Source organism: Chiloscyllium plagiosum, chromosome 5, assembly GCF_004010195.1.
Source record: "Chiloscyllium plagiosum isolate BGI_BamShark_2017 chromosome 5, ASM401019v2, whole genome shotgun sequence".
Taxonomy (NCBI): Eukaryota; Metazoa; Chordata; class Chondrichthyes; order Orectolobiformes; family Hemiscylliidae; genus Chiloscyllium; species Chiloscyllium plagiosum.
The window spans coordinates 7,828,855-7,952,123 of record NC_057714.1 but is presented as its reverse complement, the minus strand read 5'-3'; the positions used below and the strand labels follow the sequence as shown (position 1 = coordinate 7,952,123).

The 123,269-nt window shown below is 38.1% G+C and overlaps 11 protein-coding genes and 3 long non-coding RNA genes across 28 annotated transcripts; 3 read left to right on the top strand and 11 right to left on the bottom strand.

The window, feature by feature from the left end:
- Positions 1 to 9,762: 9,762 nt before the first annotated feature.
- LOC122549701 (homeobox protein Hox-A1) lies at positions 9,763 to 12,088 on the bottom strand. Its single transcript, XM_043689564.1, has 2 exons — positions 11,436 to 12,088; positions 9,763 to 10,993 (listed from the first exon to the last, which is right to left on the bottom strand). The coding sequence occupies exons 1-2, from the start codon at positions 12,085 to 12,087 to the stop codon at positions 10,641 to 10,643; spliced, it is 1,005 nt and encodes a 334-aa protein (XP_043545499.1). The 5' UTR covers position 12,088; the 3' UTR covers positions 9,763 to 10,640.
- A 148-nt stretch (positions 12,089 to 12,236) lies between these two features.
- LOC122549702 lies at positions 12,237 to 15,931 on the top strand. The gene is made up of 2 exons (XR_006311643.1): positions 12,237 to 12,500; positions 15,667 to 15,931. It is a non-coding gene; the product is annotated as an uncharacterized LOC122549702 (long non-coding RNA).
- An 88-nt stretch (positions 15,932 to 16,019) lies between these two features.
- Positions 16,020 to 18,204, bottom strand: hoxa2b (homeobox A2b). The gene is made up of 2 exons (XM_043689563.1): positions 17,669 to 18,204; positions 16,020 to 17,146 (listed from the first exon to the last, which is right to left on the bottom strand). Exons 1-2 carry the CDS (start codon positions 18,018 to 18,020, stop codon positions 16,407 to 16,409), a joined length of 1,092 nt encoding a protein of 363 aa, XP_043545498.1. The 5' UTR covers positions 18,021 to 18,204; the 3' UTR covers positions 16,020 to 16,406.
- A 3,646-nt stretch (positions 18,205 to 21,850) lies between these two features.
- On the bottom strand, positions 21,851 to 66,045 carry LOC122549688 (homeobox protein Hox-A3). Of its 8 annotated transcripts, XM_043689544.1 has the most exons (5): positions 65,657 to 66,045; positions 54,772 to 54,880; positions 31,750 to 31,810; positions 26,087 to 26,662; positions 21,851 to 23,492 (listed from the first exon to the last, which is right to left on the bottom strand). In XM_043689544.1, exons 4-5 carry the CDS (start codon positions 26,544 to 26,546, stop codon positions 22,720 to 22,722), a joined length of 1,233 nt encoding a protein of 410 aa, XP_043545479.1. In that variant the 5' UTR covers positions 26,547 to 26,662; positions 31,750 to 31,810; positions 54,772 to 54,880; positions 65,657 to 66,045; the 3' UTR covers positions 21,851 to 22,719. The 8 variants fall into 8 exon arrangements, with proteins under 8 accessions (XP_043545479.1, XP_043545481.1, XP_043545480.1 ...); XM_043689546.1 differs by lacking the exon at positions 31,750 to 31,810; XM_043689545.1 differs by lacking the exon at positions 54,772 to 54,880.
- LOC122549693 (homeobox protein Hox-A4) lies at positions 41,077 to 45,335 on the bottom strand. Of its 2 annotated transcripts, XR_006311639.1 has the most exons (3): positions 44,558 to 45,335; positions 43,772 to 44,206; positions 41,607 to 41,632 (listed from the first exon to the last, which is right to left on the bottom strand). XR_006311639.1 is itself a non-coding variant. In XM_043689553.1 (2 exons), exons 1-2 carry the CDS (start codon positions 44,973 to 44,975, stop codon positions 43,881 to 43,883), a joined length of 744 nt encoding a protein of 247 aa, XP_043545488.1. In that variant the 5' UTR covers positions 44,976 to 45,335; the 3' UTR covers positions 41,077 to 43,880. The 2 variants fall into 2 exon arrangements, 1 of the variants encoding a protein (XP_043545488.1); XM_043689553.1 differs by having other exon boundaries at positions 41,077 to 44,206.
- Positions 55,892 to 59,275, bottom strand: LOC122549692 (homeobox protein Hox-A5). The gene is made up of 2 exons (XM_043689552.1): positions 57,339 to 59,275; positions 55,892 to 56,864 (listed from the first exon to the last, which is right to left on the bottom strand). The coding sequence occupies exons 1-2, from the start codon at positions 57,916 to 57,918 to the stop codon at positions 56,614 to 56,616; spliced, it is 831 nt and encodes a 276-aa protein (XP_043545487.1). The 5' UTR covers positions 57,919 to 59,275; the 3' UTR covers positions 55,892 to 56,613.
- Positions 59,415 to 61,278, bottom strand: LOC122549697 (homeobox protein Hox-A6). The gene is made up of 2 exons (XM_043689561.1): positions 60,404 to 61,278; positions 59,415 to 60,204 (listed from the first exon to the last, which is right to left on the bottom strand). The coding sequence occupies exons 1-2, from the start codon at positions 60,831 to 60,833 to the stop codon at positions 59,945 to 59,947; spliced, it is 690 nt and encodes a 229-aa protein (XP_043545496.1). The 5' UTR covers positions 60,834 to 61,278; the 3' UTR covers positions 59,415 to 59,944.
- Positions 66,046 to 67,157: 1,112 nt separating the features above from the next.
- On the bottom strand, positions 67,158 to 73,754 carry LOC122549695 (homeobox protein Hox-A7). Its single transcript, XM_043689560.1, has 3 exons — positions 71,484 to 73,754; positions 70,083 to 70,865; positions 67,158 to 69,068 (listed from the first exon to the last, which is right to left on the bottom strand). The coding sequence occupies exons 2-3, from the start codon at positions 70,474 to 70,476 to the stop codon at positions 68,836 to 68,838; spliced, it is 627 nt and encodes a 208-aa protein (XP_043545495.1). The 5' UTR covers positions 70,477 to 70,865; positions 71,484 to 73,754; the 3' UTR covers positions 67,158 to 68,835.
- A 3,007-nt stretch (positions 73,755 to 76,761) lies between these two features.
- LOC122549694 (homeobox protein Hox-A9) lies at positions 76,762 to 86,057 on the bottom strand. Of its 6 annotated transcripts, XM_043689559.1 has the most exons (4): positions 81,461 to 82,147; positions 79,635 to 80,347; positions 78,838 to 79,404; positions 76,762 to 78,173 (listed from the first exon to the last, which is right to left on the bottom strand). In XM_043689559.1, exons 3-4 carry the CDS (start codon positions 79,376 to 79,378, stop codon positions 77,932 to 77,934), a joined length of 783 nt encoding a protein of 260 aa, XP_043545494.1. In that variant the 5' UTR covers positions 79,379 to 79,404; positions 79,635 to 80,347; positions 81,461 to 82,147; the 3' UTR covers positions 76,762 to 77,931. The 6 variants fall into 6 exon arrangements, with proteins under 6 accessions (XP_043545494.1, XP_043545491.1, XP_043545490.1 ...); XM_043689556.1 differs by lacking the exon at positions 81,461 to 82,147 and adding an exon at positions 85,796 to 86,057 and having other exon boundaries at positions 78,838 to 80,347; XM_043689555.1 differs by lacking the exon at positions 81,461 to 82,147 and adding an exon at positions 82,594 to 85,068 and having other exon boundaries at positions 78,838 to 80,347.
- Positions 86,058 to 86,211: 154 nt separating this feature from the next.
- Positions 86,212 to 98,015, bottom strand: hoxa10b (homeobox A10b). Its single transcript, XM_043689548.1, has 4 exons — positions 97,477 to 98,015; positions 90,362 to 90,478; positions 88,736 to 89,668; positions 86,212 to 87,216 (listed from the first exon to the last, which is right to left on the bottom strand). Exons 3-4 carry the CDS (start codon positions 89,493 to 89,495, stop codon positions 86,942 to 86,944), a joined length of 1,035 nt encoding a protein of 344 aa, XP_043545483.1. The 5' UTR covers positions 89,496 to 89,668; positions 90,362 to 90,478; positions 97,477 to 98,015; the 3' UTR covers positions 86,212 to 86,941.
- LOC122549698 lies at positions 91,658 to 92,952 on the top strand. Its single transcript, XR_006311640.1, has 2 exons — positions 91,658 to 92,054; positions 92,172 to 92,952. It is a non-coding gene; the product is annotated as an uncharacterized LOC122549698 (long non-coding RNA).
- A 636-nt stretch (positions 98,016 to 98,651) lies between the features above and the next one.
- hoxa11b (homeobox A11b) lies at positions 98,652 to 103,317 on the bottom strand. Its single transcript, XM_043689550.1, has 2 exons — positions 102,186 to 103,317; positions 98,652 to 100,959 (listed from the first exon to the last, which is right to left on the bottom strand). Exons 1-2 carry the CDS (start codon positions 102,832 to 102,834, stop codon positions 100,727 to 100,729), a joined length of 882 nt encoding a protein of 293 aa, XP_043545485.1. The 5' UTR covers positions 102,835 to 103,317; the 3' UTR covers positions 98,652 to 100,726.
- On the top strand, positions 102,529 to 107,057 carry LOC122549699. 2 transcript variants are annotated; one of them, XR_006311641.1, is made up of 2 exons: positions 102,529 to 102,610; positions 106,750 to 107,057. It is a non-coding gene; the product is annotated as an uncharacterized LOC122549699 (long non-coding RNA). The 2 variants fall into 2 exon arrangements; XR_006311642.1 differs by having other exon boundaries at positions 102,535 to 102,610; positions 106,747 to 107,057.
- A 6,869-nt stretch (positions 107,058 to 113,926) lies between these two features.
- On the bottom strand, positions 113,927 to 116,361 carry hoxa13b (homeobox A13b). Its single transcript, XM_043689549.1, has 2 exons — positions 115,689 to 116,361; positions 113,927 to 115,278 (listed from the first exon to the last, which is right to left on the bottom strand). The coding sequence occupies exons 1-2, from the start codon at positions 116,332 to 116,334 to the stop codon at positions 115,034 to 115,036; spliced, it is 891 nt and encodes a 296-aa protein (XP_043545484.1). The 5' UTR covers positions 116,335 to 116,361; the 3' UTR covers positions 113,927 to 115,033.
- Positions 116,362 to 123,269: the final 6,908 nt, after the last annotated feature.

Sequence of the window (123,269 nt, the reverse complement as noted above, 5' to 3'; positions counted from 1 at the left end):
GAGGCACGACCTGCCCTTCACAAAACCATGCTGACTATCCTTGATCACATTATTCCTATCCAGATGTTCATAAATCCTATCCCTTACAATTCTCTCTAAGACTTTGCCCACAACAGAAGTGAGACTCACCGGCCTATAGTTACTAGGATTATCCCTACTCCCCTTCTTGAACAAGGGAACCACATTTGCTATCCTCAAATAGGGTTCCGTAGTTCCCTAGTTTGCCATCCCTTATCCAAAAGCTATGGCTTCTCATTCTAGATTTTCCCACATGACAAAATATCCTTTCTATGTCTACTTTGTCAATCCCCTTTAGAATCTTATATGCCTCAATCTGATCTCCTCACATTCTTCTAAATACTTAATAAGATAGGCCTAAACTGCTCAATCTGTCTTTTTGAGACAAACTGCATATCTCTGGAATCAACCTAATGAATCTACTCTGAACCATACGAGTACATCCTTTCTCAAGTAAAGTAACCAAAATTGTATGCAATACCCTAGGTACAAGCTCACTAATGCCTTTACAATTGCTATATATAGCCTCTTACTTTAATCTCTTTAATGTAATAGCTATAATTAGACCAATTTTCCTGAAGGATTTTTATTACCTATACCAATGTATAATCATTGCAAGTTTATAAGTAAACATGTTTTCCATCGCTCATGTACTATAATTGCTTATGATCTATTTTCTCAATCTGCTCAAACTTGGATCATTTATTTTGTTCTGCTTTAAACCCAAGTTTCATACTAAACTATGGTTCTTGCCTTCAATGTGCAATTCAATCATATTAATATTGTTTCTGAAACTAATTTATAACAAGGCTATAAATTAGACTTCTCTAATTGCACAGAACTAGATCCAAAATAAACTGCTCTCCTATTTGTTCCTTGACTACTGAACAAGGAAATGATCCTAAATGCATTACATTAACGTATATCTCAGAAAATTAAATTACTAAAAATTTGGTCTGCTCAGTATTTTTGAAGATTTAAGTCCTCTGCATTTTCTGCATTTACGTTTTTACATGTAGCTTTGATTTCATGAAGAAAAAGCTCATATTTATGCTGCATCTTTCATACAATAAAAATATCCCCAGATATTATTCAAGAGTGTCATAAAGTAAAATTGACACCAAGCCCCTTAAGGAGAAATTGAGGCAGATGATCAAAGCATTAGTCAAAGAAGTAGGTTTTAAATAATGTCCTAAAGAAAGAAAGGAATTATGAGTAGGTTTAGAAGGAGAACTCCAGAACAAAAAGACTAGGCAACTTAAGTTATAACCACCAATGTTGGATTTGTGGGAAATTAGGGCTGCTCGAGCAGCCAAAATTAGAGGAGATAGATGTCTCGGATTACTGTGAAGCTGAAAAATGTTATAAGAACAGGAAAGGTGAAAACATGGAAGGATTTAAAAACAAGAGTGAAAAACCTTAAAATTTAAAAGTTGTCCAACCAGGATCAAATGTAGGTCAGTATGCACAGCTGATGGGTGAACAGAACTTGATGCAATTTAAGAGTTGAGTGAAAGAGTTCTGGATTTCCTTCAGTTTACGAAGGATGGAATGGAGGATATTGGCCAGGTGCACATCAGAATAGTCATTTTTTTGTGTAACAAAGGTAGTGATGAGTACATCAGAAGCAGATAAGCTGTGCCAGGAACCAAATCAGGCAATATTGCTGACATAGAAATGGGTGGTCAAAGTGATGGAATCCAAAGTTTATTTCAGGTTAGTATAGCACCAAGATAGTAAACAATTTGGCTCAGTCTCAGCTGGTTTCCAAGGAAATCAATGGTGTTGTGACTAGTGTACAATGTTTGAGCTAGGAACCAAGAATAAGATTTCAGTTTTCCCGATATTTAATTTTTGGAGATTTTTGCTTGTTCAGTCCTGAATGGCAGTCGAAGTCTGACAATTTGAAGAAAGTGGAAAGATCAAGAATGCTGGTGGTGATGTGAAGTTGGGTGCAGGTATTTAATTGTATATATGGAAACTGATGCTGTATTTTTGGATCATATTGCCAATAACAGCAACTTGTATTATATGACGTCTTTCTTATAACAAAAACATCTTAAGGTGTTTCTTTGGACCAACATAAACAAAAATATGACACCAAGCAAGATAAGGCAATGTTATAGTGAAAGACCAAAATCTTTGCCAAAGAGGTAGACTTTAAAATAAAACAAAGAACTGTGGATGCCGGAGCTCTGAAACATAAACAAACATTGCTGGTGAAATTCAGCAGGTCTGAGAGCATCTTTGCAGTGGAAAATATGAAAGAGAGGAGGAGGGATTGAGGAAGTGAATTCCAACATAGAATGACGTAGCTAAACATCTTTATCAACACAATAAGACTTGTAGATGAGGATTAGCAAGAGGCGAACCAGGGAGTTTTGGAGGACACCCGAGGTAATGATGTATGAGTGGGATACTACAGCACTGTAGGTTATTCTCTGACTATAATTATGGGTTGACATTAATGGAACCAGATATATTCATTTCAAACCAGCTTGACAACCTGCAGAGATGTCTGAGGTGAATTGTGTGGTCACCCATGTCAAAAAGTGAAAATAGGTCAAGTGAGACAAGCTTGGATGGTTTACCTTTGTCATACTCACTCAAGATATCATTTGTGATTTTCATAAGAGTTGTTTCACCTCTCTGACAGAGGGGGAATAAAAATTGGGTGATTTCCTTATTTCTGCTCTGTCTAATGCTTCAAATTATAAACTACTCCCAGTATTGCTTTCTTCCCCCAATTGTTCATTAGCTGCACCCAAATGGATTCTAAATCTTGACTTCCTGAGCCAGGACTCTCACTCTCAACAGATATTATCCCATATTTTATTCTCAAAGTTACCCCTTCTCCACCTTTTTCTATTTTACATCTTTTGTTTAAGAGCAGGTATTCTGGAGTATTGAATTCTTGCTGGCCACTCCGCAATGCATCTGCAAAATGTTTCTTAAAGATCAATTCTATGTATTCACACCTGTGCTATGAACTCATCTATTTTGTAGTGTGAGCTTTATATATTCACACATATTCACATCTTTAATTTGTTAGTTTTTCCATTATGTATCCATCATCACTAAAATTCACAAAAGTCCTCAAAGGTCTGTTCAATTTCCAGCCCTTCCTACCACACTGCTTGTTCTTTTTTTAAATCACATTGCTACTTTGCTTCTCTGCACTATGTCTTCAACAATTATTTCATTGCTTACTAATTTATATTTTCCTGAGCTCGCACATCTTTCCTGCATAATTTAAAACTCTATATACAAAACCGACCTCTTGCAGTTTAATTCCAGGTTTTAATTATGCTGAGAAACCAACTTTTTCATAGTTTCCGGCCATATGAACCATTACAAAGAAGTGTAACTTCTCTCAGGTCATTCTTCCAGGGATGTACTAGAAACAGGCTTTAAAGTGCCGTTGAAATATTGGTTGGCATTCACAGAGAAAGCTATTCACAGAAATCTTGTACTTGGATCAAAACTCATACACAGATTAAAGAGAAACAAATCTTGAGGACGTATGTCATTCACATGCAAACTAAGCATACTGTTGGAGGGTATGTTTACGATATGACATCATCTTATTTTAAGGGGCACAGTTTGGTTCCAATAATAAAATTTAAGACATCACTGAGATCAATCCTGTTTTTTATAGGACTTTTGGATAATTCTGTTCTATAATTTTAACCTCAGCTGAATAAGTGTTTTGTTGTACGGTAGATATTAGCATATGGCATACGGAGAATTTATCTGTATCTAAATGGCATTCAAACTATCTTAAATCGAATATCAGATGGATTTTTTAAATATTGCTTGGAAATATTTTTAAAGAACCATAAGTTTGAAACATAAAGAAACTAAGTCGGCAAGTGACAGTACAATTCAACATGCCAGAATTTTCCTATTACCTTAAGTACTATGGGTTTGTACAAGAGCTCATGACTTGTTCTTCTCTGTCTGGTCCTGCATGTACACAATTCTGCGACAAGCTGAAGAGGAGCAAAACACATCTTTTTTTTCAAACAAATTATTTTATAAAAACGCCAGAATAAGTGACTTTGATGTTGCAGGTACTAAACGAGTCAGATTCCAAGTGTAAGCGGCACAATTGCGGTCCAGGCGTCAAACTGCAGCCAGACCGGCAGGTTACAATGTGCAAAGACGTAAGATCGCTCGCCTTCTTACAACGATCTTCCGCAACCCAAAGCGAAACTTTCATTGCTTTTTATAGCAAACAAGTCCCTCAGCCCAAGACAGCGCCCAAACAGGATACGAGAAAGACAATTAGCGAGAATGATCAGACTACCCAGTCGCTTGTAGCAGATTCATAATTACCAGTAACCCTACGTTTTGGAACACATATTTTACAAGTTAAATCTGCATTGTTTGCGGAGGAGTGTATATTTACCTTATAGCTTTCCAAAACAGTGTTGAGACATATAAAAAGCTGACAAGTAATCATTTAAAAGAGCAATCTTATATCAGGTTTGCACTCGATATACGTTTGTTGACAGGTAATGTTTAAGAATGAATCCAGCACGATCTTCGTAAATAATTGATATTCCATTTTAACAAAATATATTGAATTTGCACGATTTGCTTATGAAGGTTTTCCATGTTTTACCATTTTGGCGAAAGGGCGCCGCATAAAACGGAATTGGGCAGAATTATCAGCAGATTGCAGCTTTGGGAAATTGGTATGTGCTAAATATGGTGCATTTACAGGGCCAGGACGATGAGCTTCCTTCTGTGGTGTAACCATTCCATGGTGCCATCCACCGAAGGACAGCGTGCCTCAAGCTGAATGTCACTCGGAGTTTCTTACCTTGTCGCACGGCGATTCCAGCCTGAAATATCGAACATTTTCAAGTCCTATGCTTTGATTGCCTCCAAGCCAGCAAAGCGACTCTTGCTAGAAGGATGAGAATAATGACTCTCTGCGTTCATCTGTATTTATAACATTACTGCTACCTCTCAAAAATTACAAAATTACCTTCGAAAACTTCAAAGAGAGTTGTACAATTGTAGAAAAGTTTTGATCATGAGGCGTTCCTAACCTAAAGCTGCGACCAATGCATTGTCTTTGAAAGTGCAGATTTTGGACTAGTTGATAAATAGGACTAACCAAACGGTTGCCAGATATAGAATTTTGCTGTGGATTTCCCAAGCCATTTCAAAATAGGCTTGGCTGTTTCTGTTCACGTCAATTGAACGAAATATAATCGAAATTCTTAAAAATTACGTTTTAGCTCGAAACCCGATCTCTCCATTTTGAAGTGAAGGTTTTTGAAAATTTGGTTTGATGCAAGTAAATGGCAGTACTCTCCTGAATTGTGAACTTGTATAAAATAGCGCGGAATACGGTTCATACCATTAACCATTCTGATTATTATCGATTCCGTAGCCCCTCCATACTGCCTGGTATTAACTGTGAGAATTATGCTTAAACTAACGATCAATATCATTGAATTTCGAAATTTTATATTAGTACAACAGGACAAGAGAAAGACAGATCCCTGGTACATACGTGAATGTAGGTCACCATATATGACCATAATGATTAACGGAAAAGTTTAATGAAACACTATGCACCTTCTATTGGTAAATTACAGGAGTTCGGCGATTCTTCCAAACTGTCATATACGTCAGAATAAAAATTGGATACAAATGATTGTGGATTTTGTTTAAATATTTTGGTATTTTGGCTAATACTATGTAAGGTATGGGACAGAAGAAAGAATAAGTGAGTGTTAATTTGTAACATGTGGACGGTTTGTTTTGTTAATAATTCCTATGTCTCAGTACTTGACAACTTGTTCCTCTTGAACGTAATAATAAGCTACACTACTGTTGATAAATATAAAATATGAGGTATCACTCGAGAGCTCCTGTTGCATTGCTAACTTCATAGCATGGCCTCTTAGAATCATGAATCGGTCCTTACAATCTGACGTACGTTTGTTTAACCTTATGGGCAAAACTATCAAAAGGTCAAAACTGGGATTGTCCTGCGCGTAGTCTCAGTTAATTATTTCAAAACAAATTGCTGTGCTATGATGTAGATTAATACTGTACTGGCTGTTCAGTTCAAGCCTGTTGTATTTAAAGCAAATTTGTAAATGCAAGAAACGTTTGGAGTTTTCTATTCTACGTTCATGACAACAGCAACTACTGTCTAACTAAATCAATATCAGCCTAAGTTGACAAATATGGAGAATATTTCCAATGAGGCTCACAGAAATTCGCGAACTGCTTTGCCTTACTCTTCACAATGGCAAAGGCAGTTAGAGGTTGTTTCAACTGAAATTTACAAGCGATCTTGTTAATTTCCTGTTCCCAAGAACCTCTTGTGAAACCGCACAGTAGAAAACACATGTACTTGAAATGGTTTCAATAGAAATGTCAACTAGCTTGTTGAAAAGAAAAAAGATTTCTACCAATTTTGTAATGATTTAAGTTGTGCTTTTGATAACTTGATAGTTGGGTATCCTCTGGCTCCTGTTAGATTTATGCTGCACCTTTGCTTTTCGCTTTGCTGCATCTTCCATAGCTATTCATATTGTAGGTAATTAATAATGCACTTCATTAACAGTTCTTCCGCATTCCTTCAATATTTGTCTCGTTGTCTTATGTGTAGATTTCTCTTTAAACGTTTCTTCATTTTGTTAAATTGTTTTTGCTCGCTCATTGTCCTAACGGCGATAAATGATTGAGAGTTGAAGAGCTGATTTGACAATTTTAGCTGGACGTCGTTTACTGGTCTTTACAGCTTAGTTATGTTGCATTCAGGAAAGATCTTTTAAATTAGATCGATTTATTATGAGCGATATTTGCCCTGATTGATCTATTCTATTTGCGGCCTTTGCTGTTAACTCCTTACATAAAGTTACACGGGGTTACATAGACTTCATGCTGAACGTCATCACACTGCAAACACAGAAAACTTCATGCATATTACAAAATTATAGCAAGTGTGAAAACTAGACTGATGCTGAACATTACGGCGCTGCAATGTGGGGAAATATCTTCCAATCTGAGATGTAAGCGCGCTTGATGATTTTAAGCAAGCTGGTTAGAATGCCGTTGTAAGTTGTTGCTATAAACTCAATGAATACCAAATGATTCAGGGCTGCGTTGCAACTTCCCATCTTTCAGCAAAGTAGATCGTTATATTAAACAATATCAAGTGTCAAAAGTCTCGTTAGACCTGCAATAGTGGCTGACCATTTTTGTCTCCGTTCTGACATAAAACTAAACCCTAGTATCGATTAGGACGTCAATGTTTATAAAGAAGATTACTCAGAACGTGACCTGTCATTAGAATGGGGCAATAAAGCATCATTAAATATTCATTTATTCAGTGATAGAATGAACTTTGACCTCAAACAAGGATAACAATTTGCTTAATACCCTGTACTTTAGTGTGTATTCGGAGAAGGTTTTTTTGTAATTATGCGTAGTTTGCTTACACTGTGTCGCTGGTGCGAGGGATTTGTCTGGAGTTTGTCGCTGGGGCTCACCCCGAGCGAAAACGGGAGGGCTAATTTGAAAATGACCCAACTCTGAATTAATTTCGGCCTGAACTTTCAGTGAACTGGAGATTAAACAAGGCTGAGCAGGCCGAGTGGAACAGTTTCTTTAGCTATGGGGTTTTCAGTCAGCCTTTCACACTGAGTAAATATTGATCAGCTTTAATCTGATTGCCCTGGAGGAAAATGCAGGATCTCTGCATTGGAAAAGGTAAATTCAAGAGGGTGGACATTTAAATGGATGAGGGTTGTGGTCTGGGGATGGTCCTGCTCGTCTCCGATTCCTTTTTAAAAAATAGTTTCCGAAGAAAACTATTAGGAATCGATGCTGCAGAAGAGGTGACTTAATGTAGAAATAATGAGAGTGTCTTCGGGAGGCAATAACATGATGACATCTGGTACAGGGGAGATAATCGCAGAATTGTTACTGTGATGGAGACCATTCAGCCCATCATGCCTACACTGGCTGGCGGAGCCAAATCATCACAGCATATAAGATCGAACCCATCCCACATTTAATGTTGGATGTTATGACTGAAATCTCCCTGCGGTGCTTTCTGAAAACCAATTCCATGTCAGTTTAAAATATTTGAAAGTGCATTAAAGTCTGCTATTCCTTTGCCAGCAAATCATGGCATTTGGATTAAGTTAGCTCCTGAGTACTGGGCTTCTTTAAGCTTCCGCGTTGCGGTCTAACTTTCTGTAAAGAAATGTGCAAACGACAAATGGTGAAAATATTGCCCCAGTATTTAGATGTGTATTCACTGATGATTCTGTTGTTTTAAAAATCAGTAAAACGTCCTAAGGGGAAACATGAACTTGTTTCCTCTTACCGTGGACTAGTGCCGGGTGTTTATTATAACGAGAAGTGAAATATCCAATGTGAGAAAGTAAGTGGATTCCACGCGATCGGATTTTACATCTAATCGCTAGCAACAGATGGCAGGGCATTGCAACCCGTGTAAAAGCGGAGACCCTGAAATTCTAGTTTCAAAAGCTTTGTAACAGTTTGTATTGGAGACTCTAACAATTATAATTTAACATTGAGGAATTTAGTGCATAAAACCTGAGATGTTCCACTTGGAATCTTGTATTTCCAGGCTACTACAATTGATTTCATTTCCTACTCTATGTCAGTGATTACTACAGAAGTCCTTCACTGGCTATAATACACCACGGGATTATCTTATCGTCCTGAAGTGCAGGTACAAATGCGTCTTTTTTTGTCTATTATCTGAAATTGTTTGAAGGCATGTCTTTTCAAATGCTAAACTCTCGTTATTCTTAATGTGCTACAGTTAAATGAATTGATAGCGAACTGAGAATCAATTCCAGTAGTTATTCAAAAGATTCAGAGGCATATTACTTCACTCTTGCCGAATTTTGACTTTGTTTAATTTGTTTTCTTTAGTAAACAGAAAATGATGCTGGAACTGCACGTAAGACTAAGTTGGAGTTTTCTTTGAGGCTCTTTTGCGTCGAACCCAACCTTCCAAAGGCAGACAGCTCTACAGCAGACATCTCCCTTGATATGGCCGACATGCCCTAAAACACCATCGACTTTTGCTATTGACACCAAACTGCATCTAATCATGTTTCTGAAGCAAATGCCAGTGACATTCTAGTCACGCGGCGTCTGTGGTCTGTTCGGTCAAAACAATTCGAGAATAGTTTAGTTCAGAACCTTATTTCGATAATCTTGCGTTTTGTTTCCATTTCTTACACTTCGTTTGTTGGAGTGTGAATGTGAATGCAGTGAATTCTTTGTTGCCTTTCTGAAGCAAGGCAAGTTGATGACAACCACTGTCATTGAGAGTGCCCTGTTTACATATATGTAAATAAGCTATTCAAGGTGAAAAGGTCAGTATATAGATGCACTGTATGAGGCATTTAACGTTACTTTAAAAGCTTCTTTCAAGACTCTCAGGTCTTTGAACAAAATAACTTGTCTCATTTGACTTTAGATTCAGTTTAGTTGAAGCGGTGAACATGAACTTCATGAGTTCTCTCTTTGCTTTATCTATTTAAAACCTGAAATAAATGAAACTCAAATAAATAAATTAAATAAATAAAATGAAATGTTAAAAGTGTCCGGGATGCGAAGGACGATTTTGAACACTGTTGATGAGTATGTAAGTTCATGCAGAGGGTAGAGAAATTGTAGCATGCTTAATATAACGTACATGCAACTGTAACAGCACAGAGAAACGCAGCATTTTAATATAATTTATTATTTGGACCCGTAAATTCTGTCCTGGATTTCAATCGCAGAAAATCTCAGAACTGATTCAAATCACGTGCTGATTGTATAATACATTTAGTCACACAGGAAAACTGATAAAACTCAGCAATGGGTTAAGTACACACTGACAGCATTGTCTCATGCAAAATTCCGCACACAAAATAACAATCGTTTGGCTGTAACTTACATTGACAGGTAGTTTATGAAATCAAGTCCAACAAATATCGGAGTAAACATGATCATTTTGAGGTATTTTAACAAGGTGCTACTGCTGGTCTTGAGACAACCCATTTACATTGGAGGGGGGAACACATTTAACATTGTTTTAAGTTATACATAGCCCAGTGCAATGGTAATTTCTGTACATATAATCTTCGTCAGTTTCAGGAGAGCTCTCCTATCTACTCAGCTCCGCTTTCTGAAAGTACAAGAAACATTTGACGTATATTTCGAATCATTGATAACACTTCGCTTATAAAAACTCTACAGCTATGTCATATTATGGTCTCTGGACCCTGGCTTTCAGTATTAATTTTTTAGAAAATACTTGTAAAAAGATAAAACTCTTGACAAAATATATACAACCAGCGCAGCTTACAATATATGCAACACATTATTAAATTAAAATAGGACAATTATATTATACAGTAGTTGGTTCTCAGTGTAAACACTTCTATAATAGTGCACCTCTAGTACGTTTAGAGATTGGCAGATTCATTTCCCCAAAGAAAATAAGTTTATTCGGAGTTGTTACCGATAAATTTGTGTCTCATTACATCTTTCCCTCTTAACTTGAAACAACTATCAAATGAATTGGTTCCCAGTTTTGGGGGTTACTGTGGAATGTTTCAGCCTGAAGTATGAATCGTTTCTGAGGTAGATGATGATGGGGAGGGGGTCGACGAGGTAGAGTTCGATTTGTCTGAGGTGTCTTCTGTGTTCGCTTCACTCCCAGGAGTGGCCGGAGAAACTGAGGCGAAGCCCTCCTTCTCCCGCTTTTTCTGCTTCATTCGCCGATTCTGGAACCAGATTTTTACCTGGGTTTCGTTGAGTTGAAGGGCAGCCGCGATTTCCACCCGCCTGGCCCGCGTCAAGTACTTGTTGAAGTGAAACTCTTTCTCCAACTCGGTTAGCTGCTTTGTGCTGAAATTGGTTCTCACTGTATTGGGCTGACCGACAAAACCGTACTCCCCCGCCTTCCCTAAATCAGTGAATAGAAAGGAGCACACAATAGGTAAGTCAGGCAGGGATTCTTACAGGTAAGCTGTGACAATTGCTTGGGACAGCCGGACTCAGCTCACTGTATGGATAATCAATCATTCCCATTTCAGTAGTTTGGGAATGTCTTGTCATGAAAAGCCGAAAAGGATTACACTACAACTGTTGCATGTCATCAGTTAGTTGATGCTTAAATTATGCTTCACACTCTGCTGATAAGACTGGAAAGGAAAGAATAGATGAAAAAAAGACAAGTTGGACGAAAGCTGCGGCCATTCGATCATCTTAAACAATGTGCAACAGATCATGATTTCTTTCAATTCGAGTCTGACACGCTTTCCCCTCCACCCGATCTGCTAGTGTCGGTTTTCACCTGATAATGAATTACCTGTGGAAAGGAATTGCACCTCGAAAATAGAATTTACCTGTTTTCGGAGGGTTCCTCTTCACCTTCATCCAGTCAAAGGTCTGTGCTGGGGGAGGGGTCTCAGCAGACGGGGAGCAGCAGGCTTCCTGATGGCTGCCGTGGGCGGGGGACGAAGGGTGACAGCCTGCAACTAAGGCTAAACTGGACTGCTGCTGCTGCTGCTGCTGCTCTTGCCTGTAGGGGTGATGGGAATATTGGCCTGGCCCCACCATCCCACCATAGCCGTGCTGATGCGGGCTGATGGCTGAGCCAATGTTCCCAGGGTAGACAGCAGGAGCACACTGAGGGTACCCTCCGTTACCATCCGCCTCTTGGTTCAATGAATAATGATGATGACTGTAGCCTGTGCTAAAGCTCTGGGCTGGGTATCCTGCTCCACAGTTGGGGTGGGCACTGTAGGATATGCCCAGGTTGTTGTGGTGTGTATAGCTAGACTGGTGATGATGATGAGGAGGAGGAGGTGGAGCACCTATTTGGACACTTCTGGCCACGATGTAGCGCTCATCAGCGGTGCAGTTATTATTACTAACGGCACAAGACTGATAAGTTGCAATTCCTGGATCTGCATGGTAACTTCTGGAAGAGCAGGCCCCAGTGTCTCCGTTAATGATGGAATAGTCTAGGAAGGTGTTCATCCTTGCATTGTCCATCTGTCACTGGGGTATAACCAGCATATAAAGTCCACCAGCCTGGATGGACCGTGCCAACTTGCCCACTTCCTCAATGGGGCTGAAAGAAACTGATATCAATATACTGGCAAGTGTCGCCACGTGACCAAACCCGCCCAATCGCCGGGCTGCCTGTGAAGTTTGCATGCGCTTGCTGCTGATCGATCACCGTTTTACTTGCATTGAAATTACAAACGCTCTCCCATCAAGGTTACGCGCATTATTAGCCCTCGAATGCATTATACTTCAAAGCATGCCCGGCAGAATGCAGCAGGAATTGGTTCAAGATGCACGTACTGTTCCTCTTCGGACCTGCAGCGCCATTTAAGAGTTACCGCGAGTCTGCAATGGGGAGAAATAGCCCGTCCCGTTCCGCGCAGCAGCTTCGCTCTCAGGTAGGTCGCTGGATAAATACCTAACAGCCAGACCCTGTAAGGGTAAGGGGAATGGCATCGGAGTGCTCCACTACAAGCAAGGAATCCGTGTCACTCTCTGGTGTCTCTGCTGTAGCATTGTGTGTCCGTGAGAGCGGTGATTTGTTTTTCATGCTGAGATAGTTATACGTAGGTCGGGGGAAAGCTATGCAAAGCGGATCTGTTGGGTGTCAGATCACTTCGTGCACTTTAGTGAAAGAAAACCCAGGTAGCTGCTGCAGAGCTGTGTTGAGTTCAGGCCTATGCATATTATGAACTGATTATACCCTACCCAGTGCAGCACAACTGTGAAGATGACCCTGAAAACAAAAGGGTAAGATGATTGATTGGACGACGGGGTTTATGGTGCAGAGATTTGTATTTAAGCTGTATGTGATATGGTGCACTCTTGTAAAAGGAGGCGCCATGCCTTTACTATGCAATAATGTCACAAGGAAACATGCAACAGCCTATCAAGGCCTGGCCTTTGCCAGTCCTCAGGTTTCTCGCTATTGGCATGGAAATGAGCAGGCTTTTCAATCGAACACAGGCTGGCGGGAGCATCCCCTCACTATAGGGTTTTGGGCAGCCAAAGTGTCTTCGAGATCATATTGGCTGCCTGCCTATTTATACTGGTTGAAGCGGGAATCAGACGGGTTGTGTTTCATACCGATGTGAATAATAACAATCCTTGGCTGAGGCATAATGTAACCAAACATGGTCGCTTGCAAGGCGCTGCCACCCATCTGTCAGCTTCCTGGAGAGACCTATCCGAGCAGTCAGAGCCGGTGGTGATTTCAGATCAATCTTTTGCACATTACAGAGTGACGTTGGTGAGGCTGAGATATAGCAATTTACTCGGATTAGTTAGTTACGCCAAACGGTGGTTCCTAACCCTACTGCAAACCTGTAAGCCAGCACTGTGGAATGATGATCACATGTGGAACAAGGAGATTATTTAGCCTTTTAAACATTTGACGCCCAATTAATTAAAGTAAATGCCTCAATAAAATAGAGGGGGATCTATTTTAAGTACTGATCCACGTGCAGTGGAAAAGGAGCTAAAAATTACCGTGTGTGGTCTGAATGTATGTTCATTACTACATTGATTTCCTAAAATTGGCGAAAGAGAAATTACCTAAAAATAACTCGCAAGTTTTTTTTTAAACAAAATATACGTCTGGCCGTTGGCGATTTTATCAGCCTTATCGATTGAACAATGCTCAGGAAAACCCCAGTTTTAAATTCAAGAGACCAATGAACTATTTACTTTAAGGGTAAGCAAAAACAATTGCACTGAAATGAATTGCAAAGCTCGAAGGGACAGAAACCTTTGTTGTTGAGTGTTATGAAACATCTCTTGTTTGTGTTCACAACGGTAATTTTATCGAGATACCTCGGAAATTGATTTTTCGCCATATGAGACATCAGCTATAAATCCGTACAGTCCTCCCACTGTCCGTATGTTCCTTAAGTTAAAACAAATGAACAGATTTGCATTCAGCTCCGCCATCTTTATTTCCAGATCTGTATACACAGTCGCGGAAAGTGCTTGCTGAAAGAAAATCTGGATTGAATCGTTTTCAACAACAACAAAAATGCCTTTTTTGTTGTTTTTCAGTTTTGTACAATAAAAATCCCCCCTCCCCTCCTCTTTCCCAGAGGAAGTATTCTCTTGAGGGAGCTTTCCCAATTCTTCCCTGAGCAGTCAGCCCCATCCCCACCCCCCACCCCGAACCCCGGTAAAACCAAGGCCTGGCTTTGAGCATTTTCGGTTAATCGCCGTCGCCATACGCCGTCCAGTGTGGCCTGAAAGCTAATGGTTCTGAGGAACCGGGCGAGTCTCTTCCATTGTGCTTTCGGGGTAAAGACACATCTCCTATAGCAAGCTGCCCATTATGTCGTGTGAAGACTTGTTTTAATCGCGACAAGCTATCGACAATGTGTCACTATTTGCCCGTGCGGTTTGTTTTCAATAAGGAAGCATCGCCTTCCCTTTACACAAGATTACAGCGGCCTGATAATGAAATTGATAAAATTAAAGAAAAAGCCTGAGCACAAAGCCATTAAATAGTATGAAGTTAAAAAAAATCTTTCCCATGACTTCCGTGCTTAATGATTAAACTATTGGACCTCCAGGCAATCATTATAAATCCTCACGTAGGGAGACTCAATTCGAAGGAAGAATCAGTAGCAGCAGTGGAAAACGCTGTGCTCTTTATATAAAACAGTGAAAATGAATTACGACTCAACGCCTACAAGTTAGAAACTGACAGGGGTTCCCTGGTCCAGGCAAATACGTAAGATGTTTTTTTTTCCGTATGTACTGCTGCGATTGATCCATTTGATGACATTCTCATTCATAAAATAGCTTTGATTTATGAGTTTGGGAAGAATTACCTCCAGAGCTGTTCCTGTCACTGCTTACGCAAAAGCCCAACGTGCTTTTATAAATGGCAACACAAACACACCGCCACTAATAGTGAAAGTTCCTGATCAATTGGAAGAAGCGTTGCAACGTGTTCCTCGGGAGAGGGGGTGTAGAAGGAGTGGGATGTTAGAAGAGGCATTAAAACAAAAAAAAACTGCGGCTTAAAAAGCCTAGCGCACAATGGGAATGCATTCCTCCAGCTGCTATTTCATTTACACAAATACAGATGCAATGAGGAAGCACAGAATGCCTTGTGTTTTATAAAATATGGGTCAAGATTTACGATCATGTCTTCTGGAGATTTTTGTTTTCAAGACAAAAGATTGTGACCGATTAAAGATTTTGGGCTGAAAAGGTACTTTTTAAAGCGGCTTTCCCTTTTTCTTAAAAACAAGGTTTGACTTCATTTGTATGAACCTGGATTTCGATATTAAACGCTATTTCGATATGAGTAGTAAAACAATAAACTACTTAGTAAGGCTGGAGATCCTTAGGATCAATTTGTGTGTGTGTGTGTGTATGGACGGGGTTTAATCTGACTCGATGTAGTAAAACACTTGGAATTCTATGTTGCTGATACTGACTGGCAATAAGGGAGATAAGGAATTGTGGAATCAGCAATAAAGATTAGATTCTGACATCTATAAACAAGAGGTTTGTTTAATAGCAAGCACACGTGAACATGAACACTCCTAAACTTTTCCCCTTCTTTCCTAGATTTTCTGAGTGCTGACAGATGTATCCATGGGGTGTGAACTTAAGAAGATTTTTCTTCGAAATGTGATTACTTTCTTTTTGCCTCTGTTCCGTATATTCTATTGAAGTGTTAATACTAAAATGTAGCGGCGCATAGTTTGTGTAAGTTAATAAAGGCATTATTCATTGACTTTTCCGGAGCCTTGGTAATGTTAGTGGAAGCTTTAAATCACAACTTTATTGCTGTTTTTGTAGAGTGGTAAAATAAAGATCCTGGATTCTTTTATTCTTCTTTCTTTTCTTCTTCAATAAATACTGCTTTGAGAAAAGTAAATAACGACACTGACCAGACTGCTCAATTTTATTAATGCATTTATGTGAAAAAAAAGAAAGTCATTTATTAAGTGAAAATAGACCTGAGAAAGAAAATGCTTCAGGATGGCTACCTGTAGCGTATAAATGATTTGCTCTATCAAATTATTTATGACAATGTACCTTCAAATAATACAAAAGGAAAAGAGGGTAGAGATCGGTAGATTTCTATGCAATAAATTTCGTCAGGGACGGGTGTAGTGCTGATGACGGGTTATAAAACACGGGACATTAGTCCAAAGACAATATCTAACTTTTGCAATTATAAGTGGTCTCGAACACATTCAAGTTGATTAAAAGGGAAAAAAAAATACTGACCATTTGAAAGGAACTGAAGGAAAGGAAACGATTTTAAAAGAAGGCATATTCTGCTCACACCGACTTTTCAGTTAGTAGTTCAAATGCTGCAAATCGATTGTGGTTAAAGTATCCGTAAAAAAGTCAAAACTGTCAGCAGAAAGATCCACAGGGCTGTCGAGGGAACCTGGCAAACTGGGCGATACTCCATCTGAAAGCTGTAAGCAGGATTCTGTGGAAAATACGTTAAAATCCTGTAAAGAAGGGACATCAAGGGCCTCTGGACTGTTATTGTTCAAGCCAGCTGCACAGTTCTGGGCCATTGTTGACAGGCAGTTTTGAACAGTGGGTGACTGCTGGTGAAAATGTTTTAGATTTTTCTCATTGCTGGGTAAAGGCGAAACTGGGAAACTTTGGGATTCTCCATTGTGTAAATTGTGCGCCTGCTGTTGAGTCAGTGCATTGGTTTGAAAACCATAGCCTTCCCTGTCCAAGAGAGCGCCTGTAACATTGTTGTTGCCTTGCTCAAAGAGTGACTTCTCTTCGTCATCCTCAGTCTGCCCACTGTCCTCCAAATTCTTAAATTTGCCATCGCCGTTTTGGTTTTCTTTGCACTGGGTCTGTCTTTTGTGTTTCATTCGTCTATTTTGAAACCAGACTTTCACTTGCCTTTCAGTCAAATCAAGCAAAGCAGCAATCTCCACCCGTCTGGGTCGACACAGATACTTGTTGAAGTGAAATTCTTTTTCCAGCTCCAAAAGCTGTGTATTTGTATAAGCTGTCCTTAACCTCCGCGATCCCCCACCTGTATTATCCTGAATTTCATGAGTTTCTACGAATAAAAGGGGAGTGGAAAACAATATTTAAAAGAGTTTGTAGTCACTTGAACCAAAAGTAGATAAAAATATACACTATTCACTGCAACAAAATGGCCGCCTGAATGCAGTAAACCCCATTGTTTCAATGACTACGGCTGTGGCGTCTGCCACTTGCTAAAATATTAAAGATATTAGAAGATACACGTGCACCAAAGCCCAATCTTGCAGTAAAGTTTACCGCAGCCATTCCACATTTGGTGAGCTCTGCATCAGCTGCTTTACCACGAAAGTGCGCTCATCTATCACTCTTCATTACTGTCAAATATCAAAACTCTAGGATGGGGAGAGCACAGAAGGTCATTTTCTGACTAGCTTGGCAAATAAATCATCCTCCATTAAACAAGTTGGCAAAAGTACTTCGATCTCTTCATTATTAACTAGCAACAACAACAAAAAATAAACTGATTCAACAATTCATGCAAATAAGCGAGATTAAGTTAAGAGAATAATTAGAAATGAAACGTCTTTGAGCTGACCTCTCTGGGAAAGGCAGGATGCTGCGGCTCCTGAAGAAGCAGGCAGGTGATTCTTCTTGGAGTTTTTTTTCTCTTTCATCCAGGGGTATTCCGGTGGTAGAGTCGCGGCTGGTAAAGGGCTTGTGCCATTTGGGCTCTGTTTTGGCCGGTTTTGGCGAGGGTGACTGCTGGGATTCAGGCTGGGGATGGTTTGCTCAAAAGGAGGAGGAATCACTGTCGAGTGTGAAAGCGTCGAGTTCTTGATTGATGAACTTTGAAATGTATCACCGACAGGGGGAAAAGATGTCAGGCACTCAGCAAGCGACGGCTGACTATTGATAAAACCAATTTCTCGTTCAAATTCGTAATTCATTGCCGTCTCCACAGAACGTTGGGGGAGAAAGTTAGGTGTTAGTTATTTTTTGGCCCGTTTAAAAAAAATAAATATCGCTGCTGGTTTTTTTTTTCTAATTCACTGATTACAGCCGTATGGGGACCGTGCTACTATTAAACTATTGAATTCATGGAGACAAGGTTGAAATTGGACCGAATTCGCTGTCACATGATTGCGTCTGCCCAATGACAATTTGGGGTTTAATCAAAAGAAGGCACTGTCTATGTGATTGATCCAAAAAGTCGGAGAGAAACGCCTCATTCAAGGCCAGCAGTGTTTTGATTTCCACTTTTTTTGATCCATCTTCCCATAATAAATGTGAAAAAAAGATTTTTTAAATTTTAAAGCAAGTAGAAATCAGTTCATTCGGCCTTGCCTCTTTCTTTCTCTCTTCCTCTCTGTCTCCTGTACACTTGCTGGCTCCTCTTTCTCTCTGTGTTATCGACTGTCATGAAGACGACTAGCACCTCACAAATCATCTTGCACCTAAATCTGACGCCTAGAGTCATTAACAAAGTAATCCATTCATCTTCAAAGTTTTGACACTGGACCCCAGAACCCAGCCACATAAGAAGTTACACAGACGAAGCTCAGCCATTTGCTTCATGTTTTCGTTGGGAGTTTGGTCCCCCTATTATCATATTTGTACAGTACCGGACTTTCTTTGATTATTGTGCTGTACGAAGGCAATAATTCACGCAGGAGGTCGAATATGGCGGTGATTCTGGATACTACACTATATTATTTTTATAACCGTTTGTTTATGACCAACGAAAAACGCAAAAGGCGTATCTCTGAAGGTATTGTATTCTCTTGTGTTTTGTGAAATTTGTAACGTCAAAAAATTAACTGCGGGTGGTAATGGATTGCTATGTTTAAATTACATGCGCAAGCACATGAATAAATGCACAAACATATATATATTATATACAAACAGCATAAAACGAAAGAGTTTGAATATATACCTGGCTTTGCGTGACATGGACGAAAAATTAAAGCGTGCTTTTATTTTCCCAAACTAAAATTTCAAATTCCTTTTTAAAAATCACACTTCTATTTAAATTGTGGAACAGTGTGGGGACGTTGGCGGGGGTGGGGTGTGATTCTTTAAACAAACTTACGGTGCACTTAGATTCGTTATGGCCTTGCAGTATTTACCAAATATATTCGCACTTAAAAAGATTCTCAACATCAAGGGATTTTATTGAACAGGGTAATATGGAAATAGCGGTGGTTTTCTGGGCCTCCGTTTTGCTTATACCGCAAACAAAGCTGTAAGGAAGTATGTGTCCTATCAATCTTGTTCGGCAAAAGCTCTGACAGGTTCTGGCCCCCAAGAAGACATTTAAAGCTTCTCTGTGCAATGTCGAATACCATCAGCTAGAGACTGAGAAGACTGCTTCCTCCTTTGAATAGTTACAAAAAATATTTTGCTTATCATCAGAACATAACTTATGGTACTGAACTAATAACGCAGGAATAGGGTGAGTTCAGAGAAAATATGAAATAATCATTGAATCATTCTGACCAGCTTTCCCTCTGTTAAGTTTGAACTGTAGATTTTCGTGCTAAGCTGTAAATGGAAAGGTCTTTAGCAATTAAATGGCGCTTTTGTATGTGAAACATGTGTAGGTGTTTGCGTTCTGAAGATTTTCACAGCTTTTCTGTTGCAGAGGGCATGTGGGCGAAAGCAAAGCGCATTTGATTCAGTTTGCTAGCAACATAAAACAGAATGAAAGTGAAAATGATGTGTTTTAAGACACAAAAATGTCATTGCTATTAATACTTTTGCTGCTTGGAATATTTAGGAAAGAGACACTCATCCGGCTGCGAATTCTTCAGTTCTGCAATCTATACGGCTTGAAGAAAACGTTTAATCATACATAACATAGGAAACGCTGCTTAGATTATTACTGTTTTGCGAGTAAATTCTTGTGTTCTGAGAGCGGTTACGTAGATTTATGTTGTTTCTTGAGAGCAAGCTTTCGAAATTGAAAATGTTACTCCGATCTAACAGTTAAGGAAATTAATAAACACTGAGTAAATATGACAATTATAGGGCATGTTTCGTTGCAAGTCAATCTTTGGAAACATGGTAAGCTTGTCAACTAACTTCTTAATATTTCATTTTGCATTCTGTCCGAGAACGTCTCAATTAGACTTTTAATAGCGGCCTCGTTAAAGGTTTTTATTTTGCCGATACAGTAGAGAAAGAAATTTGACTGGTCCAAGCTCACGAAATAATTTCGTTCATTCTGCATGTATAAAATCAGAGCTCGTTTATACATGTACTGTGATCCATATTATGCTTAGGTCGCATCATTCAGTTTGTCAATATGCATTTTTATTGTGTCACTTTCGTAACTGCTAGTTGAGTAAAGAAAGTCTCCTATGTAGTTTGGATAGTAAGATAAATTAGACTGCATTTCCTTTGGGAAGCACTGACAGGGAGTATGCCGACAACATGGCGTCCCCTTGCTCGGCACTCAGGTTCTGCCACATGGAAATTATTTTTTTTTAAAAAACTTGATACTAAGGGTAAGCTTTCCTCTTTCGATTGTCTCGCCATTTAGCAAGCTTGTGGTTACTGTTTCCAATGATTTGGGGACGTATCTAAAACTATCCAAAGACATTTGATTTTTACTTGATGTTTCAATTACTGTCAATGCCATGTAGTCTCAAGATATTATTTTTAAATCAATAATCTGGATAAGGAAAAATTCTTAAGCAACGATGCTGCCGTTGCAATGGAAAATCATCACTACATGTTCACTTTGAGCTCTAGTCGTTGGCCCTGGAAATGCGGACTCGGAGTTCGTATTGAAAAAGGATTTGATCGTTGCAATTATCAGAAATATTTATCAATGTTGAGTTGCTGAATACTTTATAAATTGCATTTAATACTTCCACCAAAGCTGCTAAATTAGTGAAAACAAACCCGAAGTTGTTCATTTTATCTGAAATTACTGGGACATTTTACAAAATCTAACGGACATACATTTTTTATATATAAGTGAATGTTCTTTCGTACTTTATTTGAAATAGTTAACTATTAAGCGGTAAATAGCTTTTTAAAAAAAAATTGCAGTGATCTAAACACACATTCCCAACGTCTGATATTTTCTTTAGAAATTCAGCTGAAATTGCCTTTTTTGGTTAGAGTTGAGGTACAAATGGAACCTGTCGGAATTTTAAAGCTATTTTTCAATCGTATTGCTTAATCAGAAATCAACTTAAAACTATTAATTCGAAGTACTTCTGAATCTTGACGTTTTCTCCTCTTCTCTCTCTGAATGTACAGGATTCTTTGGAAAACGGTCCAGGAGACGGCGGCAATAGTAATGATTTCGGTTGGCAAAGCATTGTCTATCCAATGTAATATGTGTATCTTTTGTATGTAACTTGTATGTACAGTGAAAAAAAAAACAAACCGTTATTCATAATTAAAGAAACGAAGCCACTAATACCTTCTTGTAAATCTTTTCATTTTTGACGGGGTTTTTTTGGGGGGGGTGAGGTTGAATGTGGTGGTAAGGCAGAGGGGGCTGGGAGTGGGGGGATCTGAGTCCTTTTCTCCCTTGGCCTCAATAAATGCAGCATTGGAGACAGATGCAAGCCACATGATAATGGATGATGTTACAGTGTGGGGGTTGAGGCACTTGGTTATAGCCACACAACACAAAGGAACCTGACTACTGAGCTGTGTGCTATGCTGTGTATTACTGAATGAATTTACATATTTTGCAAATATTTTAGAAGAAAAACATACTATGCAATTCGTTGAAATTAACACTACAAGCAACACAGTATTGCTGACAAAAAAATTTATTCGTCAGAACTAGCTGTTCAACGGATATCTCATTTGCAGCATGGAATGCATACCTAAAACAAAATTGTGGCAATTTTGTGTTCCATTTTAAGAATACTACAGTTACAGACTAAGTCCCTTTTCTTGGCGTTATTCCCACAATTGACCAAATTGCGTTTTTAATGAATACATTACTAACAGAAAACTACTTTTCTGTGTATCTTACAGGAATTTAAAAAAAATATTTACCATGACTTAAAACAGAAGACTGAACAGAACCAAGTAAATAGTCAATGTACAGTTCTATTTATAAATATGCGTCAATGGGGATAAATAATACTTTAAACACTTAGAATATTCTCCTTTGCAAGAGCAAATAAATAAATTTGAATGTTCACCAGCATACATACATACTGAAAGATGGACAAGAACTCTTATTTGCCCAGGGGGACCCTGTACAAGCGCTTTGATCTTGTTTAACTATTCAATGTAAAGAAGTGCAATATAAACCATTTTACCATTCCTCGTAAGGAAAAATAAAGCACGAACAAATTCACGTTTAAGTTTTTTTTAGAAAATTTGTTCATATACCCTGTTCCATAAAGTAGAAGATTATATATGCAAAGTTCTGTAAGCCTTAGTACTTCACTTCTACTACTGAATGTTAAGGCTGGAGTCCATGAAAAGAGCAACCACTAACCAGTGACAGAGCAATGCAAGCAAAGATTGGTTGTCATTAGGTACATTACATGTAAACTATAAGGGTTGATACTAAAGAAAAAAGGGAAAGGTGGAAGAGGGGATGTAATCATAGATAACGTGATATAAAAGCATGAGAAAGTGATAGTCCACCAAGAGCTAACTGGTCCACTACAGATGGGTCAGCTTGGGTGCTTCCTGAATTCTTCCCTGAGAAGGATGGTGTGAAGAAAGGTCTGTATAAGTGGGATGTGGTTCGCAAGGTCCATGGTGATGGTTGCTTGTCATTGGCCCTGCACTGTTATAGTCCATATTTCCAGAGGAAGGATGACCAAGGTGGGTTAGGCTGAAAAGGGAAGGCCCAGAGCTTGGCATGGATTCCACAAAGTTTCCTCCAACATAGACTGGGCTACCCTGTAAATGAGGAGTTCCATAGCCACCATTGCCTTGAAGAGGGTGTGTGTCATACTCAGGCGTCACAGCTGCAGTCCCAGCATACCTCTTCTGTGGAGGTGGGCAACTGTTGAGGGGCCCAGGATAAGACGTAGGAATAGCATAGGCATTTTGATGAGGTTTACTGAAGGACGTAGGCGAGTGTGGGTCATATGGAGCACTGGTTGTCAAGGAATGCATCGAGTTTACATATCCTCCAGCAGCTGATGGTGGGATGGGGCTTCTACAGGGTGACTGTCCACCAGAAGAAGTTAGCATGCCTTTCGCTTTTTGATCCTTTTTGTACTTCATTCTCCGATTTTGGAACCAGATTTTAATCTGTCTTTCAGTGAGGTTTAACAGATTGGCCATTTCAACCCTCCTTGGCCTACAAAGATAGCGGTTAAAGTGAAATTCCTTCTCCAGTTCTACCAGTTGGGCACTGGTGTATGCTGTGCGTGCCCTCTTGGAGGCTGGACCCGGAGGACTCTTTTCACCAGCAGAACTTTCAACTGGAGATAAAGAAAACAAAGTTTCCATCAGTCATTGGGAATTCTAGATGTTGCAAATATGTCACACAACGTATAGAATAAAACTCTATGACATTGCCTGAATTATTTTCAATAACTTACATTAACATATTAATCCAAAATCATAACTACATATTCTCTATCTCCAAAAATATATGTAATTTTACTAATTTCTTCAGCTATCACACTTAATAATAGAGATATGATCATGCACAAACCATTAGCTATCTCAACTAGAATGTTCTGTTTTGAATCAGGAATGCCAAAACAACACTCCAATTTGATTTGTGCTACAATCACTAGAACCAGCATTTTAAAAACAGCAATATATTCAAAGAGCATTGTATTGGCAGCTTACATAGATATCTAATTACTAATTGGGGGCATTTTCTTAAACGTAAACCTGACTTCTTTGTTACCTGAACCAACTTACATGCAAATATAAGCCAACAACTGTGACTGCCCTTCCCCCATTCATAAGAATTCACTCCTTTATGCCACAATTGTATCAAAAATGATAAGAAAGATCATCTTAAAATGATTGTGTGACAGCTAAGAAACATTTGACGAGCAATATTTGATTTTGTGCCAACTACAAGTACTGGTGAATCAAATCTTCTCATCATAATTTTGAAGTAAACATGGCAAATGTTGGAAACACACAGCAAGCATCTCTGGAGAGAAATACAAAATTAAGATTTCAGGTCATTAGAACTGGAGAAAAGTTAGAATGTAATATATTCTTTTAAGTGAAAGGGAAAATGTTGGACAAAGAATTAGCTTAATAGCTATTCATCTATAACTTATCCTAGTACTAAGGAAACATCACCAATCTGAAATGTTAACATTGATTCTCTTCCCACAGATGTTGCCAGGCCTTCTGTTTTCTCTAGCATTATCTGTCTCATTTCATACTTTCAACATCTGAATATGGCATGTTTTGAGTTATGTTACCCTAACTAATTGGAGTCCACAGAATTATTATAGTTCATGCAAAATTGATGACAACTGGTTATGTACATGTTCTGAGTTAATATATGTATCTCTGTGAATTTAATTTGAATCCCACAAATGTATATCTGATATTTAACCTCACAAAATCATTTTGACCAATACAAGCTCACTTGTTTACAACTCACTTCTTTTATCAATTGGAATCATCTGCATGCATAAATTTCCATATATGTTGATAAGCAATAGACATTACAACTTCAATTCTATATGTATCCTATTAAAACTAAGAATTCAATATATAATATCACTTCAGTCCAAACCCTTGGTTTTTAATATGTTTAGCTGAAATGAGTGAAATGTAAGCACATTGCTAGAGATTTGAATGTTTATGTTATGTAAATACATCACATCTCCTTAGAACTATATCATTATACTAGGGTGGTGCTGGAAAAGCACAGTAGGTCAGGCAGCATAGGAGGAGCAGAAAAATCGATGTTTCGGTCAAAAGCCCTTCATCAGGAAACTTTTGCCTGAAACGTCGATTTTTCTGGTCCTCGGATGGTGCCTGACCCGCTGTCCTTTTCCAGCATCACCCTAATCTAAACTCTGGTTTCCAGCATCTGCAGTCCTCACTTTTGCCTATATCATTATATGCATATGCAAAACATCAATGCTTCTCTGGGACTTTAATGACTTTACCTTTTTTTAAATAAAACGTCATTATTATATAACTGGGAAAGTTAAAATAAATGTGGATTTTTTTGAACTTGTCATGGGACATGGGTCCCACTGGCTAAGCCAGCATTTATCATTTTTCCTAATTGCCTGAAGGCAGTCAAGAGTTAAACTATTTCACTGTTCAGATCATACCAGGTAAGGTTGGCTGATTTCCTTTTCTAAAGGACATTAGTGAACCAGGTGGGTGTTTTCAACAATCAGCTGTGGTTTCATGGGTATCATTAAGGTAGCTTTTTCATTTGAGATATCAATCCATTTCATTTTCTACCACAAATGCATTGGAATCCTTGGCCTCAGAACATTAGCCTGCAGCTCTGGATTACTAGTGCAATGACATTATTCCTACATCACCGGCTCCCCATTTTCTACCAGTGAGAATGTCCATTCATAAGGAAGAGTGATGGGCGAGGGAAAGGGAGAAAGAAAGGAAAGGGCGAGGCAGAGAGAGAGAAGAGGAAAGTGGGAAAAAACGGGGCTGGGTGTGTGGAGGATACATTACTGGAGATTGAAATGTCTATGTAAATATGTATAAATATGTTGCATCTCCTTAAATCTATACCATTATATACATATACAAAACACCTATGGTCCTCTGAGACACACTTGTCCAACTGTTTCCTGGTATTGTACAGTTTAATTGTCTAACTTAAACTGAATACATATTAGTTTCATTCTTCGTTAATTAAATGCCTTATGATTGTTTGATAATGACCCATATATTATTTTAGGTCACTGTTCCACAGGATTGAAAGGATTTAGTTGTGCAGATATTATTGAGATGAAGGTAATGCCTATAAAATTCAACTGGCTCAATTAGTAACTTCACTCACTGTAACAATGCTATGTCAATTGGTAATCAAAAGGTTAGACATGACATTTTATACCTGAACTGGAACTGCTGGTTTTTTGCTTGGCGTTTTGGCGCGACTCTTTCATCCAGGGGAATATTTGTTTACTGATAGTTGTTTGTGAGGTAAGTGTAGGATTTTTGTTTGTGCTGGACTGGGTCGAGTTGTTGCTGGTATTCTGGGGTGGTGAGACAGATGGTGGTGGTGGTGGTGGAGGTGGTGGCTGCTTCTGTTGCTGCTGCTCTGCAATGGCTGCGTGGTGGCTCGGTTGACTGGCACTGGTTCGCATGCAACTTTCATTGATATCGTTGGGTTTGTGATGGGGGACAGTGTTAGCCGGTGACTGCAGAGAGCAGGCCGGCCGATGATAGTCATTTTCCACATGAGAAGAAGGCGGATATTGTTGCTGACTGGCATTGTAGTTAAAACCATTTGTTCCTTGGTATGTGTAACCTCCGAAAATTGCAGAGCTGTCGTAGTATGTCGCTTTTTGCATCTCGTTGTTTCCCAATATTTATTTCGCAAACTGACAGGGTCTTGACACCCTTATAGAATAACATTGGCACCCTGTGTCACGTGACTCTCTTCTTCCAATGGCCTCTTCGGGTAGACCTGGGGTTACAAGAAACAAAACCATAATGGCGAAATGGTACAAATCCATCTTACTTTCAATAGCAACTGACATGAAAAGCCATAAAAAGTGTGCTGCAATATTTGGTCACACAGTTTTAGCCCTGGGCAACCTGCGTGTAACAATCGTTTAAAACTGACTCTCAGCAGTAACTGCTCAGTGTGGTTGTGCAGCAAACGATCGGTAGCTGCAGAGTCCAGCCTTTTACTTTTATTTTGTCTCATCGGGGAAATACAATACTACATAAGGGTTCATATGAAACATGGACTTCGGTAGGTTCAACCAGGAACAGCGTTCTTCTTAGGTAGTTGAAAAGAAGAACCACTGTTTGTATATACAGATTTTTTTTTCAAGCCAACGTTTAGGGCATGTTAAAACTTTGCATTATGTATATCTGTGCAAAACAGGACTCAAATGCAAATATATGATTCGTTGCAACTCAAGCAGATCGAATGCCGTGAAATTTTAGTCAGTGATTAGTTAATGATTTGTTTAAAAGTGAAAACGAAAGAAACCAACTTTAGCAGTTCAAACTCTCGACAATGAAACACAATAGTTAAGCTCTACGTTATGTATGGATTTACATAAATTCAAATGATAACTAGCAGCTAGATTATGGCGCATTGTTTAAACGCTATTGTTTAAAAAGCATTAAAAATAGGTATTTACAGATGTTGCTGCTGTCTGAATGGTTGTGTTAACGTGACATTAAGATACATTCCTCTCGTGTAATAGACACCACTGGTGTTGCAATGAAACTGTTTCTCGAGAGAAGCGCCTCGTTTTAAAATATTGTTACGCCTTGCTATAATCCGAGACGTGGAACAAGCACTACATTAAGTGCGCTGTGGCTGACATCAAGGCATTTAAACTAGTATTTGCTTTTGCTCCCAGATTTATCCACAGTGGCAAGCAGAAATGTCTTGCTTTTTGTTCGTTCCACTTTTAGCAGGTCACCATTTGGTCTGGCGGAAATTTCCAAGCGTTCCTTTTAATGTTTGAATTCTACCTGCTAAAAGCATGATGGATCGCGAAGGGAGTAGGAACCTGAAAAACTGGCGTACTTCTGCATGACCACGGTGTGAACTTTTCTTCCAACCAAACGATAATAGGCTCTGTCTCTGAAACTGCCCTTAATTTGATGTATGGGGGTCATTGGGCCGGGAGAAAACTTGAGCTCCCAACCCACAGAAAGTGCCTGCATCATCAGAAACCGGCAGCAAATAACACTACTCTTTTCGCTCAGTTCATTTAATTATCATCTTTTGAAGAATATAGCCCTGATATCTCTTTTAAAAAGTAGTTTAATCTGCCTCTCGCAGGGAACTAAATTAGTTAAATGAACAAAACGGAATTAATTTTACATTGTGGATACAAAGCTCAGTTTGGGCCTGTGAATTTTGTTTCATCTACAAAAAAAATCCGATATTTTTGTCACGGATGTATCCTTTTTAGCCAGTTAAGATGACTATAAATCGGTTGTCATGAGGAGATTTTTCTTTATTTTAAGAAAGATATATGGCCTAGGCGAGCAAACCATTGTTTGCTAGGCCTTTCTTTGCTGCCGCCGCACTCATACAAAGGAGAATACACTGGTACAGCGAGCCCATCCATTTTGTGGATCTGTTAGGAAAATATTTCAAGCTCCTGGTGAATAAGGTTTCACTGCACGTTTTAAACCTGGCCATTTAAAGCAATGCTTCCGCGTGTTGTGTTCAAACTTATTGACCAACCTTCTCAAATCTGATACAGTCTTAGGTTTCTGTAAAGCATATTTCACAACTTTCGATTGAATATGACCTGAACTTGGAGCTGTCTTCAAATCTACTGTATTTGTTAAAGCTGTAAGAGAAAGGAACCTCACCATGTAAGGCTGAGTGGCATTAAATGTAGCTTTTAAAGTGCATTTTGCTGCTTCTGGGACTGAAAGCTTGAAGCAACGAAAGTGCTTTTGAAAAATCTTTGCAATGTCCTGTCCTTAAACTGAATGGCCTGCCATTATTGTGGGTTGGAGCACTTAATGCTCCCGAAGCATTTTGTAAAGTTGAAACCATTAAAAAGTGGTGAGCCCCCAACTGTGGAGTGGTGCGCCTGAATCCGCAGGCCTCTGGATTAGTTTAACGGGCTGGCTCCCATTGTAGAGGACAGTAGTACACAAGTTATTTAATATTGGCTTTCTCTTTAAAACTGTTGTCAATAATCTATTTAATTTTGAAATATTCTTGCTATATTATCAGAATTCGTTCTCAAGCACGCAGCCATAAACTGTGAGGGGGAAATGTAGTGGATTGCTTCTTGTGTTGTGAAAGGAGTTATTGGCAATCTTTCATAATCGGTGCCCACACATCAGAATTTTCCTGTGGTTTCCCGGACTTGCGTGATCTCCGCCATTTTTTTTCTCAACAGCAAACACAAGCTTGCTTACCTGTGCAAACGCATCTCATTCTCCGCAACTCCACCTTAGTACTTCTTCACTACCCTCGTCTTTTTTTAAAGAAACCATCGCTCAGGAATACTGTTCCTATTCTATCTATATGTTTCAACGTAGACATGCTTTGTTACTGTAAACTGACACGTTGTATTACTAAGACGCAAGCTATGTTACTCTAACATACTCTTCTCGCTGCCAATCAGACAACAAAGCAGGAAAAAAACTTTCTCTGTTGGAGTGAAATGGAGTAATGACAAACTTTTGACATGTATTGCTTTAATGTGAACCTTTTCCAACTACTTGTCCAGCCAACCCTGGCAGGGATATATATCTGTACATATAATTGCCCCTTTCAACAACTTTTCGCATTCTCCACAACACTACCAAGTGTAAACACGGTAAAAACAAGGGGAAAAAAGTAGAAAAGAAAACACTGGCGCTCAGAATCTACCAGAGCAGGAGTAAATGTTTCTTGGTGCATGTGTATAGGTGCCTCAGGCGAGACAGTAGACTGCAATAAATTCACAAAACTTGGAAAATGGAGAAGAAAATATCAGCGGCGCAGCAGAAACAGAAAGTAGAATTAAAAGATTTGAATTCAATGCCTACGGTTATCAGTCAGGATTTGAAAGGAAGCTATACTATGTGAACTCTTCTTGAACCGAGATTTAAGTCATATGGTCATAAATCACTGGGACATAAACTCCGCCATTCACCAGTGATAGCCTATTTGTGTCCAGCTTACCTTAGCCTCTGACGATAGACGCGGACCACGGCACAATATTTGCAGATTCACCAGGGAAATCGATAAGCAGGAGTTTCAAAACTTCCAAATTAAGTAGAATGAAGGCAAACAGTTTACTCTTACACGCTGAAAGTCACTGGTTGACGACAACGACAAATGGGGAAGGGAAAATAGTAGAGCGGCAAAGAACAGGCGAGAAGACTCTAGCTTTTGGATGGACAGCCCTGTGATTATGGTAGCGTGCCCTGGTCAGGGAGATAAGACTGCTATCAGCTTTCCTGGCTGCTCTTATCTAATACCAAAGAAATGGGGTATGTTTCTTATGAATATTGAATGGTCAAAGCGCGGATTTTAAATTTGCTGTCTGGCAGTACTGAACAGACAGGCTCAGTAAACTCCCCCGAAACATAGCGTCACAAGTGAAAATTATGCAAATTAACCAGCGCGGAGGACACAAGCACACTGGTTTGGCAATCATTGAATCTTTACAATCATAACTTGAATCAAAACCTTACCCTTTAAAACAACTCACATTTTAATAATATTGATATTGACGTAAAATAAAGGAATGCACTATTCGAGTATGCGTTTACTCTTCCGCGTTGAGAGCACTGTACTAACTTTTATTAACACCTTGTTGTAAAGAAAAGCCTTTGTTTGAAGTACAGCTTGAGAATAGTGCGGAAGAAATATGGCACCAGGGTGAAAACACAGCCTTGTTTCAAACAGGTTCAATTGGTTCTAAAGCAGGGCCTTTTTTTTCTTCCGTATTCAATGAAGAAAAGGTGTTAACAACGCTGAAGTAAAAGTGTTTCAGACATAGGAGCGAAAAGTTACACATCAGAAGCAAAACCGAGGCAAAGGAGGCGAGAACTGAAGGAGCTATAGTCACCCCTAATGCATACCAATGCTTCTGTCGTTTATGGCTACGTAAGATTTATGACTTCATGCACTAAGGCTGTAAACAGAGCACTAAAGTGAAAACACTTGCTCCTATCGCTTATTGCGATGCAACTGCATGAAAGGGGAAGCCAAACAGCGTAGGAGGCAAGATAGGGACAAAAATTCACTCGTTTGCAACTTTTCAAGTAAGCCGCTCAATGTTCTATCTGTAGTGAAGCACTTTATTGTCAATGAACAGTCCTAGCACTTTCTTAAAGTGCTGACTTCAACTTTTTCCCTCTTTCTCTGGCGATCGCACGAAGGTAGCATTAAGTAACGTCACGATGCTGGATTTTAAAAAAATACTTGTTATAACTTGGGCTAGTTCAGTGAAATTTAATTAAGAAGCGACTGGAAAGAAAGTGAAAGCGCCCGTTTCTGTGAGGGTGTCTTCCAACATCATCGCGAGCTTGCTGGCTACAGTGAATTCAAATTCTCGATTAGAAACGTTTTACGCCATTCGGGACTGCCGACTCTCCCTGCGTCCACTCGCTAAGTTTTGCAGAGAGCAAGTGAACGATGAGAGCAGAGAACGTTTGGGTTGATTTGAGCGATAAGATGCTATGCTTTTATGCCAGGTGTTGATAATTTATTACAACAGCCATAACTTCCATTTTTAAAAAGATCTTGCTCGAGATTGGAAGACCAAAACCAAAAGTTTATATTTCCGCCAGCCATCTTTAATACTTTCATATTCTGCCTGCTATGAATTAGTATCCATTTTATGGCCTAGAATGCATGCTTTATGGTTGTATGTAATTCCTTCTGTAATTGTTACATTTATGTTTATTTTTGACCTATCCTGAAATCTATACATAAAAGCATGGTGTGGTCCTTTTATTTCACTGGTCGCTCGCGGTTGGGTTAATAAAGTATTCTTGTAATGTCAGCATGTGCCATTGCAACGACCATATGTATTTTTAAAATTCAGAATAGTATAGACAACTCACCGAAAGTTCGTCAGTCTCTCTGAAAAGTCTCTGGCTGTAGAATTGTTATTTAGAATATCGTCTGGAACGGAAACGAGAGACCATTAATTGCCACCGAATAAAAAAAAAGGCGTCGGTCGACTGAGAAACTGAGCAATCTTTGCCTTGACTAAATCTGCGTGGCTTATTAACGAAAATAAATCAACCTAGCTTTTTGAATCAATTTTAAACCTAACATAGCCTTCTGATCAAAGAGAAAATGCTATCTGAGGCACGTTGAGGGTTTTTTTTGTGAAATATTGTATGAAAATTAGAAGCCGAGGATGGATCTTGCAGATTTTCTGTAGGACATCGGTGATAAAGCACTCTTACGTGTGCATCTTTTTGAAGTACATTTGTGCTAATGCAACTCTCATTTGCTCTCAAACACTGTAGAAGACTTGTATTATTTATATGTGTTTTATATTGTCAAGTTTGCATCAGGACTGGATAATAAATCAGGGGAAAATGCTGTAACCGAACTGTAATTAAATTTTACATGTATTTACCAAAACTCTTTGCCCAGTGTTTGCATTTAACTTTGGATCGGCCGGATTGAGTGGGGCCTGACTAAAAACTGGCGAAATAATGCAAAAATTTAAACAGAGAGGCCGAAACAAGAGTTCAAAGTCAATGAGGCCAAAAATATCAATTCTTAACAATGATAATTTCACCGGCATTATACATTTCGAAATATAATATCTGATAAACTAATGACATCCTCAAATACATATATTGAATTCAGATATATGTAGCAAAAGGCCCAATATATAGGACAGAAGATAACTTTGCTTATCCACAGGATCTTTTTGTTATCCACACCCCAAGCCACCCCAGCCGATTTGATTTTATTTTGCGAGATTGGTAGAGTTTCGGTAGAGTACTGATCCGACTATCAATAATTGCCAATGTGATTTGTCATATATAAAAAGTAAAGCATTCGTTAAAGCAGATTGCATTGGCACGGCTGTCCCAGCACACCGAAAACATAAATCAAATCGCAACACCCTGACCTTTCCTGAGGAGGACTCGCTGGTGGGTGCAATTTCATACAACACTTGCACCCCCAGCATCACATAACGAATCTCTTTCCACTCTTTTATTCATCTTGCATGTATTCTTTTTTTAAAAAGACAGAATTAGCCTATACTGTCTCGCGTTTTAATTTATTTCGTTAAATTCTTCAGGCAATCAGTATTCCAATGCAACGACGGCCTGCTAGTAAATAATCCCCAGATTGAACCTAGTTTATAACCTTACATTAATCAAACGCTACCATTGTGAAGATGAGCAAATAGAGGCAATTTTTAGGCAACAATGATTTTTTTAAAAAATGTCAACTTTTGATTAACAATCTTATTCTTTCACAAAATCACTACACGTCCCATTTAGAAGCATAAAATGCAGTGCTCATCCATTAAATGGTGTGATTCATTGAGATTTTAACAACGCACATAGTAACGTTAAACCTAAATAACCTCATTCTAGAGACACTACAATCCACAAATTAGCTGACTGGATTTCTAAAATGGACGAAGAATCATTCGTTGAAGCACATTACTTAATGAATAAAATGTCAGAATAAATAAGTATGTGTTTATCCTCATGTAATTCCTATTAACAGGTATTAGAGCTAGCTATATTGGCGTCCTATTCAATGTTATAAACATAAGATGTTTTGTTTGTACATATTCGAGCATAGAGCGGCCATTGACAGGATTTCAATATTCGATTGTTCGTGTTTCAAGGAACAACACATGCATGTGATCCGAGCAATATCCTACGAAATAATTTCTTTTATATTTCCCATCTGGAGATAAAATATTATTGGAAATGGATTATGTGCCGAAGCAAAGATAAAAGGGGAATCTAAGCGTGTTCTGGTACATTCTGACACCCGTAAGTCTTTTCACTGACCTTTGCCTTGAACAGCAATAACTCACCATATTAATGAACAATCAACGGAAGCATTTGGAATACCTCAAAATAAAATCCATTCCGCTAAATGCAGCATCTCGTCCTGCTCGCATATATTCCTTCATGTGAAATCCAGTGCCCAGAGTGCAATCTCTTTAGAAGAAAATAGCTGGCTCTTAACAGAAAGTGGAAAAGCGTAATCACAGCCGAAGCCAGCATAGGTCTCCGATCCAAATGCCACAATAATGCGCTGTATTATGTGCTCACGTGGTCATACGTCAACTTAAATCCTTTTATTTGAATTTGGGAGATAATTAAAGGAGCACCTTTTTCAAGCAAAACCTAACTTTTTACCCAACAAAACCTAGGAAGTTTCTTAAGTAGAGTTTTGTTGACGTTGCAGAAGGTTGCTCCGCGAGAATTCTGTGCAGGAAATCCACGATACGGTAAGTTGTGTCGTCTGTATCTCATAGTGTAAAAGACCCCAATCCGGAGACTGTAGGCTCAACTACTTGGAACAGATGAATAGCTATTTGTAACACATTAAAACCCAGAATGGGTGTTTAAATCGACCTATGAAGAAGGGAGCACTTCACATTTTCGACCAGAACAGCCAAATAAGCAGAGAAGCCCTACAATGGTTAAGCTTCCACACGAATCTCCCTTTTCAGAGCGTGCTATTGTACTGGACTTCCTCAACACCCACACGTTACACCATGCTAGTTATTCAAACTAGAAAAGGTTTATAATTACCTGACAAAGACAAAGCAGTGTCCCAGAAAGCATAGGTGATTTTACTGAGGGTAGCACGGGGTGAGGAGTGGACTTGACAGCGATCTAACGATTCTGATTTCTTTTCCAGTGGAATCGTAAATCGTGTCTGTAGGGACCTTCATGCAAAATCTGTGCTTACACGCTTTCTGCCAATTGAGTGATGCGTGGAACTTCTTGTGGAAGAGAAATGCAAAACAGATTCCAATGTAATAGATGTTAATTGTAATGAGGGACCAATAATGAAAAAAAATCATAATGTATCTGTGGAATATAATTGAAATTTCTGGGTTGTGTCTCTACGAGATGTGCCCTACTTTAGTGCAACACTTATTGCAAGTTTAGGGCCAAGCAGAAAGTGCGGAGGATTTAATATTAATTCACCCACAATTTCTATATGCCTGAAGTTATTCAAACGATATATTCATGTGAGAGATTCATAATTACCAAGTCCATCATCTAAATTCTTCAATTCAAATTTAATTATAAATCACGCCTTGTTCGTGGACATTCTGCCTTGAGCAAGGATCCTTCTTTTTGTCGTTTAGATTTTGTTCTGCCCTTTCCACCTTTGCTTCCTGATATTTATTGTAATTTTTGAACATCTCTGAAAGTTGTTCCACAAATATTCACTACAATATGCTGCACCCAGTAGAGGCACGTTTCTTTTAAGCACTTCCTTTATTTGCAAATATTGTTTAGCACCGCAAATGATCACCGTTCTTTTAAGCGTCGCGTTCTGCAGTTGTGGAAAAGTTATGTGCGTTCAAAGTTTAAGTTGAACAGCTTAGAATAACGAATAATAAACTGAGTTAAGTTGTAATCATTACAGCAAATTCAAAGTGTCAGGACACAAACGTAAGGCGAGTTATTTGGTCTCACAACGTCAGCAAATTTCAGAAAGGTTATAGACTCTTCAATTTCCCTCTGAACAAAATCCATGCAATGGCCTAACAAAGGCCATAGTTAAACTTTCAACGCACAGCGTAAAACATTAATGAATAATTGATGAACGGCACGAAGTGAAGTTCGTCATTTTAGTGCTGAAATAATTTAACGTAAACGTATACACACGTACATATATACACATATGGATAAGCATATGCATGTCTATAGATGGATAGATAGATAGGGAGATAGATAGAGAGATAGGTAGAGAGATAGATAGAGAGAAAGAAAGAAACTTAAACCGTGTTTCTTTGAAATATGCAAGAAACTTTGGAACAGAGACAAGATCAATTATTCAGAGGCTAAAGTTGGAAGAAATCTTTAAGTCACTGTTGTTGGGCAAGTGGAACATATCAAAGCAATAATTCGCTCTCACAGCTCAAAGAGGCTTGAGGCTGAAATGCCCAAAGTTGACTAGTCTTCCTGTTATAGCGACTAATGGTTAATTTTGATTTAGTTGTGGTGTTACAATTCTAGTACAAACTTTAAATTGGCAAAGTTCAACCTTGAAATGTTCCAGGACACAACTACAATGGAAATGAACATTATAAGAATAGAAGAATTCGAAAAGAAAGGGTTATCGGGTTTGACGATAAGAAATAATTTCACTTGAGTCAAGTTTTGTGCCATAAATTACAAATTGGACAGGAGTTTATCCTGTGTGCAAATAGACAGAGCTACAAATAAATCTTCCAGCTTACCTGAGAATTCAGCAAAATCCAAACCATCCTCAGAGGACAGATAAAGCCTGCTGCGAAATTGGTAATGTGCTTTACAAGGGGAGGCGAGAGGGGGGGGGGGGGGGGGGGGGAAGTTTCAATGCACACTGAAGAGTCTACATGTTCCAGGCTATCCGGCTGTTTTGACTTTATTGCTCTCTGCTTACTCTGGACGGCTTCTCTTTCTGCAAAATCCTTTCAAATCAGACCATCAGGAGAAGGAAATTTCACTCCTTCCTACTGATTCAGCGTCCTGCAAATACAAACTATTTGCCTTATACGCTTCTGCAGATGTCGGGGGGTACTGGTTTTCGGTGAGATGTATGCATTAAAGTGAGAGAGAGAGAAAAGGAGCCCGGCAAACAAGCTGGGCCAAATCGAGGGGGAAGAAAACCCTTATGGAATCCGTTCACGTGACTTAAAAATAATTGTTAGCAGAATCTGGATCAAATCTGGTTATTACGCACATACAATAAAGTTTCTGTGGTTCATTGTTAGGCTAGTATGCTTGCAAACTGGCAGTACATTTATGCGGAGTTGATTTAGGAAACAGCTGCTCCAGTCTTGAGGAGAGCTAAGTCCCATTACGTTACGAAGGTAAGGTTGAAATCGAACAGCATGGTAGAACAAATGGGATTTGCACGTTATGCACTAATCATTGCTACACGATTCATTTTACTCTTCATTTTTTTAGGCATTATTTAGATATAAATTCGTAACAAACGTAAAATTATGGATTAGAAAATAATATTTTTCTCACTGTTTAAGCACGGCTAAATATTGTTTATTTACTCCTTTGTACCAATAAACTCTTTAGTTGGAAAAATTCGACTCTGAGTCTGGGGATTAAAAAAGAAACAGGATCTGATGTAAGAATTAGGCCGACGTTGATCGTGCTCGGAGCATGAGAAAGCATTCCAATGGAGGAGTGATCTCAGTAAAACAATTGTTTTATTTTAATCTATATTACATAAACTTCACTCAGAAACTGTCTGAAAAGCGAACCAGCCAAGCATCAGTAAAGTCCTGTTTATTTCCATTTTAAGAGTGGCCCTGTAATAAACTCATTTTTGTATACGGGTGCAATTGACAAACCCATCACAACAAAGCGTTAAGGTTGGGTAATTTATTGCACTCCGCAATAAAACGACTCTAGTTATCAAACGGCACTTTAAATTAAGCAGAAAATTTGAGCACTCTTCCTAATCTGGGACTTGACAAAGTCTAACAACACTATTTAATGCCGACAAAATGTTACTTTTACCGACGTATTGTTGAATGTTCTGGAGTGTTGGGAAATTAGAGATGTGTTTGCCGTTTTACCCCACATTCCAAACCCCGGTCTATTCTTACTTGAGAACTTATTTATTTTATTAAAGGTTTAATAAAATTTTGGTGTGATTTGCATTTTGACATGCTTTCTCGTATTTGTACAAAACTTGTATTTGAACTGAATTTCAGATGTGCAAACCGCAACAAAAGAATCATTTATTTCTAAACAATGTTTTTGGTCTTTCGTTAAAATCAAATCAAATCGGAAAGTCTGTGTGTTCAGACATTTACACAAAATAAAAAGATGGGACAAACGAAACGGGGAGAATGCTTCTTAGTTGCATTTTCGTTGTCAGTCTCCTAATAATAAAACAAAGACAACTGACATAATTTACGTTCATCTCGAACCGAGGGGTGTCAGACCTCTTCAACATGTTTTGTTGTTTATAGCTGTACATTCGGGTGTTAACTTCATATGTAAAAGTAAGTGGGATAATATTGGATACAACATTATAAATGCAGACTTTGAGCAAGAGTGCATTGAGGTGTCATTGGTTCCTATGAAAATAAAGTGGGTGGTTGTACAAAGCATACCAGCCTTTAAATGTGGTTACAAGCACTTTTATTTTGGCAATCTGTATGACAACAAATTAACATACCCTATACAATTACAGTAAATGCTTAATGATTTTCTCCCCAGTTAATTTTAGGTTTCAAATCCATACAGAGTTCAAAATGAAAGATATATCATTTGATAAAATCACAGGGCACGTTGTCTTTCCTTTCAAAATGATAATGGATATTCTGTTTAAGATAAATCAAGCTTTATGTTTCTAGCTGAAGTGAATTCTTTGAGGTTGTTGTGAACCCCAAACAAAGGGATTACCCTCGCCTTTTGTTTCTTTAAATAACCACCGACCTGACACTTTCCAATGACTCCATGACTACCTTTTGCAGCTGGGTGAGACATTTCAACGTGGAAGGAATCAGCTCTGCCGAGTGCACGGAACCTCTCATCTTATAACAAAGTTGAAAAAAATAAATTACGTTTTCATATGGTGGTCACCGATTCCAATGAACTGCAGCACCAAACCACCTGTTACACTAAAATAGATCGCCTCCACCTGAAATCAGACATCTGATTTCAGCACAGCAATCAAAGCAAAATGTTTTACCTTTTAAATTAGGACTCTTATATCACCTCAGTGCCCAATTAGACTATCCTGGAACGAGTCTTGATTCTGGACAGAGACAGACTAGACCTAAAAGGAGCACATTTATTGTCGTTAACAAAAAAAGCACCGCGTATCTATTGCCAATTGGTAACTCATAATGTATTTGTATTGCTCTTATTTTAGGAGATGGATCCAATTACAGACGTGTTTTATTGGAATGCCAGCCCGGAAGCTGAAGATATTGTATCAGCCGCTGTGTTATTGCAATTATCTTGTTTTGATTGATCATAGCCAATAGTAAGAATAATATAATGTACTTGACTGGAGTGATGAGACATTTAATTAAGCGCTATGTACTTTTACTAATGATCTTTTATTGTAAATATTAGGAATGGTACTTAATTATGAGTGCAAACAATGCACATTCCTGGATCTAGTTTGGTCAGGTATCAACATCAAATGCACCCATTAAATAGCAGCAAGATCTTTAGGAAGATCAAATGTATCCTTTCATCCGAATGGGTGCAGAGCTTATATCAGCAATAGAATGGAAATGAAGGAAATCAAGATTTTGACAATAAGGAGAATCATTAAATGTGTACTAAAACACAAAAATAAAGACAAGTGTTTGTCTACACCATTTGGTCTAGTATATTTTGTTCAGCTCAGGGTTGCATATTATTTCCATATACCAGAAAAATAGTATATAACTAGAATAAGTGTTTCACTTTACTCGAAATTACATATGTTAGTGCATTTGCTGGAGCATCATAACTCTGCCACTTATTGTAAATCGCTCAAATTAATGAATCATAGAGGAATTTAGCTTATGCCTCTTCATTTCCAAATGCTGGTGTCTACAGTTGCCTCTCAGCCCTGCGCATGTAAGAGATGGTGATTTATTAACGACAGGAAAATTGAACAAAGCAGCACAGCTACACCGTGGTATCCAGGCATACATACTGTGAACTAGAACATCATCATATGTGTTTGTATTTGTTGCAATTAATCATGAAAAAATCTAAAATATTACTGACACGCGAGAGACTGACTAAACACCATCACAGACATGCCGTGATTTAAATCTGAATACTAAAGGGCGCTATTCATCACATTTATGACAGTATTAAGAAATAAAAATACTGTAAAAACATAGAATAAAACACGCATCATGAAGAAACTACTCACCACAACTCGTGTCTGATTTGCGCCTCTTCCTTTTCTCAGACAGGTCTTCCAAATATAGACTTATATTTAAGCAAAGTTCATTTTCACATCAGACTGAAACAGATCTAGTGCGAATACTGACGACTACATATCTATTCCGGACCGGCTGCATTAATTATTTAATGAGTCACGTGACTGGGGAGATTAAAATTTCAATACATACACAGAGGAGACGCGTGACCCTTTATCTTGGAGAGTGGAGGTTTTTTTTTTCTTTTTGCTTCCCTTCCTAGTTGAATCTTTTTGCTCTGGTTTTCTTTTAGTCTTTGGATGCTTGCTGGTAAGTGATAATGCAAAAATGACTGGCCTGGACTGATCCCTTGTTTGACAGGTCTGCCATTTGTGTCACCTATAGTTCGAACTGCCTCAGTCCAATATTCTTGGGCATTTCTTCAAGCTGTCTTTATTGTCTGCCTGACATTTTGATATTGAGCTCACTGTTACAGTACCCCGCATATATAACAGTCACATGTAAGACCAACTCTTTCATATATGCCTTTACATCCCCCAGAGGCTGCTAAATTTGACACTAAATCGACCCTTACTAGCCACAGTCGATTCTTTATTATACCACTCAAATGTGTATTAGTTTTTGTATCGTGTCTGGTATTTGCGACCCCTTGATTAACATACTGCATAGACAACGAACATGATGTTGTACAGTTGATTAGAAATAGACCCAGTGAATGTTATGGTTGGTGACAATTTCGCTTATTGTCTTAGATGAGCTTTAAACTCAAATTGTCGTGTTTGACTTTGCCGAAATAATACATTTTCATATGCGTGTACATAGTTCTAATCAACAAAACAGAAATTATTGCATATTTGTTTATTAAAGCAATTACCAATAAATTTCCAAAATTCCGGCCACAAAGAACTACACGCACACATATTGTTCCTGAAAAGCAATCTTATATTTGATGCAAAACCTACTAGTTACTTCTCTGTTCAATAATCAGAAAAAAAGAGCCTTCTTAATGGATGTATTATCTCACTGTAACAAGGGAAGGATTTGAACCATTCTTTTAGATGATACCAACAATTAGCTACAAAACGTTATTAACCAAACGACCTAAAACAAACATTGTTTCTCACTAAGCACAAGAATTGTGTTAGACTTTTGCAGCTTACGAATAAATTATCACCAAATACTCTTTTACGCAGACAATTACCATAGAATAAAATGTACTCTATAAATTAGTTATATATGTATAGATACACTATATTTAGAAAACCTTTTCACTCATTATCACCATAAACTTAAATACGAGTTTCCAGGATATGTTATTTGGATATTTTTGTAAGTTTTGTTTTAAACAAGGTACATTTTTAACCCCTATCTGTAGGCGTAGGAAATGGTAGAAAGAGACCTTTTTTAAAGGTCAAGGGTTTGAGGGGTCAGTCTGCACCGCTAAAAGCGGCTAATCGGTCAGAAAATCTGTCCTCTCGGTGAACTCACTCTGGTTGCCCAGCCGTTGACAAACAATGCAACTTTTTATTACAAAAGACCGTTCGATTTACAATAAACTACAAACATCAAAGAGAAAGGAAGTAAAGATGCAAAAGGGTTTTCATTTGCTGAACACAGCTAAAGTTTTGCCATATAAAGGGTAAGTTTTAGTAAACTTGCCCTTTCCAAAACAGGCTTGAAGGTAATAATTACCCTTTACTTCAGATAACGTACGTATAATTTTCTGTGGTAATAAAAATGGTCCAGCAAGAGACTCCAGGACTGCTCCAAGTGGGGAAAAATGGTGTTCGTCGAGATGGCCACATTTTATTCAGGAGAATCCAATGTGTCCACACACTTTTCCAAAAGAACGCCCTTCAGACTTGCTGTTGAAGTATACAAAGAAGTATTTATTGAATGAGGTGATTAATGATTCCGAGCAAAATCTGGTATTTTCAATCTGTTTAAAATTCCTTTTACAGATAAGCAAGCACGACTGCCTAATGGGGGTGAAGTTTCTCATCGTGCGATTCTTTGTCTTTCTATATACTTTTGCAGTCCTCTTAAACCGCAATACAAAACATATTTAAAACCGTCTGTGTCTGATAATGTGAGCAGTTTTTGTTTGTCATTTGTAAAAGCGCAACAATTCTGGGTAGCAAAATATATTCTTTTTTCTAAAGGAGATATGGAAACGGAGTCGATTTTCGTATACTCCCTATCGAAAGTTGACAAAACATTTTTGTGAAAAATTTTGGTTTATTATAGTGTACTTCAGTTTTAAACAAGTTTTAGAAGAAAATGTAGCCAATATGTATATTTTCCCCGCCGCTATCGTAGTGTGTTCTTCTCAATTCTATGTTTGTATTTACTATGCTAAAAATTTCCAAGAGGAAAAAGATAGACATGAACGAATTTTTCTGCTGTGAGCATTAAATGTTGCTGGGTCATACAGATGTATCAAAATCAATAATATGTTTTTGAAGAAGTCCATTGCTTCTTACACGATAAAACCTCCAATGTGCTGTTTCATTTCCCTAGGAAGTCTGATGCTTGTGCTGTCTTTTAGCAATCAATAAAATAGATCATAATAGAACTATCATCCTTCATAATGTTTGAAGTCACGAAAGTCACGAGTTACAATTTTATGTTCTGTGTAGTAACTCTTGCTTAATTGTTCAACGCCCTTCCCCTAAGATTAACAAAATGAAGTCAAAGTATATATTGGAATATTTAGTCTTGCAATTTATAGTTTATCAGCCATTATTAAGTGTAATAAAGCAAACAATGATTGCATTTTTATATTTAAAATGCAGTTGCCACATTCCATTATGTAATGCATGAGAAAGCACAACAGAATGCAAAGTGAAATTAAAAATAATCCCACATAATTACATTTTATTTCGGGATCAGAAATGTTGAGTCTATGGCCATAAAAAAATGGGTTTACCACCTTATCGATGACTTATTATTTGATAGCTTCACATTTTACTGCATTATTTACGACTCGGTGACGTAGAACTTGATGTGGAGAGGCTGTAGAAAGATGAATTGTAGATCCATGTAGTAATTTATCCTCTTTCGCCCAGTTATTCTTCAGAACCACGCAAAATATTTTGCTGCGTGTGAATGTGAAGGGGGAGGGAGTGGGGGCAGCGGGAGAGGTTGTTGAGGGACCTGGGGGGAGGAGTTAAAAGGTTTTATTTTGAAAATAAGAATGTGAGCAAAAATGTACTGAAAGTAAATCTGTTAAACGCATAGTCCCATTATGGATTCGAGAAAATAATTCGCTCTGCGTTCGCTAAATCCTGACTGGAAGTAATTTGTACACATAAAAGCTGAGCTGGTCCACGAATTAACATTTTATTTAAAGCCTGTGGCTTGATTTTACACTGCAATTTTTGTCTTTCGTTTTAGCAACATTTGGCACTGCACATAGCACACTGAAATATCCACAGAAAAATACACAAATCTTACCAATGATTTGTATGGTTTCGTCACAGTTTGGACTGTACCAAAATTGTTAAATATACAACCACTCATTTGAAATCTCTGTATAAGATCCTTGCACATTCGTGATATCAGTAACACGACTATATAGAGAATACAGGTTTAAAATAAAAACACCTTAAATAGCGCTGGCGACATAATTTATTTCCTATATATGTAGCATCTGGACAGTTTATTTGCTCTAAAACCAGGTTCCACATCCACACATATTGCTGCCTTTCTCATTTTCTAAAACAGATTTATTCTTAAATTCTCACAAATATTCCAACAGACTACACTAGTTGTGATTATGACGCTTACAGTTCCTCACAATATCTATTATTCACTGTCCTTTTTTTTCTTTTTGCTTTGAATATCATGGAAGAAGCCACTTTGACAGAACCTTATATCAGTTCATGTGGAGGTAATGAAGGATACCGAACGTATCCTATCAAACAGAAAACACTTTAAAAGTCTGCAGGGAATGGGTTAACAGAACAGTAATGCTTGTCCCTTTTGGGGTTAACAGCACCTACCCTGGAAAAATATCGCTGCAAGAAATCCCACCTCATTCAAGTCAGTAATGTGGCAAACACATTTTGGTCCAAACTATGTTGTGGGAGAGGGGTTGGAGAGACGAAGCAGCTATAGACTTGATGAATTTGGTGCTGAACCATCTGGCTGTGGGCCCTGGGAGGATACTTGTGTTTGCTGGCTTGTAGAAGATGATGAGCTAGCAGAACGCATCTTAGTGTTAGGCAGTTTATGATCTTTCTTCCATTTCATCCTTCTGTTCTGAAACCAGATCTTCACCTGGCGTTCAGACAGGCAAAGAGTGTGTGCAATCTCAATGCGTCGACGCCTGGTTAGGTAACGGTTAAAATGGAACTCCTTTTCCAGCTCTAATACTTGTTGTCTCGTGTAAGCAGTTCGAGACCGTTTGGGCTCTCCTCCAGTGTAATTTGGGTTCACTGAACAAAACAAAAGTATCCAAACATAAATACAGACACAGCCACGAATCTGATAATGGGATTAGATGCACGTGAATGAAGATTCTAAAAGACAATACTTTTTTTCTCTAAGTGTTCTGACAAAGGCGTACAATCTACTGCAATAAAATGGCTCTGGATATTTAGGTTAGAAAAGCATCAAAGACACATGGCCAGGAGCAAGATCCAGGGCAATGAAATTTATGGGCGCTGTAATTACCGACCTAACAGTTAGGTGATCGTAAATCTCATGAAAGGACTAGTTACAGAAAGGGTTCCGCACATCCGACTTCAATTGAATTTTAATTGTTTCAGTTAGCTTTACTTACTTACCGGTTGTAACGTGAATTTTCTTCATCCACGGGTAAACTATGGGTTCTTTGCTGAGAGTACCTTTCTGGGCACTGGGATTTTTCGCGTTCTGGCTACACAAAGCTGGTGTGGCTACTGGGACCACTTCACAAAGCTGATTCTGTCTCGGTATGTGATTTTGGAGGCTAGCCTGCGACTGCACATGACCCCTTTGCGACATGTCTTGGTTGCCAGTGCCTTGGACATTGTTGAAGCTGTAGGTCGGCTCTGGGTAGTTTGATTGTGGGTATAGTGCCTCATGATGGAATCCAGGGTCTCGCGGCCGCTCGTAGTATTCAGGAGATTGGCTTGGTATGTAGTTATTTTGAGAATATTCCTCACAAGGTGGAAATTTTGGCTCAACGTAGTTGGAGTTTATCAAAAACGAACTCATGGTCATTAATTTCTGAAGTGCAAAATACTAATTTTTCTCGCGTTGTCGTTTTTCTGTTCCATAAAACCCTCCTACTTGCTGTCAAGTGTATAAAGTTAGCTGTTCATGTGATGCAAACAGCCAATGGGGTGATTGCCTGTGGGTCCCGGATAAGGAAATACACCAATGATGAATGCATGGAGTCCAGTCAAAAATTCCATATTATCATTCAAAATCTCGTTTCCCCTGAAATTATGCTATTGCATAAAAAGGGAAAATTTGGAACAATCAGGAAAACGCTCATTTTAAAATCGTCCAAAATGGACAATGATGTTATGATGTTTTATCGAATGCAAATTTTGCAAATACATGTTTGACGCAGAAACCATCAGAAGATGGTGTTCAATAGAGATCCGCTACTGTTTGAAATAGTTTACTCTTTTAGAAGAATGCTTCTGTACAAAATAAATTGCTTCAGAACATTCTCGTGGGGGGGAACGAAGACAGTTGGGACAATAATTACCAGAGTTCATTGCACACGCTTGTCCATTTTAGTGCAAGGATGCTGTCAAAGGCATTCTAATGTTCATCGCTTGCAAGAAGAATTTTCATAAAATTGCGAAAATTCTTGGTTTGTTTCAATGAAACACAAGCATTTTAAAGTCCCAGATAAAAGCGAAAACCTTTTGCAGGGGCTCATATGAATTCAAAGTATATACTGAAGAGTTAAATTACTAAGGCAGCAGTAGAGGATTTTCTCCCTTTACTGCAGATGTATATACTGCGTAAATGTTATATAATCAATTGAGATTTTTAGCCTAATAAATCTTGCTTAAAATATATTACTGTTTAATTGTTCGATTGTAATATGGCTTATTTAATGAAATATTCTCCTGTTAGTTTTTCAGACGCTATAAAATTGATTTGCATAAAATAACGAATATTTTGATGTCTGAGATACCAAATTTAGCAGATATCATTCGCATCATCTTTGAAAAATACAGCAATCACAAATACTCTGTAAAACGATTCATTTGAATACAAACTCTATTTTAAGACATCCAGTGACCTTTTCTTTCCATTGTACATTTGAAATTGCTAGCAAAACTTCCTTTCAACCCCCTGTATAAATAAATATTAAATGTATCAATTAGATTTCAAATGATTCTGTTGCACCTTTACATTTAATCTGCTTCTAGTACAGTTTATTATATCAAAAATTGCAACCCGTTTCCAAAGCACAAAAACTCCAACAAGATTGATAAAGCTTTCGAATGTTCATTTCAATTCTCAAGAAGCAAAACTAACCTGTCCTTAAAAAAACTAATTAGCTTGCTAGATTAGTTAAAGTGAATAAAGTTTTAAAACGTTTTTAGTTTGGAATTAATATCCAACTCAAAGGTTGCGCAGTATCAATTTGGCTAAATAGAACAATGACGATTTAGGTGCACTGTACGTTATTTTCTTTCAAAAAAGTAGCCATATGCATTATGCCTTCTTCCCGTAACGTAACCGATTCACAACATGAGTTCTTGTCAATCAAGGGTGCATCTTCACACCCTCTTACAATATTTAGACGATATTCTATATCTGGACACAGAATCTAATATTTAATTAGAATGAACCGTCTCCTGCCGTTATAATACATCGTTGTGGGATACATATTCTAACCAATCCAGTTTTGCTGCTTAGTATGACCGACCATTTGAATACTTTCAACTAAGTATCCAGGAACAAAATTAATTGATTCTCAGTGCAATTAACAGATGTGCATTTCCACTACTCACTATACAAAGGGGCTTTGCAGGAAAATCTGCATGGGATTAGTCTTAATGTTTTATTTCATTCTCCAAGAAAATCTTGTGTAACTATTTATATTTACATTCTTCATACTATAAATTGTTACGAAAGTTTTATGTCTTGGACCGATTCGACTGATTTTGCTAAAAGAAAACTTTATTTTCGCTAAAAGAAAGTCTCATAAAATTTTAACTTCTAAAATTTGCTGTTCTCTTCTGTTTGACAGGCAATGGTGTGTGCATCGTTTTCCTGTAACTTGGCTTCAAATAGCGCTGTCGAGTATTATCTGGACCAATGTATGTATTGAAACATGTTGCGAAAAAAATGGAAAACAAAGGTTCTTTTCGCATAAGTAAAAGGCATAGCTTCAGAACAGCGAATGCAGTTCATTCGTCTCTGTAGTCTTTTTTTCATAATAAACAGCGATGAAGCCAGGACCCCCAAGTGTTACCTCGCCTGCGTGTACATTTGACATTTTTACTACTATGGTAGATTTACAGCCATTTTAAAGCGAAAGGCAATGTTAACGCATTTTACGACATTTCCAAAACGTGTATATTTAAGAGCTTATATCAAATTTATACTTTAGAAAATTTAGCGATTAGGAAATCGGTTTTACATAAAAAAAAGATTAACCAAGTTATGAAGCATGGAGTGAAGATTTGTTTGGCGGTTTAATAAATCAGAAATTAGACTTTACCAGTTTAAATTCTCCTCCGAACAGCAAGTCAGTAGTTTAGATGATAAGGAGTGTCATAATTTCTTCATTTACCGACTGAATCCATCAGCACGGCTCAGGATTTATCAGATAGATTGTACCATGATGAAAATGTGATTGTTTTCCCATTCTATCTGGGGCATATGGTTATAACAGCCGGTGTCCAACTCACAAACAAAATAAAACAAATAAAATGGCACATTTCGAAGATACATCTTCGAGCAAGCTTGCACCACATCCCACAGAGCTGCACAACTGTGCGTTTATTGGACTTCAACACGGGAAACAAAACAAAAGATTTTATTCAATGAAATGAGATTTCGTAAGGGATACGCTAAGCTAAGTTTGGAAGTGACCGAAAAGTGACACCGTGTGCATTTTATTTCTTATTAATCTTATACATTGACAGTCTTTGTTAAGTAACAAGGCGTGCCATTCGTGAGGCGACATTTTCATATTTGTTAGACGCGGTGACCTGAATTTCACCTCGGCCTTGGACTTAGCCATTTCTAAAAGGCCTATAGTGCTCTTTCAAATACCAGGGTGTTTTGCCCAGGTCATTACCTTTGTGGAGGGGGAAGCTAGGCAAAATGAGAGTGCTTCAATAGTCCACTCGATAATCGCCTTTAAATGTTTGTAAATAAATGCTCCCGTTTTCTAGCAAAAATCAATAGATTTGTAATGTTTGGCTTGACGAGTCCCGGAAAGCAATTGAAGTGGGAACATATTGGGAATTAGTTAACGGCTTCTGTGATTAGACAATTTTCTTTTGGAGTTTGTAAATTAATTTAACTTGCAAAAAAGTTACACAAAGGGCTGCCTTGTTTTACCAATACATCTGCAGATCATTTCAAATTCTTCTCATTGGTGCCTCCATCCGCGTGTTTTAGGTACACAAGCTTAAACAGGCTGCTATTTATTTTTAAAATCGAATCCTAAAAGAATGTTAGATATAAGGGGGAAGGGAGTTTTATTACATAATTGTCTGTTTTAAAACTGACAACAACTTTTTTGAAAAAAAAATTAATCTAACGACCTTAATCTATTGTTTGCCGTTTAGGAATACGTTTTAATGTCACACAAGCTAATCTAGTAACAAGTGTCAAATTAATAAAACGAAATTATTCGTTTGGAATAGATTTTTTAGTTTTCTCAGGAGATAAAGAAGTCAGATCATTTTATAATGGGTACTTCTATCTCTTAATTTTTATCTCTAATACTTCGAATACACGAGACCATTTACATTTAAATCAATGAGCTTTCTATTCGCCTGTCCATTTTCCGACATGTGCTCTGTCATCCTATCGGCCGAAACAGACATGGGTCTATTTTAAAGTAATATTGCAAATTTCAAGTGGAATGCGTTTTGTTTTGGAAAGCGTTGCATGGAGCCCTGATAAAGATGGCTTCTTCCTTGACTGAATAATGCACTGCAGGCAGCCTCAAATGCTAAAGGATTTTCCTTCTGTTAACATTTAGTATATTATATATATATTTAAAAGTTAATAATAAATATCACTTTCGTTTTTCTCCGCAAATATTTTATTTACTGCTCCATTACCTGTGTGCTAATGTTTACAATTTGGAAGGCTCACATTCTCCAGCTCTATAGTGAAGAACAACACTGCTGTACTTCGGATCAGTTTTATAAGTAATTTGTATCTTGTTACTCCAAATTTGTCTCATATAGAGAAAGGAAAGTAACATAGCATACAAACTTGGCGAATTCATATGATTTCACACTGTATTGAGGCATCGTTAAGTGTATTTGACTTTTATCTTCATTATAATTCAACGGAAAATGCGCAAAGAAATTCTTAGGTTTGGTATTAATTGTTACATCCGGGTTGCAATAATCTCTGAAGCACTTAGTGTCACAAACAAGACCTGTTCTATTGTTTTCACTAAAACCTCCTAACTATGTTGAATCAGTTGTAACCGTTTATTTCAAACATCAGGAGACATGGTTCATATTAAATGGCAACAGTCTATTTGTATTAGCAATGAAGAAATCAACATAATAATGTTGACGAAATTTTATACTGTTGCGGGAATGCATTTTAAGAGTTAGAGAAAGAGGCAAAGACGCAATCGGATGTTGTCTTATATAAACAAGGGGAGGGCCTCAATAAGAGTTATTTCCTGAATTTATAGCAAGAAAATTTCTCTTCAAACGTAGTTTCTCTGTCGCCCATGAGTCTCAGAGCATTCCTGTGGCATTTAGAGCGAACTGACAGGAATGTCACATCAGCCCTATATACTTCTGATTAGATTATTTAAAATGGACCTCAATTCAAACAAATTTGCTTTTGAAATGTCCCTGAATTTTAAATTAATACCAGTGGGTTCACATTTTCAAAACTAATTCAGATTGTGGGGAAATAGCTCCAACTTCCATCCTAATAATACCAGTCAGACGGTGTACACCACAGCAGGATAAACTCCGACGTGCGGAGGACTGCTGTATTGAAACCTCTAACAAAAAAAACGCGAGGAAAAGGCGAGCCAAAGTAAAATAATTCGATTTCTTTTTGTTGTGAAGAGAAGTATTTTCATTTTTCGTACAGTTGCTGAAAGTTTACCTGCTGCATATACACAACAGATAGAAAAATTACCGTGGTCGATTTTTCAAGATGAAATACAACGTGTCGCGATCATGAAAAGAATATTTTTTTTTCTTTCCTTTCGTCTGTAATTGAGGTCGTTCAGTCGCTCGGGTTCACCTGGAGTCCATAGCATGATACACGAGTAACTCAAAGCTATTTTATCTTTTGTGCTGATAGTCAAGATCGCGCTATAACATTGACATCAAACTCTGTCTGAGCAGATGATTACAAGTCGTGCAAAACGTAAACTTTTGACCCTCAACTTTTTGACCTAAAGTTGTACCGCCCTACCAACCGCGGTACAGGGAGCCTTTTTTTCAAAGCATCGCTGAGGACTGAAATAATATCCCCTTTCGTTCACTATTTTCATGATGTACTGCTAATTTCAGGTCTGGGAATCCTGAACACACTACCCCATTTGTGAAACCTTTCTTTAATCTCAAAAATGGTATGAACCTCAACTGTCTGCAAGCTGTTTATTCAAGTGCTCTTTCATTTAGTTGGATGTGCCAAAGTGGGTAAGTTTTTACCGTATCAGCCAACTCTTAGAATTATAGATAGCACAAAAAAATTAAGCATTTGAGTCTATTTCTGTTGCACTAATAGAACAATGGATATGTGAGCTCCCAGTCCATGCTGATGCAAAATGACTGTGAACTTGGTCTAAAGCGAGCTCTGCTGGTGAGTCGCAGAGTGTGCAGATGTAGTTTCGTGTAAATCTCTCCCCCTCTCTCTTTCCTGAACGCATTCCCTCTTCAATCTAAACAACGAAAAACCTTAATAGAACAATTAGATTAACTACGATTTAAGTTCTATATAGAATGCAAGAAGTTGCGTTCACAATTTCTTTTATTACAGTGCCAGAGAGATATTGTTTTAATGGCAACTCCCTTAGAAAAAAAGTGCAATGTTAAATAGCATATAGTGCAACTGCAATTGTCAGACGAAGAAGTAACAAATAAAACACCAAAAATTAAGTTTAAAATATCCTTTTGTGCATTGATTCAATGTGCACATTTCTTGAAAATAATCTTAAATTTTCCCGCCACTTATTCAAGAAAACTGTAATCCTAACTAATGTAAAAACATATCTTTTGCGATTCATGTTGCTATTATTACTTTTATGTAATAATACGTTATTTGGAGAAGTGAACTGCTGATAATTACTTTTCTTAGGAAACGATTTGTTTGGGGTAATGAAATATTTTTAAAAATTACTGAGTTCATATGTTTTTCTTTCCATGTCAACTTTACTATGATACAATGATATCAACACAACCCTTCAACTCTATGTTGCAATATCTTGCATTCAAGTAAATGGAGCAGTTATTAATAAAACCATTTGCGAAGGGTTAGATCGACTTCAATTGCGACAAGGTAGTTCTGCAACTGAATCTCCGATGCTGAGAAGTTCACAGGAGACTATCTCGTGTCAATTTGCTTCCTCACATTGTTTGCCTTCTCAAGAACAGTTAATTTCGTAAATGGTACCAAAACGCATCATGCAAAACGAGAGCAAGAAATAAAATCTAAACACGATACAATCCCTGAAACCTATTTAAGTTCTGTTGCATTGTTTTCTATCAAACGCCTTCATAGTGATGTTTAGAAGGTGGAGGATTTCATTAAAAGCTCAATGATAACTAACCAGATCGTTAAAATCCGATATAATAGTAATCAATGAAATAGAAACCCAATCTATAAAAACTGTATCCACCCTGATCATTACGTAATATGAAAAGGATATACTAGATTATACTAGATGCATGACGATATTGCTATACACATATTGTTAATTATTTCCCTGATAATGAAATACTGTTTTCATGAAGAAAAATTAATGCTTAATCTTTCGAGTTATTAAACGGCGTTAATGAAGGCCAAAACATTTATCTGTTACTTTGCTTCCAAATAGAAAATCACAATGCTGCGGACCCCCTAAAACCGCTGAAAGGGGGCCCAAGAAGATTCATCACGTTCTCACATAATATGCAGCTGCACAGATTTACAGCTAGGAAACTGCGTTAAGCTAACAGTAGGTCCAGCTTTGGATTTCTTCAAGAAGCTCATTTGCAAAGCTTAGGCAAAATTCTATTGTGTCCAAAAGACAAACTAGCATACATCGCTATTGAAAAATGTGCTGTCCTTTCGATGCCCTTAGCACAGACGAAACGTCAGCACGTCACATTCCAGATTTTATGGCGACCTGTTTTACTACCCGCAACTTGTTAGTTGTTTTGCACTTGTATCTTTCCCGTGTTACGCTCCAGAGAATTTTTGGCAAACCATGCAATGACTATTTTTATTTTTTTAAAAGAAACACTGATTAATGAGCTGCGGTGTTAAAGATATGATATCTGATAGCTCCGGATTAATTGCCTCAAACAAAACTTTGCCAATAGCTTAATTTCAGAAAGAATAAAGACATTAGATTTAGATTTAGACTGGCCAATCAGATTTACTTATTGTAAAAGAGACTTATGAGGGAAAACTGAATCGCTGATTTCAGATTAAACACTCTGTGGTGACAGAAAATTAAGAATTCATTGATAATCTGTTTGACCAATGGAACAAATGGGTTTTAAGTTGCAGATCATGTTTCCCTTCAGTGAAAAGGTTGCATAAAGACAATTTGTAAAATAGTCCCACAAAGCACCCGCGCTCTCCTAAAAATGTATCAATTCACACATACAGAAGGTAGCAGCCCTAAGCAAAGAAAGATATCTCCTGTAAGACAATTTCACACAATTCTCTTCAGAAACTCTGCGCAACACACAAACACAAAGCTTGCTTACCACATGTTTATTAAATGCAGAAGCAAGAAAATCCCTACGTTTGGGGAATACATAACTACCTTATTGATTAAAGAAAGTTCGGGAATTTAGTACTTCTTGAAAGGAACTCCATAATGATACTGAGTCTTTACACTGATGTCCACAGATTATTTACACTCTGTATGCAGATTTTGTTGCTAAGTTTAAATAAACATTTACATGTTTAGTTTTTTTGAATACACTACATCCACTCTAGCAGCACGTCCACCCTGCCCCAACCCCAACCCCCATCATACCACACCCTCTTCGCCACCCCCCCCACCCCCGTCCCACTTCGGAGTTTCGGTTTTTAAACTGAAAAGTTTTAGAGACTTCAGCAAGCAAATAAATATATCAATAGCTCTGACCTTTGTGCAAATTGAAACGAAATAATGGATTATCACTAATGATTAGGAAAAACTACAAGTAAATCAATTGCAAATTTTATAACCAGAATACAGTGTGCCAGTGTAGCACTGAGTGAAACTAAAAATTATTTTGCCTTATTGTAAAAAGGATTTAAGTGGCCTGCACAGATGATATATATTGAACTGTCATATTTAAATATAAACTAATACGAAGGAAATTACAACAGATTGACGCGATTGGCATGGCCGATCCGGAACTACTATAGTGATATTGGTGCTGATTTCCTTTATTTACTGTTGAATCTTTATTGCACATCGTAAAACAGACCTAATTGTATTGGAATGTTTTGAGTAGGAATTCTGCAGGGTAATTGCTTGCTATCGTATTATCCCTTTTAAACGTATGGCCGCCTGCCATCTCCACTCCCTTGTGATATAGTTTGGATTTGTTTTAACAGAGAAATGTTGAATAGCTAAATAAACTAAGGAACATCTTCCAAATCTACTAAATGTTATACTTTTGATTCAAAACAGTACGTATTAATGGTGAAAATTATACTTGCATATCTCCAAAACCCCACTAGACTAGCGGAAGCTTCAAAGAATGAAAAGCCGGTCATAAACTTTATGGTTCGTCAGTCACAACTGTGGGAAACCTGCAATTGACTAAAAGCAATGTTGGTGTTACAACAGTCAGATTTAAAGTTGCAGTAACTCTTCCGCTGGCTGGATTTCAAAGGATCTCCCTTTTAACTCATAGATTGTTTATATCTATATCTCATTCCAGGTAATTTGGATTAGGATTTTAATGTTATTCTGTATTAACGTATCTATTTGCAACCGTGTACTTTCATTCCTCAAGAGAGGGTTGTCTGTCCCCATTAAAGTTTAAACTGAAAATAAGGGTGAGACATTTGGCTGCGTGAACTGCTGCATGTAATGCATTGCACAGTACCTCAGCCAGGTCTTGTGTGACGACAGAAGTTGTGCTGGAACGCTCAAAGTAAAAGCTAACTGCAATGCTTTCACGATGTGCACTAAGGTACCAATGCTACACAATTACCCAAAATGCATGACAAGTAATCTGAAAATACATAAGTCTCAACAGTACCAACTGTAGGCAGAAGCATAACACTACCCTCAAGAAAAAAAGTAAATAATGACACTACAGAAATTGCGGGGGAAAGTAACCCAAGTCAAGAATTAAAAAAGTATTAAGATGTTGAACAATGCCAGGGCATTGAATGAACATCAGTTGAATATGCTGTACAAGCTTCTAACACATAAAAGAGTTTTAAATTGGGACACACTGGTCTCCAAAAAGTTATTTCTTTTTAATCTTGCTCATTCGTATATATTTGCCAAAGAGAAGTTCTATATCACCACAGAAAGAACCCAGCCAACACTTTTCCCAGACATGTTTCTGCCTCAGTGCACTCTGGGTGCAGTTTAATCCATTTTACTGGGCCAAAACTCCTCGTGAAAAGTAATTAACGTTAATATTTCAACAAAATTTACCTTCTCTTGCAAGAAAACACAACTTTCCTGTGCATTGGAGTTGTGGAGCTGTGGATAGTCCTCTGAACATGAAAATTAGCCATTTGAGTGGCCTGTCTGCACACACAATCTGCAAAGGAACCAAATGAAGTCCAGCGTCAGTGAGATTATATGTTATGTAGAATATACTGTTGGTTGTCAACTCCCCAAAACCATAAAACTTACTTTAATGACACCACGTGATTTTTTATAGCCAGTGAGGCTATCAGTCTGTGCTATGGATGATTTTACGATCTAATTCATAGACAAAACCCTATTCATTTGGCACCCAAATGTCATATAGCCGGAACTGAGGTGTATAAAAGTTTATTGATTATAACTTTAAAGGACAAGCACTCACTAAGCAGAAAGGGTAAAAGTGCTGATCCCCCTTGCTGTCAGGAACTAAGAGGCGAATTTTCTGTCCTGCCTTCACGCGGTAAGTAAAGTTAACTCTATAAAGTGAAAAATACCTGTTGGGAAAGGTTTACGCGACGCTTTGGTCGAGTGCTTGAGAGAACGTGACTAACGCCTACCTGCGGAACAAAGTGGTTGATGTGCTTCAGGTTTCCCTTTTTCCTCACACCAAAACTATAGAGTTTCCGAAAAGTCATGTCTACAAAGATGGTGTGTGTAAATGCAAGATTAGCAACAACAACAACAAAGAAATTGGGTGTTAGCGGGAAATGTGTGGTTCAACAAACGGTGCTGAAGTGCGCAAAAGACAAGGCGCATGAAACAATGCTGCAAGAGGCGAATTTAATTTGAACTGCGTAAAAATGCCAAATTACAATATAGCACGACGTTTAGGTACTGTATTGGCCATTGCTTGCAAAACTCTGAAATTTGCAACAACCAAAGATTGAGAAAATCTGCTTGTTGATTGCCCGACTTTATAAGTTTTCGCAACTTGATTGCCTGTTGTAAACCCAAGCTGCACGGTTTTCCCTCTGGAGGACTTGTGCGAAGTTAAACAAATTAGGAGAAACTCACTGGTTTTAGTGGGAGTATTGAACTGAAACTGTAATACACGGAAGTATTCGAAACAATTTACACCATAGGTCAGCAGACGCAGCAGAAAAACTTATCTGGGAGGCCAAAGTCCAGGAAAGTTACTATAGAAACTTTATTTTAACTTCCAGTCAGTTTTAAAAACAAATACAAAAGCTCATCACGAATTTCTTAAACTGCCAGTCTTTTAGGCTTTATATTTATCCTTTGTCACAAAAACATACACTGACGCTGCGCTAAGAGCCACTTATTGGAGTTCGTGCAAAGTCATACAAAGGCACAGCATAGACATACAGTTCAGAGTCGCAATATCCTTCACAAAATTCACTGCTCACTAATAACACAGAATAGGTAGCATCTCAGTGATTTAACACTACGATATCAATTACAGAGGACAATAATCTGAAATTAAATACATATTGCAAGCTTGGAGCTATTTTGACATTTAGCAACACTAACACTTACATACACTTTTTTTGCAGAGTGCAACACATTGTTACATTTTAACTGGACGATTTTATACAGTTACTTCAAGTAACACCGCTTGTATTAATATAAATAAGTTAAACAGCTATAATTCACAAGGCTATCCTACTCCTACAACATTGTTGTTACTCCTAGACAATATACTGTAAGCAGATTACTTGTACAGGCAACAGTACGACCAGAAAACAGACTAACGATTCAAAGATTGGGGCAGGGCAACATGGGAATGGTTTTCTTCATAGAAGTAACACGGGAGAGGAGTTTTGGAAGTCAGTACTGTATTGACATTATGCTAATTGGTCAGCTACTGCCCAGTACTTCTATTGATCATGGACGATATCCGCCTCCTGCAGCGGCCATGCTCATGCTTTTTAACTTGTTATCTTTTTTCCATTTCATCCTTCTGTTTTGAAACCAGATCTTAATCTGTCTCTCTGTGAGGCAAAGAGCATGTGCAATTTCTATCCGTCGTCTCCGGGTCAGGTATCTATTGAAATGAAATTCTTTCTCCAGCTCCAGGGTCTGATATCGGGTGTAAGCCGTCCTGGCTCTTTTACCTTCTGGTCCTCCCATACTGTCTGTAACCCACACACAACACACAAAAAATGAATCCTTTGTTTAGTGCTAACAGTACATTGTCGAATATGAAATACATTACAAAACACATAAAGAAGGCAGAAGTCCGAAATCTAGCCCAGACATGTCTACGCTAACCCTTACGCTCTTGCTGTATCTTAATACCAAAATTACTTTAGAAACTTAACTATAACTAAATGTGAAAGTGCCCTCTTGGACAAAGCTGTCCCATCATAAACCGCACCTTTTTCTATCCAGCAATTCCTATTTACATTTGCATTACTGGTACAAAACTAGACACCTTACTAATAAATATCCCACCACCCAAATAGTTCCAAATACATTAGCAACTTTAATACGATGACCCTTCCAGAGATATTCAGAAACATTAGCGTGCATAGTTAGCAATTTGATTTTCAGCATTCAGAGTAATTCAGGACTCCACTAATGAAAAGATAAGAGAGGAGGGATTTTACCGTGACTTATGTGCAGTTTTCGCATCCAGGGGTAAATCTGAGGCTGTTGTTGTGCTGTGCTTTGCCCGTTCTGTGAACTTGGAGGGTCGCTGCTTGCCGGGGTGTCATCTTCAGTACCAGGCGATGTGCCAACCCCATCTCTACTGATGAGACTGCTGCTGCTGCTGCTGGAATTTGAGGAGGTAGTTGGGCTTGCTATGGAGTTTTTGATTCCGTGGTGGTTGTCGCTAGCAGGCGGACTGACCACGGCGGAACAGGGTAGAGGGTCAGGTGAAGGAGACTGAGTGGATGTGGCAGGTTGGTTGTACCTGGTGTCTGCTCCTGCTTCTGGTCCTGCTGCTGCTGTTGTTGCTGCTGTAGAGTAGCTTCGAGATCTTTCACTGGCATTAAAGTGGTTAGATGCTGGACGACTAATGCTGAGATCCATCCCATTGTAGCCGTAGCCGTACCTGCTGGAATGCATCGTTGCAGAATCCCTGTATTGCTCGCTCACCGAGCTATGATCTCCATAATTATGTAACTGGTAGTCCGGGCCATTTGGATAGCGACCGCAGAATGAGTTTACAAAGTAAGAGCTCATTTGATTTTTTTATTTATTTATTTTTACTTGATTTGTGGCTCTTGGTCGCTTGTGCGTCTAGCACCCTGCACAATTTATGATGAATTATGGAAATGACTGGGACATGTACTTCGTTCCCTCCTACGTAGGCGCCCAAATATGGGGTACGACTTGGAATCACGTGCTTTTGTTGTCCAGTCGTAAATTCTCGCTGATGACCTCTAGAGGTAAATCCGTGCACTGTGGCTCCAAACTGGAAGGTTGCGTGGAAGGAAGAGCGTGGGGCACGCGCACCAGGGCGCGCCGCCGGCTCCCCGCAGTAGCTTTGGGTTGTCCTTGCGCGCCACCCTCTGGAGACTGAAGCCATGAGTCCTGTGGTTCTGATAAACTGGGCAATCGGCCTTGGGTCGAATTAAGGCTACCCACACATTTCAAACGTAACCGTTACATTTCGTAGAATAAATCACATAAAACAATGTGGAGGGGCATCTTTCAAAAAGAAAAGATTCACGCCAGACAATGTTGCAGTTGTTCAATCCCTAGGCTGAGATGTTTAAAAATATGCTGCCGCTGACAGTGTTACAAATAGGACTTGAGGGTGTCTTGTCACTGATTTGATTTGATTTTTTAAAAAAAACAGATTTAATTGTAGTTATTATGCGCTTACTGTCTTTATACGTCTTGGATGTCATCGGAGATTTGCTCAGGGAAAAACGGCATCACACAACATCAAAACGCCAATTCTTTCATCTGCTACTCTTCTCAAATTTCTCTTTAGTCCGTGTAATTCATAGTATTGAGCATTTATTCGCGTTTCGGCGAAAATTTGAAGCCATCGCGAACCTAAACTATTAAACCAACCTTTGCGTTCTTAAAAATCAGGTCACGTATATTGGAAATGAGTTTAAATCGTTCCAGTTTACTTTCGTACACGGTACATGTTAAACCAGAATTCCATTTTAATTGGAAAATAAACATGATCTTGTGCCTAAATTTACGTGGAAGCAAGTTCTTTGCACACAGTTTAGTGTTGGTTCGATACGATGAAATGCTATGCAAGATCCAACAAAAGAGGGTCCACTTAACAAATAGTAATCCACCTAATCAAAACAAGAGCTCTGTGTCCGATGCTGGTTCTAGCTTCGCTGCAATAAACATGAAGAATATTTCATGATTTACCCGCGGATTCAGCTACGTCTTTAATTCTGCATTCAGTGAAAATTGCCGTATTTAATGGCCTTAGAAACTAAATAGTCATTCCTACCACGTATTCTGTCTATCTTTTTCTCTCTGAAACAAGGACATCTACCGATCAATTTCACAGTGCTAAGTTTCCTTTCACAGCTTATTTCATACAAAAACTTTTCGGCAGCTATAATTGAAGGCTAACCTTTTAGAAATCGGATAGTTTATTTATATATATATTACTGTATATATTTAATATAGATTTAAGAAATTTTAATTCGCAAAATTTCAATTTAAGCAATAGCGTCGCCAGGCTGAATTTGTTTTATCCTATGGCTGTCAAGTCACAAGCAAATATATTTGCTTCTCTTGGTAGAGAAAACATGGCACAAGCTAACTGAACACTGCGTCCTCTTCATTAGACAAAACCAAAAGCAGTAAGAAACCTTGCAGTAAACTATTGACATATACAATACCATATTTATCATTTGCAAATGGGCATATCCACTACGTTCATCATTTGAAGGGTGTCAAATTATATTTAAACCTATCCATTGAAACAATTAGAATACAATTTGAGGAGTAAATCATCACATAGTAACGACTAGAGAAGCAGAAACACTTACACTTCGCACTTATAAAACAATTAATCCTAAATGCCGTATAATTATAGTGTGCTGTGGAATGCAGAGTGTTTGCGACACTTCCTCTACCACTTATACATTAACACAAGCTCAAAGAGAGAGGGGCAACGAAAACAAACTGAAATACGATTTTTTTCTGTACTGTTTAGCAGAATGAGCAAATAAGAACTCACTACCAAACAGAAAGGCCCAGACTAACTTCTTGTGGTTTCGCGCTCTTACTCCCCTGTTTTATCCTCTGCGTCTTCGCTGTTGGATTCTGTTGTGTTTAGAAGTTTGTTTTCCTTTTTCCACTTCATTCTCCTATTCTGAAACCAGATCTTGATCTGACGTTCTGTGAGGCAGAGTGCGTTGGCAATCTCTATCCGGCGGCGTCTGGTTAAATATCTGTTAAAGTGAAATTCTTTCTCCAGCTCAAGAGTTTGGTATCGGGTATAGGTTTGTCGCCCTCGACGCCCATGAGGCCCAAAGACAGAACCTACATGATGGGAGCAAAAAAAAATGAAAGAAATTGAAACAAACAACTAACATTACCAATGCAATGCTATTGCTCAATCTTCCGACTCTAGAAAGTGTGCGGCATTTAACGTAACAATTAACATATACATGCACTCTTTACGTAAAGTTGGTTCCAAGTGTCAAGTTTTAACTTGTAATTTTCCACTATTAATACTCACTAGAACTTGAATTCATTCGTTGCATCCAAGGGTAAATTGGAGTACTGTACTTCCGGTCGTTTCCTTCCTCATTTAAAATTTTGTTTTGTGCACAATCTGTTTTGTACTGTTGGTCTGAGGAAAAGAAATCATCCTGAGCTCTATGCTTCCCACTCCCGGATGGCGAAACACTGGTTAGATCCTTTTCAGGATAGAAACAAGAAGCTCCATACTCATACGATGCCCGATTGCAAGCTATTACTGAGTTGGATTGTTGGTAATAACAAGGTGACGAGTAACTCTTATCCTGGAGCGTCGCTGCCCCATAGGAAGCTGGAAAGTGCCTTAGAGCATCATACCCCGTTGTATAGAGTGGGATCTGTCCGAGGAAGGAGTCCTGGCCACTGGGCAGTGAAACAGGGAAAGTAGGGTTCACAAAATACGAACTCATTTGCTCCACACTCTGTAGTAATATGATTTGTTATGTATTAGTACACAATGTGGTTTAGCTATTAGTAGTCATCGAGGTGGTTTGTTTCAGGATGGCCGAGCGCCAAAGCGACAGCAGCAAATATAACCAGCTGATCAGCCTCTGGCCAATAGAAAACGACTCTGGTTCAAAAAATTCCCTGGAGATCCGGCGACTGAGCTAGCAAAGTTACAAACAACCAAATCTGCTCTGAACTATAACAGAGGTGATTTTAATGGAATATTAGTGACCAAATGAGAGCACTATCAGTTTACAGGATATAGCTATGCATACATATTTTAGATACATTCATACATGGACTTATGACTGTGCATTGCGTATTCTCACAATTGCTAGATCAACAATAATTAGGAGATAGATGATCGAGAAGGAAGAAATAAATCAACAAATCACTAGTTCTGTGGATTTCTCTTCCAGGTAGAGGCACATAGTATTTTAGATGGGTAAATAATAGCTGTAAGAATTTAGGTTTTGTATTTACATATTTTTCCATTTTGATTTGTTATGCTGCAAGCACAACATTCCTTTTGCTAGCTTGTGTATTCTAGTTGAGAAACATCAGACCACAGACCTCCATAATATTTTTCTCTGCCCATTTTAAACAAAGAACAACAGCGTCTACAAGTACTGGGACTCACAACATCAAGTGTCCCTGAATTGTGCCTTCAGTAAATTCATACCAGTAATAAATAGACACAACCTGATGGTAAGAGTATATATACAGGGACATGATTTATAGATTTAATTTTGATATTCTTATAAAGAAAATCCCAACAGTAGAACGCAACGCAGTTTCTCAGCTTTAAAAGATTTCACAGTAATGGTGCGTGGGAGTAATTGTTATTGCACCAGCGTTCTTCATTAAAGCATGCATGCATATACATGTGCATTTAGTTTACAAACACCACAGTACTTCCAGGGAAACATGTATTTAACCAAAATTCGCCGGGTTTTTTTTAACGGCCAAGCGATCTACAAACACATAGAAGCTCAATTTTATGTTTGATAACCTTATATAGGGTTCTCTTCCATTAGATTGTTGTTTTAATTGCATACGATTGAAATTCACTAATACTCCCCAAATCCCAACTTCGATTTTCCATAATTGCACACTGTTAAGGTTTTATCGACCATAAAAGAGTGGAATGTTTCCTTTCGAATAATTAGGCATTTTTGAGCATCTCAATGGGGACATTTGTGTTTTCCAATAACAGAGCATTTGCTGCGCCCTGAGCGCGGCATCAGATCGCAGTAAAAGGACGGAAGCCAAGGGCTCCTTGCTAAAGATCTCATTATCTCGTTAGGTTTCCTTTCCGTCAACAATGGTCACATCTCTTACTGAAATATCTGCGGTACAGTAAACAATATATGAAGAGGATGTTTATATATTTTAAGCAAGAAAGATATTTCAGCCCTCGAGTAAACACTTTTACAGCACCTATAGCCGAATTCGAAACATGGCAATTAGAGGGCAATCATTGCAAATTAAGGAGAATTGGTGAATGCGGTTGTTAGTAGTCGGAGAATTTTGTATTTTCGACAGCTAACAAGGTTTCTTTGGGACGGATATCTCATCAGTGATTGCAAGTAATTAAAATACCACGAGTAGGTTCATTTTCAGTCCTGAAAGCTTATACCTGTTTCTCTTTCTTAATTATAGGCTGGCTATATGTAAAAAAAACAAACCGAGAGCTGGCCGAAATCAAAAGCTATATCTGTTCGAAGTGTGAGTATAAATACAGAGCAATTATGGAGGAAAATGTGCAAGATCAAGCCAGTTCGACCCCTCTTAATGAAAGGCCGACGCTTGCCGCTTTCCTCAGTTTCTGCCCTAAAGCCTCTAATCATGTACAATATTTATGCATTTAATTCCAATTGTAAAATGAATTTTAATAAATTCGAACAGTTCTCGTCAACGTGAATCTTTTCTGTTTATGATTTGCTTTGGTGTTTTATTTTTGGCTTCCACGTTTGATTAATAAGCCCCCACAATTGCTGCATCCTTTAACATGAAGAATCTTCACACAAGTTGTGCTGTGAAATGACCGAAATACAGAACAGAAAAAGGTGATATTGAAAGATGAACAAAAGAGCAATGCGTAAACCACGGCTATTATTTTCCAATTAGGTTGAACGGCTAATAGCCACTGCTGCTGCACTGTGTGCTTGGAAAACTAGAGAAAATAAGGCAATATAATGAGACCAACAACACACAGAGTGGGGAAACTTGCTACTAAAGAGCACATAGAATATATCAAATAATAACTTGATCTGTATGTATCTTCTGGGGGAAAAACAATGCCGCACAATTGAACTGTTTTCACCACTAACCTAGACTTTAATACTATATTTTGCAATTCATACTTTTAAAAATAACATGGCAGTTTCAAAAAATCAAGCACCAATTAATTTTCCTCTGGAAAAGACTAAAATACTGACGTTGCGATTTATTCTTTCCGTTGACGTATTTCCATTTCCTCGCAGATAGCAAACCTTCCGAATAAGATAAAATAATAGATTCTAAACAGATGGGATCTGGAACTCCACGTGTTCAATGGTAGTACAGTTGAAGTAAGAGAATGTCATTTTTAAATTTAAAGAAAACAAGAAAGATGAGGTATTTCAAAGTCCACAAGCGTGTAAATTCGTATTTTGAATGTCGTTAAGAAGAAGGAAATTTCTTCCCAAGTGTTACTCAGTCTTGCAGCGATCAGAACTGATATAGCCTAATTAGCAACTACAGACAGAATGTCTCTTGGTTTATTAGGTGGAATTGGGGCCTAGTTTGGGCTGAGTGAAGTTGACTAAGTAATATTTTTAAACGTATGTATATGTACGTATCTAAAACAAAAATTATACACGCATTTAATCCATTTACCTAATTTATCTAAAAGGAAACAACATGCCTCCTTTGAAATTGCGAGGCCGTGCTTCAAGTTTTCCACCCACCGGCGCTTACGTTACTTTTTTTTTGCTACGCTCACATCTCGTTAACAAGTTGCCGCAATTTGAACTATGACTATTGCAAGGAAACAATATAAATGTTCCAATTACTTTGATGTAGCTGTAATCCCTTCCAGAACGGCGGTTCTTCGAAAGTATAAATGATCGAATGTTATTTGCTATATTTTACATAAATAGCTGCATTCTGACAGATTAAAATAACTCTGTGCTTTATCACCATAAAACAGGCCTATTCATTAAAATCACGATTCACTGACGACACTGTTTCTTGTTATGGTATAACCGTGATTCATTCAAATTCTTCGTTTAATTCGATTTCATGTTTCTTACACGAGGCAAACAAATCCTTCAGAAATTCTCTAACATCACAAATGTGGGCTCTTATCACACTTTAACCAAATAATTAAGGGGGTATCGTAGGTGTTCAGTAAGTAAACTCCATTTCCCAGTCTTTATCAACAATCAAAGTGTATTTGACCGTTTCTATCCACAAACACGCAAATTTTAACTTGTAACTTTAGCACAATTATGAAACATTTACTAACGATCAATGCGGGTCAAATAAGTAATTGGTGGGACGCATTTCATACGTACAAACATTACACTCAAAGGCCTAATATAGTCTTAGTGATAGACCGCGTGATGTCTCTTCTTTCTGAGCGCAAAGCCCATAGTTTCACTCATTTTAAATCGAAACAAATAATTTAATGCAAAAACGTTCGAAAAGCCATTCAGTCAAGTTTAGTGCGTGGTACTATACAAGCAAATTTGTGATTACTGGACATGTCTACCAAGCAACACATTGAACGGTTAGTTTAAGAATGCAAGCCAACCATTTCATCAGTAACACATGACCAAGAGACACGCTATGCAGCAGCACCACAAGTTTGCTCACACTCCAAACACACGGTGGCAGCAACGAGTCCAAAAGAGGACAGCAAACATTAATAAATATCCACACGAACACACACATTCTCAGTCAGACGGTTCTAAGTGTCTCAGTGTCAGAAGGACAACCTCCGCGTTAAGTAAGAAAAACAACAGACAGCAAATTTGCATGCTCACACCCGAAATAGGATATCTTTGATCATTTCTCATTCTTGAGGAGCCATCAACACTGAAATTAACCACAAATAACGAGGGACGATGATTCACAGATAAACACAGATAAACGTGGATTAGATCTCCACCAGAAAATGTTTGAACAAAATAACAAAAGTGGATACTAGAATATATCGCACCTTTATCGAAAACCATGCGAAGGAAGAGCAGTAATTCAAAAGAAATAAACCATTTAACTGAAGAACGGGCACCGTAACTGATTATTTATTTCGAAATTGAATAAATAGTTTCTTTTTCAACCGCAATGAATCTGCAATAGGTTTCATTACAACAAGCCTCATCCCAGATTCCCCCTACATGACATTTAAAAACTGAATCAAGGTTCATGTTTTACTTCTGTCAATTTGTTCCTTACGCAAAACATTTTGAACGAACAGAACGGCTGTTGGTCAGAGACAATCAGAACGTACGACGTCAAAAAACATTATTCACACTTATTTCAAAACAAATAGATTCCAAAAAAAATACAAATACAGAACAACTGTCCCTAAAACAGTCAAATTACACTCAATAAATGCCCAACAAACGCTACATTTCGAGTTATCACAATTCAAAGGTCATCGTCACTTTTACACGACACTCTTCAACTTTGGCAAATTAAAGATCTTTAAAGGTTAGCTTTAACAATAACTTTGCTTGAAAGACCTGTTAAAAATACTTTTGTTTTGCAGAACTGCAAAGCTGAGAATGGGCCTTACCTTGCTGCAGATTCCTCCCCTCGGTCTGGCTAGTCCGGACTCTGCACAAACCGGCTGTGGTATTTGCTGAGCCCCAGTGTCAGTGTTTGCAGAGCCCATGTCTAGTTTGACAGCTGTCCGTTCAGCTCCATCCCAGGCCCCTGGCTCTCGCATTCCGCCAGCGGCGTTTGGTGACGACCTGCAGGAAACTGCCGTGCGGATCAGAGCCGGCGCTTTTTAATCCAATGCTCCACCTTCCGTGGAGGAATTCGTAGCTGCCAGCCATAGGATCTGTGCCGAAAGCTTGGATGCATTGAAGCTCCATAGGCGAATAATCACTGCGCTCGGAGGGGGGAAAAAAGAACAAAATATGCGTTGCTGAAAGCCCGCAAGCTCTCACATCCGAACCAACACGCGCTTAGCAAAAGAATGCAGTTCTATAGTCGCAAGGGAAATTATAAAAAGTTCATGTTCACGGTTACACTCCACATGACTTTCAGTGGCCAATGGAAAAACCGAACAACTCGTAAAGTTCTATTGCAAAGTTGTAAATTTTCATAAAACAACAACGGATTTATGACATTTCCCCATGACTATTAGGAGGCAGGTCTTAGACGCCATTTTTAACAAAGAGTCAGGTTAAAATTGTGAAATTATGAAAGATTTTTTCCACGGTTTAAAAATAATTTTGTAATTTCTGAAGCTACATTAATATGTCCATAACACCCGTTTGCAATCCGTGCTTTTTTTTCACAGAAATCACTAGTTTCTGCTTTCAGGCGACTATTGTAACGAATCAATTCTGGTTTACGTATCATCAGATTTGTTCTATCGACATTTCTTCTGGTTTACTCGTTTCTTGAATATGTTGCATTTCAAAAATGGCAATGAGCTCGTCCCGTATCTTGGGATCGAGCTACAAGTTACAGTGCCGCACTGCATGCATTACAAATAAAGTCTGCGCCTGTCCGAATATTCATTCAAAGCTCGGCGATGAAATAGCGACTCGATTCTTTTTTTTAATTTGATTTTAATTTTTGGTCGTTATGAAACCAGACACTACGCTCACTGTGTTCTCATCTTTTCCATTTTTCTTAGACTCTCTGAAAGGGAAATGAGCTCGATCAGGCGTCGGGTCCAGCTTGCTTCATGAGAACTTTAGCCCATCGTCGACCCAACCTGCGTCTTAATTCGAATGCATTGCTCGCAAATACGGCCTTTTTAAAAATATTATTGTCAACGATAATTAACAGAGCATAATGTGCACAAAAGACTTTGACATATTCAGTTTTAATCTGTTTGAAACGTGCCCATTTCGTGGACAAAAATTATGGATTCATTTGTTCTTTTATGAAAAACAGATTGTATGGCAATGAATGGACTACAATATAGAAATATGTATTTGTTACTCTGAAATAATTTATTTTTAATTGCTGCTGTTAATGATCGTACTTCTGTGTGTTAACGAATCATGGGGCCACTCATTTGGTGGTAATCTGCTCAGGCCAGGAAAGACAGTCTGTTTATTCAAGCACCGTTTAATGTTTCTCATTTTTGTTTGTCTACAGAGACTCCATTCAAAGTATACAAGACTGGAACGAATATATGCATTTTAAATAGATTGCACCTTAAACCTTTAACATCAGATATTATTTAACAACACATACACATATTACAAAGCAAACTTTCCATTGACAGATACCATACTGAATATGGAACCACAATATATCTAGTCGACGATGCTGCTCGAAATTTCTATTATTACATTTGGTTACAGTTTTTTAAAATGTTTATAATTTAGACAGTACACATGTATAAGACAACTGACACAACAAACTTAAAAGAAAGACAATTACATCATTCAATGATACATGGTTGCTTGAAATCTTTAGCAGGTATATATTTTAATGCCATCAATCAGAGAGAAATATAGCAATTTCCCCCATTCATATATAACTTGTTTTACTGTTTATTTTTACATTATAGTATTTAAGCACAGTACGAAACAACTCCATCCGCGTCAAATGTAAACCGGTATCTAGGTAGTTATCATTATGTTGTGTTATAAAGTGGCTATATATGCACCTCATTTAAAAAAAAAACATACATCGGAATATTATTCACATTTTTGTTCTCATATAATGGGTACTGTTTAGAGAAGTGTGAAAAGTCTAGACTTCAAGAACACTCTCTGTCAAGAAACGAATATTTAATTCGAACATTTAGGTAGTTTCCAAAGACGTGCAAGATGTCCACTATTGTGGTCTAGGTAGTTACATTTCATTGCTTATGCGAAAAGACAAATCTTCTTCATTTTGTTAATAGAACGGTACATCTCGGTGTATAGTGGCACACTCAGAGATTAATTGAGAAGTAATGTAAAAAATAATAAGAACGAAAATTTGAATAGAAATAAACTACTTTATTCGACTAGTTAGCCTTCTGGCCATTCTTGCTATGTATGTTAGAGTGGCTCAAGAACTTGGTCTCTGATTGGGCTGGGGTCGACTATCTATTATCACGGGTATTTTTGTTTTGTGAATACTGTGCAAGAATATTTCAAAACACGTGAAGAAGACATTAACAGAAGTAAAGTAAGTTTGAGAAGTAGTTCAGTGCATGAGATATATTTTAAAACACGCAATGACATTTGAATTTTGCATTACATAGGTTAGAGCAATGGTCACATTTAGTTTTATCGGCTAATGTATCCCGATAATTGCACTATGGCAGATTCAGAATCCAAATTCAATTCATTTCATTTTAACAATAGAGAAGAAGGATTTCGAATTTCTTTCGCGTTCCTTGTAATATTGCGGGCAGAGATTCTCAATTAAAACTTGAGAAATCAAGCATTTCAATTTGACTGCCTGCCTTGTAACATTTGCAGACAATTGTTCTCAGTCCTTCCACTTTCCTTTTGTTACTGAAAACATGGATTCTGGACTCAATTCTTAGCTCTCTACTAATGCCAATAAAGATTTTGATTTATTTTTTGAAAAGATGAAATCTAAATCAGCGAACTTTAATTTTTAAAGACATGATTTCGAAAGAGGTTATTAAAACACATAGGTAGTATCATGAGCGCTAGCGCACACCATTTCTGAAATAGTCCACGATTGTGGTTAGCTAGTCAAATGTCATGGTTTCGCGGCGACAGAGCAACTTTCTTCGCATAGTTCAAGATTTTGGTGGGAGTCTCATTCCTGCTTTTCCTCGGTCGTGGTGCTAGAGCTCCCAGCTTTGGTTTCTTTTTTCCATTTCATCCTCCTGTTCTGGAACCAGATTTTGATCTGCCTCTCAGTCAGACACAGAGCGTGGGCGATTTCGATCCGTCGTCTGCGAGTCAGATAGCGATTGAAGTGAAATTCTTTCTCCAGTTCCAGCGTCTGGTAACGGGTATAGGTCTGTCGCCCTCTTTTTCTGTCCGGGCCTGGGAAGGGGAGAAAAAACAGAGCAACCAAGCCATGAACCCAACTTTTAAAACCACCTTTCATAAATACACAATGCCCGCGATGTGGTCAACTCCATTCCTGTTGCTTTCAACATCCCCTCGTCATCTCTGCTCTTACAGAACCCCATTGAAATATCTGTGGCTGAACCAACTACTCAGATGCCAAGGGTCTGAGTTAAAATGCAAATTAACTTTTGGGATCTGAGAGGAACCTTCTTCTAGCAAAACGGTTTTTGAAAAGAAAAATAAGTTTCCAGTGCAAATCACTTGTGTTCTTAATAGTTTATTTACATCCAAGCGGCTGACGGAATAAAATTTCACCCAGTATATAGGGTTGGAATATTAATATTTCAGACACAGGAATGACAGGTAACTAAAATTGTAAGGCTGTATGTGCATGTGTGTGTGTGTTTTGTTCCAGATCTATTCGATTCTAATGCTAGCAATTGAAATGCCTAATTTTACTCTGGTGGTTCGAGCTTGTATGTTATAGCACCGAAGTAATGCGTTTCAAATACGGACTTGTATCTACAAAGGGGGCGGGGGAAGTTTTACAAGGACCCAAAGATCTTTTACGGAGTGAAAAACAAAGAGAGAAAACGCTTCAGTTCCACGACCTTGCCCAATCTGTAAACAAACTTTAGACCTGCAATGTATCAATCCCCATCCTCTCAAGAATAAACGGTGTTTTTTTCCCGTGTATCAGTAAAGAACATAGCTCTCATTTGATGTTGATAAAAGTGGGTAAACAAGCAATATGTGAGTTGCTGTTAACTTTAAAGGAGCGGAAGTCGAGTGCTTTTACGAGGATTGTACTGATTAATTGTGCAATAAAAGTTTTATGATTGCTATCTGCCTACAATACCACATACGTTTGAGGAACTGGTCCTCAGCTACCATTAAAACTCTTAACTACCTTCAGGATGTAGTGGCGCTCATTTTAACTGGTCATTTGCACGTTTTCTCATCGCTATGTTACACTATGTCCCATACCTGCATTCCTCATCCAGGGGTAAATCCGGAAATTGCTCTCTGCTTGAGGGTGCACGTTTGTCTGATCCAATTTTTCGCAACCCTGTTTGCTCAGATCGCTGCAAAGAACTGGAATGTTCTGGTCTAAGGCAGAGCAGCGCAGGTTGTAGGAATCGGAATTTAAGTTATAACCTGTGTTGTACATGGAAGGGCCGTGATAGATTGCACTGTTAACATTGTACAGGCCGGCCATCGGGGCTGGGAAGGCGCTGGCGCCCGCTCCATAGCTGGATCTTTGTGAGTTGGTAGCAAAAGCGCAAGAAGTTGCTTCTGTAAAGCCACTCGCGTTCTGGAAAACGGATGTCCCCGCCGTATATTTGGGAAAAAGAGCATTCACATAATACGACGAACTCATAATTTTGTCTGGTGATTTGTTGGCCAGGACTCTTCAGTGTCGGTTTTACGAGATAGCGTGATAAATGGTAGCATTACACCCCCGATTTACACCAAGCACCCATTTTCCTTCGGCCCGACTTATTTCTATTCACGTGACCTGGCCATGTGATCCCGTCACCCAATAGCATTCCACATCACAGGTGGTAAATAGCATGTATTCGACTATTTTCAAAAAGATATTGTACAAAAATCGCACACAATCTTTTAATATTGGAAGTGTCGATAGACTGTGTCACCTTAAAAGGTCAATGTCTTCTGTTAATTTCTTTCCCAAGCCACTGTGCCATTTACATGTTTAGGAACGCAGGTATGATTCCAACATTGTTGAGAATAAGATGTGTGATGAATCTGGAAGTGCAAAGAGACCCATACGATTTGGTTACATTTTAAAAGAAGCAGAAATCATGACTAGTATAGTCGCACTGGTGTAACATTTAGGAACATTCTGTAATGTTTGGTTTAAAAGAAAAGGTTACGTGGAAGAATTGAAAATAAGTGAGCAGTTGCATTTCTCTCTTTATTCTTTACCCCCAACATCCCTTGCTACCCCCCCCCCCCCCCCCCCCCCCGCCCCCTCCCCAACCCCGTGTAGTTGTTTGCTGTCTAACGATGCCATCAAGGCACTGTACAGTTTCAGAGACACTGGAGACTTGCTGAATTTAGATTGGATGTACATCTAAACTCGAAATTATAAAACAAATCAATTATAGGCAAATAGTGAGAGTTATAGGTACAAGATATATGCTGCAGGATCAAAGCGCAAGATGGCTGTATTGCTACCTCTGATGCGAACGCTCGGATTTTTGTTTTAACATTCAAGCATGGTCATCTATTGATTTATTAAAATGCACGAGTTCACTTTGGGGGTGACCACATTTCCTCTGGCGGGTTTCAGTGAAACAACTATTCCGCGGAAACCTTTTAGAGTTGCTAGGTAATCTGATTGGAACCCCACAGGGGATTTACCCCGGGTATCGTTTCCGCCTTCTGTTTTACAACTTTTTTCTCTCTCTCTCTCTCGCTCGCTCTTTCCCAATCCTCTCGTTAGATCACAGAACTTGTCTCCGAAGCTGTTGTCCACAATGTCCGGGCATATTGACCAGTTACTGTGTCTAGGGTTTTCGTTCCTCTCGAGCGGATCAGTTGCTTTTATGTTCCACATTAATAGGCATATTTTGTCAGGGTTAGGCGTAGGAAAGCACAGCCAGCATTTACAGCAGCTAGACAGTCTAGGAAGTATGCACCTGGTGTGTTAATAGTAAAGGATTATTACAATAAAAACATGTTTCTGCCTTTCCGTCTGGGATATTTTAGGAACTGTTTGCTCTGCTATTCGGAAATGTTGTTTTCTTTTGATCTCTGGAGTCTCCTCTGGCATGTCCCAATCTCTGTGCTGAACAGACAGGCTTCACACCAGCAGAAACGCTTATCAGGAAGTTATTGCACTACCTTCGCTCCTCGCTCGTTAAAAGAACTATACTTACTGGAAAAAGACTGCACGATCTGTATGCTTCCATGTCTCCTGTGCATACCTACAACGAAAGGACGATAGATGTTTCGGGAAGCGCTCTAGATTGCGGTGTGAATTCGGATCTTTCCTCTATTAAAATATGTCTGAAGCCGATTTTTACCAGACACAAACATGGTGAGAGTTTATAAATAAAATGTCCATCACTGCAATCAGCGGCGATTGCTATTATTACCTTCTAAGTCCAGAATAAGAAAAAAAATATACAGTCAGTTATCAGAAATATGGGAGAACTTTTTAAAAATGTATATTCCAGGTCAAAAGATTTCTCGGTTAAAAAAAAATATCGTTCCGGATTGCACTTCAACTGCAAGGAAATAAATCACCAATAATAATCGGGGAAGTACAAATCAGGAAAAGAGGACACTTTAGGAAAGTACACTATAGCTAGACCGTTTGCCAGTAAAGTCAACATTTTCACTTGTGAGTTTGTAGTCCAAACATAACAAATGAACGCTGTTAAAGTAAGGACAATGTTTGTTGCTCGAGCACACATCTGAAATATTATTATTTAATAATATGAAATAAATGTCTGCGAAAAGAGTTTTTTTAAAAAAATTGCTGTTTATTTCGCCGTTTCTCATGACCTAAAGATTCCACGCACTGACGGCCATCGAGCATTGCAAATACACGGCCCAATGTTTATCACTAAAATGCATACCCCAACATCTTAATGAACACCATAATTTGTTGTGCATTCTAATATTCCATTAAATAAGATTTCTCCACTACGGCAATAACGTAGAAGCTTTATTGAGCAGCAATCTGAAATAGTTTTTTTTACCTTAATTATCCGGGATCTGGAGACGTATTCACCATCACATTCTATTACCAGCTTGAGCCGGAGGAAGTATAGAGACAAAGAAAACTCCACGGATTTTTCAAACGAATTAGCAAATTATTATAGCCATGACTTCAAAGGTTATCGTGTATTTTTGAAACAAAATCAATTGACCTAAATGGTTGGTCAGTAACCCATGATATGTTTATGAATCGAAGAATTTCAAACTGGTTCTGTTCTTTTAGCCTGGAGACTGAAAGAAAAAAAACCCATCTGGAGTATACTCATATCACTTCTTAATTTCACAGACAGACAAATATTCAACGTTGTCCCACGCGTTATGTTTTGCTCAACATTTAAGTGACAATGGTACATTTCTAAATTTCTGAAAGTCCAATGTCTTCTATATTTCCGGACACAGCTCTATGTCTAGTAAAGTTGTCTATTTTTTTTTTCTCTTAGTAGTTGGAACAGCTTGTTATAATTTTATTTTGCTCTGCCTACAGGCACATGTGAAACATTAATGATTATGTTGCATAGTAACAGATTATCCTGATTTGTAGCTGGGAATCCTGCGTATCAATCGACAAAATGGCAAAGTGATCACTAAGCATTTATTTGAATTTGTCATCGACTGATAACGCAGACTTTCCCGACAGTATGTTTTGGAATACATAGATCTCGGATTTCGTTACACGTCATTTGTTGTTGTTTCCAACGTATTATATGGCTATAATAGTACCCCCCATTCCTTCTATGCAGCATATTAACGGAAGTAGAAGCTTGTTAGCTGCTGTCTGAATTCTGGCTTGGTTTTGCGCTGTGCCAATAAGTATCCAGGCTTTATAAATGTATGTCGATATTGAAAATAAAATTGAATACATTGCACTGAAGTTTTCTTGACAAGATTAATTAATCCGAGCGTCATTAGTTTTATCACTTACCACGGTATTTATTGTTATTATTCACGTGATCGTTAAGGGTGTCAATGATGGAAGAGTTTTTAACACTAATATACTCACTTTATGGAAGTGAGGAAGCCACCTGTTTCAGTTTCCAAAGCGTCAAATCATTAAGTTTCATTTTTTAACTTTCTGATGAATGTAGAAACTTCAGTGGTGTTCTTTAAATAAACCAACCTCTCTGAAGCAATACTAACAAATCCGACCGGCTCTTTCATTCAATCCTTCCCAATATGTGCACGATTGTACAAAATCCTTTCACTCGAAAATGGGCACAGTCAGCAGATATGCTGCAGTTTCACTCAAGGTGAAAATATAACTTGGGCATCTGGATGAGAAAAAAAGTATCCTCCGAACTGACTTAATTTCTTACCATTATAACACTTGATCAAAGTATTAATCATTTTATGAAAATTGTAAAAGTTACCAGTCAGTACTTTGCATCCAACGAGCATTTTACAACATGCCATTAAAATTCAAAACACTGAGATGATAGATATAATTTTATACATGACTACAATTTGAAGCCAAGTCATAAATATACTAAAAGGTAATTATGTATTTTGCATTTGTACCTCAGGTCTATGCAACATTTAACAACCGATTCTGACTGGGAGAATTTCAGCGAAAACAAGAGTAGGTTCATTTGTGTTTATGTATAATATACATGTGTACCTGAATATGTGTGCACATACATGCGTGTTAATGGATGTGCATGAGTGTCCGTTTTACTGGTTTTATATATATATATATAAACATATGCTCTTTTAAGTATGATTGATGTATAATAATTTACGTCATTTCAGTTTGAGCTACTCCTAACTTCCAGTTGCTATCCCCTGTTGCACACAGCGGAGTAGACTAAGGAACAAATTGGAAGTTGATCAATTTAAATCATGTTATTGTGCATTAAAAATAAAACACTGAGGTACAAATGGATTTCTAAACCCTGTGTCAAGTGGAATTAATCTGTCCACAAATAAGTTGATGGATTCAAAATGAATATACTCCATCGACCTCAGTCCATTTTTACAAGTGTCATTTGTGGTAGATGTTTTCATCCTATTTACAACCCTCTGTATAAATAAATCCCAGTTTATCGCAGTAAGTACGTTTTTTGGCAGCTTGGCCGCACCGTTTTTAAATTCTTCTGTGGATTACCACTGCCATCTCCTGGTAAATACGTAAAAGTGCAACTGTGAAATTGCAGGCTGAGAATGCACACAAACCCTTTTTAAACTGCAAAGAAGCCAATACCTACACCGTTTTTCCACAATATTCGTTCTTATATCTATCACGTTAAATTGTAAATAGGGTTAAACCACGCTTCAAAATAACTAAAAGACCTGTTATTTTTTCCCCACTAGACGCAATAAATTAGTAAAACGATATTTGAGGGGCCCGTGTTAAAGACGAGACTAATAAAGGTCGTTATTTCCGCAGACCCTTTTGTCTAGGCAGCCAGACAAAACAAATGGATTGCCTTCTCTGGAAAAATACTGATTGTAGCTGGACAGTTGTAAACTCATTAAACCCGAATTCCAGACGGCTTGCCAGACCCTTCATTTTATTGCAAGTCTCCTTGTGTAGTCTTTGAAGTTCCAGATGCAACAACAGAGGGCGTCACAACATTATAACCCCTCAGACTGAGGACTTGTTTGAAAATAAAATTTAAAAAATCAATTTCGCCGTTGTCTAATGAAATAATAATAATAAAACAAAGATTGCAATGCTATCCGAGTGTTTGCCGCTAAATACTGAAGAATACTCCAAATAAAGATCGTCAGTGTCGTGTTTATGCACTTCGCCCCTTAACCTCCAGCGTTTTACACCCCATAAACGCTTACAGCAGTCATTTGCTTTTATTGCGGTACACCACTCTGGATTTTACTAACAACAGCCACTGCCAAGACTTCTAACTACTTAGGCCTCTCTGCTCAGTTTCCAAATCATTTGAATCCCACTAAATCTATCCAAACTGTCGTCGGAGTCTTAAAAAAAAAGTTACTAGGGATCTTGCAGTTGGAAGGGAAGTTACAAAAAAAGCCAAGCGCTACCCAACATTCGCTTTAGACTAGTATACTTTTCTTCTGAGGAATTCGACACTTCTTGGTTGATCAGTTAAAGAAATGGCGGCAGGGATTTGAACCAGTGCGACTTTCTAGAATTATTTGCCTCGTTTTAATCCGATAAAATCCCAACAATTTTGAACCTCTTCACACGGGCAAACAACTCAAGATTATTCATTTCCACTTGCAGCAGAAGTGCTGCATTTCTCGGATAAGTAGCACACAACAAATCATATAAATAACCAGAGGCCTTGGCGCATGGCCAGGCGACAAATAAAAGTTGTTAATCCACAGGTTTGTACGTTCTCGGGTTAATTGGTGATAACCGGGCGTTAAACTCAATCGCATTCTGCATCTTTGTCATGATATCCGCTTCCAAGCCAAAGTTGTTAGATCACACTTAGTATTTTCTTCCCTTTTCCATAAATTCCAATCTTATGCCAAAGTTAGTTACCCCTCTTAAGTCATGTTATGTCAACAGTGGTGATAACATTTCGTTGCAGTATTTACTAAGGAGAAGCCAAACTTTAAGTCACGTTTTCAATGTCATAGTTTGTGGTAAAATCCAAAGATTGAATATGAAGTACATCATTAATGTTTGCAAACAGTGCAATTGGGTGATATTACGGACACTGTTTTTAATATTAGTAAGGGGATTGGATTATTTTTATTGCCATGACATATTTTAATTAACTTGTTCGCCTGACAGTTTAAATTTTGATTCACCTATTTAAAATAACGGTAGAAGGAAATGTGCACATTTTAAAATTTTTCTGCTCCGAATGGGGAGCTTTGGGGATCCTGCAGTGCTGGTGAAATTTTAAAAATATATAGTTGAGGAGTTCCATGCGAGATGTTTGCATATATTGAGCTTCAGAAAGAGAGACCATATTTTATATGTAGTCAAACATATATTTTATTAGACAACAAATAAAATGACATTTCATTACAAACAGTATAGTTTGGTCAATATGACACGAGGTAATCATTTCAAACGTGTACACAAGTGTAAATGTGTTGCTCTACAGGTTTAAAGACAACCCCCTCCCCATTTAAAACACATTGGTGGTATATGTTCCTTCTATTGCACCCAGGCATTTTACTTGTACACATTACATTTATTGACAATGTTGCTTGTTTATTTATTCCATCGCATAAATGTGTCAAAACAATTTTAAGGGCGACACTTACACACAAAACATAGGTAGTTACTAGTTATACATATAGGTAGTTTTAAACCAAATCTTACACTTTTCTTTGCACCACAACACCGATAAATACAAAGTGTCTGAGAACTTTATTCGTGCTTTTCTCACAACAGACAAGAGTATCGTGTAGCATTATGCTCAGCGCTGCTCTTTGAAATACAACTTATATTAGCATTCTATGCAAATCAGTTTCATATAATTTCTGAAGAACAACACAATCGTCATGCACCCCGGGCAAGGCCGTTACTCAGTCTCACAAAGACAGCGAAAGCCTGGAGTTTCTACAGGTTCATTCACAGTGAAAATAATACAATGTATGTTCCAAGTTCACCACGAAAATAACATTTCATATGCACTACACAGCCTGTTCTCTTTATATTAAACATCCTGAGTTAAATTGAGATTTTTCTTTCTTTTTGTTTACACGATCTTTACTCGGACACCGCCCAAGCACAAAGGCCCAGTCACAGGGATAATCACGACAACAGACACAAGGATTCAAGTATATAAGCAGCCTCGTTTGCTGCATGTAAAACAAGTAAATATTAAACGAGTACAGTATTACTGAATTACTGTCCACACTGAATAGTGGTGGATTAAGAAAAGGTAGTTTTCATGTGAAGTAAGGTAGATTCCGTAGCCACATACTTAACCTTGCCGTAAATGTCTCCCTCTTTGGTTCCCAACTAACAAGTGTATCAGTCTTTTACCCACCAAATGCAGTCCAGAACGGGCAAAGGAATAAATTGTGCTAATGGGATGACAAAATGTACACGTAGTCTTTCTGAAGCAGGGCCTAACTCGATTGTAATTGTGATTTAGTCTTTTTTCTCTCTCTCTCGCACACAGAAATATTCTAATTCGTGTCACCGGTCGTCTTTCGGTCGTTCCTTGTTGATTTTTTTCATCTTCATCCTCCTGTTCTGAAACCAGATTTTAACTTGCCGTTCGGTGAGGTTAAGGACCCTTGCGACTTCATATCTGCGGTCTCGTGTGAGGTACATGTTAAACAAGAATTCCTTCTCCAGCTCCAAGGTCTGATGCTTGGTGTAGGGGCAACGTTTCTTTCTTGTAGATCTTGCATGCAGCCAGTTGGCGGAAGGGTTATCTGGGAGTGTGAAGGAAACACATTTAATATATTTTCCTTTTACATGCCAGTCAAAATGTTGCGACATTCTCAGAATCAAACACCGGTTGAGATAAACAAATAAAAAAAAAACTGAGACTGTACTGGATGAATGAGGTTGGCTGCTACACTTCCAGATGTTTTCACTGACATTTCAACTCTTAATGCTAATCCCCTTGCTCAATGAAAAACTCTATGAACAGAGCCCAAAATAAGTTAGAAAGATATAATATTGTGACGGCCCTGTAAATTAGACATAAATAATCTAATATGTTGCCAATTGTGCTTCAATTAGATGTTGTAGAGGTTTGTCCAGCAGCTTTATCCTCATCAGCTTTTTTTTGCAACAAATACACCTGAATTAGAGTCAATTACGCTCAATGTCTCCCCTTCTGTCTTCTACAATGAATGGAAAATAGTTGAGTTTAGATCCAAATTGTGTTCATGTCACTACCGAAATGTACATCGCTAAAGCTTAACCAATTTTTTGATAACTATTTTGAGGTACGTAATTTTTAAAAACCCATCCCATAAAACTGCAAAGAGATTTTGTTATTTCGCTGTACAATGTAGGAATATATAACAGTTTGCATTTCGAGTCTTTATCTAGAAAAGCAATACAAAAACGTAATGTTTCCACACTTACTTGGATCCATATGGAGCTTATCTGCGTTTGACTCAATCTCTCCATTATTTTCAGTGAAGGAAACCTCGCTCACACGTTTGTCGACAGGAGAAGGTCCACAAGTATAATCTGAGAGGGCTAACGTGTGTGTTTCAAACGTGGTGCAGTCACTCCTGCGAGCCGCTACAGGCTCGGGCTTGATGCCGTAGTGTCTGCTGGAAGGTAACCCAGTGAAAGACAGGGTTCCCGGCATGGGCTCTAGCCAGGAGCGCATGTACCTACCATCGGGCGCGGCGGCAATGGGCGCCTGGTGCATGTACGGGTGATAAACAGTGGGCATGCTGGCAGAGCTCTGCGCATGAACTGGGCTCCAGGAGGTGCTGAACACAGTGGCTTTGGACTGGAAGTTACATGGGGAGAAGTCGGGGTGCTCAGCAAGAGCTGTCTGTCTGGAAGACTGAGCCAGTGGACCCGAGGCATATCTGGACGACAGCAGCTCCTCGTTCTCATGCATGATAAGGGAGTCGACATAATAATTGCTGATAGTCCCTGATGTCGACATTCTCGGCAATGACACCGCAAGCCCCTCTGAAAATATGAAAGAGCAGATTTCAATGTAACAACTTACCGCCGCGACAAGTACAGTCTGCTAATATGGTGCAGACGCACTTCCTCACCATTGGATAGGCTCCTCACGTGATTCAAAATACAACAATAAAGTATAAATCAATCCGCAGCTTGTAACAGGGTCAATCTTTTATAGGGAACATTTTATATAGCAAGTCCGTATGTTTTTTTATGCAAAGGGATATAATCACCTCTATATATGGAAGCTGATTTCTTTGTTGCCAGCTGAAATGTGAAGCAAGTATTCGGTTGCAGTTCTTTTTTTAGGGGACTATTTTATATCATAATCAATCTTCCCATCAGATGCTCGTTTTTTTTAACGAACACCTTATAATCGTTAACCTTCACATAAAAGATTATGGAAAGAGTGAAACTATAAACTGCAGAAAATAACAACGAAGAAGGAGATTGGACAGGTATTTATTATTCATGCTTAATAAAATTAAAAACGCATTCTTGACAAATAAAAATCGTTGACGAAGTTTTAAAGCGTACCTCTGAAAAGTAGCGTGTACCTGCAGCTGCTAAAGATCTCTCATTTAAAAGGAAAACGAAGCGCACATAAAGCACACTGTGACCATCTCCGTTTTATAACAGTTTGAGCAATAAAACTACATGTTAGCAAGCCACAGCCATTCTAAAAAGGTTTTTTTTAACCTCCAAGAAATCATAACAAACTCCAACTTCCGCATTCAACACGCTTTTTTAGTTGACAGATGCAAATATACAGGCAAAATACATTTCTTGGGACACCGGACAATTCTACCGTTCTTCTCTTCAGGGTCGTGTGGTTTGTCTTTTGCTTTAGTCACTCACTGGTATATTCTGTGGACAGTAAATCGGGAAGCTCTCCCGCACAGACTATATTCGGAGAGCCAATCTGTGATATGCCTAAGATGCGTTCCTTTCAATGGCAAATACAAACAAACGGTTAGATATATAAGCAGAGATAAATATAAGAGTTGTATTGCAACAAAATTAGAAAACATTCATATTACTGCATAATCGGCCTATTAAACATTGCATGTGCAACTAATTACTGTGCCTTAAAAACTAAGTAGGCCTCTCTCACATGCGTTCTGGGTATAAATATATCTACAACGATGGGCGATTTCACTTACATACAGTTAATAAAATTAACAACTAAGATGGAAACCAGAAGGCCAACATTGTGGTTTAAGATGGCATGGTTTTAACGTTTTGTTTGGAAAATGAATTAAAAATCCGGAAGACAAAAAACTGCACACAATGATATGTGTTGTTGCTGCTATTTTTTCGGTTAGCTTAATTAATCAATGCAATTATAGAATGCGATGTTTCATTTCACGTGTAAGAGATAGGCGTCAGTGCATTTGTTGATCCAATTTCAGTCCAGAGGATTTAGCAAGCGCTGTGACAATGTGACACTGGGTTGTGTTCCATCGCGCTACTCCTTTTGAAACATCTTTAATGTATGCAGTAACTCAAAATTCTAAGTAACATTGGCAATAGTATTCCAATTCAATACAACATTCTCCAATTTTTGAAAGACTTAGATCTTTGAAGACAACAAGTAGCATTACTTGGTATCTGCACTACCTAGTTTTCAAATGAGGCTTGTGGTCTTAATGCCCATTTTCTATTTCATTGTTGTTATTTTACTATATCATATGCGAACATTTTGAGAACTCGTGCTACAACAAGTTTAATTTAAAATACGTACGGTGCATCTCGACGGGAGCAACCGCGTTAAATAAAAACCCAAATCTTCAAAAACTATCCTGAAGTTGTTGATCTGCTTTGTGGATCACACAACATACAACTATCCATTAAACAAAGACAATTTTCTTATCCTACATTAGACCAAAGTGCTGGCGACGGTCGTGAATCGCTTGCTGCAGCTACCCAACACCACCACCCACCCCCCACACCTCCCCCTCCAACATCCGCTAGCTGCATGTACCCTTATTTCAAAATCTTTACGGTTAACTGAAATGCAATTTCATTCCCTCGATGTTTGGGTCCTCTATATCCCAACCTTTCTTTAGATTTCCGTGCATTCCTTATGGAGAAGGGAAGATTCATTCTGTCGCCTTTGAGTCAGCATTGACTATCTGGTCAGCGGAGTGTTACAGCGTCTCTGGCGGAGTGCTAAGGTCTAGAGCAAAATCGAGAACCATTCAAGTCCAGTGTTGAGCCTTAGAAAGAAACCGTTTTGTGTTTCCTGTGCAGATGGCCTGAAATTAGGATTCAAATGTAGATTCTATATTTACAAAGTGAAATTAAGGCGCTCTGAAACTGCATAACGCTTAAAACAGCAGTTCCTCTCTTTGAAATGTAGTTTTATTTAAATCTAGAGAGAAAAAATATATAAAATCAAGCCACCATTAAAACGCCTGAAAGAATTTGCCAACAACCTTGGAATGTGCCGCGTCTTGCTGTGCTCCATAAAGATTTATAGATGTGTACGAAATGTTTGATTTTAAAATGATATTGTAGATTTCGTTACAATTAGCACCGCGAATTCTCAGGCTCAAATGAAGCACTGTTTTCTCGCAAAAAAAAAACCGATAACTTATGAAATTTGGTGAGTTGCTAGTTTAGATTTTCATCTGAGGCTTTTTTTTAACGTTCAACACAGGAAACTCGCATGTTAACTTACAAATTACAGCTCTGGGCGACGTGTTGTTAAAAAAAAAGACTAGACCGAGACAAAAAGCCTTTAAAATACTTGGATACAACTCACCAAAGGTCTCAGGAAGAAATTAGTGACATCACTCCAAACCAGCACAGACTGTTCAGCAATAGTCAAAAATACAAGAATTCACCCATTTTCATTTTAAGATCCACAGCAGACTACCGGAATTCACCCTATTGTCATTTTATAGCAAAGCGAGTGGAGCGATAATGAAGCTAGACTGCTATAGATGCATGTGTTGTTTGGAGTCGGTCAACTTACCTTGAGAATTGTGCTAGTAACATGTGAGTTGTAAAATATTTTATTAATTCATGCAACGTTTACAGCACTTAAGACGTCCGTCAAAATGCAGGACTCGCATCGCTTACAAACTGCTCAACACTTTGCGACACAATCCAGCCAAGAGGGTTATTTAGTGAATGCACCTTGTAGCCAGAAAAAAATACAAATTATTTTTAAAAAATATTCCAAACCTGGGCTAAAAGTGAACGGTTCAAGGCAGACACCACATTCGATAGGTGAAATTTCCTGGCATTCTCACTGTATCGTTTAGAATAAAATTTAAGCGTTGACGCCTTTATTTCCGTTCAGATAACATCTGTGTGAAGTTGCAAAGCCAATTTGTGGGCTTGCAGTGTGCAATGACGACAGCGTGTTCAAAGTGCTTTCATCATTTTCGAGTCTAATTGGCGTATAGCGTATAATTTGGCAAAGATTTACAAGATGTATGTAAAACATAAAATAAGACTAACTAAATCCTGCAGGCATCTGCGCGAGAGGTTTCAAATCTGGCCGAGCCGCTCCCGTGGTCACATTCACGGGTTTAGTTTCAGTAAAGTCATGACTGAAGAATATCTCAAATACCAAGTGTTATGTTGGATGTTGGTTGCTTACGAAAGGTTGAAACGCTTTCTGGTTCATCCTCATTGGTTTGAAATGAAATACTCAATTTACAAGTGTGCAACTGGACCACATGTACCGGCTTTTCAAAGCCAACCCTTCTAATTTGAGATTAAAAAGGAAAGTACAAAACTACTGCGGCTCCTTTTTTTTATATATAAAGCCTATAAATCACATAAGCCTCGGGAGAATTTTGCGGGCAACCAGTAAACAATAAAAATCGTAGTGTTAGCCGAATGATATTTAAGTGTAATTTTTAAATGTTACCATTATATTTGTGAAAATATGACAGGAAGGAAGCGCACGGACCTCACATACTTCAGTGTATTTAAATTGAGAAAGGCTGTTCTTCATTAATAGTACCTAAATAAAACCACATTCTACACTTTATTCAAAAATGTAACAACTAAAGAATTATTTCTGATTTCTTGCCAACGCGTTCGAATTACAATACTCCACAAATGAATGGGAAGGCGCTGAGCTAAAGGTCTGTGCTGAACTGCCTTTTAAAGAGGGCCTGACCGCTGTCAGCAGTGGTGTTTTGAACAGCACAAACTTGACTGTGCTTTTTCTTTGTGAATTTTTAAACCATGCCAAAGACAGTTTGCAGCTTCTGAAATCATATTAGGATAACATCACGCCTCGAATGCACAACAGCCTACATTTTCCCGAAGACATCCTTTTGTATTGCGCTGAAAAAAAAAGTCAAGATAAATGTTTTTAACTCGGGCAAAGTATCCTTCTACAGTACGCCATGCAGTGATAAACCTAACAAAGAGGATGATATGGTTTAATATTGTAAATGCGCAATTTGTTTTGTTCGAATTAAATATCTATGGATTATTTATAACAGTAATTTCAGTTACATGGGCATTTGGAAAATTACACGTATAAGCAATTCCTACTAAAATAAATTCTCATAGCGAATCCGCTGTACTTAGCTCCGCGTAGCAAAGCTACAGTCTATGCATATATGTGTGTGTGTTTTATATATATAATATGTAATATATATATATATAAATTTAGTGCTGCATTCATGAACGAGCACAGAATTTATCCTGCGACAATCACCTAGCTTCATAGATTTAAAATTGAGTAATTCCAATCGGATGGTCTACTCAAATCACAAGACGAACAGAATAAAGTGCCATTGTGTTTGTTTACTTGCTTTGCTTAGATTAAAGCTTCTGTTTGTCTCGCCTAAACAGCCAATATAATGGGACAAGTCTGCTTTCTGTGTTTAGTCTAGTTTTCCTGCAGAGGCAGGAGCCGCCGACCGAGCAGCGCTTCCACTATACTCCGCCGAGGTCGCTGTTTCGAAGAACAACACAAATTTACTCGCCTAGGCGCCATGTAATGATCATAACCGAGGCCTTGTGCTTTCAAGTAATTTCTTTGTCTTGCACATGGCAGAATATATAGACCTAAAATGCATATCCCAACGCGCTTGGTGCCTTTCCTTTTTATTTTCGTTTTTCACCGGGAAGTACAAGATCAGTTGTTTATAAAAATTGTTCCGTTTAGGCGATATTAAAATATGATGAAATATTTATCACTGACAAAGACGAAATCTGCAATGCATCGATTACGCCGCTGTGTAGATGAAATTGCAGTTATTTGCAGTAGCATTGTGCCGACCTGCATCTGTGTTTTAAAATAATCATTCAGTAGCACATATGCACTGACAGGAAATCTGAAACGTGAACTTGATCGTTCTTAGAGAAAAAATAGCAAATCTAATGGAAAGCATTGCATTCATTAAACTCCAATTAACACGAGGTTAAGGAATAATGATTCAGTATTTGCCTGCAGAGTATTAGAAGGTATGCTGCTCTTTGCAAAATAATATACAAAGTTGTATCAGTTTGAAAACGGTCTCTCGAAAAAAAACATTTGCTATTAAAAAAAGCATAATTATTTTTGACATAAAACATGCCATTTTACTGTTGGTCTTAGAAAATCAAAACATTTTACTTATACGTGATTATTAAGTAACTGCGGTTTCTTTCCAAACCAGCGACAGAACTCACTGGCGAAGAGGATAACTGCAGTAATTCAGGCAGTTTCGTGTTGTAGAGATAGACTTGAGCCCCAACAACATGAAACTACCTAAATCACACATCAGCTCTATCTCAGCTCTTTAGATTCCTATCATTGTACATACATAGGTTAATCTAAATGCAAATTCAACAAGCTTACCCAAACAAAACAAAATCACATTATGATGTTACTCGTCACAAACTCGCATGCAGTTTACCAAACACGAAAGACATTCCTTTAACCTGCAATCTTGTAGTCTCTGAAATTATTTCCCAAGTAATTCAGTTCTTGCATTCCAGGTCGGAATGGTATTCAAATGAATAGATTTAATTGTAAATTCAGCACGAGAATAATTGTTGGTTCCCTACTAAAAATGGCGGGTTCTTTATTATCGCTGTGCAGGATTTCACGCGATCTGAATGCATGTCATTGACTCCAGTGATGATAAGCCATAGCAACTTGTCTGCACTGCAATTATCACGAGTTCAAGGTTTGTCCGAATAAAAGAGCTAGTCAGATGACATAGCCTTTCGAGATAAATTTTCTTTTTTCCCCTTTATTCCCCATCCCTCTGCCAAAAAAAAGACGATATAGTAACTTCAACTTTTATTTGTGAAAGGCATTAATTGTATTTTAAAAGATAATAGATGCAAGATTATGAGAAATAACCTCTTACCTATCAGTTTAAAATATAGGATAATGGGCCCTTGCATTCGTTCCTTTTACAGACCTTACCTTCATCGTAAATGTGTCCAAAGGTCTTATCTGCTGTTTTTTTCGATTCCTCACTCTCTTCTGATTCTAGCCGATTAAAAGATCTGGAAGTGTATTGTGCTCAGAGAAAATCAATTTCCTACATCCGAGCCGTGCTCTGCTTCCTCTGTCTTCGTGGCTGTTCGCTCAACTGAAACCACTCGTCCAAGACAGCAACAACCCAGATATACTAGCAAGTCATAAAACTCAACAAAAGCCGACAAACGTTACAGCACCATTGCTATATAGCCCAGACAAATTACGACCGTCTAGGTAATATTTAAATAGATTGTAACGGTAATTGCCAGTCTTTACACCCACCATTCCTGCTGTAAGCTTCCTCAACAGATAAGGTAAGAAAGAAATCGAACACAAAATGAGATAAAACAATATACATGTACCTATCTCAAAGCACTCCGACCAAATACGTTTATTCATCTTTCATGAAAACACAAGTTTTGTTAACGTACAGAGTGCAGCAGCAATAGGATTGAGCAGAATTTGAGTCCTCAAGTGAAAGCATTTCATCATTGCAAACCCAAATGAATCAATTCTATTTGTTTTTTTAATGTGAAATAACGGCAGTGAATAAAAGGTCCGACATCCTACTCTTCTGTCCTTGCAATAGTGTTTCACATTTAAATGTGATCTGATGTTTCAGTTCATGGTATGTGATATCTTTATGTAACAACACACTTTACAGCATATTCACATTTAACTTCTATTAACATGTCAGTATACGGTAGGTACTTATTTTGGAATTATTTTAACAGCATGGGTCATCTGTATTTAGACATTACAAAGTTTGATTTACTTAGCTGATAATTGGTAATTAGCACAATTAAAAAGATTGTTGTCAGGTCCCCCTCCCCCCACGGTTGTTTGGAAAAATCATCATACAGGGCGATAACTTCTGTTCATGCCTTACTTATCAGTGGCAACACACATTATCATAGTTACAGAAACAGACTACCGCCACAAATAAAAACAAAACACGTAAATCGAAATATCTACAACCAGCACAAGGCTGAGGAGTCAGAGGTAAGTGGAAAAGTTTTTAGTCTTTTAGTGACACTAGCACAGCTTCCCGATGTCCCTTTAATTTCTGTAAACCAGTGTTTGTGTTTATCATGAAAAGCTGAAGTTAGCTGTAAGCTCCCGAATCCTGTTCTCACGGTTCATTTTCTTGAGTTTCATCCTGCGATTTTGAAACCAGATTTTGACCTGTCTGTCAGTCAGGTGGACGCTGCGGCTAATCTCTAGGCGACGCTCTCGAGTCAGGTACATGTTGAAGAGAAACTCTTTCTCCAGCTCCAGGGTTTGATGTTTGGTGTAAGGGCAACGTTTTTTTCTGCCACTCTTTGCAGTCAGCCAGTTGGCCCCACTTTCAGCTTTCACCTCCCCTAGTAAGTGAAGGGGTGAGAAAGAGAGACAGAAGAAGGTAGAAAATAGAGAGATAAGCAGAGAGAGACGAAATAGATGAAAAGAGAGGAAAAGAAGTTTATCATGTTTCGTAATTTAATTTTCAATACTTGTGGTAGGTTTAGGTGATTTTAGTTGTAACCTGCATTCTACAGTGTCACTTGATCTACAAATATTTCAGTTGCGTTATGAAATACATAAAATGTTATGTCTTTCAATTAATATTGTTAATGAATTCCATGGCACTATTTTTTAGTTAGAATTGTACAATTTATCTTGTCAGCACCCACTGTGTATATCCACATGGAGCGTAAACAAAAAACATTTTCACTTATTTTGTGACTGAAACGGTTCTGTGAAATACATTGTGTAAGAGCGAGCTGTATGTCCATTTAAATCGAAGGCAAACTTAGTTTGAAGTTCTGTTGGATGTTGGTATATTAATGTGATTTTAAGTTAATTGCTAACCTTGTTATGTACTTGGGATGACACTGTCTATTTCATTTTATTTTGCAAGAATCTCGTTTCTGCTCCTGTTTAATATGTTTGGCTACTGAATTGATCATTAGTTAACCACTGAAAGACATATTTTGCTTCAATTTCCCCTAAAAGTTCAATATTTTGCTTAGCACCAGTAGGCGTGTCTTTCCCTCTTTCCTTCATTCCCAATTTTTTTTCAGCCGCCTTTCTCGCCATGTTTAAAATCTGTGCTTCGCTATTGCTTTAGCCTGAGGAAGTTAAGCTATTTCGTGTACGGAAACAACTCAAATTGAACAAATTGACGTATTTGCTCTTCGCTGCAATGTTTTAAGCTATTTTAACACCTCATCAGTTTACTTTATTTGTAATAACTTTATATTTTTTTCGAAAGTTCTATAAAATCAAAACTAACCATTTCCACAGATTAACAGCGTTGCTATTGCATTAATATAATCTATTTGGCCACCTGGATTTCAGACACCGTATAAACTAACGACTTAAAGCATTTACAGCTTCAAATTGAGTTTATTTAAATTCAATGTGCAATAATTATACGCTGATAAATAGTATCAAATATCTCGCAAAAGAGTTCCATATCAGCATTTCATACTTTGAAAACTTTTTCGAAATTTTTCATGCTTTTTCTCGAAATGAGCCCCAGAACATAAAACATCCCTGGGTTCCTTTGAGTATTATTTATTGGCTGTGTTCTGTTTACTTTGGACCCTGTGTGCAAATATGTCCTTCTATGCGGTACGTTTAAATAACTGCAGAAAGGATTCGTGGTTTGTAACTTATCTGACAAGTTTAGACTGCGGCTACAATTGACTCCGGAACGTGGGCTCGTGCTATAAACTATAGTAGGCATTAATTTTTACAGCATAGCTCACGCCCAAAAATAAAAAGTTCACAAGGTCAAAATAAAACCCTCTTTGTTACGCCTGTTGGCTGTACCTGCCACGTCTCCCCGGTTCTGAGTGCTAGCTGTATAAATTCCCCTCGACCTTTTTATTTACCTACCTTTTGTTTCTTTCTCAGGAGAATGTTTACTGCTTTCTGAAGGGACTGGAGATGATTCCTCGTTCGCTGAAGAAGCCGGAGCTTCTGTCTCTTCTCTCTCCGAACCGCAGGTTAAATGACCAGGGGATGTCCCTTCACTTCCTTTTCTCCCCAACTCAGTCGGGGTCGAAGCTGAAGAAGGGGGTGTTCCATATCGGATCTGGGATTGGGCTACAAATGGAGAGGTCCCAACCTGCCCTGTGTTGTTATAAAGTGTCTGTTTAGATGTCGGATAGGCTTGGGACAGACGGAAATAGCCGGGGACAGGAACCCCGCCGCTAGTAGTAGTGTCACTATTGGAGCACGATTCTGATGTTAGCCTTGGGAACGTGGAAAGATCTGTTGCTGCTGAGCTTTTAGGACATTTCTCAGAATCGTACAAACAATATGCATTCTCTTCTTTGATATTCTGGGGGAAGGAACATGCTGCCACTTGCTGGGTTGCAGGTTGCTCCATGCGACAGGACCTTGGGGGATCTGACCAGACCTCCATCCCGCTCATGTAAGGATGAGAAGTCAGGACCATACTCTGAGAGTTGTTCTCGCTGCGTTTGCTGAGGGATGGGAAAAGTCCACAGTTCTGGGTGCCGTAAGAGAGCTCAGAGGCAGGCGGCAGGTATACACTGCTGTTGGGGTAATAGGCTCCTTCCCCGCCACGGCCCACGCTGATCAGAGAATCTACTAAAAAGGAGTTTGCAGACGGACTGTCTGAGCATGACATTGTTGTGGGGTAATTTGGCGAAAGCAGAAGCTATCCAGTTCAGGCTGACATTTCTTGTGCAAACACGCTGAATATGATTAGAGATACCTCCGCAGCACGACAGGCGGGATGGGCCAATCGAATGGCTGAGTTGGACAGAAGCCCCTCCTCCACGGAGGGTTGCGTCACTGAAACTGCAATAAGGTCACCATATGTATTCGGTAAACTGCAAAAGCGTCTAAATGCATCTTTATTTACTCGGTTCTACTTTATTAGAAACACGTCCTTCGAATAAAATAATGTAAAAAAGGCTCCAACATGTCATACAATATCAACACAAGTTTTAGCAAATCCATAAAGCGGCCTGACTGAAACCGACTAGCAATCAGTTTCATATTTTAAACTGCTCACAGATGAAGTTAACAGAAATGGAACTTCTAACTCTGCTATTCTGCACTTTTCATTGTGGGCTTTAATTGTCTGGCAATTAGAGGCGAGAAACCAGTAGTAATCTTGACTTTCACGGTCTGCCTGTGATTAGCTATAATGGTTGCTGCTCTATTTTCACAGAGAGCACTATCATTCTGACTAATACTACAGAATTTATTTAATTAATGTTAAGTTACAGAACAATTCTTTCACGCGTCTGTTTCAGAATCACATCTGGACATAAAGCTTCTAAATTGCATTTCTGGTTTGCTGTTCGCAGTCTAAAGTTTAACAGGTTAGTGCAATGTGCTGCAGCTCTGTGGTTTAAGTGTAGAAGGTCAGTGACAACAAACTAATAAAGTAACATAATCTATTCCTTTTCTTTCCTCTTCTACTTCACCAGCATTGCATCTTAGACATCAGTTAGGTATTGACCACTTCAGATATTTCATACCTACCATTTCAGGAAATCGAAAACATTTCTTTTACAATGCTTTAACCATTGCATTCTTCGACTGCCCGAGCTACAGGAGAGAGCGTTTACCACATCTATAAAATCGATCTCATCATTTCGTCTTAAAAAGAGAAAACAAGACTGTTAAACAGAATTTTACAACGCTCTCAACTACAAGCCGGTCAAGTTTAAAACAAGGCACAGAAACAGAATCCTCGTCCACAGTTTCTCTCTCCAGCCGATCAAAGGCAACTATTAGAATTGAAGTGAACAGCTACAAGAACAAAAAAAAACTGCAAACTGCACTGTGTCCTTTGCAGGAGCGGAGCCGGAGCTTCGGATTGTGAACTTTTCTTCCCGAGTGAGGTGGCGTTCAAGGACAAATATAGACAAAGTGGCGCTAAAATTCTTAATATCAGTGCCGGTTGAAATTAAGTGAGATAAAATGTAAGCACTGTTCCCTTTCCACCAAACAACCCCCACACTCCGCCAAAGATTATCATGGCCAAAATAAACGTCCGTGTTTATTAGAGTGTGCGCTCCATTCCTCTCCGAATTGACGATTCTGTGGAATATCTGTACAATGTGATATATATCAATGCGACTCCGAAAAGGAGACATGCTATTTGTGTTTTGTTCGGCCACCTCTGTAATCAAGCGCTGCCAACAATGACGCTCGCAAATGTACTCTTTAGGTTGGGACCGGGAGTAAACAGTGTGATTTCACTGTGACAAAGGACTTAATCTTCAGCCTCTGGCATTGCTGCGTTTTACTACGAGTTAATTTGAAACCGTCCACGAATTCTGCCCCCACCACGAGCAAACCCAATTCGGCACTATTATTTCCATTGTTGTTACTTTAACTCTGGCGCTGGATTAAAGTGCAAAAATGCTGCTAATCTAAAGCAGGTTATTCAAAATATTGTTTGTGGTAAAGTCAGCGGGATATGAAGGCCGGCTTTACACGCACCGTGTTTGCTGAGGGGCCGTCTCAGAGGATTCTTTCGTCTTGCTTGTTTTTTTTAGCACAAACAACTGCTTAGAATTATCACGGTCGTCCAGAAGACCTATAAAAACTTAAACGTGCTGTATCAAAAAATGAAAATATTCCCTTTTGCAGTCCCACTGTGCCTATGACACGTATGATCATGGGAGCATACAAAGATTTAATGGGAGGGAAATAACAATTGTCATCTATACCAGTCTCATATATAAAGACTCAAGCTACTGTACACCAATGCTAACTAGCAGCATGGTTATGCATTGAAGTCAGGATATTTATCTGGTTCTTGTGGTAAATATATCATTGTTTAATATATTGATTCCATATTTGGATAATTTTATTAGTGCATTTTTTGGATCGGCAATGGGCTTGAACGTTTATAACCCAGTTTCCCAGTAAAACTGTAATGTGGATAGTAGATTGGTTGCTGCAGTTTCTAGGGGCACTGCAGTCCTTTCCAAACTTTATTGGTAGGAATGGGGCGAGGGCCGTGTGACTGCTGTATACATTAAAAACACACGCACTGGGAAGTAATTGAAGCAGCAAGGATATGCAGGGGAAAGTTCCTTTCCCAGTTTCTAAGATGTCGTAATTACGCATTGTGACATTGTTAACAGTCAGGAAATATTATTAACTCTACCGAGAAGGAGACGAAAGATGAAATGACTTGATCGTAACACGACAAGAAAAAGATGTAAGATATAGTTGTAGAAAACGTCTAAATCCGTATGTTGTGCAATATTTCGGCGGCGTGTAACAACTTTCCCTTGACATAAGAAAGAATAACGAAGACCATTTTCTTTTTCTCAAGCTGTATCGATCCTGATTATTACAAGAGTTCTCCATTTCTCCTCCAACGCGCCAGCAATAAACAAACGTCTCGAAACTCTGCATCAAATGAGGTAAACGATACGTTCTCCAACCACTGGCCAAAGAGCGAGCGTGGAAGGCAGTAGAGCGAGTGGTCATTCTGAGGCAAAAAAGTGATTTCAAAGCCTGAACAGATCAGGATGACCGCACTCAGAGCTCGGGCTCGTTCTTAGCCTAGATCGTGAACTTAAGACTGAAAGCCAGACAGAATGAGTCTTTCATTGTGCTTTGCTAAATAAAGATTCGAAAAGTCTTCGTACACTCACCACTTGTCGATCTATATGAGATTACTTTCAATTACTTAACATGTAATTTTATTAACAAAAAAATCTATGTAACACTTTATGAAGTGTTGTGTTAAAAAAAACCTCACCCTTCAAGTGTACTCGTCATTATGCGTGTGCGCAGTAAATTCCTTTCAGTCTACCAACTAGAATAAGTAGCTGCCATCTACAGACTATTTAAAAAAAAACCTCCAGTTCCTTAAGATGTTTTTACACCGCTGGATGATCGAAGAGAGATTATTGTCTCGTGCCTTGAAAACTAAATCTAAAAACAATGGCGCCCTTTTACTTGCACTGCATTAATCGGTTTTACAGTTAGACATCTGAGACCACTGTACATTTTGTCCCTCAGAATATTGTTGCAAATAGACTTTTTAAAGTGTACTTTATGAAAATGTTCAAGCTAAGTTGATAAGTAAACGCTGAAATCTGACAACCCTACGGCATTTGTGTTTCGGTTCTTTACATACAGTGTTTACAACATGAAATCTATTAAAACTAAACCGCTATACTTTTTTTCAAAATTAGCTAAGGAAACCGAATACAAATTTTGCTCTTGAAACACAAATTAATGAATGCAGGCCGCAGTCAGGACCGTTAAAACAAAAAAAAAGTGAAGAAATTGCCCTTGTTATATTCACGTATCTCACTAAATCTGCAATTCTAATTCTTTTTGTAAATTACTACCACAGCATTCTAATGCAGAAAACCGCAAAGTGTCTTAGGGATAACTTATCGCTCGGTGTAAAAAAAGAATGGCGTTAAAACAGGGAGAAGCAAATAGCATGGTTTAAACAATCTTTTTACATATGCATTCCAATATAAAACTAACAGAACAAATTCAGCGAAGCCCAAAACCCACTATGATAAACAGCAAGTCTGAATAAAATATGCAGCAACAACAAAAAATGAGCACAAAATTGCTTAACGCATTAGTAAGGCAAAAATATTCATCGTGACTATAACAAAACATTGTTGCTTCAATAAATTAGGTAAGGTGCGCCAAGTAAATTGTAAAGATAATTCATTTGTTTTATTTTAACACATGTTAGTTCAGTTATTTTAGTTCATTCACAATTATCTGTGAGGAAACCCTTTTAAGGAATAAAAAAAAACGAAAAATAGGGTTGGAAATAAATGATTTTTAAATGAAAAAAAAACTGCATTTAAAAGTCCACGATGGACAACACTTCGCGCGGTAAGCTTCCTGAATGCGAAGTTAACTGTGTATGGTCATAATGAAAAATATAGTCGCTTATACATTATTTTATAGATCAAGGACAGTTTCTGGCGATCAAGGTTGTTCAATTAAAAACTCTTCTAACAATTCAAAGGAAAGCGTTCCGATGGAAATAGGGTGGAAGAGCCTTGTTGTCAGGGTTTAAAATCTATTATCTAGACTGAATAGCGTGAATTGTTTCCTGTGCAATATTCTGAATGACACGTTGTTACCGGTTCCTTTCAAAAAAAAACGAGAAGTCTTACAATAATTCAGACTTGAGTTTCCCTTCAGGATTACAGGTGAAAATGTTCAGATTGCAGAAACCATGCATAGCTAACAGGAACAGAAACATAGAAAAGCGATAACACGCTCAGATATACACTTGCTTGTCGCTTTATAATAAAAGAGCTTTTGATTGGATTTTATTGAAACACGCAGACAGCTTTCACTTATTTGAAAACATAAGCTTATGTTAATTTGAGTAATTTACAATCAGAGCCTGGAATTCTGATTTTAGTTGGTATAATTTGATGTAATTAAGTGTACAGCTTTTTCTCCCCGCTGACAGAGTTGTTCACTGCCTTTCTTTCCTCATCCAAAGCCTCAGCCTCCCATCCAACCATACCGCTCATTTCCACCCCCTCCTCATCCCAAAAAAAAGGCACAATTCAGTCGTTTAGGCCACGGTGAAGGTGACGCAGCGGGGGTCAGGTCACAAGCCAAAAGAATGCCCATGTTATGTATCACGTCGAAAATAAAGTCTCGGTGTAAAATATACAATTACAACAAATTTCTCACATTAGTCTCCTGTGTAGAACTGCACTGATTTTAACGCTATCATTCAATAGTTTGATACCTCCGAACAAAGAAGCACTTGTGGTTTTAATACTCAATTTAAAGTCGTTCAAAACCATAACGGAACGACAAGACTTTTAGAGAAAAAAATTCAGGGTAACTTCAACAAATATGAACTGCGTACATGCTAGTTCTGTTTAATATATAGCTTCAATGGTCCAGAATTAAGTAAACGTTAACTTCTATTAACATCTTCGATTACATCTCCCTCTTTCAAACAAAGCACTTACTGTAACCAATGCTCCCAAATGTTTCAATTTATTGCTGTAAAAACCAAGCTATCCTTTAGTAAAATGTTTTTAACGTACATTATTATCTTGCTTGCGTGATCCTAGTTAAGTAGTTATATAGAGGAAGTCTGCATGGAAAGTAATGCATGTGGGAGCTAACAACAAAATGCCTTCGAATCTGAATGATAGCAAAACTTAGTAGCTGCACAGACGAACAACTGTGACAATGTGCTTTCTCTGAAATAACAAAAAAAGAGAGAATTAACTAGCTTTTAAAAAATCGACGAAAGTGCAATTAAACTTTGGGATGTCTAGACAGTTCTATTTTCCGAACAGTTAAATGAAAGTTCACAGCGGCAGGTCCGGGGTAATGTTTGTTCTATGGCTCCTCTTACGGTTTTTATTCATTCTTCACTGTTGCAAAATACTGCTGGTCCCAATTGCAAAATCGTAAGTGTCTCTATGGCTTATTAGGAGAGTTATTTAGTTATATATTCGTGAGACCCCTAAACTCTTGGAATGACGATTTACTCCTTGTGTATGATTTAAATTGTTATTTCAGCAACTGCAAAAGATACAACTCTTTTTAGAATATATTTCTAACAAACCTAAAGAGGGATTACTGAAATTGTCTGTTCTTTTTCAGAAATGATAGCTTTTTAATAACTAGGTTACTACTAGGTGTCTATTCTATGAGTAACCAGTAAGCAGGGCATTGCCTACCAATAGAGCCTTCTTATAAGTTGTTTTGATTAACTTCTGAACTACAAAATCAGTTCGCTCTGAAATACAAATGTATACTTTTTACAGAGCGGAAAACCAGAATCACTGGTGTGATGTGCAAGTGTTGATTCTAGACCCAGAGGGCGCTGTGGTTTAAAGTGGGCTCAATGTCTAACGCGCAGGCAGTAAATGTTGAGGCTATACAGTTTCTTGGTGGGAATCTACTTCATGGCATGTATCAAACTCCAGATAACATTCTGTTAAAATAATTAACGTATAAAATTAGAAATTGCATTATTGTTCTGCAGATTAAAACAAAGGGAAAACGGAAAGGCAGAAAACTATATTGCAAATAGATACTAAACAGTATTCAGGTTTAAAAACTCAATAACTTGCAATTTAACCAAAGCAGTGGATTAGATTAAAACCAGACGACAATTCATGCATAGTTTTTCTTTTCACCATTTTTCTTATTAGATGAGCACTGTGAAGCAAACATGCGCATATGCACGCAGAAGTATACTATGAACTAAAATATATTTTATACGAATTTCCTTTGAATGCATGGTTTTAAAGTGTTCAACGTAAAAATAGCTGTCACAAGTAGCATGTTTTGAGTAATTTTTATCCCGGCGTTTTAGTCTAGGGAAGCGCTGTCGAAAGCAATGTTGAACTGAACAAATTTGATCTGCTTGTCGGCAGATGCAATTTAAGATCAACAAGTAGAATGCTCACATGGAATCTGTTCCCAAAAGCCACGCAAACCTTGTTTATTTTAGTTAATAAATTCGGAACTAAATTATTAAATGTTTTCAATCCAAATTCTTTACTGGAAGTTCTTTTATTTTTAAGGCCTTTAAACATTAGCTGTTTTGTATATACCTATTTTTATAAATGAATGTCGGAAATATGCAAATACATGGTGAATATATAGCTCTAATTTCTGCATTGTGTGATGCCTGAAGCAAAAATAAAGCGAGATTCTTTGAATTAAAACAAAAAGTGTGCAGCAGTGGAGAACATTTCTTTATATCTAAAAGTCAACTTTTAACGGAAAAGAAACAATATTGTCCGACTGAGTCATATAAATAAAAAAAACGCAAATTTGTCCAACAAGCAAGTTTCCCGACGCACTTGAAGCTTCAACATTCAATCAATATTTAAGGAACGTTTAAAAAAAAACCTCGGGAGTGGGTTATTTTTTTAAAAATAAGCTGATTATTTTTTGTGCAAACCAGAAGCGCACATTAAGCGACATTATGCAATTTACAGAAAGGTGTTATATATTGAACGCAATTGTCAAGATTAACGGTCAAATATTTTGACTTTTTCTGATACTTTCAATAAAACGTCTGATTATTAAGGATCCGAATCACGGTTATTTAGAAACAAACGTAATTTAGTATTGTAAATCAAACTGAAAAAAAATAGTACCGCTGGTTTATGGTAGCGTTATGCTGAAACATAATTGATTAGAGATCAGTCAGTATAACGCAGAGACAGAAATAAAATTTAAAGAAAGATAATGCAAAAGTTAAACTCTTGAATTAAACATTTCCTCCATGACCTACAAATGTGGCAATTCATCTTAAATGTTGTTGTTGCAATAAAATAATTTGTTAGAAGTGTTTTATTTCTACAGTATTGTGTAGTCGAACCCACTTTCAAAACTCAAGTCTACCGTGAAATAAAAAACCGTACGGCTTCCCTTTCCCAGAGGTCTTTTTTTGGGCGAAATAAAATGCATTTGAAAAGGGACTTTTATCCCTCCAATCTTTAATTGTTACACTAACTTTAAACATAAAATCTTTGACGTTTCGTTGATAGTTCAGTAACATTTATGAAGCCGATTGAAAAATCTGTAAACTGTTAGATGGATTTTGGTCCAAATAAAACGTCCATGTTGTATCTACATAGACTCTAATCACCTACCTTTGTTTGCAAAACGATTATTTTGGAGTTATTTTGGGACATTTCCAGTCTATTGGATTTAATTTATCACTCGAAGTCCTTCAGCATTCAATTCGGATTTAAGAAACGAACATATTTCTTTTGGAACTCGTGCTTTGGAAAAAGGATAGCTCAAATATTTCTCCATATAGATTTTTGCTGCCCTACAGCGGCTTTGACATTGATCTAACTGGCGCCACCATGTGGTCTGAACGTCCTGCTGAAATAATTCATTGTCACAGATCTACGGTGTGGCAACACAAAAATCTACAACGAGCCTGGAAAGACATCTCGAACGGCAAGGCCCGTAAAATTGAATTGTTTGATTCCGTTAGCCGCATTTTGAATTTTGAGCGTATTGCGGTACTTGGAACTATGCAAAGAGCTAAGTAAAAATCGGCTTTATGGCTTGTCCTGCTGCTAGTAACCACAGCAACAGAGACAGTCCCTTGTCATTTGCCTTGAATGCCACAGCCCCTTAATCCGGTACAACGCTAGCCTCAACTCCCTCTTCCGTAGAGTTAAAAGATACATTCAAAGCTTTAATCACAACGAGAATCATTCCAATTAAAACACCTCACACATAACATTAAACTTTCACGATAGCAGATCATAACTCGCTAGGATCCCTGTTAGTCCTCTTGGTCAATCGCTTATCATTTGTATCGGATTCCGGCTACATCCGGCGGGAGTCTAACCAGTGGATGGAAGCTTCAGAGATGATTATCCCTTCACCACCACCTCCCCCCCCCCCCCCCCCCACCACCAAGGTTAGAGGTGACGTCCATAGCGCATCAGAAGTTCAAAGCCAGAAAACAAGCAGGAAAAGGGAATACAAACTGGTATTAAAATATTGTAGTACAAATGGAAGGTATTGCAGTCATTGCGAAAATAGGTCGGTGCAAATCCAATCAAACGCAGTGGAATGCTTACCCATTGGAGAGATTAGATTTGCGATATTCTCTATTACACGGTCAATTTTTATACCTGCAAAATAAACCACGTTAAATTCTGGCAGTGCAGCCGCTTTTGACAATGTATGTGCCATGACGTTCAATTTGGCTGTGTCGAAGTCGAACTGAGATTTCATTGTTCTAAATTTGATTTGAATTTCTAAGTTTTCCAAAAAATAAACCAAAGAGAAGCATACCAGTGGATTTAGGATGAAGTGGAATGTTACCAGCTTTAATGATTGTTGGTTACGTACATGAAACACACAATAATACAGCTCTTCGCAGGTCTTTTACTTTTTGTCGTGAATACCGGCAAAGTTGAAGAAGCCTACATGGATCGTCCTCAAGAAAAAAAATGTTTATTTTTCCACCTCGAATCTCACTGTGCGCTCTCTGGACGCGTACATGCAAATCTTACACCCTTTTATTCAAACCGATAAATATAAATTATATACAAATGTTAAGCAAATGTTGGCATCACATTTAATTAAACAGAATTTGATTAAAAGTATCCCCATAAAGGAAGTTGCAGTTTGTTTTTAAAATCCAAGCGCTTAATGCAAAACAAAAACACCCCAGTGTGTGGGGCATCGTCCAATCATTTTAATATGTTTCAGTGTCTTGCAAATTAAACCAACTTTACCGAAAAAAGGGGGATAAAGGCAGATATTCGGCCGCTGCCATTTATCTTTTCATGTGAAGGTACAAGGAAACCACCTACTTTTAATGAGGGTCCTGATGGAGACCACACAAACATTTAGATTCGATTGATATAATAAAAAGAACTATTTTAAAAGGCTGGCATATGTTACCAGGTAACGAATAGGCGATCTTTGTATAATGCGGCCTGTAGGTATCTCGGCCTATTAAAAAATTACTCGGTGAATTACAGGAAATGTTACCATTGTGCAATAAAACACGTATGTGTTCAATGAAAATAATTTTTTGTCTTTGGTTCACACGGACAAAGATGGCTTCAATATTGTAAGCACTGCAGACTTGTCATCTTTTGAAGGAATCCGTGAAAATAATAGATGCATGAGCAGCAGTTTTTAAACTCTATTCCTATTTAAAACTGTCAATACACATTCATATTGTACGAAAAGAGCAAAATATTTACAATAATTTGTGCTCAAGTATGTCATCATGGGTAGTATCCCTTCTCTTTGAAAAGTTAAACGTAAAAACTGCATTTGCAAATAACGACGCACAATATGTCAAGTACAAATAACCACTCACGGATTGCTTCAGCAAGCATAAGATAGCCCGTTTTCTATAACCCCAAGCTATGTTTTAAACGGTAAAGTGTTTATATAGAGAGTACCACGCCAAAAAAGGTACAAACTTTACATTCTAAACAGAATTTAATTACACTTGCTTATTTTGGAGGTGAACATGAATTTGACACAAAAATGCCTGTGATTCCCAACAGCAGCCATCTTTTGAGAATGAATTCCAGGTTGCATATTTACATGCATGCTCTCCTTTTGGGGAACGAGGGGTGGGGGCGGGAACTACTCCTCATTATTTGTAGAAAAAACACACGGATTTATTGTTGAGATCTAGGTTTTAATCTGTCTTTTATACAGACAAGTTTCAGTCTCCTAAGCAGTGATGAGCAGGCATTGTTTAGAGAACAGTCGCGCTAACCACCACCAGCCCCCCAACCCAACACTCCCCCCACCCTTACGGAAAGGTCAGTTACAAAAAGAACGAGGTTGGTTGCTACTCCTTGTAACTGAAGATAAAAAATATATATCCAATAGTTGTGATTGATAGTGAGCGCCACCGAAAGCTTCCTAATCTAAAGCATGCGCACATTTTATTACTTTGTTTTTATATTGCAGCTGGTCCACAACAGTCAACTGGTTCTCCTAGGGCTCCAATGCACAGGTCTGAATTCAAAACGATGCTGCATTCTCCTTCGAATTAAGACAATTCTGTTTCGCTGAACTAAATCCAAGCATTCACATTGGCATCTCAACAATTATCTCTCGAGACACCCTTTGTACAAAGCATGTCGATCACACAAGTGAGAATATAATAATGTGTTATGTGAAACAAACGATGATCATTAATTCCAGTTACTGTTTAAAGTTGAAACTTAGACGTCCCAGTTAGTTTTGCAAAGTTGTCCGGCCTGTCAAAACTGTACTAAAGTGTCTGCTCTCAAACTCGAACTTGAGTTTTTGTTTTACCTCTGCTTTCGCCCTGGCCGCTTTCTTCGTAGAAGGAGACCATAGGAAGGAGAAATTCCTCTTTGTAATCGCAGTCTAATCTCAGAGCAATGGATTCGTGGTGTAATACTGAAGGCGGTCCCTGTTTAGCTTCTTTTCCTTCATCCTCCTGTTCTGAAACCAAATTTTAACTTGCCGGTCGGTTAAGTTGAGCATCCGGGAAAGTTGCAGCCGCTTCTCTTTGTTGATGTAGACACTGAAAAAAAATTCTCTCTCCAGCTCCCGGATCTGGTACTTGGTGTAGGGGCACCGCTTTTTGCGTGTACGCTGGCCACCTGTAACAGGTAAACAGTGAGTTAAACTTTGGTCGTTGTAACTGAGAGGAACACTCAGCTTTCCGGCCGTCAATATGTGCTTTACTCTGAACACTTTCAAAAGGGAAGTGGAGGTAACTCTGCAAGGCTCCCAATTTTCACATAGCAGCTTTTTTTGTCTCTCTCAGCAGTACTCGAAGTAAATAATTGTCTACACAAAGCAACAGCACGCTATTCCTCTCATATTTTGCCAAGTCCTAGTGATAAAAAATGGCTGCCTCGATTTGCATGGATTCAAATGGATTTGGACTTTGCTAGCTGTAACTAGTTCATAGCCTCATTCCAACCTTATACTTGAAAGTTAAAAACGAGCCTCCTGGCATCAGACGTTAGCTACAATTTTAAAAAGTGATTTTTTATTATAAAGATGACTCAGCTCTACGATGCGTGCATTTAAGACAGAAAAAGGGACATTGAAAGGTGCAAAAACTTTTAATTTATCTGAACAGCGTCAACTAAAAGGGGCTGGGGAATGGGATACTTGAGGTACCTTTTTAATAGGCACTGCGAAGCAGGAATTAGTTTCCTGAGGGGAGGGAACTTAATTCTACAGTCATTCCGCATCGTAAGACTCAACATGGAGCAGTCTTCAGAAGTAACATTGCAGTCTTAAGACTCTGCCGGTGAAACGTGCAACTATAAAATGTGATTATTAAATAAAATACGGTCACCCGGCTCTGAAATAAGTTTATATGATGGAAAGCTCCATGTTAGAAGTATTGCAGTATTTATATAGCTGTTAAAAATGTCATTTTGCCACATTATGTTTTAAAGCGGTTACTTATGGAACCGAATACAACCTATAAATAGAGCTTTTGTGTCAACACATGTGTTTTATAGAATCACTGAGTTGCATTAATACACACAAAGGTCACACGCATCCAAAAGCAAATTTTAATAAATTTACACCTAATAATTTAACTGATCAGAATTTTTTAAACCCCAAACTCACTTTTTGAGGTGCTGGTAGAAGTATTTTAATGCAGCGATTGGCTGGAGTTATTTCACGGCCAATTTCAGAGCTGGACACGTGATCCTGTCATTTATATAAAAAAAAGTTTTGTTGGGAAATCTACAGGCCATCCATAAACCCCCTTATATGCTTATAAAACAGCACATAAAAATTTTAACAGCAGAGCGCGAGATCGCAAAACTTTCTCTCACAAGTGGGCACTGACTCTACCTACTGGAGTTGCTGCCTTTTTCCTCATTGTTGCCGGAAGAAGACTCCGGGCTGCTACTCCCCGGGCTCGTCTCCTTCTCCACAGACACCCTCGAAGTCTCCGAACTTGAAGTTGCCGCAGACGGCGCTTTATCTGGGCTCTTCTCCCCGCAATACTCCGACTGCTGATTCTCACTGGAACCGTAGGCAGTCTCGAAAAACTGGTCAAATCCTTGCGGCAGGACCCCGTTCCTCCCCACCGGGTTGTAGAAGCTGGAGGACGCGTTGGAGCTGGGGTGGTAAACGCTGGCGCTATTTTTCATTAACATCTCGCCCATGGTACTGGCAGGCAGACATTCTCTGTGCATCAGCTCCTCTGCGGAGTAGCAGTGCGGGAGATTCCCCCTGTGATGCCACTTATTGGAAGGATCGATGGCATAGTCTCTGAAGGTAACTTCTCGCACAGGTTGAACCTGGGGGATATTGGACGAGTAGGAGTATGTCATGGGGCGAGAAGCCGGCGTTTGGGGTAGAAAAGAAGGCAGACTGGAGAAATCCGGACCCGAGACATAATAGGTGCAGCTAGGCAAATAAAGATTAGAGCCACAAGAAACCCGCTCATCAAAATCCATCATCGCTTGCTTGGGGTCCCCTAGCGCAAGAATAGCTTGCATTCGCACAGCTAAACATGGTCCTTAGATGCTGCTGCCTCTTTGAAGCTGATCCGCGGAGTAAAAATTTGGAAACGTAAGCTGACGTGGAAATGTATCTCCATACATCGCAGGGACAGGGCAGTCATGTGACCAGATGCCTGGAGAAATTGACATGCATCACTTTGGATTCCCCCCTCGCACCAGGAGTGCAAAGCTCTTTACATCTCAGCTCTGCACATTTAGAAAGAGGGAACGGGAAGCTCGAATAATACTGTGAAGGTGTTCAACCTTCACACCAGAGACGCATTTGGCACACTCACTTCATGGCGCTCCAACCAGCTGAGTTGCAGCCAGGGTAGACGCGAAATCACACTTAACAATTTCCGCAATGGAAATGTATCAGAAACTCTATTTTCTCGAACAAAATGCTTTTCGACCGATCTCTCCCATGTTGATTCTGCGGCATATTCGGCATTTTTATTAACAAATAATCTCCTCTGCTCACTCGTTCATTTTGGCCTTTTTAAAAATGAAAGACCGCTGTGTTTTCTGCTTGTGTCGCCTGCTCAGAATTTGTGAAATTACAAACGAATAAAGACAAAGGTTCTACAAGAAATCTTACCGATATTTATTAGGACGAGGTTGCAATCTTTAAATGGCTAGATCCTGTTTTAAGTAAAATAGTCTCCCACCTTTTCTGAAAATCTCCAATAGACCACACAGATGCATAGAGAAGAAAAGTTAGACCGTTCGGCACGGATCTAGTTTGTTTCTTTTTTTACTTTATCTACCATAGTTAGATTACTCCTGCCGCCAGAAATAAACCCAATCCGGACAAATCTGACAAATATGTGAGGCGGACAGACTTTTTTATTCTCTTAAGATAGTTGTTCTGCTTCTGGCTTGTTATAAGCGGGCATGGTCACGTTCAACTCCATCACACACAAAACCCTGGCCCTGTCAGCAAATTATATAAAACCAGTCATCCACTTCGGTGGAAGATTAGGAATATTGGAGTGAAAAATCCCATGTGCACCTTAATTTTACATTCAGACCAATTTTTTTTTGCGTGTGTTGTTCAAGAACGCATTCTGTCGTTAAAACTAAGTTGGGAATACCGCAGCCAGAAGTGGGCAAAAGCTGATAAGAGGGGGTGCTGTTTTATTTGACATTGGTCGTGGGTATATTTCTCCATATTTCTGTAAAATGTCACCAAGGACAACTGAATAAGCATCAGACTCAGATTTTGTGCAGCTTGAGGTGTTTTTTAAATAGTTTTACTTTAGTGAGGGTTACATTCATTGAAGAACGCCCAATAAAAAGCATTTTATTTCGGTGCACTATCTCCATGCAACAATATTTATGATTTAAATACACCCTAAGAGTTAGAACGCCATGCGGTGAATCCTGATGTGTTGAAAAGAATAGGACTGCACAAAAGAGTTGAAGTTAAACTTTGCCTTAGAATTTGTCACAAATTGGCTTTTTTCTGTTCCAAAAACAACTGCGTTATGCCAAAACAAACAGGTTTCCTGGGAAAAAAGGACCTTTGCCATAAACATATGCCAGAAAGACCTTCTATTTAAATTAAATTCCATGCAGTAAAAAGAAAGCCGTACTTGGAACAGCGTTAATAACAAGTTGCCTGTTGAATCTTGCTTTTCTAACAGTTTCGTTATAATAAATACAGACCAATGCAAAATCTTCATAATACCTGCTTCAAATACCTAGCCTACTGTAGCTGAAAAAAATAATTGCTATTTAAAAAATGGTGGCGCATGTTCCAAAAATCTTAGCTATTGAAAATACTGAGAATATGAATCTGACAATGTCCAAGGTCCACGTTTTATCATAAGGATCTGAAAATATCAATACAACACTGTCTATGCAGCACTGGCATTGTATATTACACATAGATCAAGAATTTACCTTACATCATCTCTAAATTGTTATTTACGGTTTCGATAGAAAATAAATTCATTTGCATTAATCAGAATGGCAAAGGATACCCATAACATGCAAGAGACTGCAAATCTGATGTTTTTTTTTTAAAAAATAAGAAGGAATTGAAATAGTGCCTTTGAAACCTAACTGGTTTGATTGGTACGTAGGTTTTTGTTCACCAGTCTTGGCATTCGGGACTACTTAAGTGCAATGCAGATTTTTTTGAAGGTTTAGGATTTTTTTATACAGAAAGGAAAGCCGAAAGACGGTAGCACACTCTGTCGCTGTACCGATGGTCAAATTCCAACACATATATAATAATATAATTAAATACAGAACGCCTATGACAACCGAAAGCGGGCCGTTTAGTTTGACCTGCGGTTTTAATAGCAGTTTTGACAACCGACTCCTCTGGATCCCCCGGAATAGGCATTATAGCTGACCAGGGGTGAGCTGAAGACGCCACCTACATGGGATCTCTGACGTTCCCAGCTAACATGAGCAATCAGGCGTCCCGAAAAAAAAACAGAAGCAAGAAGCCTTGCTTTGTCTGATCAAAAGTCAGGCTGAGTGTTAGAAAGAGGAAGTTTTCTTTTAACTGTACATTGAGCGTCATCCCTACATGTTGGTCAAAATCTAGTTTCTTACCCTTTTTACTTATCTTGAGGAGGGGGCAGATTCCCAATAATTATATTGTATCTTTGAACGCAGTTTGCCGATGCTGTTTCGAAGAGAACAGGGTCGTCGTAGCTATTTCATAATCTCCCGAACGAAAGGGGAAGCTGGCGATTACATTTCCGATTAAGTAAAAGGCGATAAATGAGTGGAGACCTATTCACTATCTTCTTCGCTTCGCCATTTTCTCTCCATCAGCTTTTCCCAATTCTCATCTATTGGGGGAATCGCTCTTTTACAGTCACTCTCAATTACAGATTCACAGTCTAATTGATTCGTGCCGTCAGTTTAAGCCTTTAGCCTATACTCATTTCCAAGACTGTGATCGTGTAAAGCTAAAGGAACGGTTCCAAAAATTAAATAGACGTACCTTGCTGGAATAAGATCAGGTAAACACTGCAGAGATTCGACTGCTATTTGATGGTGAATCAAATATAATGTAAATACTGAAGTTTAAGGGGATCAGTGAATTATTGCGGCGCAGTCTATTTTCCTGCAGGAGTCCAAGTCAACGGGAGGGCTGAGACCCGGATGAAGCTGAATTTCTTTACACTGATGTGCACTTCGAAGCTTTGTCGCGGTTCTTATCAGCAACGAAATCGGATTTGAAACCCTATTGTTAAAGTTTGAAACTAATTTTTAAAAAGCTAGGGCCAAAAATAAGACTGCGGTCAGACGAAGTCCTCACTCGAGTTATTTCAGAGCTTTGCACTTTAAAGATGCAGCGCCTGCGTAACATTGAACTTCAACTTTGAAAAAATTCTGCATCCGTGTAAGAAATGTACTTTTTTTTAACAAAAAAGTTCTATCGCGCGAAATGAAAGCTAAATCATAATGTCAATGGCTTAAATTAAATCTTCGGGAGAGAGAGAGAGAGAGGGACAGAGAAAAAGGTAAATATTTGCAGGAGCCCTGGCGACATTTGTGAAGTCGGTCGTGTCAGTAATTGCAATGAACCCGCGAGTTAAGTATAATCTGTCCCGCATGGATTCATTCATTTTTAAATATCAAGAACCACTGGGTAAAAGTTTGATAACTATATTTGTGGCCAGTAGATTTTTATTGTTGCCCTGAAGCTAATCAATACGGCATGGAAACGGCCGGCTATTGTTGTCCTTTTCCAAATTTTGCAGGAATTTCTCTTCCCGTTAGTTTTCCGTTCTCCCCACGAGTTACGTCGCTTGTCATCTCGCAAACGAAGTCACATATAGCTTAATTGCCTGCCACCGCAAAAACACTTTACTATGCCAAAAGGCAAGTCAATTTTCTAACTTGGAATGTTTTCATTCATTTCTGCCCTATCATTTTCCCCAGCAGATGGGATAAATGTTGAAAATGAGAAGGACAACATCATGTAAAGCTGAAAGTGGATATAGCCTCATCCCAGCCTCTACAAGTCCTCTGAAAAATGCAACTGAAGCTAGTGCTCAGACAGCAACTGCTGCCTTTTGACGGAACTCTTCCACTTTATTGTAAGACACAGTTATTCATTCATTAAAAAGTAGCTGGTTTTGAAATCTGCACGGTGAACTGCGAGCATCGAGAAATTCAGACATTTCGGAGAAAGCATCATTTCGCATTCTAAATCAATAATTGTACTAATAAACCCTTTTCTTGGCGCTGGATGACGTCGGGTTGGGATGTTATTGTGGTGGTTCTCCAATGAGTTTGTACTTTTCTAATTGCCAAAAAAAGGTCGTGACTCTCAAAATCTAAACTGCAAACTTATTGGCTTCAGCAGAGTTAGTGTCTTTTTAACGAAAATCCGTGTTTTTGTTTTGTTGTCTGTGGTGGTTTTGCCGCCTCTTCAGTGGCAATGACAACAGATAGTGTCGGCCATTTTTATGCCTAATGTCTCGGAAATTCCGCACAAAGTTCATTGAAGCGAAAATACTTCGAAAAACTAGCATTTTATTGAGAGAAAAATGCTTACTGTGTATTAATAAACAACATTTATTCGAGATTCAAAGACCATTCCAAGTTTTGATAGGCACAGCCTCCAGGTGGATCATACTTAAAGATGAAAAACTAAGCCACAGTTGTGCGAGATTGTTCCTTTGTTAATTTTATTGAGCCCCAGTAGATTTATTAAAATGCTCCTGTAACAAGAGATTGTATATAAAACATTGCGAGCTACAACTCAGCAAAATTAATATGTTAAACGTATTCCCTAACATTATTTTTGCGCCCAGTCAAAAACAGGAAAGTACGATAATAGCCTCACAGGAGAAGGAGCATTTAGTAAGGAGCGGCAATGAAACTTGAAAGTAATACACTTTGTATGTTATAAGTGAGCACTTTACGCATTTGAAAAAGCTGTAAGGACATTCATTTTAGTCTAAAGCGATATACTGTACAACGAGTGCTTGATTGTATCTGTAGTACAGCGCTCGGAATGCATCAAAATATTTGCGTAAATATTTACGATTTAAATCCGGGTTCATTTTTAGCTCCTATAAAATTTCCTAATAAAACTATTGAAACTTTTTCACATGTTTTGTTACAAAGCTTTAGATGTTATTTCAATAAATTCCCCTGTCGAAAACATCCCAGTATTAAATTGGCCAATAGGTCGCATAGCAAACTTTGGCCCACGCCTTGTTTATTCGAATTGCACTACCCGGCAAAATAAAGGCAAATTATTTCATCCCGAAGTCTCCCCTTTGGAATAATTGGAGGAATAGAACATTATATATTCAATACAGTTGCGTTTTACTTTCTAGTTCACAAGGTCGAAGTTTCACTTCTCAGTATTTCTGAGCCTATCGCCATTTCATTTTGAACCATACACCCATCATTAGTTTTAGACGAAATGCTAATTCGAAGAGAACTAGGAATTGATGTGATGCTTCTGAACTTGGCATGTACGTTGTGAAATTTTTAAAAAAAGTATAGTTATAATCGATGCTTCAACAGCAAGGTACCAGCTATGGGTTTCGGTAGCGGGATTAAAAAAGAATGCAGATATAAAGGTTGAATAAATCCAGCAGTAGATTAATAATAATTTTCAACGTTGTTTCCTTCATAAAAAATAACAATAAATTAAGATTAGACCTCATCAGACGCCACTGCTCTGAAGCAATGTGGGAGCCAGGTCAAATAGCCATCAACATTGAAATAGAGAGAAAGGAAGCACAGTTTTACTTGAATTGGCTGGTTTTGAACTTGAAGGATCTTTACTTTGAACTTGGCTAGAGGTGCACAGCTCGGAATTCCGAATTATCTACGTTAAAAGGCTCTGTACTCACCTCAAACGCGGGCAAAACTGGAACACGAATAGGTGAACCACTCCCCTGCACTTTATCAATAGATTCCTCCCGCTTTATAATCCACAATCTTTCAAAATTGGCGTGTACCGCACCATACACAGGTGCGATGGAATCGCAAAGCCGTTTCTCCATCCAGTGCCCAGTTGGCGTACCTTTCCGAACGCAAAAGCGAGAATCTTCTAATTGCGCCTAATCTTTGTCAAGTTCACATATTCCAAGCCCATCGTGTGATGCTGTTGTCTCCCAGATGATCATTCAGGACCCACACACGTAGCCTGTGTGCCCACTAAACTTACAATGTGACAAAATGACTGAATCCCTTTCAGCTGAAAGAACATATGGGATAACAATGAAATGCCGAACTTATACTAAATGTCAACAACAAACTGACCGCGCCTGTGTGTACCAGAGGAAAAGGAGTGAACTGCGTTTTAATGAAAGCCGCAATTAATGAATTGCATGCAGCCTCTTTGTTATACTTTATTAATGAGTTATGTAAATTACTTCAAATAACAGTGGCTAAGATTGTGGTTTTACATTTTCTTGCGTGTAGGACTTAGTAAATATTTTGAGTGCGATGGACAACGCTCACATCACAATATAATGCTTCATTTTGAAAAAGTGTTTCCACAAAGTCTTTCACGGATTTACCATAGACACTTCCATTTTAACTGTTTATACTTTCACACATAGAAATACTAAGCTAAAGTGTTACTGTTAATTCATTAAGTATTTGAAATAGTCATATTGGCAACGAGAAAGCCACTCTGTGATACTGCATTCGTATCCAAATATACACGGACGAACTCGTATCCTAAACAAAAGTAGCAGTGCAAATCTTCGAAGTTGATATGAAATCTTTTGGCCTGTGATATTTGGCCAACCAGTAAACAACATCACTACCGGGAAACCTTAGCTAGCGCGAAAAATACAGATCCAAACGACTGAAAAATTCACAGTCGACCTCACAAATTACATGTACTAAATCCAAAAAGGTAACAAAGACCTTTAAAAAAGTTTATTTTGCTTTTCTTGACATACAATCTCGTATCTGGAGATGCAAAAACACTCGAATTGGAAGTGATAATTTAATGTGTACTCAATTTAAAATAGCCCTAAGTAGAACAGTTGGATTTGTGATTTTAAGGAACTATTGAGTTATATATCACACAAAATGTATCACGTCAATTTCAAATATATTTTGACGTGTGATATTAGAGTGTTAAATGGAATTGTGCTCACATAATCATACATGCGTACATTTACCGAAGATATACTTAACTTTTGTAAATACTGCAGTTCTATATTATTTATCAATGGCAACATGTTATTTAAAAATTTCGGACAGATGAAATATAATCCACCGCTAAATATAGTCAAATCTATTAGGTGATAGGTTAATTATGCCTTGTGTCAGTTTGAAAATTCAACACTTGTTACTCAGATAGAAATTAAAGATGACGTACTCAGAATGGTTTGCAGTATTATCTGCCCCAAGCATTATCACAACTATTATAAGCTTAATATCGTATGCGTGTTTGAATGCACACACATATAAGTATGGGTAGAAATATGTATAGGTAGGGATATTAAATAAATTCGTTTTGTATGTGAAATCTACATATATGGATTTCCCCAGTTCATTATACACTTACATTTGTACACTTCTATTAATGTATGCGCACATAAGTAATATTTGTGTCTACACTTTAGCAGGTCATCTGTAAATGTAACGTTTGAAGGTGCACAATGACCCCGCCTGTATACCATTTCTTTTTAAAAGTGTGACTTCACTTCTAAAAATGCAGGTCCGTTTTTGCTTTTTACATAACTGAAGTTGCTCACTGATGTTAAACGTGTTCCTTTCTAAAGAATTCACTTTTTCCGTTCCCTGTTGTCACCAAAGTCTTAAGCGTATACATTAATATTGTAGTGTAGTTGCATTCTTTGCTGAATGAGAGGAAAGCAACGAGTCAATTACTACTGCACTTCACAAGTGTATGTGATTTAACTGGAAGCAGATATAATACAAAAATATCAAATAATATCGGCTTTTTTTTGCACCGTGGCCCGAGAGTCTTTTGTTTCAAGTATTAAAGTAAATTGAACAATTGTGTAGTTAGTCCGGCAAAACTTTGCTAAAAAATTATAGACAGCGTTTCAAAATAAAATGGACTCTTGTTGTTCATTCGGAATTCGGGCTTTGGCCACTATAAAGCATTTACTTTCAGCAACCGTTGGTACATTATTGGGCCCAGATCTGGCATTTTAGACTAAAGATTATTTTGTAATGATCCACATTATCATGAAATGGGCATTTTCTCTATGTTCGATGATCAAATTTTAAGTTTTAAATAAATTTATTGTACGGTACCAAGTTAGCAAGAGAGATAAAAGCATAAAAGGTGGTTTATAGTGTATTCTGCAATCAATGATGTATGATCTCAAAATTAACAGTAAGGCTGCAGTCGCGTGAAAAAGAAAATGCTAACTAAATCCAATGAACCGTTTTTATCCATAAAAATACATATAATGAAGGCAAAAAAAACAATTATTCCTGCGTAGTTTAATGTGGGCAAAGACACAGTGATGCGATTATTTGGATTGTTTTAAAAATGAAGACTGGCGAGTTGAAATTCAAAACTATACTGTGGTTGTAGCTTAACGCGCCTAGGATTTTTGACAACGACTTCGTCCCTTCAAATTCTCTAATACATAATAAAATGATAAATGATGATGTAATTATGTAGGATTCAACGTAGAAAGTCCTTCAAATTCGAATGACCACTCTTTCGTAAATTTCTATAGAAATGTTAAGTCTCTTATGGCATTCTAACGTGACATATGCGTGCCTGTCCGACAACACGACACAGGAGGCCATTACTGATGCTATTTCACAGTCCAAATTCAATGATGCAAATGCATTATTGTTTTTACAGTAAACTAGTTTAATCGCTCGTGATCGCCATTGTACGCATAAAAGGCTCTTTTATTTTCTGTAAATAGAGATTCACATTTCAGGATGAATCATTGGCACAGAAGAATTTGAGGAATCGAAAGAAGAGTGATTATGCTATAGAATGTCAGTTTGAATTGATTGCACCTCCTGCTTTGCTATGTTTATGTCAGAAGGGTAACACTGACAATATCATTAATTTTAGTTCAACCTCTATCTTGCAATATACTAATAACAAGCAATGACTCGGGTAATCAGAAATATGCCATTGATTTCTCACTGCTTATGCACAATCTTTTACCTTACGTTTATTTTACTTAAATCCCAAGAACGACAAAAAAAGCAACATGCTGAAGGAAGGTGTTTGCACATAATTAGTTTCTTTGGAAGGCTCAAATTCCAACAATAAAATGAGCTGATTTAGCCATACCAATTACAAGTGGTTACTCTTAACTAATAAAACACTGATCAATTATTGCTTCATCTTCCAAGTAAATAGAAATCGTATGATATACTTCAAATCTATGCATCCAGAAAACAATGATCTCGGATCATTAGCCCTGCCTTGATCAGGAAGAATGAGGGTGGTTCTCTTCAAGCAGTTTCCAACAAATATTTCACGGGATTTTACAAGCGGGTGGTGTGATTGGTTTGAATACGTCATGTGATGAATGTACAAGTTTTTAATCCCACAACATTTTGACAAACCAGGATTCATTGCTGCAATAGGCAATTCCAAGATTGTGGCTTGGACCGTATGAAGACAGGACACAAACGAAAATTAAATGAGTTGTTTTGACTGGTCATTGCACATTTCAACTTCAACGTAACAAATTCTCTTGCTTACATAAGCGAACCTGGTTAGCGTGGCCACTACTAATAAGAGCACATTTCTACATTTTACACGCATGTGCAATTTATCTGAATTTTCCCAAAATATATCGCTACAATAATTGCTTGCTACAAAGGCAGATAAAATGCTCTACTTTATACAAATACATCAGCTATCATTATCCACATGGTATACTTGTATTGAACGCGGTCTGTATACTTTTAAATAAATACAATTCTTAAAATCTCGGCTTAATTGCTGCCATATTCCACAATACCACTACGCAAAAAGGTTTAGTTTTCATGAAATTGTTTATTTTTAAATGAAACATTTGATCAGTCATGGAGTATATAAGAATGAAAGTGAATTGACAAACCTAACAGATTAGCAGATGCAAACAGACAGGACACGAAGGCAGAGATAGCGTAAGTAATGCAAGCGTGAAAGTGAACAGACAATTTATAGGCAGATCAACAGTCCCTTCTAACTATGACTTCTTCAAACGTGATCATTATCAGCTTTACCTGATTAGTTGGTTACTCTTTCTTCAGTCATTTTATTGAGGCTAAAATTAAAACCATCCGCAAAACTCGATTTGCAAAACATAGTTCCATAGTCCTTTCTTTCTGATGACTTGACACCTTCCACTTGCAAATCAAATAGAACGTGTGAAGTTGTTAATTGGTTTTGAAGGTTATATTGTTAGCAATAGTAAATAACTCCCCATTAGTCCTTGCAACTCGAGCATTTCAAGTAATTTCTCTGAACATTTCCACAAGTTAGATTGATTTTTAGAGTTACAGACCGACATCTGACGGCTCCATTTCGCTCTTTGCTCTTTGAGTGTTGAAATAGTTATGTTTGCTGGCTCTCTCTCGTTCAAGGCCCGTGTAAATGAATATCCACAGATTTAGCAGTAGATGGCGCACTTGTTCTACCAATGCATTTCATGACTATTCATGAGTGGTTAATAGTCAAGGTCAAAGACTATCTGTTTTCGTCAAGGTCAAGGTTTAAGCCCCCCTCCTAACGCCCTCCCTCCATATTAAAACCGAGGGGAGAGCTTATATTTTCAATCAGAATATGGACATCAATTTATTGTCTTTAAACTTTCAGAATTTGCTAATACAAACTTAAGAACCTATTCCGAAAAGCGTTTTTACCATAATAATCGTGATACATTTGCTGGCAGTAATGTTTTTCATTAAAAACAACAGGGAATATTCTCAGATACCTTTTGTTCTCAGCAAATGCCTTGATTAATTCCACGTACGAAAGCATGGTTCCGAGGTATTTTAGACCTTTAAAGAAATGACAGAGTTGACATCAAGAATAAATCTGGGCTGGCCGATTTTTCTTTACATTTTAGTTTAAAAGCTGTTAATTGGAATCATGTTTCTCAACAACAACAACAAAAACGGTCGACGCTGGTGTTTATGAAGATATTTTATTCGTGAAATAATTTCTTGTAATGCAAGTAATTTACTAGATGAAAAAGACAACAGGGTATACAAATTAAACAGCTGCAGAATAATGCGAGACATCTTAATTTTGTGATTATCATTCGTAATTATTTTTACTATTATTGGTATATATTAACTAAGCAGGAGGGTGCATGCAGATATAACATTGCAGTATTTAAAAAAAAATACAGTTGCACGCAGATGTCATCATTTTTAAGAAGGAAGCTGTGCGCCTTAGGTCTGCGTGAAGCCTAATGCTATGTGAAGTGGGTAACGTAACAAGCAGGCAGAAAAGACTTAATATTTAGTTAATTTACACGGGAGGGGTGGTTCCATGTTTGCAGACAGATCTTTCTTCTGCTCTGTAGGAAATGGCAATCTGGTCTGCTATTTAATTCCCGAAAGCGTGGATGCTCATAATATATACATAGGTCGAAATGTAGAGTGCTTCAATAGTACGTATTTTCTTTCCCATATACATTGCTATTTAGAATATATTCTTCCTTCTACCTGTACATTAAAACTTTAAAGATAGCGCAACCCATCCAAAGAAAATGTAGTGTGTAAACATACATTTTATTTCATATTTCGCGATATATCCCATAGGTTACCTGAGGAAAAACTCTCATGCACTCTAGCATTTTGTTGACCAGAACCTTTTCCAGCAAAACACATTTTCTTTAGGTGCTTTGGTGAGGTTTGTGTGGAGGTACTATATCAATCCAATTGGTACAATTATTGTTTTGAAATGGTCGGGTTTATATGCAGTAAGTAACTAAGCCAGCAGGTTTGCTACATTTCAAAATAATAACCCTTTTAGATTCTTGCTAAGATGGGCATGATTCCCTTATGGCGAACATTAGCTTGCTTTCACAACATCATTATACAATGTCTCTCCGAGATATTTGCTGTGTGTTTTTGCTTTTTTTTTGTCAAGAAAAAGCAAGGAGCACGCAGAAAGAAAAAAAAAATCTAGCATCAAGAAAATGAGCCGTGTTGGGTTTTGTTTTTTCTCTTCAGGCTGAGATCAGTAATTTGTAAAATGTTCAAATGAAGTCCGATTGGCTCTGGAATTGTCACACTAGCTGTTACTTTTCAGTTTAGTGAGAACTTTCTTTTCTTTGACTCGTCTGTTTTGAAACCAAATAGTGACTTGTCTCTCAGAGAGGTTTGTAGATGCAGATATCCTCCTTCGTTTGTCCTTGGTGATGAATTTATTGGTGGCATATTCCCGCTCAAGTTCTTTCAACTGCACTTTGGTGTAAGGCACTCTTTTCTTCCTCCCACGCCGAAAAGAGCTCGCATCCGAGGGATGCGAAACGACGTCTGTGAAGAGGAAAGCACACCTTACCATCCATTGCATTTAGCAGTCGTCAAAAAAAACACAAAAACTGTAACTGACACCGGAGTCAAGTTCAAGAGTATGCCGTGGGGGATATTATCTCGACTCTACCTGGTGTAATAAATTATATGGCAAAAAACGTAATTTTGAAAATGTATGAGGATTAAGAAGTGATAATGGAAAATCATGCATAATGATATCTAGGCAATAAACATTAACTGCATGCTACTATAGCGGTGCTGGTACTGGGGCATCACCCATATACTGTCTTAATCATAATCCTTTGAAGACTTAGTACCAATTAGTCGTGTGTATTTACATCTCGCAATGCTTTGTTCCCTTCAATTTACCAGTTTGGCACTGCATTGAAAGACTCGTGTTTATCTATACTTACCTGGCAAGCTTGATTTCCAGAGGTGGGTAGCTTGAGGTTGCTCTTTCGAGCAGCAGACTTGCCCGTTCCACCCATTGGTAATTGCCCAGGGCTGGTAGCTCTCCATGGATAATAATGTTTCATGTCTCGGTTCCCCGGCAGTGCTGATGGTAGGAACCACAGGTACGTCCAAATAACTGGGCATCGGTTGGTACGGCCCCGCGTAACCTTGATAGAAAGCGAACTCCTTAGCTCTGGAGGTGAATTCCTCGCCGGCAGACGTGTCCATGTACTTGTCGGCAGGATAGCCAGACAAGGTAGAGGGCTGAGCACAGGACTTGATACTGCTATGGTGGCTCATGCGGCAGGGATAGTAACTGCTCCCAAAGTATCCATAAGGAAGGGCGGCACTGGACGAAGTTTGAGCAGGACAAGGACTGCACTGTTTGACAGGTTCAGCGATGCCAGAGGCTGGCACTTCACTCGACGAGTAGGCAGAGCTGGGAGCTAGGGATGCTGGATGGGTCATCAAATTCCTGCATTGATTTGCTGTGAAGTTCCCTCCCGAAAATCCATCCATGTTTTTATTAATTTCATCCAAACTGTTGTCGTAGACGAACATTACTGTGTCGATCCAGCGGGGATGAAGTATCACGGACGCTGTCATATCACGTCCAACATTGAGACTAGTGGCCGTTTTAAAAGCCCCTAAGACTGAAAAGAGATACTGAATCTCTGAGACTTAGCAGCATTGACGCGCCAGTGTCGCTAAAGGCTGCTTCCTCATTGGCTGCGAGTCGACCACGTGATATGCAAAGTAGATGGTAAATATATGAAGAGTTAAAAAGGTAGATTCTGCATTAGTTCAATGAAGGAACATTGGGCAATTGGGATAAATCACGTTTACTAAAATACCTGACGACTAACGGCGCGCAAAATAAGCCAGTGATGTATGAACATCAGATAAGTGCACAGACAGAAAATAAGGCAGTATTTTGCATGTACAAAAAAAGGCAAACCAAAATTGCGAGTATTTTTATTTACATGTAACAGGATGAATAATGTACATAATTAAAGGCTAGATCACATTAAATAATTTGCAGTTCAGTGAAGGTCTTTTTTTGTGTAGTTGATTATTGTACCTGTAGCTGAGGTTACTTTTACATAGATGTTTATACTATCCACCCTTTTGAAATCTATATTTTCTGACCGACGCAAAGCGCTTTCTTCTAAAATAATTTGCCGCTTAAGCAAAACCTGACATTAGGATGGCCTAAAACCACACTTGCCCAGCTTTTTTTTTTATATTTCACTTCATAAATAATATCTTCAGGTACTTGAAACCAATAAGAAATTAACATTTTAAAGAACTGGGTAGCAGCAGAATTTTATAGTGTAAAGGAAACATCTGTATGACCTTTGTATTGCTTCATGACATAACTCGTTAAACCAAATGGTAATAATGCCATAGAACAGTCCGAAATTATTCCAGAGCCTACATTTCTTAAGCCGTGATAATTATTTGAGGGAATATATCTCTTCATTCTGGATATAATGTGTGCCATTAAACTAAGCACCAGAGCAAAGTTTATTAAAATGAATCACTATGCAGATTGGAACTCATTTTCTAGAACAATCAGTTAGTTTGAATTCTCATTCATGCGGACTAAATAATGTGTTTGCTTGCTATAATGACAGCAACATTTCTAGCCAGTCACAAATATAGATACATTTGGATCAAAAGACATTTATAAGATGGATAAGGATATCCACTAATTCCTTGTTTGCCGTTTGCCAGGCCTGATACTAAAAGTATTTAAATAAATGTCAGCGTTCTTACTTACCCCGCTAAGGCAGCCTATTCGTGTCGACCTACTTGCTGAAAAATATGCATAAATTGAGCGGGAACATAACTCTCATAACCGGGTTTCATTTTGAAATATCAGTGCAAGGATTTTATGAGTACCTGACTCAATTAAATGCACCGAAAAAGGGATAAACGGTGAATTATTTAACAATAGCTGGCACGTTGTTAAATGTGTTAAAATGCATAAATATGATTTGTTTTATAATATGTAGCACATTATTAAAAACGCTATTGGATCGATAAATATTAAGCTTGTTCTAAATGGATTTGAAATCAATTTGCAGTTATTCGGCGAAAAGTATGGGGATAAACCTTCTTCCCACAGTCATATACTGCATGCTGAGGCACAGTAACTGCTGAAAATGCATGCAAAGTGCAAAGATATAGCCAGTATTGTTCGGTTATTGTGGATAATAATTTTTAGTACAATTTCAGTCACTTACTTATATACCAGGTACTGTGATATATACAATAATAACCAGTTCCTATCAAACGAACTCTTCAAGCTTGTTTCATTCAACTGTTTGTTTCAGTTTTTTCTTGTGTCTCATAAGGTTCAATGGCTGTGGTAATGCAGCTGTTTAGAACAATCATTTTACAATTAAAATGCTCCTATTATGTTCTTCACAATTTCTCCCTCTCTCACTCTCACTACGTCTTTAATTGCCTCCTTCCTGTTTATCTCTCCCTTCCCTTCCTTGTACATTTTTGAAACGTCTTGCCCCTGTTTTAGTACAGGAATAATCCAACCGCTTGAGAAACAGCTGCACGCTGTTCCTCCAAACTTCTTTTGGAAATTGGAAGTGATACGAACCTCGATGATTTAGGAGCCCTGATTCTGAGCTGCTACTGACCATCGTTATTGGAGCAGAGACGGTGAATTCCAACCATGTGGAAGATAAACATTCTGCGATGACTAACGCGCCATAGAATGGCGAGATTAAAGCGTCTCCCCAGCGAATCTGGAAATTTTTATAAATTATCCTCCATGTCGAAAAATCAACTGAAAATCGTAATCTTTTTCGGGATTGTTGTCGGGTAAACATACTGAGGTGATTTCACAACACCAATCCTCGAAGAAAAATTATGACAAGTCAAATCGCGAATTGTGTGTGTGTGTGTGTGTTTCTCTTTAATGTGTCTGAAATTGCGTGACCGACTTATTCAATGACTGTTCATATATTTTGCAGTTGAGTGATGATTGTGTGATAACGTCACTGGTATTGGAGTAGAACTGTCACTGACTAACAATACGTAGCTTCCCCGTGATTATTAGTAGCTGGAACTCTTTAATTTGAATCTAATATAGCGGCTACTGTTTGATTTTCGCGGTATCGGCAATGTTAGTATATACCGAACGTAAATCACATTCAAAAGTACATTTGCTTTTCCAGTGACCAGATAAAATACGCAAATATGAGCCCGGCTGCATCGTCCTGGATTACGCTTTAAGTGGAAATGCATTGGAACATCAGATTTGCATGGCGTCGCAATAATCCTCCATTCTTGAATTAAAAGAACACTGCCCCTCCTTCCAAAAAGGACATATTATATTGAAACAAGCATTCGATTGCGTATCTAACTGATAAGTAAAACTTCGAATGCAATCTACTTGTTAAAAGAAAGTTTGTGCATGGTCTGTGTGCTACAAACATATGTAAACGGCCGCATTGTGGATTATACTACAAAATGGCAGCAACCAAATGGGCAGCTCTTTTACATACGGGTTAGACACGGCTAAAGGCCAAGGTCAAGTTGAAAGTTGCAGTCTAGCCAATCTGAGTGCTGTCATTCACGCGTTGACGACCCTGTCTGAATTCTTACAAAGGCAAGCCGTGAGAATTGACTTTTTCATTGCCGTTTTGTTTGTTTTCTTTTGTTTTTCACTCACAACTCTCCAAATGAAAAAAAAATTCTACTGACCATACCGTCTTCATTTCCAGGCTGTTTCTGCTTGGCTGGCAAAAGGGTGTGAAATGGATGCAGTCGTTTTCAGATACATTGCAAATTATGTGGCATTGCATCCGGTTTAAATGTACTGTTTACAAAACCTCTTGTCTCGAGCTGCCTGGAAGGCCTTCATATTATTGGAAAAGGTAGGGGTATTCTGTAGAAGGTCATATCACGCCAAAGTACTGACGATGGTACTATCGTGTAAACTGTTATCTCCAAGAATTGGTATCAAACTATCCACAGATCAGGACATCATCAATAAGGAGTATCTGTCCAGAGAGGTATTGTACACTGCTATTCTAGATATTGAAATGAACTGTAATGATTCCACTTTATAGCTGATAATTCAAATACAGTTTTTGTAATGATTGACTACTTTTCGTTAAGTAAAATCAACCCATGTACTTTAATTGTATCACATAATCCCTGAGTTACATCTCTTGATGTACATCAGCTCTGTGTTTTCAGTCCAGTCATGATTTGTTCTGTCTGCCTACAAATGTCGATAAATATCACAAAGGTGCGCTTTATAAGTGCGTGCAATCAAAACGGTCGCTATAGTAAAACTGAGTGGGATACACGCACAGTTGTGCAGATTATTTCGTTATTTGGTGTCATCTAAAATATGTTCAAGAATTATTCTTGAATAAAAGAGAGTTTGCGTATTAATCGTTTTATTGTATCAATATAGGGTTACTATCAACCAGTTTTTTGTGATTACTGTTATCTTGATGTGTCATTTCCACCTAATGAATGAAAGTATTCCGGAAGCCTATATATTCTAATCCCCCAAATTCTTCCGTATGAAAAGGGATCTTCGGGTTTGATGTAATGTCTGTGAATATTTTATCAATGGTGATTAATTTGAGAAATATTGACTTTAAAGAATTAACCGTATGTTGGAACTGGGACTTGTCGCGCGCTTACTCGTTCGAACAAGGTAAAAATTGAATTATAAGATGTTGAGTTTCCTTTTATGTGAAAACTATGCAATAAGTTTAGACTATTGTCCGGAAACGTTTATGATATCAAACAACAAAACGTTAATTGCATTTATTATTCTTAGCTCAGAACATTTCTAGAACCCTTTGTGGTAATTTGTTTCTGCTTCTGTATTGTACCTGTTCTCGAATTTGCTAATGTCGTTTTCCATTATTTCTATCCAAATGTATTTGAAATGAAAATAACATGCATGGACTCTAAGCTATGCGGTTAATTAGACAACACAATCGTGCAGTTTATATTTTCGTAGTTTATTCCACTTATTTGTTAGCGATCATTTACCAATAATTTATAAAAACTCAGTGGTGAATTCAAATAAATAACTTGATGAGTGCCGTTTTGATTCCTGGTTTTCTACAATATGGGACATATGATATGCCACATCACTTATACACCAATATTACTTGACCTTCACTCACGCTGCAAACATCTCAAATTTTCGATACCACGGGTTAGTATTGTGAAACAATATCATAGACAAAACCAGTAAAGAGGGTTTTATTTTTATTCTCGTGTGGTTCTATTACAGATGTATTACTTGTGTTAGAATGGTTTCTGGACTTTGGCTAAACTAATCGCCGTATGATATTACAGTGCTACCTTGATTATTACCCCAAAACAATTAACTACACAGTATGTTCACCACATATCCTACCACTTCATTTGGAATACTTATATGATCATTAGATTTATATCTGCAATTCTATTGGCCAACCTACCTTGCAAGCATCCACCGTACTTTTCTGAAATATTTTAAATTTCTATTCTGGAGCCCGAATGAAAGCTATCAAAATGCTTAATCAAAATCTAGCTGTCCATTGACTACCTGATTTACAGTACTATTACATGCATAAGAATAAATATATTTACATTATGGACTGGTTATTATTTTTTTCCTTTTATCCTCTAATTCTAGCACATCCCGAGTCTTCATTGTGAGTGCTGACTCCTGACTTGTTTCATGAACGAGCCACTTATGATAGACTTTGTAGATGTGTCATATATATTTGGAGAACAACTTGTTACTTACCAGAACTGACTTTGGTATAACTGGCCATATTAAGATTTCATCGAGTTTGTATCATTTCAATTATCTAGTCGTTTCGGAATGCAGCGTTTGTACAAATGTTTTGCATATGTATTTGTGCTGGCCTCGTTGGTCAATGGAACACATTCAGAGACAGTATGTTAAAAGGCTAATAACTTTATTGTTCGCATTTACTGATGACTGTCCACCATTCGAAATATAATAATGTATGTTTTTTTTGTCAACTATAATCGAGGAACAGAGTGCTGTTCTTCAGTTATTGATCTTGTCATATTTAACTTATTGGTACACATCTGCCTAGGTATTTCATACTGATGTCAGCGGCTAACGCTTTCGACTGTATCACCTTCATTAAGCACAGTAGGTGTGCACATTTATTTCATTGCAAAGTAAAATTGTACGAACATTTAAATAAGTCAGGTGCATTGAAACAACTGTTCATGAAACTGCTGCAACAGACATCATCAGCTTAAAATATAGTAGTGAGAACGCTGTTGTCAAACAATAGAAAACGCAACCATTTGAGCAGAACTATTCTAATATATTCTAACAATGCTCAAGTAGAACTATTGTTCAAACTACACGAAATCTTGAAATAAGCAATGACGAATTTGGAGCATGGCTTATTAGCCGTTCCATTCAAAATGTGCATCTCATTTAAAATGATCCAAACAAGGGTAATTTGCTTCAAACGAAGAGTTACCTCGTCCTGCTTTAAATCTAAGTGCATTATCACTTCCTCGTTTTGACCCAATTAACATTTATCAAAAAAAAATATTCCCACAGCAAGATATTTTAATTGTAAGGGCCCAGTTTTAGTACTGCGGTCCACAACTAAATTATTTATCCCAATTTGCTGGCGGCGACTGAGCCTTATTGGTTCATGATGCTGGTCTCGAAGCCAGAATTTTACCAGAATTTTTACTGTCAAGAGAAAATGCTGCCATAGTGAGCTCTCAAGAAAATAACGTTCATTTGATTTTAAACTCGTCTGGAATAATTCCCATTATGAATCTCCTAGTACTTATCTGTTGTTCTGCCTCCTCCACTTCTCTTAAAGTATTTTGTTTTGGCTGATGTTGTATTGCAACCGTTTGATAGCACATTTCCTGGAAAGCACTGTGGAGTTATGCAGTCTGGACTTTGCGATGATGGAGTCTTTTCTTCTCCTGCGTATACTGGGCTCGTGGGTGGGCAGACCGGGTGAATGATCACTCAGGACTGCAAACGAATAATATCACATTATTTGATTTAATTATTTTCATTGTTATGTTTATCATTATCATCTCCGACCTTAAAGTGTATGTAAGGATCGTTCGTCGTTATAACTAAATAGATGTAAAGTTCCATACTGGCTTTTTCCTGAATGACAAAAGCCCAATGAATACAGATAAAGATTTCCAGTACACATATGTATGTGCAGATGTCAGCGTTGAGGTAACTTGAATTTACGATCTCAAACCACCAGCATTCTATAAAAAACTGCTACCTCAAACTCTATATGATTTTAAATTCATGTAAGACATGCATCTTTTCAAGTTCCAGAAAGAACGCACGCAAGAAGATGCAATTATAGTGTGAAATCATATACGTGCTCTGTTTAAAATGACAAATGCCAAAGTTCATAGTTTGTGTGTATAAAACGTCATTGGTTTGAAGACATACGAATCAAGACCAGCCAGAAAACAAGAAACCGATATTATTTCACTGTGATATTAATGATGTCCACACT

What these genes read in the sequence shown, in the direction of transcription:
- hoxa2b (XM_043689563.1), bottom strand. Translation starts at nt 18,020, where the DNA reads ATGAATTACGAATTTGAACGAGAAATTGGTTTTATCAATAGTCAGCCG. An exon ending in ATCCTGCCTTTCCCAGAGAG is followed by an intron (nt 17,147 to 17,668) that starts GTCAGCTCAAAG and finishes TTTTATTCGTAG; the next exon opens with AAACTCATGAAATTCAGGAT.
- LOC122549695 (XM_043689560.1), bottom strand. Translation starts at nt 70,476, where the DNA reads ATGAGTTCGTCGTATTATGTGAATGCTCTTTTTCCCAAATATACGGCG. An exon ending in CCCCTGGATGAGGAATGCAG is followed by an intron (nt 69,069 to 70,082) that starts GTATGGGACATA and finishes TCCCCTTCCCAG; the next exon opens with GCCCGGACAGAAAAAGAGGG.
- hoxa13b (XM_043689549.1), bottom strand. Translation starts at nt 116,334, where the DNA reads ATGACAGCGTCCGTGATACTTCATCCCCGCTGGATCGACACAGTAATG. An exon ending in CTGGAAATCAAGCTTGCCAG is followed by an intron (nt 115,279 to 115,688) that starts GTAAGTATAGAT and finishes TCCTCTTCACAG; the next exon opens with ACGTCGTTTCGCATCCCTCG.
- LOC122549701 (XM_043689564.1), bottom strand. Translation starts at nt 12,087, where the DNA reads ATGGACAATGCAAGGATGAACACCTTCCTAGACTATTCCATCATTAAC. An exon ending in GAGGAACCCTCCGAAAACAG is followed by an intron (nt 10,994 to 11,435) that starts GTAAATTCTATT and finishes TCACTGATTTAG; the next exon opens with GGAAGGCGGGGGAGTACGGT.
- LOC122549692 (XM_043689552.1), bottom strand. Translation starts at nt 57,918, where the DNA reads ATGAGCTCTTACTTTGTAAACTCATTCTGCGGTCGCTATCCAAATGGC. An exon ending in AAAACTGCACATAAGTCACG is followed by an intron (nt 56,865 to 57,338) that starts GTAAAATCCCTC and finishes TGTGGGTTACAG; the next exon opens with ACAGTATGGGAGGACCAGAA.
- LOC122549694 (XM_043689556.1), bottom strand. Translation starts at nt 79,378, where the DNA reads ATGTCGACATCAGGGACTATCAGCAATTATTATGTCGACTCCCTTATC. An exon ending in TAAGCTCCATATGGATCCAA is followed by an intron (nt 78,174 to 78,837) that starts GTAAGTGTGGAA and finishes TCACACTCCCAG; the next exon opens with ATAACCCTTCCGCCAACTGG.
- LOC122549697 (XM_043689561.1), bottom strand. Translation starts at nt 60,833, where the DNA reads ATGAGTTCGTATTTTGTGAACCCTACTTTCCCTGTTTCACTGCCCAGT. An exon ending in ACGAATGAATTCAAGTTCTA is followed by an intron (nt 60,205 to 60,403) that starts GTGAGTATTAAT and finishes CCCATCATGTAG; the next exon opens with GTTCTGTCTTTGGGCCTCAT.
- LOC122549693 (XM_043689553.1), bottom strand. Translation starts at nt 44,975, where the DNA reads ATGACCATGAGTTCGTTTTTGATAAACTCCAACTACGTTGAGCCAAAA. An exon ending in GAAAATTCACGTTACAACCG is followed by an intron (nt 44,207 to 44,557) that starts GTAAGTAAGTAA and finishes TGTTTTGTTCAG; the next exon opens with TGAACCCAAATTACACTGGA.
- LOC122549688 (XM_043689544.1), bottom strand. Translation starts at nt 26,546, where the DNA reads ATGCAAAAAGCGACATACTACGACAGCTCTGCAATTTTCGGAGGTTAC. An exon ending in AACCAGCAGTTCCAGTTCAG is followed by an intron (nt 23,493 to 26,086) that starts GTATAAAATGTC and finishes CTTTATCTCCAG; the next exon opens with TTGAAAGTTCTGCTGGTGAA.
- hoxa10b (XM_043689548.1), bottom strand. Translation starts at nt 89,495, where the DNA reads ATGTCATGCTCAGACAGTCCGTCTGCAAACTCCTTTTTAGTAGATTCT. An exon ending in TCCTGAGAAAGAAACAAAAG is followed by an intron (nt 87,217 to 88,735) that starts GTAGGTAAATAA and finishes TTCACTTACTAG; the next exon opens with GGGAGGTGAAAGCTGAAAGT.
- hoxa11b (XM_043689550.1), bottom strand. Translation starts at nt 102,834, where the DNA reads ATGCAAGCTATTCTTGCGCTAGGGGACCCCAAGCAAGCGATGATGGAT. An exon ending in GGAAAAAGGCAGCAACTCCA is followed by an intron (nt 100,960 to 102,185) that starts GTAGGTAGAGTC and finishes TACCTGTTACAG; the next exon opens with GTGGCCAGCGTACACGCAAA.